The sequence below is a fragment of the Sorex araneus genome, chromosome 1 (assembly GCF_027595985.1).
Source record: "Sorex araneus isolate mSorAra2 chromosome 1, mSorAra2.pri, whole genome shotgun sequence".
NCBI classification, from domain to species: domain Eukaryota; kingdom Metazoa; phylum Chordata; class Mammalia; order Eulipotyphla; family Soricidae; genus Sorex; species Sorex araneus.
Window position 1 is genome coordinate 378,597,234 of NC_073302.1, and position 144,179 is coordinate 378,741,412.

General features: G+C 37.1%; 1 protein-coding gene, 1 long non-coding RNA gene and 2 pseudogenes across 4 annotated transcripts; 3 read left to right on the plus strand and 1 right to left on the minus strand.

The window, feature by feature from the left end:
- Positions 1 to 15,216: 15,216 nt before the first annotated feature.
- Positions 15,217 to 38,461, minus strand: TMEM106B (transmembrane protein 106B). Of its 3 annotated transcripts, none has more exons than XM_055132098.1 (8): positions 38,261 to 38,461; positions 35,577 to 35,798; positions 29,559 to 29,622; positions 26,810 to 26,969; positions 22,791 to 22,931; positions 22,504 to 22,553; positions 21,703 to 21,756; positions 15,217 to 21,093 (listed from the first exon to the last, which is right to left on the minus strand). In XM_055132098.1, exons 2-8 carry the CDS (start codon positions 35,794 to 35,796, stop codon positions 20,955 to 20,957), a joined length of 828 nt encoding a protein of 275 aa, XP_054988073.1. In that variant the 5' UTR covers positions 35,797 to 35,798; positions 38,261 to 38,461; the 3' UTR covers positions 15,217 to 20,954. The 3 variants fall into 3 exon arrangements, with proteins under 3 accessions (XP_054988073.1, XP_004602274.1, XP_054988071.1); XM_004602217.2 differs by lacking the exon at positions 38,261 to 38,461 and adding an exon at positions 37,953 to 38,110; XM_055132096.1 differs by lacking the exon at positions 38,261 to 38,461 and adding an exon at positions 37,779 to 37,917.
- On the plus strand, positions 37,893 to 53,961 carry LOC129403473 (uncharacterized). The gene is made up of 4 exons (XR_008629287.1): positions 37,893 to 38,035; positions 38,377 to 38,551; positions 51,369 to 51,565; positions 53,884 to 53,961. It is a non-coding gene; the product is annotated as an uncharacterized LOC129403473 (long non-coding RNA).
- Positions 53,962 to 82,002: 28,041 nt separating this feature from the next.
- Positions 82,003 to 104,477, plus strand: LOC101554537 (glutamine synthetase-like; annotated as a pseudogene).
- A 9,431-nt stretch (positions 104,478 to 113,908) lies between these two features.
- LOC129400841 (craniofacial development protein 2-like) lies at positions 113,909 to 115,644 on the plus strand (annotated as a pseudogene).
- The last annotated feature ends 28,535 nt before the right edge of the window (positions 115,645 to 144,179 follow it).

Sequence of the window (144,179 nt, forward strand, 5' to 3'; positions counted from 1 at the left end):
GGCAGAGGAACCCAGGTGTGTGTAATTCCATCAACAGTCAATATCCAGAGACTTAAAAGCAAGCTCCCAGAAGCACGCTGCAGCCACGCGATATCCTGTAGCCTACTTCTCCCTCTGAGAGCAACTGGCAAGCTTCTGAGTTTCCTGCCACATGGGACAGCCTTGCAAGCTTCCCATGGTGTATTCATATGCTAAATCCAGTAACAAGCTGGATCTTATTCCCCTGACCCTGAAAGAGTCTCCAGTGCAACATCATTGGGAGGGCCAAGTCAAGAGAGCCTTCTAAGATCTCAGGGAAAGGACAAGTGGAGAGGTTATTGAGCCCATTCGAGAAATCGACGATTAACGATTAACGGAGATTTCGTGATTTGTGATTCGTGATAATTTAACATTTTTTATTTCTGATAAAATTGAAATGATTTAAAACAGTGATATGGCCTTGAAGATATCCTCAGTTTTGGTAGGTTCTTGGTAGGTTCTTAAGTCTGAGTCCCTGTAGATCCTATGCTGGATTTGGCTGTTCCTTTACTCTTACAAAAGAACTGCAACACAATGGGCCCAAGTTGAAGGAATCACAGATAAGCTTCCAGGGATATCATAAGCCAAGACAGTGTTGAGTGGCCTTTGTTTTTTGTTTTTTGGTTTTTTTTGCTTTTTTGGGTCACACCCCTTTATGCACAGGGGTTAATCCTGGCTCATGCACTCAGGAATTACTCCTGACAGTGCTCGGTGGACCATACGGGATGATGGGAATCAAACCCGGGTCAGCTGCGTGCAAGGCAAAAGCCCTACCCACTGTGCTATCACTCCAGCCCTGCTGAGTGGCCTTTGTTTAACTTACTTTATTGTGAAAATTCTTGCTTTCCTTATGCAGGTATGAATTTCTAACTTAAATTTTTCTATTTGAAGAATTTTTTTTGGACATTTCTGGCAAGGCATGTCTACTGATAACAAATTTCCTCAAAGTTTGTTTCCCTGAGATAATTTTTTTTCTTGTTCAATAACTTAAGTTTTGGTTTCCAAATTTCAGGGTATTTTCTAATCTGAAAGAACTACTAGTGAACCTGACACTAAGGAAATTCTTGTCATTGAAAATTCTTGTCATTAAGAAAAGATGAGCGTTCTGCCCAGAGATGAACCTAGAGCCGCAGCACGAGAAGCAGACCCTCCGCGCCTATTGACTGTGATCCTGAGGTCTCCTAACCTATTTTGGCACCAGAGCGGATGCTTGAGCCATGCATTTTGACTGTGAACTGAGCTACAACCTCGTGCAGCCCGGGGAGGGATTTTTTTCCCTCTCCACCCCATTTTTCTGAGCGAAAATGGCGGCAGCGGCAGCAGCCACGCGGTGAGAGCCACCCTCTAAGACCCCTCCACCAGGAGGTAGGACTTTCTTTAGTGACGTAGCCTGTAGGTGGTCCTGGGAGTGGGGGGCGTTCCCGGCGCGCCTTCCGCCCAGAGATGAACCGAGAGCCTCGGCACGAGAAGCAGAGCCTCCGCGCCTATTGACTGTGATCCTGAGGTCTCCTAACCCATTTTGGCACCAGAGCGGATTCTTGCAGCCATCCATTTTGACTGTGAACTGAGCTAAAATATTAGAAACCCAAAACCGCACGGACTCAAAGTCTTCACTCTCAGCAATGAAGAGAAATTATTAGATGATGCCTATTGAGCAGGCCTGATTGTTGGGGAAAATTTCCAATCAATAATAGTGAGTTCTGTATGGAAATATGGAATGTACTCAAAGTTTATAGAGAATAAAGGGAATATCATTAGCTACTTAGATGGGGGGTGGAGTGGGAGGGGGGTGTATTGGGGTTCTTGGTGGTGGAACGGGTGCACTGGTGAAGGGATGGTGGTTTAATCAGTATTTGACTGTGACTTAAACCTGAAAGCTTTGTATTTTTTTTCTTGTTTTCACGGTGGTTCAATAAAATATTTCTTTAAGAAAAAAAAAAGAAAAGATGAGCATACCCTCTCTCCCTTCCAAGGTTATTCCAGAGTTTCATATATGTTCTGACTTACATATTTCTAGTCCAGATTTAATCATATGCCACTCTTTCTCACAAGAACATGTTAGTAACAGTCTTTCATTTGGTGGCAATACATCTCCATCTTATCCCATCCCTGCAAAACCCAGGTTTTCTTTTTTCCTTTTTTTTAAAAAAAATTATTGAATCAGTGTGAGATAGTTACAAGCTTTCACGTTTGGGTTACAATCACACAATAATCAACACCCATCCCTTCACCAGTGTACATTCCCCACCACTAACATCCCCGGTATACCCCCTTTCCCACCCTTCCCCTGCCTCCATGGCAGACAATATCCCCCATACTCTCTCTCCACTTTTGGGCATTATGGCTTGCAACACAGACACTGAAAGGTCATCATGTTTGTTCCATTATCTACTTTCGGCACACATCTCCAATCCTGACTGATTCCTCCAGCCATCATTTTCTTAGTGATCCAGGTTTTAAAAGCAGAGAATGGATACCGTGAGAAAACTAAGTCTCCATCTAAAAAAGGAGTGACATTTTCTTTGTGAGAAATTGTGCCATTAGAATCATAAGAGTATCCCTATAGATGCATGATTAATGCATAAAGCAGCCATCCACACAAAGGGCAACTGATTTATTAGTCCTGTAGCAGCTTTGTTCTTTCAGCTTACATAAATCCAAATACTATAATCACCTCTACAGTGTCAGCACTATTTGACTACATTACATTGTTTGCAGATAATTCACAAATGACATATTTGTTTCAACATGCATACATTGTGTTAAGATTGACTAGGCAATATCAACTTGATTTCCGAAATCTTCAGTCGTCTAGAAAAAGTCTTGCTTTGTGAAAATCACAAACACACACACACACATATACATGCAGAACAAAACATAGAAAACTGTCTTCATTTTATCCTAGAAATGTTTTCAGTGTTGTTGAGTTTGTGTTTTTGATATGTGGCTATACCACTCACCCACATCTCTGGTATAACTGAAGCCCTGATGCCTATTCATCTGTTACTTTCTTTATAGAACCCATTTTTAAATAGCATAGTAAAAACCCCTATATAAAATAAACATAAACTGCTTATGCAGTATATTGAACTTATTTTCAAGTACTCACAAGGAATGATAAAGTTCTAGTATATAGGTCACTCATACTAGTACTGTAAACCAGATATGATGGAATAACATCATTTCATTTTTTTCTCAGCATCCTCCAATATCATTCTCTGAAACAATTCTGATTCTTGTGTGACACATTTTTATCTTAATTACATAATTGGGCTAATTAATTGCATAGTAAAAATACTTTAATAATAATAAAATTAAAACTAAAGCTACACATATGACACTTTCAGTTATTAAATGAGAAAATATCCTCTCTGAATTTTGTTGTCAGTTTTCAGTCCACAATGACCTGAGCTTCTTCTGTAAACTTCCGCAGTTCAAAGATTGATGGTCACAGCTACAAATAAGATCTAGCTAAAAGGCAATTTACTGGGATAAGGAACTCCAGAACAACAACAACAAAATAACTGGGTTCTGAAACTTTAAAGAGTCAGTGTGTAGATTCCTGTATTCATCCTAAAAATGTACCAAAATGCCCAAAATGCACTCAATGAAAGAACTAAGATGTAGCATAGCAGATGGCATGGTGGTCAGTGTCAACCAAAGGGAACTACAAACACTACCAGCTGAGTGAAGATTCTTGTCTCCTTCCTTCTAACTAAACTTCCCTCCTCTTTACTCTCCTAAATCCAGAGAATAGAAAGGAAAGTTGATGGAGAAAGTGAACGAAGGGATGATCACTCCCTTTCTCCTCTTTGAATTCAGAATGAGTGTGAGGGTGTGTGTGGTGTGTCTGTGTGTATCTGTGTGTGTGTTGGGGGGGTCACACTCAGCAGTGCTCTGGATTCACTCCTAGCAAGGTTGAGTGGCTAAATGTTGTGTTGAACCCCAGCCAGCTTTGTGCAAGGCAAATGCCCTACCCACTGTAGTATTGCTTTGGGCCCAGAATGAGGTTGAAGTTTTGATTTAAACTGTGGCAAACATTTGTAACTGAAAAAAAAGACAACAACATTAATTTAGCACCCTTATTTTTCTTCAAATTATTTTCATAATTTTAAAATATTTGTCCTTAGGACTGGAGCAATAGCACAGCGGGTAGGGAGTTTGCCTTGCACGCGGCTGACCCAGGTTTGATTCCTCCGTCCCTCTCAGAGAGCCCAGCAAGCTACCGAGAGTATCTCGCCTGCACAGCAGAGCCTGGCAAGCTACCCGTGGTGTATTCGATATGCCAAAAACAGTAACAACAAGTCTCACAATGAAGATGTTACTGGTGCCCGCTTGAGCAAATTGATGAACAAAGGGACGACAGTGATGCTTGTCCTTAAAAATATGTGCCCCCACATTCAAAAGAACAAAAGCAACCAGTACTGGCATGGATGTGGGGAAAAAGGGACGCTCTTTCACTGTTGGTGGGAATGCAGACTGGTCGAGCCTCTCTGAAAAACAATATGGACAGTCCTTCAAAAACTAGAAATTGAGCTTCTATATGACCCCTTCTGGGAATATATCCCGAGGATGCAAAAAAGCACAATAGAAATGACATCTGTACCTCTATATTCACTGCAGCACTGTTTACAATAGCCAAAATCTGGAAACAACCCGAGTGCCCTAAAACAGATGACTGGTTAAAGAAACTTTGGTACATCTACACAATGGAATACTATGCAGCTGTTAGGAGAGATGAAGTAATGAAACTTGCTTATAAATGGAGAGACATGGAGAGTATCATGCTAAGTGAAATGAGTCAGAAAGAGAGGGACAGACATAGAAGGACCACACTCATTTGTGGAGTATAGAATAATACTACATGAGGCTAACACCCAAGGACAGTAGATACAAGAGGATTGCCCCATAGCTGGAAGTTTGCTTCATGAGAGGATGGGAGAAGGCAGATGGAATAGAAAGAAAATGATGGCTGGAGGAATCAGTCGGGATGGGAGATGTGTGCTGAAAGTAGATAATGGACCAAACATGATGACCTATCAGTGTCTGTGCTGCAAGCCATAATGCCCCAAAGTAGAGAGAGAGTAATGGGAATATTGTCTGCCATGGAGGCAAAGGAAGGGTAGGAAAGGGGGGATATACTGGGGATGTTGTTAGTGGGGAATGTGCACTGGTGGAGGCATGGGTGTTTGATCATTGTGAGATTGTAACCCAAACATGAAAGTTTGTAACTCACGGTGATTCACAAAAATTTAAAAAAGAGATATGTGCCCCTTAGTCACATATGTTGTGGTTTATCTTCAGTTTCATCATTATTTACCTTTTACCCCCATTCTCCAGTTCTATCATTATTTTGATATTACATTGGTCATGCTAAATAGAAAGGCATCTTTGGTTTACAGAAATCAACTATAGAGATAAAAGCAAGAAAGGTAAAAATCAAGTTATTGAAAATATCAGAATACGTTGAAATCAGAGATTTAAATATGACCAGGACTATTTTTAGAATCCCTATCTAAATCTCATCAGCTAAAAAAATATAGAAACTTACCTAATAATGTAAATCAGGTGCAGATTAAGATCCTTGTCATATTTCCTGGAACAAAATGCCCCTTCATCTATGGGTCAGCCAGACCAAAGAGATACAAAGTCTAGATCAACATTTCCAATATATGTTGGAGGTAGGACAAGCAGAGGACATGGTGCAGACATTGTAGTCTCCGAAGAGAAAAAATGGAAAGCCAAAATGAGCTATTTATTCAAAGCAGTTTTTAAATCCAGTTGGACATTTCCATTAGAATATAAGATTTGGGAATAATGATCCATGGTTCTCAATTCTTCCCCAAGAGCTCTTCATGCCTCTGAATAAAACAAATGCTATGAGAATGATCTGGATAATTACTATAGGGTAACTGGATGATGCTAGGAAAAATAGTTAATATATTCCTGACATGAATATATCTGTCAGAAATATAGATTATTGTTTTGAGTTTCTTTTAATACTGCTATCACTGTATTAAAGTAAATGAGAAACTAAGACAACATAATTCACTTAGGACTGTTAAAGCTTAAGACCCAGGACCCAGAAGCTTCGGGAATGAAGAACTGAGTTATCAATCAGGTAAAAAATTAAGGTAATATTAGAAGAAAATGGCATATGGAATGGGTGGTAGAAGATATGAACATGCTTGTTTATGTTGATCCTCATAATTTGGGTTGTTTAGTTGTAAAAGTCACCACATGCAATGAATGAACTAAAAATGAGTTATTGTTCCTAGGGGAAAATACAGGTTATCAAAAATTCCTGTAACACTTCTTTGTCAGTTGATCAACACCTAATCTTGTTTTGTGTGCATGTGTGTGTATTATGTTTGTGTGTATTTTACGTTTGTGTGCTTAAAGATGTTTCTTAAAATGTGTTCTTGATTGACATTGAATTTACATCCAATAGCACTTTAATTCATGTGCAAACAAAGCATCTCTAACACACCTATTTTCTCTGTGCAAAGCATTACAACCATCTTGCACTTAATACTAGAGATCTCTTCATGTTTGCAAGTCTTTTAATAATAATTTTTATTTGGGGGAGTGTTACAAGCAATGCCATAGAGTTTGGGGACCATTTTCTGAGATACCCAGCCAACTGGATTGGAAGGTTCAATTTTAGGGACTCGATACTGTGCTAGGGGTCATTTTTAAAAACTGAGGTAACTGGTTTATAACACTATATATATGTACATATATATACATGAATGTATATATATATATTTGAAATACTATTTCATGTCTCTTCAAATGTATGCTACCATACATTTTAGTTTATCCTAATATCCAAATTTATCCTTGCACTGTTTCATTAGATCTCATATATGAGTGAGACATCTGCATTTGTTTTTCTCCTACTTGTTTTATCAAAATCCATTCAGTTCCATCAATGTTGTTACAAATGGGAAAATTTTATATTTTCTTATAATTGAGTCATTTCTATGTGTTTATAAATTACATCTTTTAAAAAAATCATTTATATGTTGTTGGGTGCTTTATAAGCTTTTCTACCTTGACTACTGTAAATAGGGCTGTAATGAACATAGATGTGTATCTTTTAGAATTAGTGTTTTTGTATTCTTTAAATAGATCCTTAGGAATCAAATTGTTTGATCATGTTGTAACTTTTAGCATTTCATAAAATGTCCATCCTATTTTCTACATAAACTAGACAGTTTACAGCATTCCTATCAACATTGCACACCTGTTCCTTTTTCTCCGCACCCTTGCCAGAACTTGTTCATGATCTTTAGGTATAGACCATTCTCACAGCTGTAGGTTTGACTGAGTTTCTCTGAGAATGTGAACTTTTTTTTTTTTAATGTGCCTTTTCAGGCTAGAGCTATAGCACAGCGGTTGGGCGTTTGCTTTTCACGCGGCCAACCCGAGTTGGGTTCCTCCGCCCCTCTCGGAGAGCCTGGCAAGCTACGGAGAGTATCGAGCCCGCACGCCAGAGCCTGGAAAGCTACCCGTGCGTATTGGATATGCCAATAACAGTAACTATAAGTCTCTCAATGAGAGACGTTACTGGTGCCCGCTCGAACAAATTGATGACCAACGGGATGACAGTGAGTTTTTAGGTGTTTTGAAGTTACACTCTGTGGGTTCAAAACTCACTCCTGGATCTGTGCTCAGTGATCACTCCTGGTCCTAGTGGTGCTGAGGGACCATGTAGGGTCCCAGGAATCAAATCCGGATCAGCTGCATGGAAGGTAAGTGCTATACCGACTGTACCATTGCTCTGGCGTCTTTATATTCTTTGGAGAAGTGTCTATTCCATTCTTTTCCCTTATTTTGAAGGGGTTATTTATTTATTAATTTATTTTAATAATTATTTATATATCTTGGATATTAGCTCCTGGTAGCATGTGGTGAGCAAATGATTTTTCTTTATATAATATATGGCTGAATCTTGAAAAAAATAAAGAAATTGTAATGTATAATAACAGCACAAACCAACATTTCACAATAAAAAAATTAGCACATTCCAAACCAAAGACAAATTGTCCCTGGCAAACAGCAGATTATAAGAATAAAGCCCAAATTTATTTGAGGTGTATTTTACTATGTGTTCATTCCTGGGAGAATCTGCTCAGCCAAAAAAGATCCAGCACAAAATGAAAATCCTTTTGGCTAGAGCCGATACATGTAGGAATGCAGCAATACTCTACTGCACTGGGCTGTTACAGTATTCACACCCCTATAGGCAGAAGGCAGAACAGTTGCTTCCTCTTGCAGAAGCTAGTAATGCCTCCAAGTATTTGGAAACCTGCAAAACAGCTTATGCCCAGACAAAATCATCTCCTAAATTTGTCACAAGATTTTTGTACTTGAAATTTAGATGTCCATTCCCTAGTAGAAATTAGCTTATTTACCCTGGTACCAATGAGGTCATTTACGTGTTATTGATAAGCACTCAGTACAATTGTTCCCATATCCTCTGACTTATGTTCACATTCATGAGGAAGTCCTATCCAACTTTGAAATGATGTCATCAAGAGAAATTATTCAAGTTCACTGCAGCACTGTTTACAAAAGACCAAGTCTGGAAATAGACGGAGTGCCCCAAAGTAGATGACTGGTTAAAGAAACTTTGGTACATCTACACAATGGAATACAATGCAGCTGTTAGAAAAGATGAAGTCTTGAAAGTTGCATATAAGTGGATCAATATGGAATGTATCATGTTAAGTAAAATGAGTCAGAAAGAGAGAGACAGACATAGAAAGATCGAACTCATCTGTGGAATATAAAGTAACAGAGTGGGAGACTAACACCCAAGAGTAGTAGACATAAGGACCAGGAGGTCTGCCACAGCTTGGAAACTGGCCTCACGTGCTAGGGGAAGAGGCAGCTAAGATAGAGAAGGGAACACCTAGTAGAGGATGTTGGGAGGACCCATTCCGGTTGAAAGATGTGTGCTAAAAGTAGACCATAGACCAAACATGAAGGCCATTTCATACCTCAAAAGGAGAGAGAACAAAAGGGAATTCCCTGCTGCAGAGGCAGGGTGGGGTGGTGGGGGATGGGGTGGGGGTGGTGGGAGGGATACTGGAAACATTGGTGGAGGAGAATGGGCACTGGTGGAGGGATGGGTAAACAATCACTGTATGATTGAAATGCAAACATGAAAGTTCATAAGTTTGTAACTGTACCTCACAGTGATTCACTAATAGAAAAAATTTTTAAACAGAAATTATTCAAAAAATAAAACGTTCTAAAGTAACAACTCTGTTGAAAACCAGGCTTTTGAAATATGTTTCTGAAATCTAAAATCATGGTCTCATTTCAAAAAGGACATGTTTTTCACCCAAAAGGAGAGAGAGAGAACAAATTGGAATGCCCCGCCACAGAGGCGGGGTGGGGCGGGGGGATAGGAAAGGGGGGTGGGAGGGATACTGGGTTCATTGGTGGTGGAGAATGGACACTGGTGGAGGGTTGGGCTCTCAAACATTCATGAGGGAAAAACAAGCACGAAAAGGTGTGAATCTGTAACTGTACCCTCACTGAGACTCACTACAAAAATATTAAAAAAAAAATAAAGAACATGTTTTTATAGTGTGAAAGCTAAAACAAGAAAGCAGACCGCTGCAGATCATTGCCCCTTTCAACTACAGATGGAAATGGGGTATTTCAGATGCCTCTGCTTTGCTACTCTAAGTATTTTATTTAAAATATATTTCAGAGAAGAGGCACCCTCTCTTGCAAATGAGAACTCTCATGAAGATTATTTATTGTCACATTGTATTTCTCCTTATTCCCTTATCTTATGAGATGTTAACTAAATTTGCATCTCAATATTTAAATTTTAGAAGACTAAATATTACCTAAGAAATTTACTTATTTTCATGGGAAAAGAGTTAACACTTTCAGTTGTAATTGAGATGGCTGTCATCCTGGTAGTTGGAAGCATAGTTTTATCACTCTGTATTTATAGACTAAGTATGACTTAGGTTTGGATACATTGACAAAGGGAGATCTATGATGGGTTCTTGCTGTATCAATTTTATCATCAATGAAGTTATTGCTGTCTAGGCATTTTGCTGTCTAGACTGTCTAGAAGAGTCTAGGCATTGCTCAAAAACATCTTGAAGATATAATAAAAGCCCTCAATCAGTTGCTGCTAAGAATGTGACTCTGGAGAATCTGAGAGGGCCTGACTGAAGTTGTTAGACCTTAAAAATTGGGCTGAAGTTTTCCCAGAGAAAAAATTCTACCTATGAACAGTACTTATAACCCAAATTGTAGAGTTCAACTTTCCCCATAATTTTCCTTTCCTGATTGCTTCTATGAAACTGTTCAGCCAACCCCCACAACCTGTGTAAAATAAGTATTTGAGGTACGTACATGCATACATACATACAAATATATTTACATATATATGTATATATTAATTATATAATAGGGCGTTTGCCTTGCATGCACCCAACCTGGATTAGATTCCTTTGTCCCTCTCGGAGAGTCTGGCAAGCTACCGAGAGTATCCCGCCTGCAAAACAGAGCCTGGCAAGCTCCCCATGTCGTATTCGATATATCAAAAACAGTAACAAGTCTCACAATGGAGAAGTTACTGGTGCCTGCTCAAGCAAATTGATGAACAATGGGATGACAGTGCTACAGTGCAGTGCAATTATATATATATATATATATATATATATATATATATATATTACAACTGGTCCTCTTGGTCTCATTCCTCCAGGAATTTCAAAATCAGAAATATTGTGCTTGGTGATTAGAAGGAGGATTTAGGAAGATGAATGAACATGTCTTGGGGTGTGGTAATGGTGAAGACTAATTCAATTAGTGGAAATATATTAATGTTATGCCTCCCTCCTCCCAGCGGAATGAAGGAACGTTTTTGTTTTTTAATTTTTTTCTGCTACCCTGGGTCCTTTCACCTGACCACTCTCTCCTACTTAAGGAAAACTACGGATATTATCATTTTCTGAAATATTCCCGTTATCTGTTCTCTCTGGTATGGATTTACTTTGGATATCTTCTCCATTTGTCCTGATTAGTGCTTGGATCACATCCTCTCCCCCTGACACTTCATTCTGGCATGGACTTGCAGACCCATTGCTGCTGCAGTGATTACCTTGTATTTTTATTGGTCCAGAGATAAGTAGCATATGAGAGTTTTGAATCCATACTGAGATTTTCCCCACTTTCTGGGCAATGTGGTTGTGATATGTGGTATTCTATCCAGCAGAATGTGGACAGAAATGGTGTGTGATAGGACTGAAACTTAAAAAATCTTCAGGATCCTTGAGACAACTTCTGGCTCCATTTCTACCTTTGCATGCAATTAGCCTCCTGTGCCCAACCTTTACAATGGTATTACATGACTTAATTTTCCCAGTGACACATCCTAATTTCTTCCGTTTATTCAGATATTTCTTCAATTTTAGTGAATTTAAAAGTTCCCAAATTTTATGTGGGGGAAGAGAAGGGAAGAGTTGAGCTGCACCCAGAGATGTCAGGGAACCTTACATGATGCTACAAAATGCAAGCCATTGTACTGTTTTTTGTTTTTGGTTTTTTTGCTTTATGGGTCACACCCAGCAATGCACAGGGGTCACTCCTGGCTCATGTACTCAGGAATCACCCCTGGCGGTGCTCAGGGGACCATATGGGATGCTGGGATTTGAACCCGGGTTGGCCGAGTGCAAGGCAAACATCCTACCCGCTGTGCTATCGCTCCAGCCCCCATTGTACTGTTTTTGGCTCTTATACATTTCTTCTTTTTCTTTAGGAGAGCTACAACTTTTTTTGTGTGTTTGTTTGCTTGATTTTTTTTGAAACATCCAGTGGTGCTCTAGGATTGCTTCTTCCTAGCTCTGTGCTTAGTTCTAGTGTGTCTTACCCCCTGTACTATCTCTCTGGCCCTTCTATTCCTTTAAACTTTTTGTTTTTTTAACTTGTGGGGCATACCTGGTGGTGCTCAGGGATCACACCTGACAGGGCTTGGTGGGCCTTATGGAGTGTTGGAGATTGAATCTGGTTTGGCTGTGTGCAAGGCAAGCAACCTACCTGCTGTACTATCTCTCCACTCTTTGATATTCACATAAAAAAAATTGGCAGAAGATTTTGCAGTTTTCAGCATGTGATTAACATTAAAATTTGAAATCTGTATTTTTATGTAAATATTCGAAAATAATATTCTAAAGGCAAAACTGTTGGGTGCATTCAAGTGTATAGTATAAATTGAGATGACAAATTTATTTCAGTATGGTTATATTCAGTCTTGTCAGTAGAGTGCTTAATGAAGAACATTTATACACATCAAAACTGATGAATATTTAGCTTCTATTTTCCAGTTTGAAGAGAAAAATCAAATTGTATTTGTGTTAGTATACAGGTGTAAATTCTAAAACTGATTAAATTTACGATCTGAGCAAATCAGGTTTAATTACAACGGGTAGGCTTGCATAAGCTTTTTCTTTAATTGTAAAGTGACAAACTTATGACTTTAAAAAAAAAGTTTCAGAAAAAGAGTTAATGAGCTGTATTCATATATAGAACTGTATATTAGTAATAGTAAAAACTGCCCCAAAAGCATCTATGTTTGGATTTAAGGAAAAGCAAGATTTATGTAAGTCATTTCTATATCACACCGAGTTGATTTGTGTACTTTACCCATTGCACAGGTATTACTTGTCTGTGCTTTAGTAAAATCTTCTAATAAGGTATTACTTGTTCTTTTAAAGTCATCATTGATATTTTTCTAAGTAACATAATTTCTAGGCTCCAGAGATAGGCAAATTTCTGTCCTGATGGCCTTTTAGGAGCCAGCGTTAGTACCCCAACGGTGTTGCAGATTTCTCTCCTTTACTTTTTTTGTTGTTTTTGGGGGCTGGAGCAATAGCACAGCAGCAGGGAGTTTGCCTTGCACGCGGCCAACCCAGATTTGATTCCTCCACCCCTCTCAGAGAGGCCGCCAAGCTACCGAGAGTATCTCACCCACACGGCAGAGCCTGGCAAGCTACCTGTGGCGTATTTGATATGCCAAAAATAGTAACAAGTCTCACCATGGAGATGTTACTGGTGCCCACTTGAGCAAATCGATGAGCAACAGGATGACAGTGATACAGGGATAATTGGGATGAAAATCACATCCACGTAATTTTATTATTTCTGCCTACAACATGAAATATAAAGTAATGCTCATAAAAATAGATATGGTTGCTGGAATGCCATGTTATTCCAATTTTTGAGTCAGTTTCTTAATCTAGAAATATACATAGAAGTGAATTTATTTGTATAGTTTAAATTAATTTTGGATACAGTCAACTGGTGTTGACAGAGACTATAGTTCAAATGTATCAATACTATTTTAGAGTCTTAAATTTTAAATAGGCTGTTGTAACACAATTTAAAGATACAGCATGCAGTCAGAATTTGATCTATAGTTCTAAATATTTACCACTCATATAGATGTGCATGAATATCGCATATCTACAATCAAGATTGTTTTTCAACAGTGCTATCACTTTTAAAATATTGCTTAAAAATAATTTTAAGTGATTTATTCGTTATAGCTATTGTGAAATTCTTGTAAATCAGTATGTGTAATAAATACCACTGATGTTTTAATTTGTTTTTGTTCTAAAGAGTAGGGAAAGAACTGTTGACAAATTATCAAAGCAGAAAAGGCAGTTTACTCTGTAAAGAACATCATTTTAAGTTTCAGAAGCAAACACTTGGAGCAGATTTGTACCTATATATTCACTGCAGCACTGTTTACAACAGCCAAAATCTGGAAACAACCCGAGTGCCCTAAAACAGATGACTGGCTAAAGAAACTTTGGTACATCTACGCAATGGAATACTATGCAGCTGTTAGGAGAGATGAAGTAATGAAATTTGTTTATAAATGGATAAACATGGAGAGTATCATGCTCAGTGAAATGAGTCAGAAAGAGAGGGACAGACATAGAGGAACTGTACTCATTTGTGGAGTATAGAATAACATCACGAGGCTGACACCCAAGGACGGTAGATACAAGGGCCAGGGGGATTGCCCCATAGCTGGAAGACTGCTTCATGAGTGGAGGGGAGAAGGCACATGGAATAGAGAAGGGACCAGTAAGAAAATGATGGCTGGAGGAACCAGTTGGGATGGGAGATGCATGCCGAAAGTAGATAATGGACCAAACATGATGACCTCTCAGTGTCTATGTTGCAAGCTATAATGCCCAAAAGTAGAGAGTATGGGGAATATTGTCTGCCATAGAGGCAGGGGGAGGGTGGGAAAGGGGGCATATACCTGGGATATTGGTGGTGGGCAATGTGCACTGGTGGAGGGATGGGTGTTTGATCATTGTGAGACTGTAACCCAAACATGAAAGCTTGTAACTATCTCACAGTGATTCAATAAAATTAAAAAAATTAAAAACAAACAAAAAAAAGTAGCATTGTAGCACTGTCCTCCCACTGTATAAGTATAAATTCATCGATTTGCTCAAGTGGGTACCAGTAATGTCTTCATTGTTTTCAAAGTAATTAAATAGTTATAAATATAAATTTAAGCTTGCATTTTCATCTATGATTATGATTCAGTTAAAAAAAGAACAGCATTATTAAATTATACTCAGTAATATACCGTTTATTACTGGGAAAAAAACTGCTCCCAAGGAATGGCAAACATTTCAGAATGGCTGTAATAGTGAGGTGCAATAAAGAAAAGTTCTCAATAGGAGTATAAGAACTGGGGCTTTTTCTTCACTAAAAATTAGAATGTAAAAGCAACAGAATTGAAATTGTAGGACAAATTTCAGAGATATTAGACAAACAGGTGGAATTTAACAATTTATTGGCAGGTAAGTGAATAAAAGAACGTCAAAGATGATGCTAAAATGGAGTGGGGGGGGGCTGGAGTGATAGCACAGCGGGTAGGGCATTTGTCTTGCACGCGGCCGACCCCGGTTCGATTCCCAGCATCCCATATGGTCCCCTGAGCACCGCCAGGGGTGATTCCTGAGTGCAGAACCAGGAATAACCCCTGTGCATTGCCAGGTGTGACCCCCAAAAATTGAAAAAAAAAATGGAGTATGGGTAAGGATCATAAAGATTTGTGCATTTTAAACTAAAAGGGTCTTGATAACTAAAAGCAGGATTATCTAAAGGAAATTGGAAAGTACAACCAAGACATTTGATGTTATAAATTTTATTTTTCATGCTAAAATTTCTACAAATTTTATTCTGTCATACACAGTTCAAGGGTAATGGTTACAACTGACTTTTTTTAAAAAAAACAGCATTTGGGGACATTTCTACTCACTACAATCATAAGCATGTTTTATTATATAAACAACAACAATAGTTACAATTACAGAACTGCTGAACTCAGAAATTTAGTATGTCAGGATGGAGATCACTACACAATATAAATGAAGTGCCCAAATACTGTCTCACAGACTTTATTACTTTTTTCCCCAAAAACTTAAGACTCAAGGGTCAGAATCTACCCATTTATACCAGCATTCAAATAGCTGACCAAGTAGGTCAAGTCAGCAAGCATTTTAAATAATATCACAAAGCCTTATTTAACTTTGTATACAAGGAAAGATAAGCAAAATATACAAGGCATGGCTTGCTGATACTTTATGCCTTAAACAAAACATTACATAATGAAATTATGCATCTTTTGCAACTTGGCATTTGTTCCATATCACACAGCAATTAAAATATGAATAGTACTTACAGCACTTAGAATCACCCAACTACAGCTGATACAGTATCTCCCAGACTTCTAGTTTCTAAAATTCTGGGGGAAGTGGGACAATTTGAACTGTAACAGTCTACATGGTAGTAATAGTACCTCTTGGCCATTGGCCCAATACTAATCCTTTTTGTTTTAGTATACAAAATATGCTGAAAACATTTCTCATAAACACATTTCAATTAATGTAATTACACAGAAGGCAACAATTTCCTTCTATAAGAGTAAGATTTTGTTATGAAAACTTTCCATATAACTGCTAATTTATGGAATATTTTTAGAGTCAATACAGACCAAAATGTATTTTCTAACTCAGAGCCTGTGCTAACCATATGCAAGAACTACAAATGTAATCAGAATTTTTAAATGAAAATTGTAATTTTTATCCCTATATTAAAATTATAAATATTACTTGCTTTTATCCTAATTAAGGATAAATTTAAAAATCTATTGGTAAATTTATATTCTAAGCACAAAACCACACAAATATTAGTTCTAATCAAAAATTCCAGATTACATGAATTTTTCTGTGAAATAAGTAAATATTGAGTGATTTTTTTATATTGAAGTCCATTGCAAATATATTTTAATAAAAAATAACTTTGGAAAGAAATAATGCTGTTGTTTTTTTACCCCACCTCCCACCTTCCCAAGCACATGTTTTTTTCTTTTAAAAGTTTAAAATAATACATCTAAAATCTGATTTTACAAAAAAAGGGGGGGAATTACCCTTAGATTTGAGCCAAGTAGTTGCTTTTTCAGGTGTTGCTGATTAAAAAATCATTATTATGAGTACATTTTGGCTTACAGCCTACTAACTTCAAATTCAATCCACACTGCTTATTAAAGAAAAGAAGACTGGCATGTTTTTTGTAAATTTAAAAAATTTCAAAAGAAAAAAATTTCTAATAGCTACTTATGGATAGTTGAAAAAAATCAGTAATATACATTTTTATACCAAATACCTATAATAATAACAAACTATGCTAGTAGTAGTTTTGAAAATACTATCAAAACCTCAGTCTTGTAATATATTAATGGAACAAATGATTTTTATAAATGGTAGCATTTAAAGACTAGAAAGAAAATATGCCAACTGTAAAAGCAATAATAAGTCAAAGATATCTGGTTGGAATTTTGAATCTGCCACTTACAAGCTTATGTGTTAATTTCTCTAAAACTTGATTTCTTTAGGTCTGAAATAAAAAAAATAATAATAGACCTCTAAGGTAAACCTTTGAGAGTTCATATGAAGAGTAAGATATTGATAGGAAGATTAGTAGAGTATCTGATATAGGAAGTAACCAATAGATACCAGCTACTAGCTATACTGAGCAGTGACTGACTGACTTGTGGGTCAAGTATTTATTTTCAAATTAAGACAATCATTATCATAAACAACTATTTAAAATGCAAAGTAGGGTGGAATAAAGTTAGGGTTATGCCCAACCATCCTTTATTGCATTCATTATACTGCAAAAATGGTAAGGCTGAGAACCACAAAGGACTCATGGGAAAGTGTCTGAAGTCTCCTTAGTTGCCTTTACTGTCTTCAGGCAATCATTTCCTATGTTATTTCCTATGTCATTTCCTGTGTTATTTCCAAGTTACAACTCTGAAGATCTTAAATAAATTATACTTTCCTGCCATGAATTTTTACAGAAAATAATCACTTTACCGACCTAAACAAACAATAAAGGCACAGGATACTGAGCATAAATAAAGTCACAAGCTTTTAAGTATGTGTACTATAATAAAGATAGTTATCAACTTGAATTTATTTGGTATCAAATATCTTCAGTGTTCTTTAAAATCTCAAATACATTAATCTCTATTGTTTATAAGCTACTGATATCATCTACATTTATTGAAATAATCAAGGATCCTAAATTTTAGAAGAAAAATTAAGCTATAGATTATGGTTAAAAAAGTGTTTTTCAACCTTTTTATACCTGAGAACTGGCACCAACCTAAGTACCAGTTCATGGACCAGCAGTTAATAACCATCATGGTAAGATCAGTGATTTTCAATCTTTTTACCTCTTCAAACTGGAGCTTAAATACTTCTGTTCTAAAGAATTTTACATGCGTTCAATTACCATAAAAAATATTTCAGTTACCAATTTAGTTACCTGTCCATCAGAGATTAATTTTCATTTTAACTAGGTGAACTGGGTGAGCAATTTCTTTAACTTTTAATCATAGTAAGATAATAGGAATTGCCAAATGTTTCAATGCATATAGTAAATGATAAAAGCAAATGTGAGAGACAAAAACAAAACAGAACCAAAAAGTACTGCTCTGGCCCCAAAGGAACAATTTACTAAATATATGATCTTCTGCAAGTATTCAACTTCTCATGCCTCTCCTTACTCTTTGAAAGGTGAGGATGATATCATCCTGTCTCACTCTAAGAACTATGAAAAATCATGTGAGAAAAACACCCAAGAAAACTCTGAAAAAGACAGTGTTATATATAGTGTGTATATTAACACACAGAGGGCTTGTTATAGTACTGGATTTAGACAGAATGAACATTTTATTTAAGACGTAACTTAAGAGATTAAAGTTATTTTTGGAAGTATCAGAAAAATTCTTAAACATTTTCATCAGTGTCCTCTAGATAAAGTTTGAGTGCTGTTTTTTAGAGAAAGCATGGGTACCAAATATATTACCATGTAAAAATGGACTTAGGAAAAATTAGTCTCAATAATTCTTTAAAACTGGCTATAAATCTATTCACCCTAACATGTTTTTTGAAAAATTTCTATTAATTTTCAGCCTGCTTTATTCTAATCAGTTACTTATCTAAAAGCAATCATATGGGATCAACTTATTTAATACTGGTATTTTGTTTTATAATTTAGTTTATTTGCTGAAAAACTCCACTTAAAATAGGTATAACAGAGTCAGAAGAATGAAGAAAAAATTTCCAAATTAAGTCACCGAAGGCAAATATTCCCTCACTTTCTTGCCTCTTCAGCAACACTGACAAAATATATCCAACTCAAAAATGATTGGCTTATAATTTATGCTATATAATTTTTCAAGGTTAAAAGTATGTAAAAGAAAATAGGATTTTTCAATAAAGTATACTTGAAAGATGATTCTGAAGAAATAAATTTTAATTTTGCAATAAATGGGGAATGAGGACAAGCAGAATATATTATACAATCATTTTTAGCAATGTTTTTCGATGTTAGTCACTGGACTACCATTTTTCAGTTACTAGATATATGAAGAACTAGATATGTCACTGATTAGGTATATTAAAACAGGTTAGGAAGCCTTAATATATGTGATTGTTGATGTCACAGGAGTAGAAATTTTGAGCAATGATGGTTCTACATCATCATTAAAAGATCAATCTGGAAAATATTTTATTTTCCTTCAATAAACATCAACATGAAAACTTAAGAAAAATTTAAAAGATAGAGGATAAGGGAAAAATGAGAATGATCTAAAAATACAAAACGAATCAATACATTAGTAGTTCAAGGAAAAAGAAATAGTTAAAAGACAGCAGTGGTGGTGGGGGTATGAAAATTGAGAAGGTAAGTTTGAGGAGAAAGTATAACATAAAGGGGTGATTTTCATTTAATAGTAAGGATGGATGAGCTAAGAAGACATTAAAGGAAGACTAAATAGTGAAAGAATGCATTATACTCATTTAAAATGCACACTTGGAAAGAGAGCTCAATAGAAACCTGAGCGTATTCAAAGGCAGTAGGATTTAAACAACTTGTTTTATAACTAAGAGAGTCAAACTGGTAAGTGGGTATTTTTCAGATTTAAATTAGGCACTTTGGGAAAGCAGGGTGGGGTGAGGACTTGATTTCTGTCACCAGGAAAGAGAAATAAATTAACCTCAAGTCACTTAAACTTTTTTTTTGGTATGTCACAGTCAGATCCTATGCTCAGTAATATATATTTTATAAGCATTTGGAACTTGGTAAGTGTGAAGGTAAAACAGTCTAAGTAGAAAATGGTATTGCAAACATAAAACAGCAAAGTTCATAACTTATTTTTGAATAAAACCTTAAGTAAATTCCAAACCAAAGTAGAAAACTTTAAAAATGTAACTGCTAGAGGCATGATATTTAGGTAATGTCAAAGTAAATAAAAGTTTAAGAACAGATAAAGGTTTTACTTGGATAAAACCAGTACAATTTAATGACAAGATTTCTTGGATAATTTATACCAAAAAATAATTGTATAAACTGTTTCTCACAATTATTTAGTATGGAAACCAAGAATAAAATGTGGAGCATCAAAATATATTTTTTTCAAATCTAATTTACACCTGATTCATTAAGTAACTGGAACCATATTCACATTCAATAGGTTTCTCAATTTCATTCTTGTTTAGTTAACTTTATGAGCAACTTAATTGAGTCTGAACTACTTTATGTGCTATTTATTAAAGCTGTATAAAAGGCATGCACTTTATTTACAGTATTGTACATTAAATGATCAAAGATTACAGAAAAAATTGATAAAATTATAACTAACATGGAAAGACATATAATACATTATTCAGGTATTTTTAAAAAGTGTAGGTAAAGAAATGTGTGAAGATTATTTTGGTTTACAAGTGTTAGGCAAGCACTGGCTTGAACTAAGACTGACAACATATAAATGAACATCATTTCAGTTAAGTGAAAAAACAAAGTGTGTAGCTAAAAGCTAAAACTCATAAAGTTAAAGCACTATCATGAAGTACTGGGAATTTATAAAACGGGAAAAAATTATCTTTTAACAGTCTTCCATAAAGACTCAATTATATTCTATAAAATCATTCAAAAATAAAGTTTCTCAAATTATGTTTACTAAAATGATGCTTTATGTAGTGACTGTGAACTTTACGTAGTGCAGTGAACTTCCAACAAATATGAGTTGTCTATAGGGAAAATTTCAGTTTTCCCCTCCGGGGACAGGAAGAACAACAATCTGCAAATTTAAATTCAAGTAAAAAGTCCTGATACAATTATCATAAACACAGAAAGGAGAGTTGTAATAACTGCAAAACCACGTATTTTTAACTATACTCTTAACAGGAGTGTAAACTTTAGATTTGCTCAATTTAGTATCTCCTATTTAGGAAGTACTTTCCTTGAAAGTTCAGAAAATAGCAATGTTTTTTCTCTCATTAGATTTCTTTCAATTTTTACTGCTGCGGCTGAAGTACATTCAAATATTCAGCCTGTCCCAACTGGTAAGTTGTGTTCCTTCCACAATCAACATACTGGTACCTTTCCTGGGATATCTGTTCAGAGTGTCCAAAGTATGTTGTTGTCACAGTAACTCTACAAATAGAGCAATTGGTAGAAATATAGTTAAATATCAAAGTTACCTGGAGTGAGACTACTTCACTTTAATACATCAAAATTCTTTCTGTGCAAGCCCTAAGCAAATAAGTATACAAAGCAAATGCAAATTTCCACAAATATGTTAAAATATATGCACACTCATTATATAACCATGAAGTTAAAAATAACCAAAAAGTACTTCAAAATTACTCCAAATAGGAAAAAAGAGTTCATCAAAAGTCAGGTAATAGTTGAAATAGCAAACCTATAAACTATAATATTTTATTAAAATAGACATCCAAATAACAAATAAAATTACCTATCATTTCTGTTAATGATCATTTACTATAAGCAGCCAAGAAATCTTCTCTTTATCCCAACCTGGCCCATTTTCTGTGTTCTTGCCAGGTCTTCACTAATTTGTAACCCCATACACTTCTGACCTCCTATTCCTCAATTTTAAATGTGATAATATTTAATGACCTCATGACATTCTGAAGTCCTCACACCATTAAGTTGGCCTCTGTAAAGCTGGTTATACTACAAATCAATTTTATAAATGTAAAGCTTTAACAAGAGAATATCTTACAAAGAATTCATACTTACTGCATCATAAGTACTATGTTATGTACTTTGATGGATAGCAGCGTACAGAAATCACTATTAAGAAAAAAATGTAAATAAGTACAAGTTTTAACATTACGTATTAAGTGTTTAATTAACATTCCTTTCTCAAAGCTATTAGAGACACTACTAAGATGACATAATAAACATTTACTGGTTGGGTATTTTCTATAATTTTATAATTTCTATCCAATTACAACTAACAACAAATAAGCTTTTATACAAAAGCAGCTGCTATACATTACTTCTACACTGTGCTCATATATGAAATTTTAGCAACCAGCTACTCAAACAATCCTAGCTCAACAGTCAGAGCTCAATAGTCAGGGCCCAGTTCAGCTACATGAAGCCCCAGAGACTTCAAACACTGCGAAAATGGCCCAGTGCTGACTGGCACCATAAGCTCCTGAGCAGCTTTGCATCCTTGAGCCCTAGTACGGAAGCACTTGGCCAGGAGTGTGTCCTGTGGCCCCACAGCACTGCTTGGCAGGCCCCTCCACCAAAAAATGGTGTGAACCAGGATTTTAAAAAAAAGATATGGATGATGGACATTTATAACAATCTTTAAATTAACAAGAGATAATTATTTAGGCCCTATTGAAAGACTGAAAAAATTTGAATAATCAAACATTAAACAAATGTTATATGGTTACTAAGCAAATATACAGAGCAAAAAAGTTACACATTATACTTTAATCAACTATACTAAAGGATAATTTGTTTTCTAAAATTATAAAAAAATTCTTTATATTTTTAAGAAAATCATTAAAAATTAAAACTTACTACATATAACTCATTTCTTCTGCTATAACAGTAGGTACTGTGTAGTCAATCTGAAAGGCAAAAATTGAAAATAAATAATAAAATGAAAACATCAAGAATTTTAAAGACATTTCTTAACTTCCATAATTCTGAAATCTCTCCTTCTACAATACTAAGATATTTGCATACATAAACAAGAAACAATTCAAAGTAAAATTTTTGAGAAATTCCTCTATCTCCTTCAAGTTAATATGACATATAAAATTGAGAATTTAACTCCTGTATACTGTTTCCAGACTGAGACTTACTTGTTTCATATCCAATGGACCAATATTGGTTATGTTGCTTAAGCGTGCTTTTCCAATCACTGTTTTAGAAAACTGAACTTGTGCAGTGATGTTTTCAACTTCAACAGAATAATAATTGTTATTTGTTATATTTAATGTGTTCTGCAAAAGAAAGAGGTAGGAAAATGTGTAGGTCACATAAAAATAAGTCAACACAGATTTAAAATAGTTAGGAAAATTATTTTTAACACTAGCTATGTTCAATTTTTAGAAGTACTAACAAAAATGTTAGAACATTAAATGAATAATATTGGTTGGTTTACTCATGCACACCTTGAATATAAATATCTTTAATGATTAGAAAATATACCAGGATAATATAACATGAGAATGTAAAAAAACCAATATTAGAAAATATAACTGTGGCTTTAGAAAATTAAATATTTTTAAAATTGTATCTGAAATTAAATGTTAATCGTGTCTTCACAAAAATTAGCATGCCGTTTTATATCTTATAAAATACAAAGATTATTTAAAATATTAAGCCATTATGTCAAAGCAAAAGTATAAGTGGTCAAGATGAACAGATAACTCAAAGATGAAACTGTGATCAGCATAACTGATTGTCCAGGAAATGCAAGTCAAAGTGACAATAAGATATTACCGCATGCCAGTAAGAACAGTCTATATCAAAGGTCTGGAAACAAAAAGCGCTGAAAACAGGAAGTGCTGTCAGCATCGTGTGATAAATGAACTCTTATTTACTGCTGGTGGGAGTGTCCTGTCTCTCCTGTTCCTAAATCACTCTTTTCTAGGGGAAGGGAGTGGGTTTTGGAGTCATACCTAGCAGTGCTCAGGGGCACCATGTGTTGCTAGGTATCAAACCCAGTCCTCATACATGCAAACATGTACTCCAGCCCTTTGAGCTATCTCTCCAATCCTGCATTACTTTTCAGAAACAAATGTAATACTATAGAATTGCATTTAAAAAATAATAATATAGAACCTATGATCTCAGTTGTTATCTATCAAAACAATGTTCAATTATTTAATAAATCTTTCTATCTAATGTCAGTCTTTCTCAACTATATACAACAATCTCCAAATAAGGGAATTCCTGAATAATCATCTTAAAAAAAAAAAAGGTCTAGTATTTACATCAGCTTTCTGGTACTTGAAAGAAAATTTCTCATGGCTTTCATCATTTATTTTGAATTCTAAATTTATGGCATTTTATACTAAAACAGGCTCTGGAGATTGGCCAAAAGAGTCTGACACTGTCTTAAACATTGCACAAAGAGAGAGTTCTGGTCAAGAGCCAGAGCTGGCACATGGACAGCAGTTCTCAGTGCTCTGAACAGCGGACGAGTGCAGAGAATTTCTGCATGAGTGAATGTGGCTGCCCCTTAGATACTGTCTCAAGAGTGCCATTAAACAACTAGCCAGTTGACCACCAAAGAACACTGCTGCAGAGTGAGATTTGTGAGGACGGTGGCGGTGTGGCCAAGAACGGGTGGAGATACCACAGCTCTAGGCCTCTCAACGCTCTGGCAGCAGCAGAACTTTAAGTGAACTGAAAAGGGCTCTTTGGGTCCAACTCGGTGCCACCAGGGAGTGTGGAGTTGGGGGGTGTCCTGGGTTTCCACCATGGGGCCAAGGCAGGGCAGCCCCACCGCTACTTCTTCCCCGGACTACTCTGTGCTGCCCACAGCATATTATGGAGGAAGACCTCCCTGAGCGCCAACTGTCTTGACTCTAAGGATGTGTGCCCCCTGGTCAGGTTCTGCTGGACTGGTGGCTGCAGCCCATCTGGAGTCCCCAAGCCATGAGTGGTAGCAGGCCCTTACTGGGGCTACTGCTGCCATCGTCAGTGGGGCCAGGGAGCATTGCACACCAGTTGGTCAACCTGGTCCCCTAGCGTGAGTGTTTAGATAGCCAGATGGCAACTTGGGCTTCCTGACCCCCCCACATCGCTGCTATGCCTCTGACTGGGCTACAACAACTCAGGACCAAGTTTTCCCAGAAACTAAACTGCCAAAAGAGAGGTATATTGGAGCCACAACCACAAACCACCTCCGTCTTATCCATATATTCTCATTTATTGGCCTTGCTTCAGAGTCTCAGAAATAAATCTTGGAAAGAGATCAAAAGCCACATTTAATCTAGGACCCGCACAAGGCTAAACAATCTGAGGCACATCAGAGGGGTGCCCTCCCAAACAGACCCCTAGCAGCTGCTTGCTCCCACAACTCAAAATCACCACCATGTCCTGGCCGAACTCTATTATCTTGGGACAAACTTCACGGAGACATTAACCTGCTGAAAATTCATGAGGTATGAGGGATTTGTGACTGAAAGTCCCAGGCTTTTTTTGGAGTTCAGATGAGTTATCTTGCCCCATTTCCCTATACTCCTGGAAGCTTCAGCAGACACCCCTATGAACCAACTCCAAAGCCACTATGGAAACTCTGCTTCAGAGACCCATAAATAAATCTCAAAAGAGATCAAAAGCAGCAGTTAATCTTGAACCCTCCAAAGGAAGAACCCAGGGCATACAGATGGAGGGACTTACCCCAGTTTCCTGCTCAAACAAAGCCCCCCCCCCACAGCCACTTGATCATAATCCAAAATCGCCACCATATCCCCCAGTCGTACTCCACTGCCTTGGGATGGACCTCACTGTGACATTAATCTGCTGAAAACTCAGGTATACAGGATTTGTGACTGAAATCTCTTGGCTTTCTCAGGGTTAGGATGGGCTACCTCTTCCCACCTCCCTGTACTTCCAAAGCCCCAGCAGTCACGTTCACAACCAAAGCCGCCACCCAGTTAAAAATAGCTACTCCAGCTGTTCCTTTCTGACAAAAATACTGAATGCCCTGAACAAACACGATGACCTCTTAGTACGTATTGCAAACCATAATGCACAAACATGAAAGAGAGAGTCAAAGAGGAAAGGTGCTTGCCACAAAGGCATATGGGGTGGGATAGGGGTTTGGGGATGGTAAGAGAAAAATTGGGGACATTGCTGGTGGGAAATGTACACTGGTAAAGGGATGCTGGAACCTTGTATGACTGAAACCAAATCATGAATAGCTTTGTGATAGTCTATCTCATGGTGATTCAATTAAAAACAAACCAAAAGGGGAGGGGGAAGAAAAGAAACGTTGCACAAAAAAAGAGAAGTATATTCCTTGTCCCAAATGGCTGAAAAAGTTGAAAAAAAAACCCCTATGATGATTAGTCCTGTGAAATGACTTACAATGAGTAATGTGTTATGACTATATATATATATATATATACATATATGCACATACAGATAGGCTTCCATAGTTAGTTTTGTTAATGAGGTTGACAATTTTGAAAGTGATCTGAAGCTATAACAACTAATGTTATGATCAGTCAATATATTACTTTAATTCAGTGGTTTGAAAATCATGCTTTTTCAATGAATGTTCGTATGTAGTATAAGTAAAAGATGTCTAAGGCTTTCAGGTTTTTGCTTTTCGCAGTGGAAAAACTATAGAGTCCTAAAAATTACTGTCCTGAGAATTGAATAATAAAATAGTTAAACTGAATTCAACTGAATAACTGAATTGTTCAACTACACAATTCAACATACAAATTTTAAGAGAAATCAGTTAACTAATACATTATCTCTAAGTCCCCCTCAAAAAGGTGTTAAAGATGACAAAACTGCATTTTCACAAACTATAAGAAAATAAAATTATTTCCAGTATCTACCAAATCAACCATATTTATACATTAGTAAAAGCCATTCAGAATCTAATATTTAGAAAGCAAGTAAATCATAAATACTTTTTTCATCAGCAAAAGTTGTTTATTAAGTATCTTACAGGTGTTTTAAAATGCTAAATTTTTCTGTCTATACAACTGCCAACATCTGTTATTTGCCACTTTCAATAGAAACAGATGGTAGAGAATATCAATATAGGCAAAGACACAGAAAGCAAACTGATTGTGTCACAAACCTTGCTACTTAACATGATAAGCCAAATATTTTAAATATTTGTACTTACTGTAATATTTAAGTATATCACACGCTTCTGGTCATCATAACTGACATATGCTGATTTTACACCAATATACTTCACGTCGATAGTGCGAGGGAAAAGGAAAAACACAGCCAATCCAGAAAGAAGCAGACAGACAAACACAGAAGCCATCACATACAGCTTTCTGTAAAGGAAAATGCAGTATTTAAATACATGTGTGTCAAAAATTACAGTATAAACCATTTAAAAAATATCACTCCCCACCTGAACTTCCCTTGTAGCAGCAGGAAAGAATATATTATTTTACCTATATTTAAAATTATAAAAGTACTGAGTACTATTTAGGTTTATAAACAGTAACTGTTACAATTTAAAGATGATGAACTATTTTTTGCTGAGGCTGGGATTTTGAGATTATTATAGGTAGAACATTCCTAAATTATTCTCAAACCAGACTCCAAATCAGAATCAAGCTGGGAAGCTTTATACAAATATACTATAGATTTCAAAAGTTGAAAAGTCTCATACGAATATACTATAGATTTCAAGACTTCCTTCTGGATTGACTACTAAAGAGTAAAAGCACATGTGAGTTTTGCCCTTAGAGGATTTCCCAAAGTAACTGCTCAGAACAACATGTAGCATTCTTTCAAACATGACTGCAGGCTTCATCACTCTCACTAAGACAGTTCCAAGTCTCCTAGTCAAAGCTTTTTTATTCTATATTCCACATTTTAAAGTATTAACTCTGCATTCAAGAGTGTTAAACTATTTCTTTAAAGTCAAGCAAAGAGCTAGTACAGGTATAAGACAAAGAAAAAAAAGTTTTTGCATGTTTTTTATTCTAACTCCTCTGGAATATATTTCTTCTCTTAATCTTTATTTCCAATCTCATAGATAAAAATTTCATTGTATTCTGAAGGTTACTTGTTCTTAAGAATTTCAAGATAGCATGTCCTTATTTCTCCAATAAACATCACCCTGCTTAATGCATCAGCAGTTTTTGTTTTCCTGAGTCTTGTTACTTCATTTTCCCCTTATAGTCTAGATATAAAAAAAAAAAATCTCATTTTTTCCCACACTCTTTGCTAAATCTAAATACCTTGATAGAAGCTCAGGGGTTACTCCTGGCTCTGCACTCAAAAATTACACCTAGCAGTGCTCGGGAAACCATATGAAATGCCGGGGATTGAACATAGGTCAGCTAAGTGCAAGGCAAATGCCCTACCTGCTATACTATCGCTTCAGCTCCCTCCCTTGATAGATATAATCTTTTATGCTGCACAATAGCTATTTCAAGTACTTCTTATTTATAATCAGATGTTTTATAATCATTTCTCTATTCTGCGTTATTCTTTTGGTTGTGTACATATCAAAAGCCATCAGAGTCAGGGCTTACTCCTGACTCTGTGTTTAGGGATCATTACTATCGGGGACCATAGAGTCATGGGGATCAAATCCAGGTTGCCACACGCAACCAAGTGCCCTACCTGCTATATTGTTTCCCTACTCTAACTTCTATGTATTTTAAAGCAAAATTTGAAAAAGAACCAATCAATTTATTACAGAAAATAAAATAGAAATTTGCTAAGTCAACATTGGGCTCTTTCTGTTATCCTGAACAACAACAAAAAAGTAGTTCCTACTCATTCAGATTAGACTTTCTCCCAATCTAATGTGTCTGCCACTATATTAACCACTAATTAAGTTTAGGAACAGTTAAATTACATTTATTATGTAACAGTGACCTAAAGAAGAAAATAGAAAGAGATCAATGATTATTTTTAAAACTCTGAACTTTTTTGAACTTTCTTATACTTTGGCTTTATTTTTAAAACCCAAAGTGCCAAGTGTGTTTCACAATGTATTTAGATTTTAAGTGCTTAGGATCTTAAATCAGCTCTAGTAATATATCAGGTGTTTTAGATAACTGTCCCCAAAACTTTACTGTTGAAACTGACAGGCCCATAAAAGAACATTCTCTGTATTATTTTATATCAAACTGAAAAAATAGCTATTGATCTGACAATGTATATAACAGACCTCCATTATAAAATTCTTCAGTAATAATTTTTCTATGGCTGTAGGGACAATAACTCAATCCTGGAGATATAGTAGTAATGAAGTCAAAAGATTTGTTTGCTTTTCTTTAAATTTGTTTTTAATTGAATTACCATGAGATTCATGTGCTTCTTTTGAATTCAAGTGACAATTCTCATTTTTGTCATTTCTTATGTCATACTTAGAAAACTAATATTTTTCCCCTTCACTTTAAAATTTATATTGTTTTTGAGTATTAGGTGACATAGCCAATGAATATAGATAACATCAGTCATTTCCAATGTCACTGGAAGTCTCCCAACTTACAAGAACTCAAGTTGCTCAAGAGATTATATTTTTTCTTAAATTTAAAGTAACCGCTTAACATTAGATATGTATAACTCCTATTAACATTTTTTGAAGGGCTTCCTCTACTTCCCAGATCTAGGGCATGGTGTTGCTTGGGCACTGAGGTGGCAAGAAGTATTTGGGCCTGTCCCAGGATTAGGAGCATACAGGAATGACCTTTATCTTCCTATTATCTCCGTAGCTATTGCATTTATTTTAGTTAATTAGTCTCAGAAGGTTCAAATACTACTCAACCTTCAAGACCTTACTATAAACAAAGGAAATCTTTTAAGTTTACAACTTCATAACATTTTCCCTATGATTGTACATAATATGAAACGCAAAAAAATTACCCCAAAATTAACATTTTCTTATAATCACTTACGTTCTTCTTGGCCTCAATCTCTGATCACTATATGGAATCAATGCCACCAGTTGGTTTTCTTGTCCTAAAAGTAAAAGAAGTTTAGAAGTTTATTACAATTAAGTAAAAATATAATGATTCTGTATCAGAGTGGTAGGCAGGTTGCCATTAATGATTTCTGAAAGTGATAACTTCAAGTTACTCTACTACCACCCTTTTGTGAACCCCAAAGCATGAAGGCTGGATCCTCTTTGGAGATGCATCATAAATTTTTGTAAGATTAGATGCTAAATGATGCCAGCAAAGCCAACCTAGAGAAGGCTGGGCCCATTCTGGAGAGGAGAAACTTCAATAGGAACAAAAGGCACATGGTAAGTCTCATACTTCAAAATGAGCCTTTCAGAATTCTTTCAGGTCACATACATTACACATTAAGTCAATTCAAAATCCATCTTTTTTTTTTACATTGAGTTATATCCATGCTTTAATAAACCTTCAAATGCAAATGTTCTTATCAAAATTTGACTTTTCATAATAGTGGAAACACAATAATCAAATTGTTAAAAATTTTTGGTAATGTTTCTATTATTCCTTTCTGATTTCTTTACAGCTCTCCCTATAATTATATTTCACCAACCCTGTATTTCACCAACATATAGTTGACCCTCAATATACACAATAAAAAACTGGAACAAATTTTTACACTTCTGAAACTTAACAGCCCACTGCTAATCAGAAATACTGATAACATAAATTTGATTAGTAAATTTTTTTTTTTTTTTTTGCTTTTTTTGGGTCACACCCAGCGATGCTCAGGGGTTATTCCTGGCTTTGCACTCAGGAATTACTCCTGGCGGTGCTTGGGGGACCATATGGGATGCCGGGGATCGAACCCGGGTCGGCCACGTGCAAGGCAAACGCCCTACCCACTGTGCTATCGCTCCGGCCCCAGTAATATTTTTCTATCACGTATTAAAAGAATGCATTTCTGTATTAAAGTAAGCTGGAATGGAGAAAATATTACTAAGGAAATCTTAAGAAGGCTGGTGAGAGTGCAAAGTGTTGAGTACATACGTTGCACACTGCAAATTCAGATTGGGGGCCCAAAATGTCATCTCTGGCACCAAAATAATTTTCAAGTATAATCAGGTGTAATACCTTCCCCTAAAAAAAATCTTAGGAGGAAATGGACTTGCAACACTAAACAATGCTTACTGACACTATAAATTTACATCTATTTATAAGAAAATCTATATAAGTGGATGCCTTCAGCTCAAACCAACATCATTTAAGGGTCAACTGTATACCAATACTGCAAAAAATTACCAGAAAGGATGGGATGACAGATTTGTTTCACATAGCCACCAAAGGCCTTACTCCATCATAAGCACCCTATTGCTGATGTATCCATGTGCACATGCTAAATTATATTTGGCCAAACTATACCTTGGTCAAAATCAACCCATTTATCTGTGGAATAAAATGCTGGGCAGAAGCAAACTTGCACAAAAATTTTCTTCTTAAGGTGGCCAGAGTTTTATTACAGTGGGTAGGGCCTTGCACTCGGCTGACTGGGATTTGCTCCCCAGGATGCCCTATGGTCCCCTGAGCCCACCATGAGTGATCCCTGAGTCCCTGAATACGGAGTGCAGAGTAAGCCCTGAGCAAGTTAGGATGTGGCCCCAAAAGAAACAATTTTTTTTCCTTTTTAGGAAAAGAACCCTTTCCTTTGAGTATGCGAATGCAGAGATAATTCCCACCCAATTAACAATTCCAGTCCCTTGTAGAAACCATTCTGCTATGCTAGAATGAGTATTATCAGTTGGGTCCTGGGCCAGGTACTCTTCTAAAATGTCTTATGTATGTTAAGTTCTTATCTCAAGGACTGCATTTTACTAACACCTAGAATATTTCCTGGCTCAGACTTCCTAAGCATAAAGCAATCTTTGTTCAGCCAGAATGTTGGGAATTACTAGGAACCCTGCCAAAAGCAAATGCTTTGTCTCTTTATAACATTTCAAATGTAAATTTCTCCTCCACTTAAGACACTATATATGTCAAAATTACATAAACCATGAAGTCTGGAGAAATGACATTGGAGCTACACAATATGCATCTGACTTCATTAGGGCAGCCTTAAAACTGAGATAAAATGAATTTCTCCCTATTACTCAAATACAGAAATGGTTTCTGTAAAGTTGTATTATGTCTATATGCACAAAACAAAACATGGAAAGAGAAAAAAATGATATAACCAAGTTTACTGGTCTTAGTATTATTTAGATCACTAATCACAATGGACCTCAATAATGCCAATAATCGCAATGCATTTCCTCAGTTCACCCTCTCAATATGACTTATCAGACCAAAATTACATTTAGTGCCAAAAAGAAGAGAACTTCCACAAGCTTTAATCACCTCCACTCACCTACTATGACCATCTTCTCTCACTTTAGGCTAGGCACTCGTTCTGTTACTTAACCTAGGGGAATTTATCAACAAACCAGACATTTCTCAACATGGGATGAGTTTATAAAGAAAAGATAAACATACCATCCTGTAAGCTAGCAACCTGCAAGTTAAGTAGACTATTCCAGGGACCAAGGTTACTGTTTTAATTCTCTTGTATGTATTTCCCTTTCGAAAGCCTGATCCCTATTACTAGAATTCAGTTTTCACAACCTCCCTCCCCTTTTATCCTTTAATAGAAAAACTCAGAACTGTAACGGTCAATTCTCACTATATAACTTCACTTCTGCTATACATCATGCTTTGCAGGTGCATAAAGTGAACTTTTGTAAAGTCAATTAAAATAGAACCAGGAAGACATTACATAAAAGTTCTATTAACAACTTTGTTTCAATTAGGTTCCAGTACTCTGGACTAGGTCAAAAAGCAACTGAAAAAAGAAACTAAAATCAAGCCATTGCTTTAGAAGTTATCCAGTTCTTGAGAAATGCTTATGAACTTTTAGGACAAAGAGTTTCTTTTCATACAAACAAGTTTCTTAATACTTCAATCAAATACACTGATGAATCCCTTACTCGTGAATATTTTAGGTTTTCTACGAGAAGCTGTGTACCTACCCTGAATAATTCTTTTATTACAAATACACAAGTTTATTTGTAAGGTATGCTTGCCTTTTAAACGGTCTCCTAAATTTCCATCTACTCTTTTAAAGTTCTCTAGTGGTAGCTACACCACAAAATCCAATTATCAGTTCTCAAACTACTTGTCTTGTAAATAACATCTAAAACAATTGGTCACTCTCTGCTCCTTATACTATTGTAAGGAAAAATAATTCACCCCCATCCTTCTAAACTCTTGGTGGAACAACCTCCTATAATAGATTATAGATAGAGCCATAAATTAACTGGAAGAAAAAAATATTTAGAAGGTATTTCTCAAGGTATATATGGGAAAGACCTAGGAAATTCTAGCACCTTGTCAAAACAGCCTATGCCATCTTCTTAAATAACATTTTCAGCTATAAATGCTTGAGGTAAAAAAGACACTTACAGGATGTTATCAAGAAATGCAGATTATACAAGAGTATGATTTTTATATAGATTTAAATACACCAGTTGAAATCTTATTAGATCACTTTTTCTTTCTCTAAGAGTCTTAACAGGAATAAATACATCAACTTTAAGCAAGCAGAAAATGAGAACAGCACAGTATATTCTTTATCTATGTAATTCCTTTTAAAAATAATTAGAATACACTGTTTTTATTATCATTGTCATTTTTACATTTAGGCAGAGTCTCTTGCCCCTGCACCTGGCTGTCTTCCCCGGGGCTCCTCAGAGGGGTGGGCTTCAGTTTCCCTCCCCGCCCAAAGCACAGCTCCCGCGCCCAAGACCTCTGGAGCCTAACCACAGCTATGCTCAAGGCCCCTCTCCACAGGTTCGGACAAGCCTCACGCATGAAGGAACTGGCAAAGGAACCCAGGTGTGTGGGATCTGGGGCTGAGACCTCCAAGCCTACTCGGATTGGGAATGGGCCTCTTCCGCCCAGATTTCTCATTTTCCAGTAGCTAGGCAGTCATACCCAGGGACCCGGCGCTGTGTAATCCTACCAATGGCCAACATCCAGAGACTATAAAAGTAAGCTCCCGGAAGCGACATCTAGCCTAGTTCTCCCACTGTGAGAACCTGGCAAACCACTGAGAATTTCCTGCCCACATGAGAGAGCCTCACAAACTCCCCATGGTGTATTCATATGCCAAAACCAGTAACAATGATGGGTCTCATTCCCCTGACCCTGAAAGAGCCTTCAATGCGGCACCATTGGAAAGAATGAGTAAAGAGAGGCTTCTAAAATCTCAGGGCTAAGAAGAATGGAGACGTTATTGAGACTGCTCGAGAAATTCGATGATCAACAGGGATGATGATTTTTAGATCACTGAACAGTGCTCCAAATAAGAAAAAAATAACTATATTTTTGTTCATCACTGTGTCACTGTCACTGTCATCCCGTGGGTCATTGATTTGCTCCAGCGGGCACCAGTAACCATTGTGAGACTTGTTTGTTACTGTTTTTAGCATATTGAATATGCCATGGGTAACTTGCCAGGCTCTGCTGTGCGGGTGAGATACTCTTGGTAGCTTGCTGGGCTCTCCAAGAGGGGCAGAGGAATCAAACCTGGGTCAGCCACGTGCAAGGCAAACATCTTACCCACTGTGCTATCACTCCAGCCCTCCAGCCATCCTACTTGAAAGGTCATCTTGAAAATATTTACCTCTGTTCTGCTCTGACCTGAATATCCTTATATCAATAATAGCTTGGATATGAAGATTATCTGTTGACTATGAACAACATGGCAAAAAACAAGGCGACAACTAAAGAATTCCATAGTCTAAGACTGTCCTTGTCTGCTTAAAAACTACCATTAAATAACAGTCTAACTGAGCCCTCAAATCTAGAGATATGTTAAAGGTAAGAAATTGAAATAACCTCCAGTTTTTACTTCTCTTCAAAAAACTCTAATTTTTAAACTTGCTCTGTAAAATCAATATATGGCTTTGATGTTATGAGCAACGTTTGTCCTTTATTGATCAATTCACTTAGAAACCAACTTCTCTCCAACTACAAATGATGGAAATTGAATAAATGATTTCTTTGCTATAGAACAATTATTTCTGTGGGAAACTTACCGTTGAGGCCAAAGCTGATGTTTATTTCCTTGTCACAGATACCTCTACATAATCTAATTAAAGGCTCTGCATTATCTAATTATAATTTCTTCTCTTACTACGTTAAATTTACTTTACAGAAATATTTTATTAATTAACAAGATAATGTATTAGAACAATTAGGTGATCTACTTCCTTAGATAGCTCCTGAAGTCCAAAATACCAAAGTAACAATGACCTAAACTGATGCCAAATAGAATTAAATGTCTGTTAGGAGAATGTGTTCCACATGTGTTATCATGGCAGATAGGGAAAAAAAAGATCCTGAAAGTAAAAGTGCTTTGCATTATATAATTAGAAAACTTAATACTTTTTGTTTCTGGGGCAAGTGAGACAGTTACAGGGAGTACACACAGAACTTGCACTTGGTAGTCCCCACATGGTTTCCCCAGCCTAGCTGTGTGCAATGCTAGAGGCTCTGGAGCATGCTGAGTTTGGCCCCATCCCTGAAGATTTAGGAGCTCTGCAGGAAGCATGGGTGACCCAGGGCACCAGAGGGCTCTGGCAATAAACCACTGGACAAACTGGCTAAGAATCACACCAAGAGGCCCCAAGGCCTCCTGAGAACCTTTTGGGAGTCCCCACTTAAGATTTTCTGGGGGGTAGGAGGGCATACCCAGCAGTCTTACTTCTGGCTCTATGCTCAGGGATCACTCCTGACAGGGCTAAGGGGATCAAGGATATCCCCTTATCAAGGATATCCCCTTTATCAAGGATAGGGGATAAAGGGTGCCAGAGATCCAACCCAGGTTGGACACATGCAAGGCAAATGCTCTATCTGCTGTATTATCACTCCAGCCCCCATGATCTTTCTTAAAGAAAAACAAAGCAATGTTACACATACCCCTTGGAATTCTTCCGGTTCCTTGGCAAGTGGGACAAGTGACACTATCTCTTCCTGTGAATTCCACATAAGGAAATTGAGAGACGTCTCCACTTCTTCCATCTTCATTATGAACTTCATTACTGACCAATCCATTCCTCATATTTTCAGTTGATGTGAGTCCATCATAGGCATCTTCTTTATTTGAATGCAAAGGCAAGTGAGAAAAAGACTTACCCATGTCTAAAGAAAAAGAAAGAGCTTACAATAAATTTCAGGAAACAAATGCATACAAGAAGATTATAGGTTATTTGTATGACTTAAATCAAATTTTAAGGAGTGTTCAAACTATGTTTTGGGTTAAAACTGTATTCAATCAAAAGAATGCCTGAAACAGGAAGCGATTTATTGAGTCCAAAAAAGTTTTTTACAAAACAGGATAAAGTGATATTTACAGATTAGCGAAAGAATGAGCTTCCGAACAAAATTTGACAAGAGCCTATACTTTGTTAGGATTGTTTGAAAAGAAACAGAAAGAGCTTCACTTCTAAGAATATAGCAAAAATACTTTCTACTTTTAAATCCATTAGCACTGAAGACAACACTATTTAAAGCAAATTTTAGTTAGGTATTACAAGATAATTAAATGCAGCATTTTTCAGCTTTTTAAAATTCATGCCTCTAGGGCCAGATAGTACTGGGGTTAAGGTACATGCCTTGCATGAAGCAGACCCAGTTCCAGTGTTAACACTACATGGTCCCTGGAGCATCTCCCCACACTTGGAGGAAAACCTTTGTGATAAAATCCACAAACCTTTTCACCTTTACATTTCGACCTTTAACTATTTAACAATGCGTGTCTGTGTGTGTGTGTGTGTGGGGAGAGGTGTGGAATTTTAAATAATTTCTTTTCTAAATTTGACCTTTTTGTTTGATAAGTTTCTAATATAGATAGCTATATAAAAATGAAAGAATAATTCTTAAGAAAAGTATTATTGCTCTAAAGAAGGAAAACTGGTATTCAAAATAATCCAACTTGACTGGGGCTATAAAGAAATTTGCTTTCTAAAACAGGACAAGCCAACTGTACAGTGAAGTTACTTGTAATGTAAAGAAGATTTTAAAAAAAACCTAATAGACAAAATTGCAGCATTAGGAATAAAGATGTGTATCTTCACTTTTCAAAATATATATGGCGCCGGAGTGACAATATAGTGAGTAATTCACTTGCCTTGCATGAAGCTGACCCTGTTTCATCCTAGGTTACCAAGCACCACCAGGAATGACCCTGATTACTGAGCCAAGAGTAAGCCCTGAACACCACCCAGTGTTACCTCAAAATCAATATCAAAATCAAAATCAATAAACATAAATTAAGTAATTGATTGAAATAAAAATATATGCATGGAGAGCCGCATTAGTTACAAAAACACATGGTTTATGACTTTCAAAAATACATTACCACTTCCTGATTTGGCTCAATGAGATTAAATATCGTTAAACCGATAACTTGCCAGCCACAGGTGGTCAGTGGTTAACTAACTGCTGTCCCCAAACAGTGACCTTGGGCCAGTGTGGAGTCCTAGAAGAGCCGGGATTCTGGGCCTCGGCCCCTTTACTGGAATCTCGGCTGACAGTAATATTCCAGCGGAACGTGGCCGGGACCGGGCCTGATCTATTACTTTGGAGTTGGCCTCCGTCAGGTGACCTGTCAGAAGCTACTGGACAAGCGCAGACACCGGGCAGCCCCGACCCTCCTTCAGCGATTTCCCAGGAACACTGCTAAATCGAAACACTCTTACTGCCCGCAGCTCGGTTTTTACAACGCCGCGCTCGGCCGCCTCCTCTTCCCGGCAACTCCGCCAGGGTCCAGTCTACGAAGTGACTGGAAATTCGCGAGGATCGCGGCCCCAACGCCGAGCGCGGTGGTGGAGAGACGCACCGGAGGAGGAGCCGTGTGTCCACCTCTCAATGGACTGAGATCGCCCGGGGACACCGTAGGAAATCAGCCCCAGTGAGAAGCTCCAGAAACACACCCCAGCACGCGCAGGCAATTCTGGGGAGCTTAAGAATAAGATCCAGACCTCCCGGTAAAGAAAACGCAAAAAGCGCCTTGACCTGGGGCCGGCTGACCCCGGGCGGTGCGGGCGCTTGAAGTGAGCGACCCCCCTCCCCCACCCCCGCCTTGGTGGAAGGCCAGGTTTTAGGTACTAAGGCACTGACGGCTTCTCAGTCACCCGGGCCGGCGCGCCGCTTCCCACGCCAGGCCGGCTCGGCACCCCTGCAGCCTCCCCTCCTCCACCTCCACGTCCGGCTCGGCCCTTTCTGGGGCGCCGCCGCTCCGCCCCGACGCTGAGCAAGAGCCTTGGCGGGGTGGCGTCTCCAAGGGTCGCTCACCGGCGGGCGGGGCCCGGCGCTGTCCCGGGCAGCTCCGACACAGGGAGGGTCACGAAAGCCGCAGTCCCGAGAGCCGGTTGCTGGTACGACTCGGCCCGCAGCGCCCGGTTGCCGCGGGGTTGGGGCGGGGGTGGGTGGAGGAGGGGCCGCAGCGACCTCAGCAGCTGAGGCCCCGCGATGCTGCAATCCGCGCGCGCCTGCGCACCGCGCTCCCGGGAGGGGGCGTGGCCTCGGGGCGCCTACCGCGCACGCGCGCTCTCGCCACTCTTCAGGGCTGCTGCCCGGCTACGCCCTCGGCTTTTGCTTACTTTGGTGTCTCAGGATTTGAGAGACGGAAAGACTGCTTTCCTCTGACCCGGGACGATTTTAAAACTCATAGTTTCTCTCTCTCTCTCTCTCTTTTTTCTCATCATTGGTTTTCTAGAGGAAAGTCGTGTACCGTCTTCATCATCCCTCGACTGAGCAACCTTCTGCTCGCCAGCCGTCCCCGACACTCAGGGTGTGGGGAGAGGAATGAAGTGCACGGTAGACCACACGCCGGGCAGCGGGAAAGTCTTTCCGACTGTAATGTAGAACCTCCTGCCCTCTAGAAGAAAACTGTAAGCGGGCCGGAGGCCGGTTTTTAATTTGTTTTGTTTTTGTTTTTGTTTTTGCACGTGGTAGGTCCCCTCCCTCCGCCCTACTCGCTGGTTGGCTGAGGTAAATGTGATATTTCTTCGCTCCAAAGGCGGGGCTCCTGCGCCTCACTGTGACGTGGGGCTGCCCTCTGCCTCGCTGAGTGAGCGTGACTGAGGAAAATCAGCTGTCTGAGGAATAGGTGCACTATTCGGTGGGGGAAGACCACATACTGAGCTTACAGTGTTTATAGTAAGTGGTAGCGACTGTTAAAGTCACGGTCACAGCACACACAGGACTAGTGGTAGACAGGGTCGTATTTTAATTTTGTGACTTGACAGGTTGTGTGTTTGGCCAATACAGGGCAAAGCAATATGCATCTTCATATTTTAAACAATTATATGCCCTCGTGAGGCAGTGAACCTTCAAATATAGTATTGGCAGCGAGACCTGTTGTCAACTTGAAGCGGTTCACTGGGACAAGCTCAAAATAGTAAAAAAGTGAGATGTATTTAGGAATAGCAGAGGAATTGCAGTCTAGTACAGTCATATTGTAGTAAATTACTGTCGTAATAAATTACAGGGATGTTGGGAGTAATCCGAGCAGTGAAACGGAGATTCTAGATAACTTTGCTAAAATAATCTAAAATAATAGTATAAAAATAATATAAAATAACTGCTAAAATAATAATCTTTGATTAGATCCTATCACTTAGGAAAATGTTACATCCAGTGTTACATTCACTGAGCGTGAAGAATAAATAAATTTCTGTGTAGTAATATACCCCTGAGTTTCTCTGTTTGGGTTTATATGCTGCTTGTACACAATCTGTTCCTCACTTTTGCATAGTAAACTTCAATCAGTTACTGTAATTTTCTTTACCTGTTTCTCAACCTTGACAAATCCAAGCATCAAGTTTATGAGCATAGGGATGGGGAGAGATTCTTGGTGAATGTCCATTGGTCAAAGTATTGATTTCACTTTTCCACAAATGGGCATTAAGGAAAACCAGTTTCAGTCTTTATCAGTCCTTAATTTGTTTCCTTGGGGTCACATGTATGAGATTTTGTATTTTATATGCTGTTCTATTTTAGGTAAAAATTTTTTCACAGTGTAGACTCATTTTTATATCATAAGATATCAAAGTATTTTGAAAGACAGGAAGTATAAAACATATTAATTTTGGTTAATTTTAACCCAGTAATTCTACCCATTGGAGTTTATTCTACATCTAAGGAAACTAGAAAGATTTCTATACAAAGTTTGTTTAAATAAGCTTAATGTTTACATTGTAAATGGCATTCAACTTTTTTACACCCGCAGACTGGCAAAAATAGAAATATTACACAGACCATTTAAGCAGAAATTTAAAAATAACATTAATATTTGTGTATCAATGATTTATAATAATATTACTGCTTCATCCAGGCAAGCCATGTGTTAAGCCACTGTTTTTAATGGACTAGCGTATAGCTAGTATATAACGCATATGAAATAGAATCAGCTGTAAAGTCTTCACATTTAGGACATACAGATTAAATAGGAGAAATATTCAAAATATAAAGGTACTTATACTTTGCACATTTTACTATATGCATATTTAATTAGAAAATGTTTTATAATTTAGCATATTACTTTTTTTTTTTTTTTTTGCTTTTTGGGTCACACCTGGCAGTGCACAGGGGTTACTCCTGGCTCTGCACTCAGGAATCACCCCTGGTGCTTAGAGGACCATATGGGATGCTGGGAATCGAACCCGGGTTGGCTGTGTGCAAGGCAAACGCCCTACCCACTGTACTATTGCTCCAGCCCCTAGCATATTACTTTTCAAAAATTACTTTTCCCCCAACCTGGGTGAGTGTTTAGCTAATATTTTTTCAATTAGTTACTTAGCTAAAGAAAATGCCATATAAAATGTCCTTATTTATGTAATTAAAACTTGCATAGGAGTAAATCCTTCTAAAAAAAGTTCTTTGTAAGAATCAGATCATGGGGGTTGGAGAGATAGTACAGCAATTAAGGCACTTGTCTTGCATGTGGTTGATCTGGGTTTAGTCTTCAGCATCCCAAACCTGAGCACTGCCAGGAATGACCTCTGAGTGCAGAGCCAGGAGTAAGCCTTGAGCATAGCCAGGTGTGACTCCCAAACAAACAAATGAAAAAGAATCAGATTGTGTCTCTATCAGAAAGACAATCTTTTTATTCCTTCTTTATTTAAACACCATGGTTGTTTATTTTTAAACACCAAATTTGTTCATAATGCATTTGTTATAGGCATTTAATATTCTAACACCTATATCACCACTGGTGTGACCTTCTCACCACTATTGTCCTCATTTTCCCCACCACCCTCAAGCCTGTGCCCTTAGCAGGCACACAGAATTATTTAGTTAGTATTACTTTTTGCAACTAAGTGGCTAATGCAATTATCAAAAAATATTCTTCAATTAAAAAAGTAGTGAAATTGTTATATCCGGCCATGGGGACATTAAGTCCTTGTCTGAGGGTTTACTGGGCTGCTATTGTTAGTTGATCCTTCAGTGTTAATGTTTTGTTTACTGAACTTAGTTGGCATTTATGTTACTTTCCTATCTAATTTCCTATGTTCTTACTGGGGATATCAGTATTATAGAGTTTGGACATGTTGTGTGATCGTGAAAATGGCTGAATGCTCCAGAAACTTCAGACAGTTTAACTGGGCAATGAGTTGTGGGATGTGGGTGTGGCTGCAGGAGCTTCTGGAAGTATGGGTCCTGGGAGAGGCTGCTAACCATCACTCTGAGAAGACCCCAGAGTTCTCAGCCTGAAGTCCAGTGTTCCTGAAGTTTTTGGCAGTTTGGCATCTCTGCAGAGCTTAGTCATGAGGTGATAGGGCCATTGTCATGACAGCAGCTTTTGGGGTGTGAGTGTGGCTGCTGGGGCTTTGGCAGGATAGGAACTCAGTCTACCCTTCTCCAGAGAGCACCTTAATTTTCAGCTAGGAGACCAATATAGCTGTAAATTTTGTTGACTAATTGATATCTTTTAGATTTTATTGTGAGTCTGTAACCAATAATGAACTTACATGGAGGCAGTTTTGGGATCTGGGTGTCGGAATACAGCCTTTAGAACTATATTACCAAGGATGAGTCCAACTTGTCTGGTATAAACTAAGTTTGTTTTACAGTGGATGAAATAGCTTTCTTATACCTAAATTTTATTCATTATAAAATGTATATGGTAATACCTGTCTTGGTGGAATGATGTAGTTAGAAACTGGTACCTGTAAGTATTTGTTAGTGTTTTACTGACAAACTTCTAACAATGAAATATTTATAAAAATAGATGTTTCATACTTGGTGCATTTGCCCTCTACTCCTAATTTTCATCATTAAAGCACATTTGGAAGGTTATCTGAATAGCTGTAATTGTTTAACACTGAGTTTTTGAATTAAGTTTAAATCTATGTGCTATAAGATTTGAAGGCTATATGATTTTTTGGTTTATTTTCTGTCACACCCAGTTGTTGTCAGGTCTTACCCTTGGCATTCTGCTCAGGGATCAATCCTGGAGGTGCTTTGGGGACATTATGTGAAGCCTAGGACTAAACCTGGATTAGCTGCATGCAAGACAGCTGTTGTATTAGTTATCTGGCCACAGCTTCATTATTTTGAGTCCAGGATAACTTTGAATAGACAATAATTGGTTAATATTCTTTAGTTGTTTTTATTGTTAAATGGTGAATCTAGTATTTTTCCATGTTTGATTATTATCTTCAAATATTAGACTTATCTCACATTCCAATTTTCTCTTCCAACTTCTGTAATATAAATCACTCAGTTCCTCAGATAGATCACTCAGTCATATTGCAAATATTTCTTCATTAAAAATTTGCTTTAAGTTTGGGACCCATCAAGCATTGAAGACTACATATGATTTGCTTGCAACAGGGCAGTACTTTGTGACTTCCTTGATGGAGAGAAAACTGGAGAATTCACCATTTGTGACCTCCAGATGAAGAGATGAAATCTACATTGAACCTCACTTTTCTCCTTTCAAGATGCTCACTCTCAGATCCTAGAAACCATCTTGTAAGGAAGTTAAGACGCCATAAGCAGATGATACATGTCAGCTTCTGGCTATTTGACCTAACTGAGCCATCATTAATGACTACATCTGGGAGTAGACAAGTCTTCACATGACTTCACATGCACTGTCTTTGGCTGAGTCACTACTTTAGCTGTCATCAAGTGGAACATGAAGGATGTGGAAATCAAGCCCTACCCAAATTGCAGATATATGAGCCAAATAAACATGACTTTTAACATACTAAGATCCAGGTCAGGTGATAGATTACTGAGCCATTGATAACAACAAGAGCTCACTGAAGCTTCATAATCTTGTGAAGAATATCGTTTTCTCTCCTTTTACAGATGAAAAGTCAGTCTTAGGTGAACCTATTTCCCCTACATTACATAGATAACAACACAGCCATATTTTGAGCCACAGTTTTTCCAACCTAAGAATATACATTTTTGGTTGATATGTTTTTTTTTTTTTACCAGATCAGTCAATAAAGAGTAGCATAGTGGGGTATAATATGATAAACTTGTGGGGAAAAGACCAAATAATGAGCTTGGGGAAGGAACAGGAAAAGTAAAGATTTAAGTAGATTTGCTCTTTGAGCTTTTTTTTGAAGTAAAATAGTTTTATTAAGGGAGAATAATAATTCTAAGGAAAATGTAGGATTCTTCAGAGAAAGCTCCATAAAATAAAAAAGAAATTACTCACCTCTGGGATGTGGGCTACTAAAGAACAGAATGTACCAGATTGCCACTTGAATGTAAATGTTTCAAAACCAGATTCTTTACCTGGGTCAGCTAGGATATTTTCTGCTGTGCAAATGCCAGTGGAAATCTATTGTCTGGCATTCTACACTCATGTCTGAAGACTTAGGAGATCTGAGGATATGCAAGCCAAGCAACAAATTTTCATGGTCAAACCAGACCCTGGCTGAAAACTCTGTAGCACACTTGGGAGTGGGATGGATCCAGTCTCTACCCTGCTGAAGCCCTTGCTGCTGTACCCACAACCCACCGCTGCCACCATGCCATTGGTTCAACTCCACCGCTCCACTAATAATCTCTGCAGAGACACCAAAATGCAAAAAAATCTCAGGTAGTCTGGTGTCCAGGCTGAGAACTCTGGGTTTGTCTCAGAGTGGACAGTCTATCCCTACTCTCTGTACTTCCAGAAGCCCTAGCAGCCACACCCATCTCCTACAGCCACTGTCATATCAATTTATTGGCCCATTTTCTACAGATTTTGAAGTTTTCAGGACTGTGCATATGTGGCTGTGCAATACCTTCAATATCTGCAATGCTGAAATTTCAGTAGAAGTACACTAACTTAGATGGGAAGGTAACACAGAAGCCAACTAAACTCAACAAACAAAAATAACACCTAATGCTCAACTAGCAGTAAAACGACATTGTACGTCCTCAGACAAGGACTTAACCCCATACTGAGATGCAACAATTTTCACAAGTTTTCATTCACTAGCATATTTTTGATAATTCAATTAGCCATTTAATTATAGCAAATATTAAAATATTTTTTGTTTGCTAAGGGGGCATGCTTAGTTGGGGGTAGTTTAGAAAATGGGAACAATGCTGGAGGGAGGGTCAATCAGATGGAGGGATTGGTGTGGGAACATTGAACGTCCATACAACTGTATTATGTAATGAACATTTTGTAAACCACAGCGTTTAAATGAAGTATTTTATTTTAAAAACAAAGAAAACCCAGGAGAATAGTATTCATCTTCCCACATTTTCCTTCAACTAATAAATACAGACAAGAATATGGAGACTGTTTATTGTTGATAGGGATATAAATTGGTGCAGCCAATATTGAAACAATATGGAGATTCCTTTAAAATATTGAAAGAGCTATCATGTATTCCAGTGATCTATCCTGGATATATATTCAAATAAAATTAAAACAAATCTTGAAAAGACATCTGCATTTTCATGTTCATTGCTGCATTTTTGACATAGTTGAGGCGTAACAATATGGATAAATGGATTAGTACGTTTGTGTATGTGTGTGCATGTGTATGAGAGAGAGAGAAAGAGAGAGAATATTATTCACCCATCAGGAAAAGAACATCCTACTCTTTGAAATAACATGGATGGAACTTGTAAGTATTGTGATAAGTTAGCTAAGACAGAGACAATAATGCATGTTATCATTTATGGAATCTTAAAAACAATGATAAATTAATAGAAACACAAGAATGGAAATTACCAGGAAGTGAGAGTAAGGGAAAAAGGGAGATGTCGAACAAAGAATATGGACTTTCAATTGAAAGATAATTTTCTGGAGTCTACACTGTTACTATAACTAATAATGCTGTATCATATACTTGAAAATTACTGAGACTTCGTAAATATTATACACAAAGTATAATTATTTGCATGATACAAATATTAGCTAACTTTATAATGATAACCATTTCACAATACAAGATATGTTTAAATGTATAGAGTTATACAACAAGTTGGGAGAAAAATGAGACTGATTATAATTTCACTTTTAACTTTAACTGAATGTTTTTCTAATATCTAATGAGAATAATTTTAGGAATATGATAAATCTACTGAATAATATATTGAAAGGCATGTGATAAATGTTCCATATTATCTCATTAGGTTTCATAGAAGCAATTTGATTTAAGTTCAGTGTTTTTCTCCATGTAGTAAAAAACATAAATATTACATCAGCTTAACGTAAGTATTAAGTGTATATTATATAGGTAGAAACAGGCTTCAAGGTGCTTTGACTTAACAGCTATCAAATAATAGAACTTGATATTCTGATTTCAAATCTAAACACTAACCTCTGTTGAAGACTTTGTATTTAATTGGTAGGTTCATTTTTTTTTTAGGCTCATACCCAGAGATGCTCAGGCAACATCAGCGTCATTTGTCATGCTTAGAGGCTACCAGGGGCATACCCAGCAATGTTAAAGAGGGGTCTGCAGTGATGGAAATCAAAACCATGTCCTTAGACATTCTAGGCATGTGCTATCTCCCCATGTGTATAAATGGGGGAAACATTTTTGTTGGGGAAAATATAGGTTAAAATGTATAAACATGATAAATGTCCATATAAACCTTAAATTTATATAAAGTCTTGAAGTAACAAAATGGTATAAGCTTTCGTGGAAGAAATGATACACTCAGCAAGAATTCTTTTTTGATGTTTCTTAGGGAAGTAGAGTCTTAAATATCTTCATAGATACTTCTAGACTTCTTTGATTTCAAATACTAGTGTAATATTTATATATTTATATAATACAACCATAGTACAACCTCACACATACAGTTTCAGTTTGTTTGCTCAAAAAATCAGGACTTAATTTGGTGGGTAGAGAACAAGCTTTATTATTAACAAGTATATTGAAAGATGGTGGACTCATGCTGTCCTACCCAGTCACAAGAAGCAACATAAAATAGGAAAATTATATTTCAAAAGGACATTGTAGACTGTTAGGTGTCAGAATCATCATCATCATTACCATCATCTCATTGATCCTCGATTTTCTTGAGCGGTCTCAGTAATGTCTCCATTCATCCTAGCCCTGAGATTGTAGAAGCCTCTTTTTACTCGTTCTTCCCAACAGTGCCGCATTAGAGGCTCTTTCAGGGTCAGGGGAATGAGACCCATCGTTATTACTGGTTTTGGCATATGAATATGCCATGGGGACTTTGCAAGGCTCTCCCATGTGGGCAGGAAACTCTCAGTAGCTTGCCAGGTTTTCCAAGAGGGAGAGCTAGGCTATAAGATGTTGCACAGCTGTGAATGCGGCTGCGTGCTTCTTGGTGCTTGGTTTTATAGTCTCTATGTTGGCCATTACTTTTTGGGTCACACCTGGCAATGATCAGGGGTTACTCCTGGCTCTGCCCTCAGGAATTACTCATGGCAGCGCTCGGGGAACCATATGGGATGCTGGGGATTGAATCCGGGTTGGCTGAGAGTAAGGCAAATGCCCTACCCGTCGTACTATCCCTTTGACCCCTTTGAATATTTATTGTCTGCTTTGTCCAACCAATAATAAGTTATAAGCTAGAAAAGAATACTTCAATCTTCAAGTTAAAACAATAAAATGATTCAACAGTGTGAGGAAAGGTGAGAGAATTGTTAAAGTGGGTTTCTCACAAAAGTGCCAGTGTCAGAAAGGTCAATAAATTCCTTTTTTGATTTATCCTCTTTGAGCCATATTCCAATGCGTTTATAAATTTAAAGAAAGACTTATGATAAGGGTTTATTCTTTTTATAAGCTTTTGGGCGAAGGAGAGGATAAGATGAGCATTTACTTTCTCAATATACCAAACCAAAGGACTTTGCAGTTTTGATTTTTGAGCTCTGCTTAATATTTTTTTTGTATTCAGTTTAGTATTCCTTTAAGAGATGGGAAATATTTCCTTTAAATTCAGAGTGGTGCTGATTAAATATCTTTACGTCACAGCTCTTTAATGATAAATTATGATACAGAACTTCCTCTCCCAAGGGTTGGGTGGAAAGAAGCAATATGATGATATTTTGTATACATTTTCAAGGGGTCTATAGAATTTTTTTGAAGTTACTTCATAAATATCAGATTCAAATCTTTAAAATAGCTGACTTTACAACAGCTAACAATTAATGTTTTAAAGAAATGGGCTGTAAAACTCGGTAATATTGGTACAGGACCTATGAACACTGGGGCACCTTGGACTCTCTGATCACTGGTTCTGACTAAATCTCAGCATTGTGTTGAGATTGGTTTGTCCAAGAACTGTGACCAGAGAAAGGTTTCCCAAGATAGCAGGGCTGGTAAAAGGTCTCAGGGGGCTTCACGAGCTACCAGAACTTCTCAGAATCTTGGATTCTATAAGTGGTTGAGAAAGAATATATATGAAGTGGAAGAACCTTGTAGAGATTTATAGTGTTGAATATACCTGCAGCATATTTATCTCTTACTGGATTTCCAAGGTAACTGAAGAGAATAGTGGTTGAGAGCACTTCCATGAGACAGAACACATCTAAGCAAGGACAATACCATATAGGGCTTTCCTGAGAAGATTTACTGGATAACCCAGCCACTATCTACGGGAGATTCTCTGCTCTAGCACAAAGAGCTGGAGCATTTGGAAGCTAAGTTGCATGATACCAGGGAAGAGGAAGGAATGGTACAAAGAATGTGAAGGGGCAGAATTTGGCCCTGAGAAAATTCAGGGACAAGCTTAAAATTGGTGCATCAGACTTAAAACTCACTTTTTGAAAAGCCTGATCTAGAGGTAAGATCTAAAGCCTATAAAATACTCATAGACCTCAGCAGCCCCTTATAAACCACCAGAGAGCTATTATCCCTTTCAGTACTGGAAGCAAATTGAGGATCAACTATCACACTGGGTGAAATGATACCTGCCTTCACCAGACCAAAACACCAGCCTTCCCCACCATCCAACCTACAACTGACTGTTGGTAGTGGAATGAAAGTCTAGTAAGAAAGGAGACTTTATTCAGAGCTGGCAACACGGCCTTCTTTTATCTACTATATCCACATTTAACCCTTATTTTAAAAAAAATGGTCATTTGGGTGGAGTCTAGATCTGATCAAATGGTGGGCTCACAGAACTCTTTCCTGTTTACTTGGTCTTGCTAATAAAACTTCCAGGTACTGGCAAATGCAAATACCATAATTGAAAGTAGGGCACTTTGATGTTACAGGTGTTACTGGGTGCTCTGGACAATAAATTCCTGCTTGCTGCCCAATCCTTGTTCATATCACAACTCCACAATCATTAGGAACCAGCTACTGTGAACTCTGGGACTGTTACAATCAAGACCACCACTCAGTATTCAAAGAGACAAAGAGTCCAGCAGGATTGCAAAACACACACTGAGACTTCATTATTCCAGCTAGCCTGGGCCAAGCTGGCCTGCTGAAGCAGGAGGTCAAAGCTCGACCCCAAGGGCTTACAGCCAAGGGTTTATATAACCATCCTGGGCACGCAGGCCTCAGGAACAAGCTCAAACAAAGATAAACAATTCCAAATGGCAGAAATAACTTCAAACATTTCATAAATGAACAAAAGCATACAAGAACAATATATCAAGAAAACATTTCCAATTAGGAAGACATTCCCAACTCCCATACATCAAGAAAGCAAGGCATTCCCATACATCAAGAAAGCAAAACATTCCTATACATCAAGAAAACATCAGTTAGACAGAGGATACAAGACACGGGTATATCAACTCCTGGCTCTCCAGCCCCATGTCTGTATAAACACCAGGTAGTTCTTTTAGTCCATTAACTCAGTCATATATCCTTCCTGGCCAGAGCTGCTTCCCACCAAGTGGTACTGTCAACCAATTAGCTCAGTTAAGTCATATATCCTTCCTGGCCAGAGCTGCCCCCCTACAGTCTTTACGACCAGGGTGAGAAGAGAAGAACTACTCACATTCTCTCCTTTTCTATGATCATACTGTTGAATCTTCTACTTCTCCCTTTTGTATGATCATACTGAGAAATCTTCCTCAGCCACAGGGTCATCAGTATTATTGTTTGAAACCCATATGTTGAACACACATCCTAGCAAGGAGAGCTGAATTATAGGGATACTGAAAATGTAATTTTGTGAGGGTAAATTTACATCAGCATTGTAGTTGCTACTGGTCATGTTAAGGATTGATCTACCTGGAAATACTTCCTTCACTCCAGTCAGTTGTTTGTGGATTTACTTGGACTTTTTCCTTAATGTAATCTTTCCTGTGACATTTGACACCCTATTTTTATTTAAATATTTTGGAGAGCTCTTAGAATACTTGGCAGTAATCCTTTGAGTCACAAGGATAAAAGTAAACAACATGCAGGTGACCTTTGAACAGAGTTAGGCATCAACTAAATGAACCAACTGAAGGACACAGTCTGCTGATTAAATCTAGTACTGGTGACAAAAGGAAAATTAAAGAGCCTTACTTCTAATTTTGACATCCCCATAAAGCTTTAGTTTCGTAGAGATCAGGAATGATTATTTTAGGAGAGCACCCAAACAAAATACCTTGTTAAAAATACTTATCTGTGAGAACGTTCTACTTTGTTTTTCTTACTCCTGATTCTAGCACCTGGCCTAGAGTAATTACATAAGGTCATTGTTGAAAATATGTAAATAAAATTAGTTTTTGGGGCTGGAGCAATAGCACAACGGGTAGGGTGTTTGCCTTGCATGCGGCTGACCCAGGTTCAATTTACAGCATCCCATATGGTCCCCTGAGCACCACCAGGAGTAATTCCTGACTGCAGAGCCACAAGTAACCCCTGTACATTGCTGGGTGTGACCCCCCCAAAAAAAAGCAATAAATAAATAAATAAATAAAATTAGTTCTTTCATTAGGACTCTAGAAAAACACTAAATTTAGAATCACTGAACACTCACCACAGGATGTTAACTATAAAAATTTTCTTATGTGAACAACTGTCAACAATTATTTCCAACAGCAGACTTCCTTACTCTTTTCACTAAGCATTTGCTATACAATTTAGCACGGTATGTGTGGAAGGACATTGCCTTATTTTTTTAAAATTTATTTATTTTTAATTAGTGAATCACCGTGAGGGTACAGTTACAGATTTATATATTTTTGTGCTCATGTTTCCGCCATATAAAGATTGAGGACCCATCCCTTCACCAGTGCCCATTCTCCACCACCGGTAAACCCAGCATCCCTCCTACCCTCCCCAATCCCATCTCCCCCCACCCCACTCTGCCACTGTGGCAGGGCATTTCCTTTTGTTCTCTCTCTCTAATTAGGTGTTGTGGTTCGCAATAGAGGTGTTGAGTGGCCACTGTGTTCAGTCTCTAGTCTACATTCAGCCCGCCTCATCCTTCCCCCACATGGCCTCCAACCGCATTATACTTGATGATCCCTTCTCTGAGTTGCCCTCTCCCCAGAATGTGAGGCCAGCTTCCAAGCCATGGAGTCAACCTCCTGGTACTTATTTCTACTATTCTTCTATTCTTGGGTGTTAGTCTCCTACTCTGTTATTCTATATTCCACAGATGAGTGCAATCTTTCTATGTCTGTCTTTCTCTTTCTGACTCATTTCACTTAGCATGACACTTTCCATGCTGATCCACTTATATGCAAAATTCATGACCTCCTTTTTTCTAACAGCTGCATAGTATTCCATTGTATAGATGTACCAAAGTTTCTTCAACCAGTCATCTGTTCTAGGGCACTCGGGTTTTTTCCAGATTCTGGCTATTGTAAATAGTGCTGCAATGAACATATAAGTGCAGATGTCATTTTGACTATACTTTTTTGCTTCTCTGGAATATATTCCCAGCAGTGGTATTGCTGGGTCAAATGGGAGCTCAATATCTAATTTTTTGAGAATCGTCCATATTGTTTTCCAAAAGGCTGAACCAGTCGGCATTCCCACCAGCAGTGCAGAAGGGTCCCTTTCTCCCCACATCCTCTCCAACAGTGGTTGCTTTTGTTCTTTTGGATGTGTGCTAGTCTCTGTGGCGTGAGGTGGTATCTCATGGTTGTTTTGATCTGCATCTCCCTGATGATTAGTGATGTATAGCACTTTTTCATGTGCCTTTTGGCCATTGCCTTATTTTTTAATCAAGTGGATTTATCCATTTATTCATTTTAAATCAAATAGATTTTTTTCTTTCATTTCCAAATATAATACTGATTCTGTTTATTCAATCTTCATGTCCCATTTTTATTTTGTACATTTTTTCTATTGTTACTCCAAGTCCTGGCAGAGTCTCTTGCCCCGCACCTGGCTGTCTTCACCGGAGCCCCTCAGAGTGGGTGGTTTGAGTTTCCCTCCCTGCCCCAAGCAGAGCTCCCATGGCCGAAGACCTGCAGAACCCAGCCACAGCCATGCTCAAGGCCCCCTCCACATGTTCGGATGAGCCTCACGCATGAAGGAACCGGCAGAGGAACCCAGGTATGTGTGACCCGGGGCTGATATCTCCAAGCCTGCTTGGATTGGGATTGGGCCTCTTCTGCCCAGATCCCCCATTTTCCAGTAGCTAGGGGGTCACACCCAGAAACTACCCCTGGCGCCATGTAATCCCAAGGGCCAATATCCAGAGACTATAAGACCAAGCTCCCAGAAGCATTTTATAGCCTAATTTCCCCCTTTGGAGAACCTGGCAAGCTACCGAGAGTTTCCTGCCCACATGGGAGAGGCTGGCAAGCTTCCCGTGGCATATTCATATGCCAAAAGCAGTAGCAATGATGGGTCTCATTCCCTGACCCTGAAAAAGCTTCCATGCAGCACTGTTGGGAAGAACGAGTAAAAAGAGGCTTCTAAAATCTCAGGGCTAGAATAGAGTCAGTACTGAGAAATCGACAATCAACTCCAAGTCTTAAAAATTGTTTTAAGATTTATTTTGAAAGAGTGATTCCAGCAAGATAGTAAATGAATATGGAGACTGCACTCTCTTCTTCCTCAGATCCTTAACTAAATGATCAACACAGTGAAACATGCTTTATAGACCAGCAGATGAGAAGGCTGAGGAGCAGTGTGGTAAGAGGCAGCAGATGTTGAAAGAGTAGAAACAACTGTAATTAATATGACTTGGGGTACATCCAGGACATGTGACCAGTTTGAAACTTAAAGCACAGCCAGGTAAAAGATTGGGAGATTCTTTCATTAGGACATTGGGGAGCAGAATTCCATGACTATATGCTGAGGTTGCCAATAAACACTAACAGCTGCAGATTCCAGACAGTCATCAGTAACTAGAAGCCAAAACTTTAGGATATACTTCCAAAGTATACCCTAAACTTTAGGATATTCTCATTCCCTGCTTCTGTGGGGCATCTGAGGCCATTAGAGAGTTCTCATGACCACTATTGGCAGCCTTTGTTCTGGATGGGTACTAACAGCTTAGCTTGAGATGTTTGAGACTAAAACCAGGGTAGGCTGGCTGGAGTTTGCTGGAAACTGAATTAATTTTTTCTGTGACCTTATTAAAACAACTCTTATCTGTATTAGGCTATTCTATACACTCCTGGGACTACCACTTGGACTGTGTTCACCTACAATGTTGACCATAGTCCAGAAATGGGAATCATTTTTTTTGCCAGAGGCCATTTATATACAACATTCGTGGGCCATACAATACAGTCAGATAGAACATGAACAACCCACAAGTCACATGTCTGTCCCATTATGTAGTAGGGTCAGACCACATAATTTTGCAGACCCTTCCACACACCCTTGCTTTACTCAGAGTGTAGAGCACTTGAATTTAGTGATGGTATCTAGAGACTTTGAAAATAATCCTTACTCAGTTGGTTCATGAGTGCTTACTGGGCCTGGGGTTTTACTGGAGTACAAACTCGTATCTTTCTTGATTGTTCAAGTATTGTATGATTTTTCCTGCATATGAAAAATATATAAATTAATGAATATACAAAACTAAATAAGAATACAAACCAGGAAATATTGGTAATAGAATGAAAGTTATAACTAGAAGAAGGGAGTGTGTTGGGGGAAGGAGATAAGGCAGTACAGGGAGAAGTGTTACTAAAATAATTTTAAATTGATATTTAATTATTCTTATAAAATGCATAGCACCACTTTTATATTTCTAGATACTGTTTATCTTTTTAGTGAATGTGTATTTAACCTATTTCTTTTTGTTTATGGATGTCTCTCATCTGGGTGACTACCTTAGTAGGTTACTAATAAGAAGGGTAAAGAATTCTACTGATCTTGAAAGAAAGAAGCCAATTTAAAAACAGAAATATACTGATCATATGTGTTGCAAAATATATGCTGCAAAATACCCTTGAAGAGTTAGCTATAAACAATTTTATATTGCTATATAAAAATAACCATTTAGGTTGATAATGTAGATAATATGATAATGCTAATTGTTTAAAAATAATCATAAACTTGGTTGTATAGATTATTAAACAGCAACACCCTGTTGAGGAATGCAATTAGGAGGATATGTCTTCCCACAGTTGAGCAATTGGTGGCTCTTAGCTCCTCTGTTCTTGGAATGTACCTTTCCTGGAGTAGAAGATGATCTTTGACATACCTCTGAAATTAATTTGTTGGTTCAGATCATTAGGTATACATAATTAAATCAAATTAAACTGCCTATATAAAAATTTGAAGATTTGTCACGCACCTGACAGATCTTTAAAAAAATCTTGAAAGTTGTTGTAATTTAAAATGCTAATTTTACTTGACATAATGTGGTTTATAATATTGCATATTATCCAGGTAAATATTTTCCTTTACAGTATAAAAGGAGCTTCCTCCTGACTTTGTGCTCTGGATCAGGCTAGGATGGTGATCTCATGGAGAGGCAGAGATTGAACTTGGGTTGACTGCATGCAAGGCAAGTATTTTACTGACTCTACAATCTTTCCAACCCCTATATTGTTTTAAAAACATTTATATTTATATTTAAATGTTAGTTTTAATTAAAAATTACAAATTTATATGAATGATATTCACATTTTGGTGTCATAGAAATATATTCAAATAGGGGCTGGAGTGATAGCACAGCGGGTAGGGTATTTGCCTTGCAGGCGACTGACTCAGGTTCAATTCCTTGTCCTTCGAGGAGAGAATGGCAAGCTACTGAAAGTATCTTGCCTGGATGGCAGAGCCTGGCAAGCTAACGGTGGCATATTCAATATGCCAAAAACAGTAACAAGGCTCACAATGGAGACGTTATTGTTGCCCGCTCGAGCAAATCGATAAGCAACAGGATGACAGTAATACAGTGATACAGTGATAAATCACTTGTATCACTTGTCATTCCGTTGATCTTCGTTTGCTTGAGCAAGCGCAGTAATGTCTCCATTCGTCCCTGTTATGTGCTAGTGTAGACCAATGATATCTGCTCGCTCCAGGAACACGAAGAGCCTCAAAACGTTCGTTCAGGGTTTTGACAAAGAAGTCTGACCATCTTGTTGGTGGGCGGCCACGCTGTCTTTGATGTCCTGTGGAGTCCAGTTAGTAACAGCTCTAGTCCAGCGGTCCTCTCTGAATCGCATTACATGTCCAGTCCATCTGATTTTTGACGTCTTGACAAACAAGACAGCGTCCCTGATTCTTGACTGTGGACGGAGGTTGGAACTCTGGATTCCTTCTCTCACTTGAGTGAAACGTGATACTCCTAGCATAGCTCTTTCGATTCCTCTTTGGGATACCTGAACAGCGTTCTCATCCTGTTTTCCTAGGTTTCAGGTCTCTGAGGCATATGTTAGTGCAAAATATAAAATGCTAATGACACCATGGAATGCAGGTTTTGACTTTGAAGGAAGAAATAGAACTCTGGAAATAGAAATAGAAATAACATATGTTTCTACATACTGATTCATAATTTAGAATTATTAAACATTCAATTTTTCACAAAACTGTGCCAGTTTTCCTCCTAGATTTTTAACTGTCTGATTTCAAGCATAAGGTATAAGAGACCGATTAGTCCTTAAGTGCAATATTAAAAGGTAAGTCATGAAAATTGTAAAGCTCTGCCACTGTCAACTTAGAGAATCTTAAAAATGTGCTATTAAATTTTGAAGTGAAAAGCAATTGTGTACTAACGTTTATCCTACCTAAGAACACACAAAACATACACTTCTCTATTAATTATTTTGACTTTATGGCTTGATAAATTCTGGTTATTATACAAGTAGCCTACACGATAGATTAATTCTATAGTGTTTATACCAGATTATGTGTAAGAGAAATAATTTTGTTTAGTTTATGAAAATGCTTTTATAAATCTATTTGACATTTGGGAGCAAATAGTCAGGTCTGCATATATATTAAGAGAAAATAATGCAGTTGTTTCAGAATTTAAAGAATCAGAAACTTTGTCTTTAAGACAATATTGTTCAATGTCAAGCTGAACAATATTAGAAGTCTCTCCACAGTAGGAAATGATAACATGCAAATGGAATAAACATAGTTGCTTTAGCTAATATAGAAATAGAATGAACATAGTCGCTTTAGCTAATACACTTAGCTAATATAATTAGCTAATATATTTCTTAAAAATATTTTTAGTGGGCTTCATAGTTATGTAAATTATGTTTGGGTGAAATTAAAGGAAGAAAAAATATACAATTAGGTTAGTTTAGTTTAATTTTTTTTCCTTTTTTTTGGCTTTTCGGGTCACACTCGGTGTTGCACAGGGGTTACTCCTGGCTGTGCACTCAGGAATTACTCCTGGCAGTGCTTAGGGGACCATATGGGATGCTGGGAATCGAACCCGGGTCAGCCTCCTGCAAGGCAAATGCCTTACCTGCTGTGCTATTGCTCCAGCCTCTAATTTTTGAAGAGGCTTTAAGACAATATATTTGTGGTAACTTTTCTTTCATTTATTTCTTTACTCCCTTTCTTCCCTTCCCTACCTTCCTTGTTTCTTATTTCCCTGCTCCTCCTCCTCCTTCTCCTCCTCCTCCTCCTTCTCCTCCTCCTCCTCCTCCTCCTCCTTCTCCTCGTCCTCCTCCTCTTCTTCTTCCTTTTCCTCCTAACTAAAAATATTTAGTAGGAGAAATGTAAGCTGTTCTGAATAACAGATGGTTAAATGGTTAAATGGCAACATTAAATATAGGGGGAAATTACAATTTCTTCACCTGTTTTAGTTCCTTGTGAGTAATGCTGCCTGTGATACGCAGTGGTCAAGCTTCAGTATCTTTAATATTATCGTGCCTATCTCCACTGAAAGGCTCTTTATCCAATTTCACAGATAATAGTTTCAAATTTGTAAATGATTGGTTATCAATTTTAAAATCATCCAGAACTAATTCTTTTGCTTGTATAATATTTGTATATTTTCATTTCTATTTGATGAAGTGCTCTTTATTTAAAAATGGAATATTTACTTCAAGTCATACCATTGGTATGCTGATAATCAATTTTCTCTTTTATTGTTGTTATCTAGAAAACAGAGGGAAGAAAATGATGTAATTTACTAACAGACATTATTCGTAGTGTTGCAAATCATATTGTTAAATGAGGATTCCAAAAATTTTCTTTCTATGGAAGCTTAATTTTGAAAATAAGAGAGCAAGGGAAAATTAAGAATAATAGATCATGATAAACGTAGTAAAATTAGACTTTGTATAATTTTTAACATCTCAACTATTTATTCACATACCAAAAGTATCACTGTATCACTGTATCACTGCCATCCTCTTCATCGCTTTACTCCAGTAAATCGGCACCAGTAACGTCTCCATTCTTCCAGCCCTGAGATTTTAGCAGCCTCTCCTTACCCATTTTTCCCAATGATTGGAGGCTCTTTCAGTTTCAGCGGAATGAGACCTGTTATTGTTACTATATTTGGCATATCGACTATGCCATGGGGAGCTTGCCAGGTTCTTCCGTGTGGGCAGGATACTCTGGGTAGCTTGCTGGGCTCTCTGAGAGGCATGTATATATATACATATAATATATATATATATATATTTCCTTCATGGCACTCAGTCCAGGAATACATTCACTCATGCATGATGCTCAGCCCAAGCATGTGGAGCATGTGGAAAGTACCCTGGAGCGTGGCAGCGGTGGGGTAGTGGAGGTCGGCTACCGGGGCTGGGTCCCTTGGGGCGGGGAGGGCTCTCACCCACTTCCCTCTGGGGCACCCCCGGTGCAGAGTCTGGTGGCATGGTTATGGGGGCCTCATTTACACTCCCTTCCAGTAAAAGCAGCCTTGAGTTCTGGAGGGTGGCTGATGAGATTATCTGGTGCCAAAAGTATATACCAAATTATTATAGTTTAAGTAGGAAGTATGTGCTAAATCTTGTGTTTAAATTGGTTTCAAACATCTGTAGCTACTCAAGATCGATTAATCATTACTTTTATGCAGTGCCTCTCAAATGAGGATGACTACTTGCATTCAGGTGGCATTTGGCAGTGTGTGGAGTTATTTCTGTCATAACTCAAAGTATGAATTTGGCATTTAGTAGGAAAAGTTCTGGATGCTGCTAAATTTCTACAATGTACATGACAACCCCATATATGAAAGATCAACCTTAACCTAACCCTAAATATTAGTAAGGCTGAGGTGGTTAAATCTTGATTTGGGGACCAGAGAGAGTACATTGGGTAAGGAACTTACATTGCATGGTGCCAACCTGGGTGTAAATCCTTTCATATGATCGTAGTCCGAGTCAGGAGTGATCCCTGAGCACAGAATAAGCCCTAAGCACTGCCAGGTGGGTCCAAAACAAAAACACAAAAGATATCCTTATTTAAACAAGTATTTAGAGTAGATATTTAAACCTTTCTTTATAGTTACCTTCATATTTCATATTCATTTTGGTCTTTTTTGTTTATATTTCAAGGGAAGATATATTTATTACATTTTATATCATTTAACTGATTTTGAACTGACATGAATTGTCAGACATTCAAGTTATTAAGTAGTATATTACATCTACCCTAGATTTAGAATCTTCTCATGGAAGGCTTAATCATTGTAGGACAGACACCATGCTCTGTTTCAATTTTTGACCCTTGGATTTCTGAAGATAATATTTGGAATAATTTTTTAATCATGCTAAGTGGTATAGAAAGTACATTCTATTCTGTGTATTTAGCTTTCCATTCTGTGTATTTAGCTTTTAAATGTCAATAAAATGATGTAATATATCCCTTGTAAACTACTTTTATTGAATTATAACATCATAAAATGTACCAAACATGGGCTAGAGTATAGTGTGTAGAGTGCTTGCTTTGCATGTAGCTGACCTGGGTTCCATCCCCAGCACACCATAAGTGATCCCTGAGTGCAAAGCTAGGAGTAATCGTTGAGTACACCTCAGCATGGCACTCAGACAAATGTACCATACATAACTGTATGGTTCAGTGAATTAATGCCTATGAATGTTCTAGGAACCAATATCTAGCAAAAGAATTAATGTCACATTTCCCTCTACTTGTTTGTTCCTCTTTGTTTTTGCCTTTACTTCTTGACCACTTACTCTTGCTCCATTATTATAAAACAGATTTTTATTTTGTATCTCAAAATGAGGAGCTGGAGTAATAGCACACGGGTAGGGTGTTTGCCTTTCATGTGGCCGACCCGGGTTCGATTCCTCCGCCTCTCTTGGAGAGCCTGGCAAGCTACCTAGAGTATCCAGCCCGAACGGCAGAGCCTGGTAAGCTACCCGTGGCATGTTCCATATGCCAAAAACAGTAACAACAAGTCTCACAATAGAGACATTACTGGTGCGTGCCCGCTTGAGCAAATTGATGAGCAATGGGATAATAATGATATAGTAATACAGTGATCTCAAAATGAGAAGTGTTTTCTCTGAGTGTCTCTAATATGTAAGCGGTGACATACTTCCCCCACACTTTTCTAGCTTCCTGTTTAATCTGAGTTATTTTTGACACTGGTCCATTAATCTGTTCTATTATTTGTTGGCAATAAGTTTTGCATTTCTATTCTGTTCAAGCATTTTTTTGAAGGGGACTGTGATTTCTGAAAAAATGAAATCCCTGTAATTTTTTAATAGTAAATTTAAGTTAAACTTTGTATTTGTTTTGGAGCCACAGCTGGTGGTGTTAAGGTGCTCCTTTCTCTGTTCCCAAGGATTATTCCTGGCAGACTCAGGGAGAAATATGGTAGCTTGGGGATCGAACCTGGGTTGGCCTCATGCAAGGCAAGCTCACTACCTGCTGTTCTATTGCTCTAGCTTTTATTTGAAATTTTAAAATGTTTTATTTGCTGAGATGGTGACTCAACTGTAAAGCACGCTCTTTGTATGAGTGAGACCTGGGTTTAGTCCCTGGAACTTCAAAAAATAAGCAAACTAACAAAAACATGAAAACTTCCATTTGCACTTTATTTTTAATAGGAGCAGAGCTACCTTCAGATCTGCTTAGCCCAGTGGTGGAGGTCTGATGTCAGTGGTCTTTAAACTAAAAAAATAAAGTTCTTATGGTAAGGCGTGCAATCTGCCTTGAATTTTGGCTAGGGTTCTGGAATGTTGTGGTGGAAGATGGGGAGTAAATTGGCTATACTTAGGTGTGGTAGTACAGTATGAGAACAGGCATAGAAATGAAGTACAAAAGTAAATTCAGCAAATAATTTGTAAGTCTTAAAATTTATTGAAAATTATACTACATTATAATGATCAAAGAAATACTGTGTAAATGCAAAGATTTCAGAAGTAACTTTCTACGCTTACATTCACTAAGTTTTAAACAAGAATTTAAGACTATGTAACTGGAGAAATTTGGTCTCTTTAGTAGAAGATGCAGAGATAATTGGAAAATATCTTTTAAAAATGGTTTCCCACCTCTTCCTTCATTTGTTGTCATCAATTTCCTTGATATAACCCATGGTTTTACACATGCCTAGTTGGGGTGCTCACACATTTTGGGTAATTGCATGCTTAGTTGAGGTACGCCAGTTTCAGTTGTGGTGCTTGCCAAGCAACATAAAATATGGTCATTGTGGTGCTCATATGTTTGCTCACTGGGGCTCACAACCAATTCTATGTTGCTTAAACATGCATAATCTGGGCATTGCTTGTGGATCGTGGATTACAGATAGTAGTATTGCCAGGATAAAAATAAACAGTGTCTAAGATCACACTCAGTACATGTGGAACTTCAGAGATTTGAACTCATGACCATATGTTGACAAGGCACATGCTTCATGCCACTGTACTCTAGGCTCAGCCAAAATAAGTAATTGGATCTGTATACATAAAAGATAAGACCTTATATAAAAATCTATTCAAAATGAATGAAATAAATAGCTTATGGTCTAAACATATAAGCACTATTAAAAAAACACAGAGGATAAGCTCCTGGACCATCATGCTTGATGATGATCTTTTATTTTTAGCTGATATGATAAGCAAATGAATGAAATGAAAAATATTTTCAATGAATGAAAAATATGTGTAATACATCAAATTCTGAAAATCATTCACAGCAGAAAAAAAACCTGAATGAAATGCAAAGGCAACCCACTAAATTAGAAAAAAATTTGCAAATCCTATATATAATGTGCTAATATAAGTGCATATGCTAATTATAATAAATATATACATTATCTGCTCTAATATATATGATTATGTGATAATGTGCTAATAAATAAAGTAATATACTAATATTAAAAATATAGAAAAACTCATAGGGTTTAACTGCAAAATATAAACTGCTTTACAAAGTAAGAAAAGGATCAATAGAGATCTTTTCCTCTAAAGAAGACATGTGAATAGCCAAATGATGCACTGCATATGTCACCATCAGGAAAAAACAAGTCCAACCACAATTAGGTGTCAACCATCACCTGTTGGTATGGTACTCATCAAAAAAGATATGCAGTTTATAGTTTCGGCAGAAATAGAAAACCCTTTGGCACTGTTAAGAGAATCTTAAATTTGTGTAGCCATCATGGGAAAAGAGTAGGAATTTCCTCAAAAAAATTAAAAATTAAACCACCATATAAATTAGCAGTTCTTCTTCTGGGACTATAAAATTAAATGAGAATGTTGTATTGAATAGACAATTGGACTCCATTGAAGCATTCATTAATTTGTTATCTACAACAAAAATATACTGAAACAATCTAACTTCACTAATGACAACTGACTAAAGAAGATATGGGTCTCTCTCTCTCTCTCTCTCTCTCTCTCTCTCTCTCTCTCTCTTTCTCTCCCTCCCTCCCTTCCCCTCCCTACAAACATACACATAGGAATAATGTACAACAATTAGAAGAAAATATTGCTATTTGAAAAAATGTGGATGAACTGTGAAGAAAAGTACAGTGGGATAAATAAATAAGCTGCTTATATGTCAAATCTAAAGCAGAATTAGAGACTGGAGAGTAGTGGGTAGTGCACTTGCCTTGCACAAGGCTGACTCAGGTTCGATTCCTGGCACAGTGCCAGTAACAATTCCTGGGCACTGCAGACTGGCTCAACAACAACAACAATAGCAACACAATACCCTTCAAATAAAACTCAGAACAAACTAATAGAAACAGTCAAAAATGAATGCCAAAGGCTATGGCATGGAGTAAATAGGGAGAATTTGGTAGATGGCTACAAACTTTAAGAGGTAGGAGGGGATCTAGAGAGGAAGGGAGGGAGGGAGGGAGGGAGGGAGGGAGGGAGGGAGGGAGGGAGGGAGGGAGGGAGAGTGCAAGGTAAGGGTAGATATTCAGTTAGATACCTGGAGTAGAGAGACCCTATTGTCAAGTATCCTGTTCTCAAGTTAAAGGTTTCAATGTGGAGCAATTATTAACAATGTTTTGCAGAAGTCATGAGTAAATTTGAAGATGAGGTTAGGATGGGATCAAGTTCTAGTTTAATTTTAAAGTTACTCATTAAGAAATATGATTTGGGGGGCTGGATTGATAGTACAAATGGTATGGTTCTTGCCTTGCACACTGCCAACCCAGATTCTATCCTAGGCATCCCATATGGTCCCTCACGTACCATTAAGAGGGATTTCTAAGTGCAGATCCAAGAGTAAGACCTGAGCATTGCTGGTGGTGACTCAAAAAACAAACAAACAAATAAACAAAGATAAATATGTTTTTCAGCAAACATAAAAAGCAAAACATAAAAACATACAGGAATGACCCGCAGTCTTTGTGAATTTGGGTAAGCTTTGGGTAAGTCTTTGTGAAAGACTGTGTGAAAAGTCTTTGTGAAAGACTTTGGGTAAGTCTTTGTGAATTTGGGTAAGCTTTGGGTAAGCTTCCAAAAAAGACATAATTTACCTAAGTATCCAGAGATATTTTTTATTACTTAAATGTGAAGACACAGTTAACAATTTTCTTTGTCCTAGCACATGAAGTATATTTTGTTCTTTTATGATTCCTTTTCAATTAAGAAATTAGCACAAATCTGAATATTTTATTAATGTTTAGGCTATTTTTTTGATACAGAACACAAAATTCTTTCTCTAATAGATTCAATGATAATGAAAGAAATGTATTTTTCAAGAGTTTGTTTTCTAACTTTGCTGAATTTTTATTATGGAGGCAAATAATCACTTTGTCAGGAATTATTATCACATAAGGGCATATTATTATACGCCATTTTATGTAGATTTTGCCTAATTTTTTTACCATATACATTTTTAAAAGACATAGCAACAAAATTATAAAGTTCAAATCTTTATAGCTCTTTCCTTTGTATACAGAACTCAATTCAGTCTTCTATTCATAATTTGTAACATTTATAAAGGAAGATTTATGTCTATATAACTTTATTCATGTCATTAAATTTATTAGTGTACTTTTTATCTGAAAGATTCTTCATAAAGTTCCAAAATATTGTAGAGGCTCATCTTCTTATGATTATATTATTGAAAGTTGTTTATAAATATTGATTAATAAAAGAATTCATTATCACATGTTAGGATCATATATTGTCCCTTTATTTTGAATCTGAGAATAAGAGAAGTAGGGCAAGGCAAAGCAGCCCCAATCCTTTCTGCTAAGTCATTTAAAATATTACTTAGCTCTTATCAGAACATCAACACAGAGTCTTGTTCCAGTCTTTGGTCAATGACACTGTTCCTGGATCTAATCCAGACGTTCAGTGTCTTTTGGCAACATGTCTTTCCTCCAGTTTGTGCCATTGTCTCGGTATTTTCTTCATTTTCAAGGCTTTGCGAATTTTGAGAATTGTTTTTCAGGTGTTTTATTGCATGTTCCTCAATTTGAATATAACATATTTTTTACCTCATGATTATGCTGAGGTCTTGTGATGAATACCACATTAAAAAAAGTACCCTTCTCTTACAGCCTGTCTGAGGCACATGGTATCTCTGATATTATGGCATATGTTATCCCTGGTGACCTTAGCCTTGATCACTTGTTTTATGTTGTATCTAACTGACTTTTTCCACAGTAAAGTCATTACTTTTGACTTTATATAGCCTGGTGTCTCAGTAACTGAGTTACTAATTCTCAATACTAAAAAGTAGGATAATTCATTTGCTGGTTATTAATTTATGTTTAATGTATATTTCTATCTAGACACTAAAGATAACATTCTGCTATCTCTATTTCTATTGATCTATTGAGAAGCCAGCAACTGGCCTAGTACTTGTTCCTTGCAAGTCATATTTAATTTTTTGTACATATTTTCTTTGTTTTTGATTTTCTACAAGTTCACTATTATATCAACATGTGAGATTCTTTTTGTCATGTTTGGGTTTTGTTGAACTTCTTGGATGTATGCAATAATGTCTTTTATCAGTTCTGAGAAAACCTCAGTCATTAAATCTTCAAAGATTGCCAAAAAAAATAATAAAAAAATAAAAAGTAGGATAATTGAGTTCAATTTTCTGGAGGGAAGGAATATTACATTTTAAAGTAACCATAGTAATTGTATGCAATATGATTATTCTTTTTTCTTAAAGATTTTTTTCTATGAATTTTTGACCTAAGTCAATGAATCTTGTCTTGAATAGTAGTTGCTACTATTTTAAGTGACATTTTTTTTTACAAATCTCTTATATATATATTTAGTTTTTATAATTCTTTTAAGGAAATATTTGTTCTTTCTCCTTTGTTTATTTAGTTCCAGGTTTGGAAAAAATTTTGACAAAGACAAGGTAATATGTAGTTTAGTCTCCAAAGACTCGAGTTTTGGAGAAAAAAATCACAAGTGTTTCTACTAAGTTGGTTCAAATTTTGTAATCTTTTGTAATTGTAGTGTCTTTTAGTCTATGTTAATTTCACAATAATACATTTTGGAAGATTTACATAAATTGCATGAGGTCATATGCAGAGTTGGGATCTGAATGTAGACACTATTTATTATGTTTTTTTCTTCCCTATTGCCTCTTGCAGCCATATGTAAGAAAAAATGAATATGCCAGATTTAAAAGATTGGATTAATATGGATGTTGGAACATTGTATGACTGAAACTTAATCATGAACAGCTTTGTAAGGTCTATCTCACAGTGATTTATAAGAAAATTTAAAGAAATACACAAAGTGCTTAATAATAGTAGTAATGGTTTCTTGAATCCTGCATTAGAAAAAGTGATGCTATTTGGTCTTCAAAGCATTGACACGGGACTAGGGATATATCATTATTTATAATTAAAGATGAATAAATAGAGGCTGATACATATCCAATTATCCAGTATATTATTTATGTAAAGTTGAAGATGTAGTGAGGGCTAAATTCCAAGTTATTCACTGAACACTTAATAATTATATGATAGGTCTAAACTCTTCATTAGTTATGACAATACAGAAATTGACAGATATTTCCATGGGTAAGTTTTCTAGGTCACTCAATATCTTAGAAAATGGTAGTTGAATATTTAAATATAGATTTCCTTGGTCAACTGTCACCAGTGCTGTCTAAGGTATAAGGGACAGTTGACATTTCACTTATAGTAGCAGGACCACTGTCTTATGGCAGGTCTAAATTTTTTCCTTCTTTCTCCCATATTCTACTCCACCCAGAATTCTGCCTCATCAGCAGTCTTTCCCTTTTTTTTTTTTCAAGAAAACACTTCCTCTTGACAAATTAAAACAGGCTACTTTTGGGACCAGAGTGTTTGTACAGTGGTAAGGCCTTTGCCTTGCAAGCAGCCAACCTAGATTCAATCCGTGGCATCTCATATGGACCCCTGAGCAATGCCAGGAGTAATTCTTGAGTGCAGATATAGGAGTAATCCTTGAGCGTTGCTGGGTGTGACCCAAAAAAACAAAAAAGAAAATAAAAGCAGGTTACTTATATTCATTTGCCCTATGCACACCCTTCAAAGATTCAAAAATTTGTTTCATACCATTTCCTTGAGTAAATTTACAAGGATGGTTTTAATGGGTGCTGTTAAATAGCTTATTTTCTACACTGAATGGAAATATTTTTTTTAAAGTTTCAATAAATTGCTCAATAAGTAAGTGTTGTTGGGTCTTTTTTGGGGGGGGATTACTTTTGGCTCTGCACTCAGGAATTACCCCTGGCGGTGCTCAGGGGACCATATGGGATGCTGGGAATGGAACCCGGGTGGGCCACGTGCAAGGCAAATACCCTACCCACTGTGCTATTGCTCCAGCCCCTTTTGGGTCTTATAACACTCCTCCTTCTGATATAAGGCCATATTGGGGCAACTGTCTTTATCCTTATTTCATTATAAATGTCTTGATTGTGTTTTCTCTGTTGTCAGATTCAGTTTCCTCAGTCTGACCAAGCAGTGAATTCCTTCCTTTTACTTGGAGGGAATTGAAACCCATATAAGGCCAATAATTCTGGAACTTTCACTGCAATTGTTAGGGGAAAAAATGAAATTACTCATTAGTGGCTCTACCAACCTACCAAACACAGCAAAATGTAATCTTAAAGCTGCTGGTAATTATCACCTGTAAGACCCTAAAACTGATTTCTGCATTGAGGAAGTGAAACCAACAGAAGGAGAGGTATTGAAGACATCACATTATCTCTATACCATGCTCTGCCTAAAACCAAACACAGCTCAACCTTTCATATGTGTGAATCAATAAAAATCTTTTCTTAAGAACACACACACAAATAAAATAAGAGGTTGGGTTGAGATATTCTTAAAAGATTTTGCAACAAATAATTTAAAATTGATGTGGGAAGGTGCAACGGTGGTGGGGTTGGTGTTGGAATATTGAATATATAAATTATCATAAATAACTTTATAAAAATAATTTTAAAAACTGACCCATTATAAATGATGTTGGGCAAAGAAAATTCTTGTCTATCCGGTCATTATGAGTGCTATACGCTGTGAAAGGTAGGTAGCAAGCAATAAAATAAGTTCACAGAAATAAAACTAGTGTTCTGGCCACCATTTATTTTGGCAAATGTCAGGAAAGATGAATTAGTCAGTACAAATTCCCCAGAGGTGGCATGATGTGTAAGACTAATAAAACGATACCTGATAATTCCCTTGGAGAGTAAAGAATAACCTCAAAGAAGAATCAGAATTAACAAGAAATGAGACCAATCTTTCACAGTACTGTGAAGGTTAGAGAGATAAAGCTACAGTACTCCAAAAGCCATGAAATTATCTCTAAAGGCAATAATCGATTCAGAGGGAAACATTAGAAAACTACAAGTCAAAAAACAGCATCAGCAAGAATGGTAAGCCCTGGAGGTAACAACCTTAGAAAAAGTGGCTGGTAAATCCTGTTTTCCTCCCCCTGCTCCTCAGCTAAGATTGATTCCATGCTGAATCCTTAGCCTGAAACAACTGTTTCCTCAAGAGAAACCCTTTTATTTATCAAGAATTACCTTTTCTTCATTGCTACTTGCAGGACAGGAGGGAAGAAAGATAGGAAGGGAAAGAAAGAAGAAGAAAAAGAGATCTATTATTCAAGCAAAAGAACAGTTTGGTTGACTCTCTTCTGTTGAATAATTCTCATACAAATCTAATATAAGAAAATGTAACGTGGTATTTTAAATTTTTAATGTCTTCAGAAAATATCTATGAACCTACTTTAAACTAATTAATTGTTACATAAACTTAAATATCATAAAAGATATTAAAATTTCCCCAAAAGTCACATCTCAACTTTTGAGAAATGAAAATATAAGGCAAACTTTAGTAAATACATATTTAGTTTTTTACAATACTTCATTTAAATTGTAATTAATTACTTTTAGATAATATTGAAAACATTGGAAATATTAAATATAAATTTGAATCAGAAATGAAATTATAGTTAGGAACGAATACCAACTAATATATTAATTTGAAAAAAGAACAGTAGTATAATGAATCTAAACTTTTACACACAGAACAATATCTTCCTCATTGCCTATAACTATTATTTCAGGTCCAGTAGGCAAATAGAGACTACCTATTCATTTCATGCAAACATCTGATGAGCTGCCTATTGAGACAAATGTCTCTCATTGCTCAACTAGGTTGGGTTTAAACTGGTGATTTGGAGGTGAAAGGTTGTGTATTCTGTTATCAATCATCTACACTACCAGTTCCTTTAGAAGTCAAACATTATCTAAGATAAGAGAGGCAAGGATTATTGGACTCAATTTATTAACATATATAATAGTACTGTTTTCAAATATCAATTTTATAAAATATGAACAATATGAGAAAAGCAACTTTAAAGAATTCTAACATCTGGAACATATGAGACAAAATGGGTCAAACACAATATTTAGTAAATTGACAAGAATTGTTAGTGAGAAAATTCACTTGCAGTTCCTTGGTATTTATTCTTGTCTGAGACTGTCATTCAGTGGCAGTATGATGGATTGAGTTACCCCAAGCACATCTCCCATGAACATTTTTGGCCTCTGTCAAATGACTTTACAGACCTTAATCATAATCACTGTTAAAGTAGTTTGAGAATGAATTATTTATTTTTTTCACTCTAGGTCTTATTTTTTTTTTTGCATGAAATACATAATGGAGAGTTTGAAATACTGATGATGTATCCGAGAGCAGCAGTTTGGTATATTTATTATTTCAGTAGGATAGTTCACTTAGATACTTTTCCAGAACAATGCAAAAAGTTTAAAACAGTATTCTTGCTAGTTAGCACTGTTAAATAAAAGTTTGCAGTGCACACTTGTGCTTTTTAATAATAACTTGCACTTTAAAGTCAAGAAAAAGAATCTTTTCAGTAATTATTCTAAAGTGTTTTTAACAATTTTATACCAAATGGATCAGCAACTTACTCTGTGCCAAATAGTGCTCTATAATATGAAAATGAACAACACAAGTATTTAGAATTTATAATAATAAAATTTGGACTGGAGCAATAGCACAACGGGTAGGGTGTTTGCCTTGCACACAGCCGACCCGGGTTCTACTCCTCCGTCCCTCGCAGAGAACCCGGCAAGCTACCAAGAGTATCCAGCCCGTATGGCAGAGCCTGGCAAGCTATCCGTGGCGTATCCAATATGCCGAAAACAGTAACAAGTCTCACAATGGAGATGTTACTGGTGCCCACTTGACAAATGGATGAATAACGGGATGACAGTGCAGTAAAGCGCAGTGCTAATAATAGAATTTATTAATTCTGTAAATTATGGTCAGCAGGGATGAAAATATAAATTCATAAATGAAAATTGTCTTAATATTACTATAATAATAAGGAAGGAGAAGTAATATGGAAGTTACACTGTTTTCTACCTTTGGTTGGCAATTCATATAAAAATAGGAGAAAATATGCAAGCAAAAGTTTGATTTAAAGAGAGTTGTGAGTGCTATTTTAGGAAAGATCATTTAATATCAGAAGAACAACAAACTAATGGACCCCAAGTAGGGAGTTTGGAAAGTATAAGAACAGCCTAAAAGTCTAGTATGACTGGAGAAAATAAGGGAAGGAGAGATGAGAAATGAAATAGGCCATTTCATCTGGACCCTCAAGTCAAAATGAATGCTTTGAGTTTTGTTCAAAGTGTAATGGGAATGTTTAGAAGGTTTAATAGACAGCAGTTAGTAAAGAATTTATATATTAAAGATTCTCCCTGGTTGTTGTGTGAAATACACCTTAGAGAGTCAAGAATTGAAGCAGAAGCTATTATTGCTCCTTGGATTAGAGTCACGGTAAATTATAACAAACGATTATGAATATTCTTGTTTGGAATACTCAGTGTCTAATGGAAATTTTATTCTGGGAGGAAGAAAGCTATAATGAATGGTTCCAAGGTGCTTTACTTGATTAGTTTGCTGCATGTGGGGGCCTTCACTATATGAGATGCAAATTTGTTTAGCAGGATCATCAATACTCTATTCCAGACAGGATGCATTTGTGTGAATATGCCTTTTAGATTCTTTTAAGTTTGTTTGGGAGGCTTTCCTCGGTGGTGCTCAGTTACTACTCCTAGTTTGATGTTGGGAGTAGGAGAATTGTTCCTGAAGTGCTTGGAGGGCCATCTTATGTTGAAGAGGGAACTACAAAGTCCATTGAGCTATCTTTGCCTCCAGATTATGCCTGTTATTGTCTTGAACTTATGTTCTATGCTTCCAATAAATGACCAAAAATAACTTAAACCCACACACCTACTGGGGCTAGAGAGATACTACAGTGGGTGTGGCAGTTGCCTTTCAAGTAGCCTACTGGGGGTTGATCCCCATCACCCTGAGCTTTCCAGAAGTGATTCCTGCGCTCAGAGCCATGAGTAAGCCCTAGCACACTGGATGTTGCTCACCAAACCAACCATACTGGGCTCTCTGCAAGCCTGCAAACTAGATATCGATCAGTCAGCTAAGTTCTCATCGGAGGATTCACCAGGGAAGGATCTGCTCCCAAAGTCACTCAGATTGTTGCAGGCTTCCTTTGACAACTTAAGGATTCATGGAATTCTGCTTCTTTAAAATAAGCAAAAGCAAGGTAGACTCTAAAGCAGTCCAGCCAGCAGGATTGAGTCTTTTATAATGTGATTACAACATTGACTACAACGTGATTACAACATCTATTGATGTAATTGATCATTATAGAAATGATATTCCATCATTTTTGTTGTATTCAAGTATCAAATCTTGCTCACATTTAAGGGGGAGATTATTGTATAAGGACACAAAGCCTGAGTAAAGAATTCCCTAGAAGTTTGTAGATATCCAGGTGAATAAAATTGAGGTGGAAATTGATTACATGTTTCAGAATGAACACCAGGGCTGGGGAGATAAACTTTTAAATTATCAAATTATCTTAGAGCTTTGCATTTTGGTAAAAATATAATTAATGATGAATTAAAAATTTATATACTATAGTGTCCCACTATGTGTCCATCTTACCTAAGTCTGTGATTCTAAGTGTCCAAGTCTATCATTGATTGATATTGTTCATGCCTGATTGGGTTTGCTAATTTTTTCTCAATTTGTTTTCACTTGCCTCCACCTAGATCATTTGAACTTACTTTCCCTTGTCATTTTGAAGCTGTGAAGTTGTGATTTTTCATGGCATAATTGCTTTAATATTATGTAACAGAATATTTTACAAACATTATCTTTCATCTAAAGGATAAGTTATTCAAGAAATTTAAAATGGAACTAAGTCAGTGCACAGAAAGGAACCAGAGAAAAATTTATTTTATTTTTTTCAGATATTTATTGACATCATGTGCTCTACTTTAAAACTATAGTTTTTCTTCTTTATTTTTATTCTGCATTGCTTTTTCATGCTGATTTTTTAAATTATTATCTAAACGTGGTGATTTACAAAGTTGTTCATGATGTATTTGCCACAGACATTCAATATTCCAACATCAAATTCCACCACTTTCAACTTTCCTCTATCTACCATTGTTTTCATTTTTTCAATCACTGCTCAATTCTGCCCCCAAAGCAAACCCAAAAGAATTTTTTATATTGCTTGTTGCTACAAAATGGCTAATAAAATGATAAAAATTCTCCAGTAAAAGAAAATTTGTTAAAATTGTATCTTACGGGGCTGGAGAGATAGCACAGCGGGTAGGGCGTTTGCCTTGCACGCAGCCGACCCGGGTTCAAATCCCAGCATCCCACATGGTCCCCTGAGCACGGCCAGGGGTAATTCCTGAGTGCAGAGCCAGGAGTAACCCCTGTGCATCGCCAGGTGTGACCCAAAAATCAAAAAAATAATTGTATCTTACTACGGCGATATTTAGTCTTTGGGGATACACTAAACTGTTGTTGCTAATTGAACCTTCTGAGTTAAGTCATTTTTGTCAGTTGAACTTAGCTGACTTCTACATTACATTCTCACCCATTCTGGTATGTTCATTCTGAGAACTTAGTAGTATAGAGTTTAGAGATGATGTTCCAGAAAATCCAGAATATTTAACTGGGCAATGAGCTTACATGGCAGCAATGGTGGAATGTGAATGTGCCTGCCAGGGCTTTGGCAGGGTAGAAACTTGGCTGTTCCCTCTCGAGATTGCCCAGAAGTTTATAGCTGGGAACTGGTATATCTGAGAAATTTTGGTGGTTTTTTGATCGCTTTTGAGATTTAATTATGAGTCTCGAGCAGGGCTAGTTGATGAGCTTACCCGGCAGCAAAGGTGTAATGTGGATATGACTGCCAGACTCTGAAAGTATGGGCAGAGAAAAGTCTTTTAGTTGGAAACCAAAGGAAAAAGAAGTTCACAAAGAAAGCAGTAAGGTAATTTTGGGTAGGAAAGAAGTAATATATTTATTCATCATCCTTACAATATTATGCAAGTATGTTATATGTGTCATGAAAGAATAGCCTAAGAATTGTGGCTTGAAGATTGAATATGCTTCCTTAGAATGAATAAGGATGAAATAGACGTTTCTCAATTATAATCTAAAAAATTATAATCTAAAGTTGTAAAGAATAAATGCCAATGAACTTTTTTTGGTTATTTTGTAACTCCTAGTGGGTGGTTGTAATCAATATATAATACATTTATATACTATGGTTACAGTATATGTAAGATGTGTTTTAGTCATTCTTTAATCATGTGTTGCCTATAATCTGTATTAACATTAAGATGTTCTTCTACTGCACATTCAGGTCAAGGTATACAAGAACATAGTATGTTCTTTTTATTTGGAAAAATCCCAATATAAATTATTCTAATTAAATAAAAGCCCAAAATTGCCTGACCATTTTCTCTAAAATAATTTGTTCAATTTTCTACATAATAAAAAATCCTTATTTTATAGTATATTAGTAATATCTACCATTTAAAAATCTGACTTTGTGTTACAGATTCCTATCCTATGTAATTTCTATAGGGATGAAACATCCTTACAGAAAAGTATGAATGAACCCAAATTAAGAAAATTTAAGAAAGATGACTAAGCATCATAGTAGAAAACAGAACTTCAAGTGAAAAATCTTATCTCTCTAACATTTGAACAGCTATAATCAAGTACCACAAATGAAACAACTTAATCACTGTCTGTCTGTTCCCATTGTTCATCGATTTGCTCAAGCAGGCACCAGTAATGTCTCCATTGTGAGACTTGTTGTTACTGTGTTTGGCATATCAAATATACCACGGGTACTTGCCAGGCTCTGCTGTGCAGGCGAGATACTCTCTGTAGCTTCCCAGGCTTTCTGGGAGGGGTGGAGGAATTGAACCCAGGTCGCTGCGTGTAAGGCAAACAGCCTACCCGCTGTGCTATCGCTTCAGCCCACACAACTTAATGAAACAGTTTATTTTTTCACACAGTTCTGGAGGCCAGAAATCTGAAACCTAGGTGTTGGCAAGATGAGACACCCTCTGAAAGCTCTAGCGAATGAACTTTTCTTACCTTTTCTATTGGGGCTCAATTCTTGCAACCTAGGGCATCCTAGGCTCTTATAGTGGAGACTATTCTAGTCTTCTAGCTTCGTATGACATTTTCCCCTCTGTGTCTTTGTGTTATTTTTCCTGTATTTGTGTCTTTTTCTGTGTCCAAGGTCTACCTTTTATCAAGGTCACCAAATAATATTGGATTAAAGCTCAGCATAATGACATCATACAAATTTAATTACTTCATGAAGACTATTTCTGAATAAATTTACTTTCAGAGGTAATGAGGATTAGGATATTAACATCTTTTTGGGAGTATAGATTTTATCCATAACCTAGATAAAAAGTCACACATCTAAATTCACTTTTTAAAATATCTGTGTTCTGGAAGCCCACTTCATGAGCAGAGGGGAGAAGGCAGATGGAATAGAGTAAGGGATCACTAAGAAAATGATGACTGGAGGAATCAGCTGGGATGGGAGATGTGTGCCGAAAGTAGATAATGGACCAAATATGATGACCTCTCAGTGTCTGTGTTGTAAGCCATAATGCCCGAAAGTATAAAGAGTATGGGGAATATTGTCTGCCATGGAGGCAGGGGGAGGATGGGAAAAGGGGGGGTAATACCAGGGATATTGGTGGTGGGGAATGAGCACTGGTGGAGGGATGGGTGTTTGATCATTGTGTGATTGTAACCCAAACATGAAAGCTTGTAACTATCTAATGGTGATTCAATAAAATTTAAAAAAAATAATAAAATTTTTTAAAAATCTGTGCTAAAATGTTAAAATCAGATGATTTTACTGAAATTACATATTAATGTTTACTTTAGGCAGATTATCCACATCACTCTTCAACTTATTTTTAATTAAAATTTTCAGATTCTTCTATAGTGTTGAAAAACATTTATTTTTGTTTTGTTTATATGACAAATATAGATTCAAAGAGACAATATTATAGTCAAAACAGTAATAGAGAAGAAACTCTAAGTATTAATCAACAATATTTATCATGTCTTAATTGTGGTGTTAAAATGCAGATACATATTTATGAAAAATATATAGAACTTAACTATTGTTAAGGTAATTTTCATGTGATTTTAGCTATAAGCTTAAGGAGTTAAAAAAAGTTAATTCTCAACTTTTAAGTCTGTTTTACATTCTTTCTATAATTGTAAAATATCATTTAGGGACAAAATTTGTTTGGGACAGAAGTTGGGCTAAACCCAGGTGTGGTCAGGGCTTACTTCTGGCTCTGTGCTTGGGGATTATTCCTCATGGGTTTCAGGGGACCATGTAAGGTACCAGGGATCAAACTTGGGTAGGCCATATGCAAGGCAGGTTCCCTAGTCACTGTACTATCTTTCTGGCCCCAGGATGATTGATAATATTACATCTGAAATTTTGATCTGATTATAGTAGTCCTGAACTGATTTACCTATAGAGAAGTAAAAATATTTCATTTCTAAAATCTATCTTGGAGTGCCAATATTTTATAATTCAGGGCACAGGAATTCTAGATGGAAGTATTAGAATCAAACTATTGATTATCTCTAACTACTGTTGTAAAAAGTTCTTGAATACCTCCCTCATACTTTTTCCATCTGCAGCTCCCATCTATTTAGCTCTTCATTTCACTGAGAATTGCTAGCACTATTATGATGAAATTTTATTTAAGTAGCTTGTATATTTCTTTTTTTTATTAGTTGATTCATTTTATTTTATTTTTTTAAAGTCTCAGTCATATAATGATTGAACCCCCATCCCTTCACCAGTGCACATGTTCCACCACCGAGAACCCCAAAATAACCCCCTCCCACCCAGCCTCCACCTAGGTAGGGTAGCTTGCATATTTCTATTTTATTGGCAATCCTTTCCAGGCCAGAGTCTTGGTGTATCGGTGTGAATAAGTTCTTTTTTCTCACACTTTCTCTAGAGTCTTGGTGGGGTTGTTAGCCTATGCTTGAGTAATCACTGACAACAGCAGGACTCTGCAGTTGTGTCTATGGTGTTGGGACAGAGAATGAATGAGTGATCTTGTAAAATAATTCAGTGAGAGCATTAGAAACAAAGATAACTAGTACATGTACAAAGATAACCAGACCATGTACAATAAATAGGGGTAAGTGGTTTATTTTATTTTAATTTTTTAATTGAATCACCATGTGGAAAATTACAAAGTTCTCAGGCTTATGTCTCAGTTGTACAATATTCAAACACCCATCCCTTCACCAGTGCCCATATTCCACTACCAAAAACCCCAGTATACCTCCTGCCCCCCCCACCCCAACTCATAACTGATGAATTTCACTTCCTTTTCTCTTTACCTTGATTACATTCCATATTTCAACACAAAACTCACTATTGTTGTTGGAGTTTCCCCCCAAGAAAGACAGCCCTACTACAAGGAAGCATTTGATAATTAGTTTTCCATTGTTGAGAATTAGGAGATATGTAGCCCCACTGCTCCAAGTACATAACTCTTTTTTTTTTCCTTTTCCCTTTTCCATGTTTTCCTCCCTCATCCCCCTTCCCGATCCTCATAGTATGGTGTATGCCACACCTCGTTTCTCCCTGAAAATGGGAAACAACCGGGAAAGAAGAATATTTCCCCTTCTTGGCCAGCGTGGGGCTGTTGCTTAGTTCACAGTCCAGAGAAATGGCTGCTACTTTGATTACCTTCAATATTTCAACAAAAAACTCACTGTTATTATTTGGAGTTTCCCCCCCAAGTCAGACCTGCTATAAAGGAACCGTTTCACATTGCTGACAATTAAGAGATGTTAAGTCGCGGTTTTGGATTTCTGTATAAAGTCCAGGGAAAATTCTGCCAGAAATCATATAGCCCATTTCACAGTCCCAGTGCATTGCTGTAAGAAGCTGCACTGGATGCCCAAATGTGTTAGGTCTCTGGAATCAAAGTCTTTAGGCGCAGAGGGTCTGTCGTAGGTGCGTTTTTAATCAAATAATTTAAAAACATTGGTCCTTTTTCTGGGATTATATATTCTTTTGTTGATGTGCTCATCACCCACATTACAGAGGATATCTACATGACAGACCTTAGGATATGATTTAAGCCTGAACTAAGGCCTGAGGAAGTCTTTCTTATTGCTCACATTCTACCAGCAATGACTTAAAGCATATATTCTTTCCTCATGGTACTATTTTCACCACTGGAAATTACTGTTATATTTGTGAATACAGCAAGACTTATTTGTTCAGATCTTCCTGTAATCAGGATGCTTTTTTCCCCCCATATGAGAAATAAACTACCAAGCACACCCTCCAACATGAAGATTATTTAAATATTTTATGTGTCTTTAATTTCATGCATAAATTGGAGTTCTTTAGTAAGAAAGAGGTCATCCTAATCATCTGACCAGAAGTCTTACAATCTGTTAGGGCAATTAAAAGTCTTACTAATGAAATATGCTCCAGTTTGGTTCAGGAGCACATTTGCAGTTCTAAAATATATATCTTCCCATTTACTTTGTACTTCAGAGTAAATGGGATATTTGATCAAAGTGCTCTACCATCCATTATACATTTAATCCCCAAATAAAAGCATAATTCTAGAGTCTTATCCTCATTCTCTAATCAAACATATCTAAGTATTTTGACATTTCTGTTTTAAAATCTTCAGTCATTTTTAGGGGTCCACAAAATGATGCCTTTTCCTAACAGTCTTTTCTTTTGTTGCTTCTCCAGTTTCATGTGTACAACTTTACCATTTGTTTACTTCTTGCCAACCACTTTGAGTTTTTCTTAACTTCTGAATATACTATACTTTCTCCTACCTTGCAGATTTTATGCATACTGCTTTATCCTGAAATGTTCTATTCCTTTTATTCTGACTATGTAAATGGCAGTTTCCCTTCAGATATTATTAGTATCTGAACAGGTGAGCTGTTTTTAATGAACTTTGATTAACTGGATTCCCAAATTATACATTTTGTGATAACTATGAAATTATACTCCCAACATAGCATATATAATAGCTATATGACAATTAGTAAACAGGCACAATCTTTTCTTTTAATTGTTGAGTATAAAGTTCATGAGAAAAGGATCTAATTTGTTAAACATGTCTATGATTTGAATGCATGATATTTTCATAATTTTTTTAGGAATCTGACAATTTATAATTTTTGGCTTAATATACATGAAACATTTTCTTCATGCACATTTTCTTCTATCATTTGAATACATGATATTATAAGAAGGCACACAAATATTTGTTAGAAATATGACAAAGTAATTTAGAATTTTTAATTTTATTTTTGGGTCACACCCGACGATGCACAGGGCTGCTCCTGGTTCATACACTCAGGAATTACTCCTGGCAGTACTTGGGGGACCATATAGGATGCTGGAAATCCAACCCTGGTCGGCTGTATGCAAGGCAAACACCCTACCCGCTGTGCTATTGCTCTAGCCCCAGTAATTTAGAATTTTATAGCTTAGTACATATGAAACATTTCCTTCTCAATTTGTTTACAGCTCTCCCATTTTTGAGTTGATTTAAATAACAAGGGAGAAAAATCCGTGAAAATATTGGGAGACTGCAGAATAGAAAAGCAGAAGCTAAGAGAGAAACCCTGATATTAGAGAATAATATTATCTTATTACAAATATAATAGAACAACTTTGTGAACCTTACATATATATTTTTAATAAAAAGTTTTGCAATATAGTTTAGCATTATTACATAGAGGCTTATTAGACTGTTTCCATACAGCATTTATACTAGCCATTAACACTACTATATAGTGGCAATATAAATGGTATGGGGGTTAAATTTAAGACAAGCATTTTGCTTCCTGCCAACAGATTTTATAATATGATTGATGGGGTCAGAAGGTACAACTATCTCGTAAAATGAGTTTTTTTGCATTATCTGTGTATTTCATATATCAATGACAATATTTCTCAAATTGCAGGTCAAGTCACTAGAGAGAAGGTTTATGATATAATTTAAGAGGCTTCCTATAAATGACTTATTTAAAAGTGAGTATTCTGATTCTGGGCTATATTGAGAGTGAAAGTCTCTTTTCCGTAATTTTATTCTTCATAACATAAATTTCCAACAGTAGCTTCCTAATTAAAGAATAAAAAATATTCAAGTTATAATATTCATAATGTAAGAATTTTAAAAATGGATCTGAAAAATGGTTGGGATCTCTGCTATTTACAGTACAGCCTGTATTACTTTTACAGTGTTTTAAAATCAAGTAGTAATCTATAGCTTGATTTTCTTTGACTTATAAGGAGATATCAGATAGTTATGAAGGACATTGGTAAAAGTGTGAAATAATAGCACTGACCGTTATTAATTACTCTATATTAATAATTAAAAATTTAAAAACATTTTATGAAGATTTTTTAGGTGCTGATATGATATTAAATATAGGGCTAACTAGATTTCTGAATTCAGACATAATATATACTCTTGTGTCTCATCATATTACAGAAAAGAAACTGGAACAGGAGATAGAGTCAAGCCAAAAACCTAGAACAGAAGTGTCCCTAGTAAGTTCTTCCACACATTCAACTAGGAATTAATGCTTTTTCAAGAAGTATAGCCACAAATACAAGAAAGAAACTAGATGACTAATACCATATACAAAAATTAAATCAAAGTGTATCAAAGATTTGAATGTAAGACTGAAAATCATAAAACAGAAGGAAAAATAGTTGATAAGTTACTTGACTCCATTCTTAGAAATGTCTTTAGGTATTCAATTATAAAAGCAAGCAAGCAAAATAAAAAATAAACAATGTGACTGATTCAAATTATAAACCATTTCACAGTGATGTTTTTAATTTAATTTTTTTATTGAATCACCATGAGATACAGTTAAAAGGCGTTCAAGTTTGAGTTTCAGTCAAACAATGATTGATCAACACCCATCTCTTCACCAGTGCACATTTTACACCATCAAAATCCACAGTATCTCCCTCCATCCCAACCCTCCCCCTGCTTATGTAGCAATTTCCATAATACCCTCTCTACTTTAATTACATCCAATACTTCAACAACAGTCCCACCATTATTATTTGGAATTTTCTTGCCACCACTAAAACCTGCTGAAAAGGCAATGCTAGACAATTTATTTTGTATTGCTTGTTGTCAATAGCTGTGAAAGCTGCCACTCGCTCCTGGAATTCTAACATTTTATATTATTAGGGTCTGGAGAGATCTCTGCAGTGAACTGCTCAGTTTCAAGATTTTAGTTTGTCTCTGAATCATGGCCGTTGAGTTTAATATTCAGAGTGACTTTATGAATACCATAAAAATAAAAAGTCAGACTAGACATTTTCAGACTATACATCTAAAATATTTAATATCTAAAATATATATACTGATCACTTTCAGTGTCAGAAGATGTCTCAAGGGACTAGATCACACGCTTTCTATGAATATGCTCTTTAGCATATGGTCACTCTGAGCATTGCCAAAAGTGGTTCCAAGCAACACAAGGTGTGGCCTAAAACCCACTTCCATCCAAAAGAGCATAATAAATTCAACAATAATAAGTAAATAAGACAAATATAAAATGGCAGAGGTTCTAAGTAAACTATACAAAGAAAGTATATAGTGTGCAAAAAGGCAAAAATAATGTATTTTGATTATCTTTTATAATTAGGGAAATGTACATCAGGATCCTCCATGAGGATCCTCTGTGAACTGTATTATGGATTCACCACCAGAATCTCACTATTTTACAAAGAAGTGATCATCAACATAAAGAGAGGGGTTTGGCAGCGTGACATCATTTCACGGAAACTCTTCAGTGCCACCCTCGAGAACATCATGCGACTACGGGAATAGGAAGGAATGGGAGTGAAGATAGACCGTCGGCAACTATACCAACTCTGATTCACTGATGACATCGTTCTCATAACACTAAAATTCGTGCCAAGTGGCACGAATGCTGGCTAACTTCGACTGTAAGTCTGGAAATGTCGGACTACAGCTGAATCTCACGAAGACAATGCTGTGAGAAACGAACTAATTTCTGATGTTCCATTTGCCCTCAATAGAATGAACATCTCCTAATGCAGCAGTTATGTGTACCTAGGTTGAGAACTCAACATGACAAATGACCTGGCACCTGGATTGCGAAGGAGGAAGAGAGCACCGTGGAATGCCTTCAAGAGCATTGAAGAAGTGGTTAAGAGGAAAAAGAATCTCTGGCTCCGGGTACGCCTTTTCGACTCCACCACTCTTCCTGCACTAACATACACCTCAGAGACCTGGGCCCTACGAAAACAGCAGGAGAATGCTATTCAGGTATACCAAAGAGGAATAGAAATAGCTATTCTTCGAGTATCACGTTTCACTCAAGTGAGAGAAGGAATCCAGAGTTTTGACCTCTGTCAACAATCAAGAATTGTTTGCCAAGGCGTCAAAAATCAGATGGGCCGGACACATAATGTGATTTAGAGATGACCGCTGGGCTAGAGGTGTTACCGACTGGATTCCTCGGGACGTCCAAAGAACACCTGGCCGCCCACCTACGAGATGGTCAGACATCTTTGTCAAGATCCTGAGTGAATGGTTTGAGGCTCGTCTGGAGCAAGCAGACACCATTGGGCTACACTAGCAAGCAGCAGGAATGAATGGAGAAGTTACTGGCACTTGCTTGAACAAATCGATGGACAACGGGATGATAAGTGACAAGTGGTATTAGGGAAACAACAGTGAAAACAGCATCAGTGTATCTCACTCCTATGAGAAAAGTTTACCAAAACTGTAACAAACATATATTGGACTGTATACAAAGATAAAGGATTCCTGTACTCCACTGTGGGATTGTTATTTGCTTTAGAATTACAGAACAATATGAATATGCCTAAGAAAATTAATAATAGCAGTAATATGATACAGTTATTCAAATTCTTGATACCCAAGTAACTGAGAAGAAAGCCCAATTAATTTGGAGAGACTTCTGTACTCCTATGATCAATAAAGTCAGCATAAAACCCATCAAGAGATGAGTGGGAAAGATGTGGTACATATGAAAGAATATGTAAATATATCTTTATATGTACATTGATATATATCATAGATTATTATGCAACTATGCAAATGTTAAAAAGAATATATGTATATATGCATATGTATATACTCATCCTCAAAAAGTCAAATGCACATTCTTCTCCAATGCACATGGACATTCTCCAAAATAGACCACATATTAGGACACAAAGCATAGTTTCACAAAGTCAAGAGCATAGAAATCATGTCAACTATCCTCTCAGCCCATGATGTCCTGAAAGTAGAAGTTAATCACAAACAGAATTTGAGAAACAACTCAACACCTGGACATTAAAATCCCTCATTACTGAACAACCAGTAGATCAGAGAGGAGATCACAGAGGAATTTAAAATTTATGAAACAAATTAGGATGAGTTTATTATCTACCAGAACTTGTGAGATACAGCAAAAGCAGTGTTAAAGAAATTACGTAGCTATACAAGCATTCATCAGGGAGTAAGGGTCCACATAAATAATTGACTGCACAACTTAAATTGGAAAATGACTAGCAAAAGGAATCTGAATCAGGTAGGGGGAAGGATAATAATAAAACTGAGAGCAGAAGTTAATGAACTGGAATCCAAAAAAAAAAAAATCCAAAAGATCAATGAAACCAAGAGCTTGTTCCTTAAAAAAAAAAAAAAAAAAAGACAAATCACTAGCAAGACTCACAAAGAAAGAAAACCCAATAAACCAAGTCAGAAATGAAAGAGGGGATGTCACAACAAACACCACAGAAATTCAAAAGATCATCAATGATTACTTTGAGAATCTTTACACATGAAATGAGAGAATCTAGAAAAAATGGATAAATTCCTGGAGAGAGAGGGGAGATAAATAGTAGCTGTAGTAAAATTACCTTTGCTTATCATTATCTTGACATATCTTGATAGACTCTTAAACCTCCAGGAAGCACATCAACTACTCATGATAAATTATTATTTTAAATTTTAACAATTTGATAGCTTCTATGGACATAAATATGCTATGTAGATGTCAAATGTAATTTTATTTCTCTTTATTTTTATATATTCAGAAATTAATTGTACTTATTTTTGTAATCAGAAGTGGAAAGTTTCATTGGTCTCATTAGTGTTTGCTAATTTTTTTTTTTAAACAGATTTCACCAATGTTGAAGTATACTCAGGGATGGTAATGCCTGTTGGAATTTTTACCAATGGTTGAAGAAAAAAGGTAAGTGATGGTAAGGATTTAAGGAGATTTGTAATAATAAGTAAGGGGATTTGGACTGAAGGAGTACTTTAAAAGTTGTATGATGTCATTTAGTAGGAAAAAAATGTAGAAGACCTGGTAAGCTCAAATATATTTTAAAACATCGTGAACAGGTGTAATTAAAGCAAGATAATAAAAATATGGTATTTACACTGAGAGTGTAGGATCTTTAATAGAGAAGATACCTAATAAATACTCTTTCTAATTCCCTTTCTTTCTTTCTTGCTCTAAGAAAAAAATGTGATGTGTGATATCATCTAGTTCCTTTGATTTTTAAAAATAGAAAATAAATTGTGCATTAAAATGATTTATGGTGTTAAATAACAGATACAATGGCTGTGGAATTTTAGGATAGGAATATAACAGAAGAGAGTGACTTTTAAATAGAAAAGAAAGATTTTTAATATTCATTTTTAGAGTTTCTGCCATTATAATAATTATAGTATTCATATTTTTTGCAATGTAATGATTAAGCACAGTTTGAATTTGAGCACATAATGTACTAAGCTCTCTTAAGAAATAATATCACACTACTAGCCATTTTTGTATTTCATGTTTATGAAGTAATCCAAGGTGTTAAATGGATATTTTAATTACTGTTGTTATATTTTTTATGGAAAACTAACTTATAAAGATAGGTAAAAACTGACCTAATATAAAGGTAAATAAAAGTGTGTTGTTCTAATTCAGTTATGATGATATATAAATCTACACATATAAATAAAAATTTTGAAGATAATTTATTATAAAAGGAATATGAAGAGACTAATATGTAATTTTAGATGATAGAGACAGTTTAAAATCAAAAGTATTAATTTAAAGTACATTATATATACTTTAAATTAGTACTTTTAATATTGATATATTTTATTAACATAACCTAGATTTTGTACCAGTAATTCTTTTGAGGACTGAATATATTTTAGACAATGTGATTATATATTCTAAGAAAAAATAAGGAAATGTACTGCAACTGCTTTTTAGCTTCTTAAAGCAATTCATGCATAATTCTTTCTGGCTATCAATATGTGTGGAACACACACACTTTATATGTTTATATATATATCTTATTTTAGTCATTAATGGATTTAATAGCTGCATTAAACTAAAATAATATATATGGATTAAGCAAACATTTTCCACTTCTTATAGTTTGTGCAGTTCTTTCAGATGATGAGCTCAATAAAAGATTGGTTATGTTTGGAGTACAATCTATACTGTTGCAGTCTATACTGTGGACTGGCAACAATAGTGATTTGGAGAGAAGCGTGGTTAATGCTTAGATTGCATATGAAAATATATTGAAGCTATCTAACAATGAAAATATAGTTTCAAATGCTTTTTTTGCAGGGTCTGGAGAGAGAGTATAGAGAGTAAGGCACTTTTCTTGCATGTGGTAGAACCAGTACAATTCCTGGCACCCCATATGATCCCTGAGCACAATAATAGGAAGAATTCCTGATCATAGCTGGGTATGATTTAAAACCCAAATTAAAAACTAGAATTTTTAAATATGGAAATTGGTTTTGGACTAAAGTGATAGCACAGCAGGTAGGGCGTTTGCCTTGCATGCGACCCACCTGGGTTTGATTCTTCTGTCCCTTTCGGAAAGCCCAGCAAGCTACCAAGAGTATCCTGCCCGCACGGCAGAACCTGGCAAGCTACCCGTGGCATATTCAATATGCCCCAAACAGTAATAAGTATCACAATGGAGATGTTACTGGTGCCCACTCAAGCAAATCGATGAACAATGGGACAACAGTGCTACAGTGGAAATTAGTTTTAATACCTTTTCTAAGATATGAACAAAATCAAGCATGTTTTCTTACCCAGGATCTAACTAAACTATAAAATTGCAGAAGCACACATAAATTTGCAATGAATCATAGAAATGTTTATTCAATATGTTTTCAGGTCATAGTTGAAAAGAAGCATAAAATATTTATGTGTAATTAAGATCAAAATTTAAAAATTCTGATAATGGAATTTCCATGAAATTTCTGCTCCAAGAAACTCTTAACTGAAGGAGAAAACCTATGGAAGAGTAAATTAATCTTGAAGGGTGGAAGTGTTGTACTACCAATTTTTCTATTTGAGAGACATAATTGAATATTCAAGAAATTAGGAACATCTATTTTTAAAGGTAAAAGCAAAGAATGCATGTAAATTTATGACATATCCAAAACATCAGTTTTGTTTTTAATGAAATATCTCAAACTATTAATCTTGGTGAGGTATCTCTAATTTCTGATAGAACAAGTCCTCGGAAAGAATGCTAAAAAGCTTATAGTTATATTTAGTTAGTGTCAAAGAACTTTAATTAGTGTCATCAACAAGTAATCAATTAATGTAAGAGGGGTTGATTAATTTTCTTTTTTGATGTTGTCTTTTTTTAAAAAATTATTTTTTAATGAATCACCACAAGGTACAGGTACAGATTTGCAAAATTTTGTGCTTGCGTTTCAGTCATACAATGTTCAAGTTCCCATCCTTCCGCCAGTGCCCATTCTCCACCACCAATGATCCCAGTATCCCTCTTACCACCTTATCCCCCCCAACTCCACCCCGCCTCTGTGGCAGGGCATTTCCTTTCTCCTTTTGGGTGTTGTGATTTGCAATAGAGGTATTGACAGCCCATCATTCGGTCTGTAGTCTACTTTCAACATGCCTCTTCCATCAAGAGGTGTTAATTAATTTTCTTAAGAGGCATATAATTTATCATCATCATTATCATCATCATCCTGTTGATCATTGAATTTCTCGAGTGGTCTCAGTAACGTCTCCATTTGTCCTAGCCCTGAGATTTTAGAAGCCTCTCTTTACTCATCCTTCCCAACGATGCTGCATTGGAGGCTCTTTCAGGGTCAGGGGAATGAGACCCAGCATTATTACTGGTTTCGGCATATGAATATACAATGGGGAGTTTGCGAGGATCTCCCATGTGGCCAGGAAACTCTCGGTAGCTTGCCACGTTCTCCCAGAGAACTAGCTTATAAAATGTTGCTTCCAGTAGCTTGGTTTTAAGTCTCTGGATGTTGGCCGTTGGTTGGATTACATTTATATACATAGATATATATTTTGCTTGTGTACTATTTCCACAAATTATTACATAAAACGTAGAGTTCCACATGCTACTCAGCTTGCTTTACTTTCACATCATCTGTACTGCGGTGCACTGGCAAACATAATCACTGGCCAGGCATTTTTGACCTTGGTGCTATAGCTGTTTCAGGCCACTAGTGACCACGTAATCCCAGACCCACGCATACTCAGAGCAGTACCTTTTATCTGCCTCTTGCAATTTTAGATTTTCAGTCCTCTCAACTATACTCAACATAGATCATTGTCCCTCATATACTACTGTCCTTATGACTTAATTATGAATGAAATTAGGTTCTCGAGAGTGTTCTCTGGTCATTGTGCCATGTGAAAACACGACAAAAAAGTGAACTTGGAAGCAAGCTCTCATCAGTCAGAAAATATGCAAACATTTGAATTTTGAATTTCCAGATTTGAGAAATAAATATTTATTGCTCAAGTCATCTACACTATGGTATTTTTTTAGCATCAATATTTTATTTTATAAGAGAATTGGTCAATATTTACAGAGGAAATGAATACAGTTAACAAGTATGTAGGCTTTTAAATCATTTTCAAGTTTGCACCTCTTCTTCCTATTTCTCCCTCCTCCTCTTCCCCTTGTTGTGTTCAGAGGTTACTCCTGGCTCTGCAGTCAGGAATCACTTCTAGTGAGCTCGAGGGACCATATGGGGTGCTGGGGCTCAAACCCAGTTAGCAACATGCAAGCAGGCCTCTTACCTGCTATTCTATTATTCCTGCTCCTCAGAATAAAATAGCTATATGCAAAGCAAGACAAATACATCATCCATCTCAAAACATTATATTTTAGTCCATATGTACTTTGAATAACTGTGCATTAAATTTCTTCTGCAATTCAAAGTAAACATTTTCTGGAATAGAGTATCACTGTATCACTGTCATCCTGTTGCTCATCGATTTGCTCGAGTGAGCACCAGTACATCTGCTTTTTTTGAATACAGTACTCAAAGTAAACATTTTCTGGAATGGAGCAGCTAGTAACAATAGCAGTAGGACTAACTGCTGTGAGTACTGAATATACTGTAGTGATTTCACCATTTCTTTAAAACTCTATGAAATATCAATTTTATTTCCTGGCAAGTAAATGCTGAGGCTGGAAGATAATGAATTGTACCAAGTTTATTAGATGTCATCAGCATTTTCAAAGAAGCAATTCAAATATTAATTTTATTGTCAGCCTGACATAATTCCTAGTTTTGGTGCTTTTTATCTTTATTATTTTTTCTTTATAAATTCTGTGGTCACTTCTATAAGTTTTTTTCCTTCATCATATTTATTACTTTGATCATTTCTAGGCTGGTATGCAGTTTATTTTCTACACTAGGTTCAATTATCAGTCATTACTTATTCTAATTTGATTTTCAGTTTATGATTTTTTTCTTTCAGACTTGCAAATTCACTTAAGTAATCATATCATTTCTGATGGTTTCTAAACTATTTCCTATTAAGCTTGAATGACCATCTATTTATATTTAGTATCAAGGCTGACACATAAATGGTTAAGGCTGATAAAACTGCTTCTTGTTATATCCATAAAATGTGCTTTTTATTGTATCCATGTATTCCCAAGTCCTGAACCAATACATGGACTGTAGTACTGCACTGTAGCACTGTCGTCCCATTGTTCATTGATGTGCTCAAGCGGGCATCAGTAACATCTCCATTGTGAGACTTGTTGCTACTTTTTTTGGCATATCGAATACGCCACGGGTAGCTTGCCAGACTCTACTGTCCGGGATACTCTTGGTAGCTTTCTGGGCTCTCTGAGAGGGATGGAGGAATCGAACCTGGGTCAGCTCCACGCAAGGCAAATGCCCTACCCGCTGTTCTATCGCTCCATGACAAGTTAATTTTCTTTTTTGTTAAACGTAGGAGTACTGCTATTTATTCAGCCATTGATTAAGCTGATTGAATTTTGTATGAACTCCATATTACATTTTTTTAGTTCAATCACCGTGAGATACAGTTACAAAGCTTTCATGTTTGAGATTCAGCCATACGTACAATGATCGAATACCCATCCCTCCACCAGTGCACACCTTCCCCCATCAGTGTCCCCAGTATATACCCCCAACCCCACCCCAGTCCTCACCCTGCCTCCATGGCAGACAATTTCCTCAATACACTCTCCCTACTTTGGGGAATTGTGTTTTGCTCAAATTTTCCCACCACCATTCAATCCAGTCTGCCAGGGGCAGATGCTAGATCATTTATTGTCTCTTGCTCATTTTGAATATCATGGGTGTCGTGGCCATACGCTTCTGGAATCCTAAATTGTAGATGGTTGGGTTCCAGAGACATTTCTATAGGGCACTAATCCATTTTGGGATTCAATTGGGCGTCTGTGAACTAGCACTAAGATGGATCCTGGAGGCACATTTTGGGTGTGACAGCCACACAGAGTGAGCAGGGAGCCGGGGAGGAACAGCCCGATGCTTCTGCCACCATGCGGCATGGAGATTTAGTTCTGGAACCCGTATACCTGATCCTTCCTTGTGGAAGCTCTTGATCACCATGATTCCATCTAGAGTAGTCGGGGAGACTGCACCTGCTCCATCTGGGGTGCCCAAGTGAAATTGGCTCAGTATGGGAACCAGAGAGAGAGAGAGATCTCCAGCTCTGTGGTGTCTTCCGGGACTTGCTGCTGTGTCTCTGGCATTTGGTCTTTTTTGAAGTTTATTTATGGGTCTTTGAAGCAAGGCTTGTAATAGAGTTTATAGGATGGTGCTCGAGTTGGTTCATGGGGGTGACTGCCAGTGTATTGGGAAGTGGGGGGAGCTAGCTCACCCAAACTCCGTGAAAGCCTGGATCTTTCAGTGACAAAATCCGCATACCTGAATTTTCAGCAGATTATATCTTGGTGAGGTCCGTCCTGAGATGGTGGAGTCAGGCGGGGGATATGGCAGCGATTTTGGATTGTGGAAGGAAGCAGCTGCTGGGAGATCTGCCTGGGCAGGCACAGGACAACCTGCCTCTTCCAATTTACCCCAGTCTGTTCAGCCATGCACAGGTTTGAGAGTAACTGTGGCTTTTTATCTGTTTAGAGATTTATCTATTGGTCTCTGGAATAAGACCAACAAATGAGCTTGTATAGCTGAGCCAGAGGTGGTTTGTGGTAATGGGTTCCACATATCTAACTTTTGGCCGTTTAATTTCTTGGTAAACTTGGTCCCAAGTTGTTGGCATCTGGCCAAAGGCACAGCGGCAATTTTGTGGTGTCAGGAAGCCTGAAAGCACATCAGGCTGCTAAAGCACTCAACCTGCACGTATAGGTTGATCTGTTGGCGACACCATATCCCCACCAAGTTAATTTTCTTAGTTCTAAAGGAATTCTGTCTATTTTCCTCATACAATGTCTTTCCTTGGATGTGGTCGTTAGGAAGTGTCTTGGCAAGGCATGGAGAAAGGCCCTTGAGTTTCTGAAACCAAACGACCCCTACTGCCGTTGGAAAGCTTTCTAGATCAGAAACTCTTCATACACTCTGAATTGTCCACTCAATATTTTGTTGCAGTACTCCAAAAAGACTTGAACACTAACAATATATAAATGTATATTTATATTTTAAATTATGATATGCATGTAATATGTATCTTTTATTAAATATTGAAAAAGAAAATTTGTGCAATGAACTTGAGAATGACAATATGATTTTAAAATTTTATTTATAGTAACACTGGTTCACAACAGATAAATATATCTATCTTTTTAGGGATGCCATGTTATCATAATATGCAAACAACAAAAATGTAATATTTCTCCATAGCAAGCTATTGGTCTCTTTCAGCTCACTCCCATCACCCGCTTGGTAATCACAGTTCTTATTGGTAGAGCCTAAGGTTATTTTTCCTGGACATTAAGACAATAAAATTTTAAGTACCTTACTACAGTTATGGGCTGGAGTGATAGCACAGCAGTTGGGCATTCGCCTTTCACGTGGCCGACCCTAGTTAGATTCCTCCGCCCCTCTCGGAGAGCCCGACAAGCTATGGAGAGTATCGAGCCCGAGAGGCAGAGCCTGCAAGCTACCCGTGCATATTGGATATGCCAAAAACAGTAACAATAAGTCTCTCGATGAGAGACGTTACTGGTGCCCGCTAGAACAAGTCGATGAGAACAGGATAACAGTGACAGTGACAGTAGAGTTATTGGATAAGATAGAAAAAAATGTTTAACACTAACAAGTCTGTATTGCCTTAAATTTAAAAATATAAATAATAAATTTTAGAAAATCCTATTATCCATTACATATGCTTTGAAAATGTTTGTATTTGTAGTTTTTTTCAGAAAATATACTGTTATTATTAATGAGGCATTTTATGTACCTTAATGAGCACTATGAAATCAAATAAGCCTACAAAAATTAGATGTGATTCATTGAGGTTTTAAATGGAAAATTGTGCTTTGGGAATTTGGAGAACTCTAAAAGGTTAACACAGTAAAATGCAAAGGCCAGTTATAAATTTGGCCAGCAAAATTGAAAAGTGTAGATATTCTAGAATGACTATAGAAAAAATAGAGGTCACTTATTAATTTTTTTTTTCTTTTTGGGTCACACCTAGAGATACACAGGGTTTATTCCTGGCTCTGCACTCAGGAATTATTCCTGGTGGTGCTCGGGAACTATATGGGATGCTGGGAATTGAACCTTGTTCGGCAGCATGAAAGGCAAAAGCCCTACCTGCTGTGCTATTGCTCCAGCCCCTAATTTTTATTTTAAGATTAGAAGATAGGCTAACTTCATTTCTTTGTTTTCATTTGTTCTTCTATATTGATATAAAAGAATCTTTTATTTTAATTTTTTTAATTTCACCATTTTATTTTCTTTTTTGTAAATTTTTTTGTTAGAAAATCACTGTGATGTACAGTTACAAATTTATGAACTTTTGTGTTTGCATTTCACTCATACAGTGATCTTTTACACATCCCTCCACCAATGCCCATTCACCTCCACCAATCATTTCTTCTTATGATTAAACTTTTGTAGGTTTTGTAGTAAAATTCCTCTCTTTAAAGGTAATCACAAAGGAAATAAAGTTTTCAATACCCAAGGCTAGTTCAAAATTGCAACTCAGAAGAAATTTCTATTTTATGCCACTTATGCTATAAATCCATAAAGCAGCTTTTTATTTGGGTGTTCTTAATATATATTTCTTTCATTTTATGTGAAAAATTTCTATATAATACATCTTCATTATGATTTTTTCAATATAGTGTTTGTTGGCAAGCATTTTTGATAGCTAGGTGCACAGAGAAAGAGATGTGGCATAATAGTCCCCTATTCTTAAGATAGTTGTCCAATACGTAAAGCATATTCAGGCAAATAAATAATACCAACATTAAATTAGAAATTAAAGTTTAATGTACATAAAATATAATCAAGCAGATAAATCTTACCAACATTAAATAAGAAATTAAAAAATAATAAGCTGAAGTTTTTGTGCATTTTGGAAGAAATCAGTAAAATAGATATGGCTGCATATATAAATATGCTTAGAAAGTTTTTATTTTCTTCTAAGTTCATAGAGATAAATTCAGTAAAATATGGAACTTCAGTGGTTATTTGAGAAGTGGAGATAAATTTAACTAGAGACCTGATAGATGGATACTCTTGATTTCAGATATATTTTTATAACAGCACAGTGATTATTTTCAAGGACCGTGAATATAATTTGGCTATTTATCAACAATTAAAATATGTTTAAAAGATTAAATCATAGAAAACCAACAATTGAGAATCCCTCTAGCAGGATTTGGGAAGAAGGCAGGAAACATTATGAAAAACAAATCTGAAACTAGTTAAAAGCAGGTTATTTGATGTCAGAAAATCTCAATAGTGATTTAGCGTTTTATAGTAACATATTCTAAGTTTACATTTTTCTCATCTGTACTAATAGTGAATAGTCTTTGCAAACCTGCTCTGTCACAATACTAGTAATTGTCAATGTCTTGAATTAGTTGTGAAGTTCATGGGACACAATGTCTTTCAATACAGACTAAAGTTTTCCAAGGATGAACATAAAGTAAGAGTACATAGAGCAACAGTACAACAAGGCTACATATTTTACCAGACCAATACTCACTATTTTTAAGTCTCAGGAACTCTACCCTCAATTCAATATTATGAAATATGATGTGGATCAATTTGAGTTTAGGGCAGAAAACATGAAACAATCCCTGAAGCTTTTTTTTTTTAAAAAAAACAACTATGTATGTTGGGGCTGGAGCAATAGCACAGCAGGTAGGGCGTTTGCCTTGCACGCGCTGACCTGGGTTCGATTCCCAGCATCCCATATGGTCCCCTGAGCACAGCCAGGAGTGATTCCTGAGTGCAGAGCCAGGAGTAACCCTTGTGCATCGCCAGGTGTGACCCAAAAAGAAAAAAAACTATATATGCAATTACCTTGACACTTTCAATTAAACTCAATATTCGAAGAAATTGTGAGTTAGAATAATCAGGTATTTGGCTTAATAAATAGTTATTGTCCTGGATTCTTATTTGTTTTCTGCCTGAAATGTTACTTTTTTTTTATTGAATCACCATGTAGAAAGTTACATAGTTCTCAGGGTTATGTCAGTTATACAATACTCAAATACCCTTCCCTTCACCAGTGTCCATATTATATTACCACCCCAGTATGCCTCCCACCTCCCGCCCCCACCCATCCCCCCAGTCCCCCCTTGTAAGTGATAAGTTTCATTTTGATTACTCTTTATCTTGATTACATTCCATGTTTCAACTCATAACTCACTATTGTTGCCTGAGTTTCCCCCCCCCCAAAAAAAAGGCAGTCCTACTGCCAAGGAAGCATTTGATAGTTTTCCATTGCTGAGAATGTAGAGATATTAAGTCCCGCTGTTTGTTACATAACTTTTCTTCATTCATTTTTCTTGTTCCCCCTCGTTCCCGCGCCACCAAGTTTATGCCTGCTTAGTAATCTTCATAATATGATTGTCGCCACGCTGCCTGACAAAGGGAGAAGAAACCTAGAAAGATGGTTATTTCCCGTCATCAGCCGGCATGGGGCTATAGCTTAGTTGATAGTCTAGCAGCATGTCTGCAAGCAGTTTCTGGAACCAATATTAGTGCGCTGGTATTGGCCCCGGCTCCACCAGCGTCCCGCTGTTCCATGTACATAATTTCTTTTTTTTTCCCTCATATCCCATTCCCACGCCACCAGGTTCATGTACGCTTAATGGACATCATAATATGGTTTACGCCATGCCACATTTCTTCCCGAGAAAGAAATATTTCTTCCCCTCAGCTGGCGTGGGGTTGTAGCTTAGTTCAGTCTAGACAGATGGCTACCACTATGATTGCCTTCAATATTTCAACAAAAGACTTACTATTCTTGTTAGGGTTATCCCCCCAAAGTCCAATCCGTTACAAAGGAACCATTTCATATTGCTGATGATTAGATGACATTAGGCGCTGCTGCAGCCGAGCGGTTTTGGATTTCTGTATAAAGTCCAGGGAAAATTCTGCCAGAAATTCTATCACTACAATATTTTACCCTTTTATGGTACTCATAAGATGGGAAAACCTAGAGAAATACCGGGCCCCTGCTGGGGCAGCAAGGCGGAAACACTCAGTTCATGTTCTGGAGGAATTTCAGTGGGCAGCTGGTGTCCAAAGTAGCTCTTTTGGGCTCCTCGGTCATGCTAGAGCGGCGGCAGCGGCGAGTGGGCTGAAATGTTACTTTTTAAATTTTTTTGTGAATTACAATGCTATAGTACTTGAAAATTGTCAATTCTCAGTGTCCCTAAAATTAGAGCAAAAATTATGGCTGTCCTTAATAATTTTACCCTTCTAATGTATACCTCATTGGTTTGTATGAGGATTGAATAAAACACATAATAGATATATTTCTTGGCAAAATGAATGGTACATCATGCTTAGTAAACAGGAGTTAAAATGATACTTATTGGATTGGGGATATAGCTTAAATAGAGGAGCATTGGGTTCAATCACTTGACATTGCTTGCTGCTTTCCCCCAGCTGTAGCAGGTGTGGTCCCTGATGCCCTCAAATACTGATGGCCAAAAGAGGGAGAAGTTCCCATAGCAACTAAAAAGTACATCATTTTAAATAAAGTTCAATGCATAAAATTTATATTGGTTTTGATGTTTACATTCTGTCTGAATGCAAGCTTCCGTCCCAATGGAAAACCAGCAAGACCGTCCTGCTGTACAAGAAGGGAGAGATTCACGATATCAGCAACTATCGCCCAGATCTGCCTGTTGTCCGTCATCTACAAGTTATTCACTAGAGTCATTCTGAATTGGATTTGCAGAACACTGGAAAAGGACTACCATGAGAGCATGTTGGGTTTCAAAAAGGATTCAGCACGATCGACCATATCCATACTGTGACCAAGCTCATTGAAGTTTCACGAGAGTTCAAGATGCTGCTCTGTCTAACATTCATTGATTTAAAGAAGGCCTTTGATTCCACTGAAACTGAAGTGGTCATCGAAGCCCTAGCCAACCAGGATGTTCAAACTTAATACATCAGAATCCTCTGTGATCTGTATTATGGATTCACCACCAGGATCTCACCATTCTACAAAGACTTGATCATCGACGTGAAGAGAGGGGTTTGGCAGGGTGACGCCATTTCACCGAAACTCTTCAACGCCACCCTCGAGAACATCATGTGACTACAGGAATGGGAAGGAATGGGCATGAAGATAGTCAGTTGGCAACTACACTACCTCCGCTTTGCTGATGACATCATTCTCATAACACCAAGTATCAGCCAAGTGGCACGAATGCTGGCCGACTTCGACTGTGAGTGTGGAAAGGTTGGACTACAGCTGAATCTCATGAAGACAATGTTCAAGAGAAACGGATTAGTTCCTGATGTTCCATTTGCCTTCAACAGAACAAACATTTCCATTCATTCCATGAATGCAGCAGTTATGTGTACCTAGGTCGAGAACTCAACATGACAAATGACCTGGCACCTGAACTGCGCAGGAGTAAGAGAGCAGCGTGGAATGCCTTCAAGAGCGTCAAAGAAGTGGTTAAGTGAACAAAGAACTTCTGGCTCTGGGGACATCTTTTTTTTTTTTTTTTTTTTTTTTTTTGCTTTTTGGGTCACACCCGGCGATGCACAGGGGTTACTCCTGGCTCATGCACTCAGGAATCACTCCTGGCGGTGCTCAGGGGACCATATGGGATGCTGGGAATCGAACCCGGGTCGGCCGCGTGCAAGGCAAACGCCCTACCCGCTGTGCTATTGCTCCAGCCCCATGGGGACATCTTTTTGACTCCACCATTCTTCCTGCACTAACATACGCGTCAGAGACCTGGGCCATATGAAAACAGGATGAAAACGCTATTCAGGTCTCCCAAAGAGGAATCAAAAGCGCTATGCTTGGAATACCACATTTCACTCAAGTGAGAGAAGGAATCAGGAGTTTCGATCTCCATCGATGGTCAAGAATCAGGGACACTGTCTCGTTTGCCAAGGTGTCAAAAATCAGATGGGCTGGACATGTAATGCGATTTAGAGATGACCACTGGACTAGAGCTGTTACCGACAGCATTCCACGGGACGTCAAAAGACTTCGTGGCTGCCCACCTACTAGATGGTCAGACTTCTTCGTCAAAACCCTGATCAAATGGTTTGAGGCTCTTCGTGTTCCTGGAGTGAGCAGATGCCATTGGGTTACACTAGCACATGACAGGGACAAATGGAGACGTTACTGGCGCCTACCCGAGTAAATCGAAGATCGATGGGATACAAGTGATACAAGTGATCTTTTTGTTCATTTGTTTTTGTATCACATCTAGCAGTACTAAGCACTTACTCCTGGTTCTGCACTCAGGGATCAATCCTGGCAGGCCCCAGGGGACCATATAGGATGCTGGGGGATTGAACCTCTGTCAGCTGTATGCAAGGCAAGTGTCCTACCTGCTGTACTTTTACTCTGGCCCTGATATTTTATCTTAAATTAATTTTTTATTTTGGGGCCATATCCATGATGCTTAGAAATTATTCCCTGTTCTCTGCTCAGGGCATTTCTGGAAATAGGGAATCATGTGCCAGGGATTGAATCAGGTAGGCTGCATGCAAGGCAGGCATCTTTGCCTCAGTCTATCTCTCTGGATCTTATATTTTTTTTCTTTCTGGGTCACACCCAGCAATGCATAGGGGTTATTCCTGGCTCTGCACTCAGGAACTACCTCTTCCAGTGGCCAGGGGACCATATGGGATGCTGGGAATCGAACCCGGGTCAACTGCGTGCAAGGCAAATGCCCTACCCGCTGTGCTATCGCTCCAGCCCTCCCTGGCTCTTATTTTCAATGAGTTTAAGACATGGTATTTCTAGCTACTGACTTACTACTAAATAGACATATTTTGTATTGTTCTTTAGTATATTTGGAAGTGCACGCGGCTGACCCAGGTTTGATTCCTCCATCCTTCTCGGAGAACCCAGCAAGCTACCGAGAGTATTTCACTCACACGGCAGAGCCTGGCAAGCTACCCGTGGGGTATTCAATATGCCCAAAACAGTAGCAACAAGTCTCACAATGGAGACATTACTGGTGCTCACTCGAGCAAATCAATGAGCAGTGGGATAACAGTGATACAGTGATACAATGATATTTGAAAGTGATTTTTAACTTATATAATCAACAACTAAACATACTTAATTTTTATTTTCATCATTAATTAAAATTTTAACATATTTGAGAAGCTAGTAATATAGAAGTAATTTACTTATAATATTAAAACTATGTTTAATTAATAGTATAAGAACTAATTCTTAGTTCTCAGTCAAGTAAAGATCCTAAAGATTGTTTTCTTACCCTTAGCAAATTACTGGAATAATTGTTTCACTTTAATGAAAATTATAAATAGAAGTTGATGTTACCCATCATTGATTTATGTACATACTTAACCTTTAGTGTTGTAGCTCTCAAAGCTAAGCAAATGGGGAGATTATAGCATTTTGCTTTATTAGTCTTCAGAGGAGCATAGAGCAAGGAAGGGAAACAGACGAAGTTGCTTGATTTGCTTTTTCCAAAGCTGCTTTTCCCCCATGATATGTAAAATCCATAAAACAGGGAAAATCACACTTTTGAGTATTGAGGTTCCTCTGACCATAGACACTTTTAGTTTTTCAGATTTAAAATATTTTTTGAGAAACATATAGGAAAAAATACACATTTAGGTATTGCATTGTTTCTTGTCTCTCTTTCTAAAATTCCTCTCCTCTATTCATCTTATGTATAATTCAGTATATTACAACTTACTTCACCCAACCAGTTCAGTTCAAAATTATCTGAAGAAGATATGAATAAGGAAAGTGCTCTGGGCTGGAGGGATAGTATAGCAGGTAGGATGCTTGCCTTACATTTGGCCAACACAGGTTTAATCCCTGGCACTCCACGTGGTACCCAAGTGTGCTTGGATTGATCCCTTGTGCAAAGCCAGGAGTAAACCCTGAGCATGGTGGGTGTATCCCCCTCAAAAAATTATAAGAAAAGTATTCTAAGTATAAATCAGCAACAAAAAACAAAATTTACCAAAATTGGATAATTACTCTTTTATGAAAAAAATAGCTGTATTCTCTATGGATTAGTAAACTGAGGACACTGGACATAAGCCCAATAAAAATTTCTTTCATATGTTCATTTCTGTATTCATAGAATCTTTGGAACAAATTAGCAAAGTGAGTGATTTTAAGAAAAGTTTAGTAAAATATATACCAATTTTAAACTCCAAAAATATTTTTAATTATTTGAAAATTTGAAATTGATTCTATAATCATCCTAATTAATTGGTCCCACATCTTTATTTCCTGAGCAGCAGAGACTTCAGATTCTGATATGAGTACAACAGAGATTTTACATACTTGACTGATTTATAAACTATTCTCTCTGATTTCTCTCAAGTGAAAATTATACCAACATTTTCACAGTTGGAACTCTAGAGATCTGCTATGTTTGGATTCCACATGGATTATATTGTGAATTTCTGATTTTCAGAGATGGAATATGATTTATCATGAGATAATTTCATGATATTTTTAACTTGTTCCCTAAAAGTATTATGGAAATATACTTTTTAAAAATAACGTTGCAGTGGTACTGGAACAAAGGCAGAGCCATAGACCAATGGAACAGAGTGGAATATCCCAAGACAAAACCCCAAATGTATGATCATCTAATCTTTTATAAGGGGGCAAGATGTGAAGTGGAGCAAAGAAAGCCTCTTCAACAAATGGTGTTGGCATAACTGGACAACCACATACAAAAGAATGGGCTTAGACCTTGACCTGACACCATGCACAAAAATCAGATCAAAATGGATTAAAGACCTCAACATCAGACCACAATCCATAAGGTACATCGAAGACAAGGTCCGCAAAACCCTTCACGATATTGAAGCTAAAGGTATCTTCAAAGATGACACGGAACTAAGCAGTCAAGTAAAAACAGAGTTAAACAAATGGGACTACATTAAACTAAGAAGCTTCTGTACCGCAAAAGACACAGGGACCAGAATACAAAGGAAATCTATAAAAAGGGAAAGGATATTCACCCAATACCCATCCGATAAAGTATTGATATCAAGGGTATACAAAGCACTGGTTGAACTCTACAAGAAGAAAACATCCAACCCCATCAGAAAATGGGGCGAAGAAATGAACAGAAACTTTTCCAAGAAAGAGATACAAATGGCTAAAAGGTACGTGAAAAAATGCTCTGCATCACTAATCATCAGGAAGATGCAGATCAAAACTACCATGAGGTATCAACTCACATCACAGAGAATGGCACACATCCAAAAGAACAAAAGCAACCGCTGTTGGAGAGGATGTGGAGAGAAAGGGACCCTTCTACACTGCTGGTGGGAATGCCGACTGGTCCAGCCCCTTTGGAAAACAATATGGACGATTCTCAAAAAATTAGAAATTGAGCTTCCATTTGATCCAGCAATACCACTTCTGGGAATATATCCTGGAGAAACGAAAAAGTATAGTCGAAATGACTTATATGTTCATTGCAGCACTGTTTACAATAGCCAGAATCTGGAAAAAACCCGAGTGCCTGAGAACAGATGACTGGTTAAAGAAACTTTGGTACATCTATACAATGGAATACTATGCAGCTGTTAGAAAAGATGAAGTCATGAATTTTGCATATAAGTGGATCAACATGGAGAGTATCATGCTAAGTGAAATGAGCCAGAAAGAGAAGGACAGGCATAGAAAGATTGCACTCATCTGTGGAATATAAAAAAACAAAGTAGGAGACTTACACCCAAGAATAGTAGTATATAATGCCAGGAGGTTGGTTCCATAGCTTGGAAGCGGGCCTCAGATGTTGGTGGAAAGTCATCCCAGATAGAGAAGGGAACACCAAGTAAAATGTGATTGGAGATCCTGCACGGGGAGGGAGATGCGTGCTGAAAGTAGACTAGAGACTGAACACGATGGTCACTCAACAGGAGTACTGTTGCAAACCACAACACCCAAAAGGAGAGACAGAGAACAAATTGGAATGCCCTGCCACAGAGGTGGGGTGGGGTGGGGGGATGGGATCGGGGGTGGGTGGGAGGGATACTGGGTTCATTGGTGGTGGAGAATGGACACTGGTGGAGGGATGGGCTCTCGAACATTGCATGAGGGAAAAACAAGCATGAAAAGGTGTGAATCTGTAACTGTACCCTCACTGTGACTCACTTAAAAAAAAAGTTGCAGGAAGAATCTCCTGACCCCAAGCCAGGCTGTCTCAACCCACTCCTCTTTCAACTTGGTTTGGGGGTGGTGGGGTGGTGTGGTGTGGGCAGGTTGAGTTTCCCTCCATGCCCCAGGCAGAGACCCAGCAGCCGATAACCTCCAGAACCCAGCCACAGCCATTCTCCACACACTGGGACGAGCCTCATGTGTGAAGGAACCGGCAGAGGAACCCAAGTATGCGGGACCTGTGGATGAGATCTCCAAGCCTGCTCGGATGGGGACTGGGCCTCCTCCACCCAAGTCCCCAGTTTTCCAGTCGCTTGACAATCACCCACAAAAGCCCCCTGCTCCCCACTCCTGTACCATGTAATCTCATCAACAGCCAAGATCCACAGACTATAAAATAAAGCTCCTGGAAGAGAGCAATACAGTTTTTCCTGGAGCGCATGGCCACAATGCAGCCACGTGACCTCTTATACTTTATCCCACTGATGTACCTAAAGTAGCACACGTGTGTTTGATTTTAACATACTTGCTTGTATTCTTGCATATATGGGCTTAAATGGCCCCAACCTTGACTATTTCCCTCTTATTGTGGTGGGAAGATGCTCACTGGTTGGGTGGGTGTTTGAATATTATCTGTAATGAACTACTGTGAACTACTTTATGATAAAATGTATAAAAATCATAAAATAAATAAATAAAAACAACGTTACAGACACAAATTTTAGTCTTGATGTGAACATTTATACTGACAATGTATTTTATTATGCTTAAAATAAATGAGAAATTTATCATTTTCTAATTTTCTTTGGTTTTGGCCAACATCTATCTGGTGGTGTTCAAGTCACAGCTCTGTTCTTGGGGAACCATGTGGTGCTGGAAATCAAACCCAGACCTTAGATCAGTTATTTTGTAGAAAATATTTCTAGAATTTGGCTATTTCTCTACTTACACACTTTTTTTCTATTTTAGAAAACTTTTGTGGAGCATATGAAATATTATTTGATAGTCTATGTCAAAAATGTTGGAATCAGAATCACTGCACTGCTTAATTTAAAAATAGCTTTGTTGGTATCTTCAAAGGTGAAACAGAACTAAGCAATCTAGTAAAAACAGAGATCAACAAATGGGACTACATTAAACTAAAAAGCTTCTGCACCGCAAAAGATACAGTGACCAGAATACAAAGACTATCCACAGAATGGGAAAGGATATTTACACAATACCCATCAGATAAGGGGTTGATATCAATGGTATATAAAGCATTGGTTGAACTCTACAAGAAGAAAACATCCAACCCCATCAAAAAATGGGGCAAAGAAATGAACAGAAACTTTACCAAGGAAGAAATACGAATGGCCAAAAGGCACATGAAAAAGTGCTCTACATCACTAATCATCAGAGAGATGCAGATCAAAACAACCACGAGATACCACCTCACACCACAGAGACTAGCACACATCCAAAAGAACAAAAGCAACCGCTGTTGGAGAGGATGTGGGGAGAAAGGGACCCTTCTACACTGCTGGTGGGAATGCCGACTGGTTCAGCCCTTCTGGAAAACAATATGGACGACTCTCAAAAAATTAGATGTTGAGCTCCCATTTGACCCAGCAATACCACTCCTGGGAATATATCCCAGAGAGGCAAAAAAGTATAATCGAAACAACATCTGCACATGTATGTTCATCGCAGCACTATTTACAATAGCCAGAATCTGGAAAAAACCCGAATGCTCTAGAACGGATGACTGGTTGAGGAAACTTTGGTACATCTATACAATGGAATACTATGCAGCTGTCAGAAAAAAGGAGGTCATGAATTTTGTATTTAAGTGGATGGGCATGAGAAGTTTCATGCTGAGTAAAATGAGTCAGAAAGAGAGAGACAGACATAGAAAGATTGCACTCATCTAGAGTATATAGAATAACAGAGTGGGAGACTAACACCCAAGAATTGTAGAAATAAGTACTAGGAGGTTGACTCCATGGCTTGGAGGCTGGCCTCACATTCTGGGGAAAGGGCAACTAAGAGAAGGGATTACCAACTATAATGTAGTCGAAGGCCATGTGGGGGAAGGGAGTTGCGGGCTGAATGAGGGCTAGAGACTGAGCACAGTGGCCACTCAACACCTTTATTGCAAACCACAACAGCTAATTAGAGAGAGAGAACAGAAGGGAATGCCCTGCCACAGTGGCAGGGCGGGGTGGGGGGAGATGGGATCGGGGAGGGTGGGAGGGATGCTGGGTTTACTGGTGGTGGACAATGGGCACTGGTGAAGGGATGGGTTCCCGAACTTTGTATGAGGGAAGCATAAGCACAAAAGTGTATACATCTGTAAATGTGCCCTCATGGTGATTCACGAATTAAAAATAAATAAATAAATTAAAAAATAGCTTTGTTGTTTCCTAGAGCTACTTCACTAGGTGGTTATGACAATATAATTTTAGGATAAATATAATTTTTCACTAGTTAAGAAATCACATTGGCATTTTCTGAATTCAGTAACTGAAGAAGTGCATTCAGTATGTATCAAATATTTGTTTATTTCCTGCTATGTGCTGCAGACTCTGCTAGGTACCAGTGATGTAAAATGAGCAATACATATCTGTTTTCCAGAATCATATCACATGGAAGTTAGAATTCTAGAGCATACCGCTGTGTCATACATTTGAAATAGATAAATACAAAATGCATAAAGAGCAAAGGCAAAAAGACACTTCATTTATGTATGAAGAGGAGGATAAATTATTTCACAAAAGATGTTATGTGTGAGTCTAGTTGAAGTGTGCTTCCAAGTAAATAGACAGGTACCCCAAAGAGAGAGAGACAAACAATGCTCCCTTAATGTGTAGAGAGAACAAGAAAAAAGAAGTTCTGTTATACTGGAGCTAAATAGTAGCTTAATAGACAAAGACCCTGTAAATCATGGCTCAAGAGACCACAATAGCAAATAGGTGATGTGTAATACTGAAATATTTCAGGAAAAGCAATGGTATGATCAGATGAATTTCTGTAGTTGCTTAAGTTAAGGAAAATAATCTTCTTAAAAAATTTGCCCCTAAATATATCTACTGCACCAAATTAGCAAGATAACGTTGGTTATTATTAATAAAAAACAATATAAGATAAGCAGCTTCAAGTTTTTATACTGGATTACTGCCATCCAGTAATGAAATTAATATCCGGTTATCCTGTTATGGGCAGTATTTCAAAGGACAGAAATTCTGCATTTTATGTTAAACTAGAAATATCAGTTAATAAGTTATAAGAATCTGAAATAAAAAGATATTCTTCTTTTAAAATTTTTCTTTTTCTTATTGGAACTGTACGGTTGTTTGTAAAATTTTTAAGGCAACTGTGCTATAACAGTCCAAGATGCTGTCACACACCACAACAAAGTGGCCCATCTTCATGTTTGTCCTTCATCTCTTCAGAGTGTTATTATTCAATATTCAGGGACAGAGGAGAAATAAGAAAAGCCCAAGGACAGACCAAGAGATTCCAGACTATTTATAGAATAACCTCACATTCGAGAGATTGGCTCTTCAGTGAGAGGGAACAGAGACTTTTTGTGGGTGTTTAATACATAGAAAAAGCAGTCCTGAAAAGGAAATATAAGAACATCATTGCCAAATTAAAGGATTTTTTTTGTAATTTTAAAGGAACAGTAGAAGAGATTAATATATAATTAACAATGAGGTAATATGAAAGAATTCTTTCATCCCATCTCTTTGATTATTTTTTTGGGGGGAATTTTGTATCCTGAAAATTTTCCAAGGCAAGTTCTGCATTCCTAAGAACTTCCAAAATAATATTTACAAGGTTAATATCACTTCTGCATCTTGAGCATGCAAATTAATAAATGTTATCACATGGTAACCCAAACTATATTATATATAAAATATCAATTATGTTGAATAATAATTAAGATAGTTTGATTACATTCCAGTCCTGTAGAGTTGGCTCATACATCCTACCCAATTTAAACAATGGAAGTGCAGGAAATACTTTGTTCCTCCTTAGTTTGGAATCAATTTCATGGAGCGGTAGTTCTTTACAACACTTTCATATGATTGGACCCAGAAGATTCCCATCCCCCATCTGTTCACTATGATGTTTTCTTCCCATTTTATTCCAGAAAATGCCAAGACAACCTCCTGGTGGGTTACCTTGGCAACCTCATGTGTCATGTTGTAGAATGTCCCAGGGCTGCAGTTTTATTTCCATTTGCATGCACTTCAGTGATCTAACTGTAAATTAAAAAGTCCTCTTGTACAATCAACCATTTTTTTTCCTTGCAGAATGAAAGCAGATAATTAGGAGTACTCTTCAGTTAAAGTGAACATACACTGAACTGAACTGTTTATAGGAAAACTTGCATTACTCTTACCCAAATTGATCATATTTATCATGCAGCACTTCATTAACTATGCCTTAATGTGACATAATTTAATATACCGAGTATTATACATATAATATAAAAGTCAGTGTGACTACTTGATCTCATCATTGAAAAGCATGTCAATTTGCAATCCTTTATGACAACTGAACAAAGCTTTTCCCAGTGGAGCTTTTGACATGTCAATCTATGTAAGACAGCAGTAACTCCGGAATATTTTACCACATCAAGCTACATGTTTCAAAGTACCTTCAATCAGATATTATAAATGTTTTATATTAACATTTTTCATTTGAAGGTCTATATCTTTTATATATATGTTAGCAACTTTATTTCATATTTAGAAGTTCTAAATGCTTCTGGTTCTAAATACCGGAAGCCGGCAGAGACCAACCTGAGGTACACCTGTAATTGCATAATGAACATGGTGAGCAACCAGCTCCCGTGGTTTGGGATGGAGGAGGAGTACACGCTCATGGGCACCGACGGGCACCCCTTTGGCTGGCCCTCCAACGGCTTTCCCGGGCCCCAAGTTCCCTACTACTGCGGCATGGGGTCCGACAATGCTTATGGGCGCGACATCGTGGAGGCTCATTACCGGGCCTGCCTGTACACTGTCATCACGATCGGGGGGACCAACGCGGAGGTGATGCCCGTCCAGGTAACTCCCTACTGCCCCCAACCCACGCGGGACCCCCATGCAGATGACTTCCGGTGGTCACCATGGGAGATTTCTGCTGGCTAAGGGGGCCTGGGACCAAGCGGGGCAGGAGCTGGAGGGATTGGCCAGCAGGGAGGGCACTTGCTTGGCCCGGGCTCGATCCCCAGCATCCCCGAGGGTCCCCCTGGGCACCGCCTGGAGTGAACCCTGAGCGCTGGGTCGGGAGTAACCCTTGAACATCAGCCGGATGTGGCCCAAAAGTAAAAAAAAAAAAAAAAAAAAAAAAAAACGGGTTCAAGGTTTTGAGAAGGGCTGACTGCACCTGGCCCCTCTGCCCCGCAGTGGAAGTTCCAGATCGGACCCTGCGAAGGGATCGATATGGAGACCACCTCGGGTGGCCCAGTTTATCTTGCACCATGTGTGTAAGAACTTTGGGGTGATCATCACCTTTGACCCCAAGCCCATCTCCGGGAACTGGAACAGGGTCAACTGCCACACCAACTTCAGCACTAAGGCCATGCGTGACGAAACTGGCTGAAGTGAGTGACACCTCCTCACTCTGTCCCACCCTCCCCGCCCCAAACCCATGTTTGTGTTCTTGGTGAGAATTGGGGTCCCGTTTCCGGGCCCCTTGGCTTCCAGACTGTCTTTGGAGGCTGCTGATTTGTTCTCTTGGAAAAGGATGCATGGGGGCTGGAGCGATAGCACAGCGGGAGGGCATTTGCCTTGCACCCGGGTCAATTCCCAACATCCCAAAGGGTTCCCTCCACCACCAGGAGTGATCCCTGAGTGCAGAGTCAGGAGTAACCCTTGTGCATTCCCTGGTGTGACCCAAAAAGAAAAAAAAAAAGCAAAGGACGAGTGACTGCGGCTGGAGAGATAGGACAGCAGGCAGAGGTCCACATGGGTTCTATCCTCAGCTGGATTCCCATAGGGTCCCCTCTGCCCCACTAGGAGTGACCCCTGAACACTGACCTGGGACTCAGCCCTGCACATCACAGGGCTTGGCCCCAAAACAAAAATAATGAATTCTAGGGTCATGTTCGCATCAAACCTTAGTAAACACAGGAAAAACCTGCACCGCAGAGCCTGGCAAGCTACCCGAGGCATACTCGATATGCCAAAAACAGTAACAACTAAAGTCCTTATTCCCCTGATCCTGAGAGAGCCCCCCAATTCGCCATTGGGCTTCACTAGCAAGGGACAGGGATGAATGGAGATGTTACTGTTGCTGGCTGGAGTAAATCCATGAACAAAGGGATAACAGTGATAGTGACAGTGAAATGCTTTTAAACACATTTTTGTGGAAAAGAACTTGCAGTATATGTTAATGTTCAATGATATCACAGTTTATAAAAAAAACAAGCCAAAATTATATAAAAATTGTACTCAAGGGACTGGGGAGATAGTATAGCAGGTAAAATACTTGCCTTGCAAGAAGTCCACCCACCTTAGGTCTCCAGCACCTCAAAGACTGATCCCTGAGCTCAAAGCCAGGAGTAAACACTGAGTACAGCTGGATGTGGCCCACAAAATGAAACAAGGAGTGAACTTAGAGTTAAAAGTGTATATAAGGTAAAGCGCAAAAATTAAATAAAAATAATCCTCTTAGACATTTCTGTTTGCATATGAAGCTTAATGAGAATGACAGATAAGCATATTCTGTTCAGAAAAGTATCATTGTCATGCATACTCAGTCTTCAAGTGCTTTTGTTTGTTTTAGCTTCTTTTTGAAGAGCATAAGTAGTTCTAGGATCACATACAAAATCCTAAGAGCATACTTTGCTTTATAATAGTGACATTTTGCTGTTTGGCCCAGACTTAATGTTATCTTGAAATTATAACCTTCCCCATGAAAGCTCTCGGAAGAACTTTTCCAGAGGAGTATTGAGCACCACCATTGAGCTTTATTTTCCCCCTTCCTTCCTTGGGGGCACCAGATAAACAAGTTCCAATATGTGGAGGTAATTTAATTGCTGCATTATTTTGCAATGTTTTATTCTGTACTTGAATATCCTTTGTCATATTTTAGGTCACAATCAGATGTTTAATGAAAACGGTGGATCAAGATCATGATGGCTTATCAAATTTCTACTCTCCAAATTCCCTATCCTAGGAATATTAGGTGAATCTTCTAATTTGGTACAACCATTAAAGATGCCTTTAACTGAGTAACATTATTTTGTGAATATCTTTACTGTTTCATTAGAAATGAGTTTTAACAGGATTTTTAAGACATAATAGGGACCTGGATTTAAAAAAGCTATTTTTCTTTTCTTTTTCTTTTTTTACTGTAGCACTGTAGCATTGCCTTCACACCAGGCTGTTTTCACTTGGGGTGCCCCAGAGGGGGGCGGGGCGGGTGAGAACCCTGCCCACCCCAAGGGACCCAGCCCCAGCAGCCAACTACCACTACCCAACCACCTCCATGCTCCAGGCCATTTTCCATGCTCTGGCCACATTATAAGATACTTCCTACCCATTTTTTATAATTACCACACCATATTTGATGGAGTTCAGACAGTAGGTAAGAAATCATAGAGAGTAATATACATAAACCTATATTTATATACATACCTCTCGGAGAGCCTGGCAAGTTACCGAGAGTATCCTGCCCACATGGGCAGAGCCTGGCAAGCTACCCGTGGTGTATTTTATATGCCAAAAACAGTAATGATAGGTCTCATTCCCCTGACCCTGAAAGAGCCTCCAATCATTGAGAAAGATGAGTAAGGAGAGGCTGCTAAAATCTCAGGGCTGGGAGAAATAGAGACGTTACTTGTGCCTGCTCGAGTAAATCGACAAACAACAGGATGACAGTGATACAGTGATATACAGTGGGTAGGGCCTGGCAGAGTCTGGCAAGCTACACGTGGTATATTCGGTATTTCAAATACAGTGACAACGGGTCTCACAATGGAGATGTTACTGGTGCCTGCTCGAGCAAATCGATGAACAACGGGACGACAGTAATACAGTGATACAGTGCTTATATATATAGTGATTAGTATTTTTGTTTATACTCAAAAGTGGTATAATTGTATCATGTGGAATATTTTTTAGAAGGTCTTTTAAAAAAAATCTGTGTCCTACTTCCGTAAATGTCTACACCAATTTATATTCCCAGAAATAGTATATGTAGGTTCCTTTCTTTCCATATTCTCACCTATACATGTTTCTTGCTTTGGATATTTACTCTCCTTGTTGACTTGAGGTGATAACTCTTGTTTTGACTTGGATTTCCCTGAAAATAAGAGACAATGAACATCTTTCACTGTTTGCTCTCTGAATGTCTTTTTTGGGGACTTGGCTCATTTTCTTCTTGAACTATTTTTTTTTTTATTAAACAGTTTGTGGGAAAGCCGGCAAGCTCCCTGTGGCATATTTATATGCGAAAACCAATCACAATGATGGCTCTCATTCCCCTGAGTCTGAAAGAGCCTCCAATGTGGCACTGTTGAGAAGGACGAGTAAAGAGAGGCTGCTAAAATCTCAGGGCTAGGAGGAATGGAGACGTTGCTAAGACTGCTCAAGAAAATTGACGATCAATGGGATGATGATGAAGATGATGATTAAACAGTTTAGAGTTATTTGTAGAGCTTGACTCTTAACTCTTTGTGTGAAGTGCAAATATAGTCTCCCATTCAGAAGAATGGCTTTCCATTTTGATTCAGTTGTTGTGCAGAAACTTTGTAGTTTTATGCATTTGGTATCACTCTTTCTGGCTATTTCCCTTGTCATGAAAGTTGAGTCTTCAATATGTCAAGGAGCTTATTACCTATTTTTTTAAAATGTATATTTTATGGTTACAGCTCTTACCTTTATGTTCTTTTAATTGTATGAGGGATTGGATTAATTCCAAGTCTCATGCATGCAACATATACACCTTTTATTCAAATCTTTAATCTTTTTTGAATTTTTAGGTCTGGTTTTATTCTTTTGCATATTCTGTTCCATTTTCCTTGTTTAGTGGAAAATAAAGGAACACCAGTTTTCCTAGTATCCATTTACTGAGAAAGTTTTCTTGTTTAATTGTAGATTCTTATATCATTTTTCATGAATTAGTTGCCCATATATGTATGGCTTTATTTCTGGATATGTTTCATTGATCTCTGTATCTGTATATATCCCAATATTATATTGCTTTAATTATTATTGAAAAGTTAAAAAGGGGTATTCCCAGATCAACCTTAGTCCCAGAGTATAGGGAGAAGAAGGAAAAAGTGAAGGGGAGAGGGAGAAGAGACAGATGAGAAGGAATTAGAGCCAGGTTAGAGGATTAAGATACCAAGGTGGTGTTAAGGAATGATAGAACCAAATAGCAAATCACAGAGTCAACAATACTGTAATCAAGGAACCCAAATTTAAGAACAGAACTTATAAAGGCCTCTGTAAAAGGCGAAGGCTAGAAGGGTGGGTTGGGGGTGGGAAGATATGGGAGGAACCCAGGAGGAACATTGGTGGAAGGAACTTAACACTAGTTGTGGGATCAGTGCTGCAACATGTCTAAAACTCAACTATGAATAACTTTGTAAAGCATGGTACTTCAATTAAAAAAATTTAATAAAGTCAAATTGAAAAAAATTGCTTGAACTGTAGTACAGTTTAAATTTGGGACACTTGATGACTTCATTTTCCTTCCATTTCTCAGTACTATTTTTTTAACTATTTGAGATTTTTTAGTTACAAATAAATTTTTGTTCTATTTCTACAAAGAATATCACTGGAATTTCGATAGGAATTGTACCAAATCTATATGTTGTTTTAGGGAATATAGTAGTTTTGAATCTATATGTTGTTTTAGGGAATATAATAGTTTTGGTGAGTCAACTCTACCAATCCATCAGAAGGAATATTTTTCCATGTTTTTATGTTTTCTATTTGTTTCAGCAATATCTTAGTTTTTTTTTTAATTTTTATTTTTTTAATTATTTATTTATTTTTTAAAAATTTATTTATTTTTAATTAGAGAATCACCGTGAGGGTACAGTTACAGATTTATACACTTTTGTGCTTATACTTCCCTCATACAAAGTTTGGGAACCCATCCCTTCACCAGTGCCCATTCTCCACCACCCGTAAACCCAGTGTCCCTCCCACCCTCCCCAATCCCATCTCCCCCCCACCCCACCCTGCCACTGTGGCAAGGCATTCCCTTCTGTTTTCTCTCTCTAATTAGCTGTTGTGGTTTGCAATAAAGGTGTTGAGTGGCCGCTGTGCTCAGTCTCTAGCCCTCATTCAGCCCGCAACTCCCTTCCCCCACATGGCCTTCGACTACAATGTAGTTGGTGATCGCTTCTCTGAGTTGACCTTTCCCCGGAACGTGAGGCCAGCCTCGAAGCCATGGAGTCAACCTCCTGGTACTTATTTCTACAGTTCTTGGGTGTTAGTCTCCCACTCTGTTATTCTATATACCATAGATGAGTGCAATCTTTCTATGTCTGTCTCTCTCTTTCTGACTCATTTCACTCAGCATGAAACTTTTCATGCCCATCCACTTGACTACAAAATTCTTGACCTCCTTTTTTCTAACAGCTGCATAGTATTCCATTGTATAGATGTACCAAAGTTTCCTCAACCAGTCATCCGTTCTGGGGCATTCGGGTTTTTTCCAGATTCTGGCTATTGTAAACAGTGCTGCGATGAACATACATGTGCAGATGTTGTTTCGATTGTACTTTTTTGCCTCTCTGGGATATATTCCCAGCAGTGGTATTGCTGGGTCAAATGGGAATTCAATATCTAATTTTTTGAGAGTCGTCCAAATTGTTTTCCAGAAGGGCTGAACCAGTCGGCATTCCCACCAGCAGTGAAGAAGGGTCCCTTTCTCCCCACATCCTCTCCAACAGCGGTTGCTTTTGTTCTTTTGGATGTGTGCTAGTCTCTGTGGTGTGAGGTGGTATCTCAAAGTTGTTTTGATCTGCATCTCTCTGATGATTAGTGATGCAGAGCACTTTTTCATGTGCCTTTTGGCCATTGTATTTCTTCCTTGGTAAAGTTTCTGTTCATTTCTTCGCCCCATTTATTGATGGGGTTGGATGTTTTCTTCTTGTAGAGTTCAACCAGTGCTTTATATACCATTGATATCAACCCCTTATCTGATGGGTATTGTGTAAATATCCTTTCCCATTCTGTGGATAGTCTTTGTATTCTGGTCACTGTATCTTTTGCGGTGCAGAAGCTTTTTAGTTTAATGTAGTCCCATTTGTTGATCTCTGTTTTTACTAGATTGCTTAGTTCCGTGTCACCTTTGAAGATACCTTTATCTTCAATATCGTGGAGGGTTTCGCCGACCTTGTCTTCAATGTACCTTATGGTTTGTGGTCTAATGTTGAGGTCTTTAATCCATTTTGATCTGACTTTTGTGCATGGTGTCAGGTCAAGGTCTAAACCCATTTTTTTGCATGTGGTTGTCCAGTTGTGCCAGCACCATTTGTTAAAGAGGCTTTCCTTGCTCCACTTCACATCTCTTGCTCCCTTATCAAAGATTAGATAGTCATACATTTGGGGTTGTGTGTAGGGATATTCCACCCTGTTCCATTGGTCTACGGCTCTGCCTTTGTTCCAGTACCATGCTGTTTTAATTGTTACTGCTTTGTAGTAAAGTTTGAGGTTGGGGATGGTGATGCCTCCCATCATCTTTTTCCCAAGAATTGTTTTAGCTATCCTTGGACGTTTGTTATTCCATATGAATTTTAGGATTGCTTGATCCATTTCTTTGAAGAATGTCATGGGTATACTTATAGGGATTGCATTGAATCTGTATAATGCTTTAGGGAGTATTGCCATTTTGACAACATTGATTCTCCCTATCCACGAGCAGGGTATATGTTTCCATTTCCTCATGTCCTCTTTGATTTCATGGAGTAGCGTTATGTAGTTTTCTTTGTAAAGGTCTTTTACTTCCTTGGTTAAGCTGAATATCTTAGTTTTCAATGGCAAGTATTTCACTTCTTTAACTTAATTTATTCCAAGATAGTTCATTATTTTTGAAAATTTTGTCTAAATAATTTGTCTATTGTGGCAAGTAAGTTTTTAAAATCACCAATTATTATTGTGCTGCTGTCAGTGTTTTGCCTTTATGTCCCTTAAAATTTGCTTTGTATATTTTAGAGCTATTATAGATATAAATAATTATTTTATTTTCCTATTTTGAAAATAAGATATTGTGAGTTTCACAGTGGATAGGGCATTTGCCTTACAGTGATGACAGTGATACAGTGATACAGTGTGGGTTTCAAAGAGAAAAAGCATGTGGGCTCACGTGGAACTCAAGCGTTGGGTGGCTGAGAGCCGCCTCTCCAGGCTGGTCCATGGCATCAGATGGATGGACAAAGGACCAGGGGAATGGAGAAACAGGACCCCAGCCTGGTCAGTATTCAGTTTATTTCCTTCTCCTCTTCCATGTAATCCAATTTCTCTCTTTACAGCACAGATATAGTTGTAGTTTTGGTCATAGTCCCAATTATCATAGTTATATCATCCTAGTCCTCGTCTTTCTCATCTAGTCCCTCCTAGTCCTTAGTTTCTAGTTCTTCTCTTTCTAGTCATGATAATCCTCATCTAGACTAGTCTTTTAGTCTCCTCTTTCTCCTTGCAGCATAGTTATGTAGAAATAATGAAGTGTGGGATATATGTAAGTGGGGTTAAACATTGTCATAACAACAAACAGAGGTAAAGCCACTCCTTCATCGGAAATTCTAGGAGATCAACTCAAGGACAAAATCTCATCTGAGGGTTCAGCACTCCAGATTACTAGGAGATCCACTCAAGGGCAGGATTCCTTTTAGGATGTATTGCTTTCTCCTTTCCTCAGCTAGTAATCCATTTAATCAATCATAGTAAATTTACTTCTTATAATATTTCTAGTCATTTTGTATGAACACAGTAAGAGATATATTAAGCTTAAAGATTGGGTCTTTCTGGGTACATCCTGCTATATATATTCTAGATCACAATCCTCAGGTCAGGTTAGTCTTTCCTAACCCCAGCAGAGTCCTTATTCAGTTACCTCTTTTGGGGTCATGACAGAGTTTGTTCCATGACCATGCTCTTAACTTATACTTATGGTGCTAATCTTGTCCCTTTTTGTTGCCAGGATATCTTACAATTTTCCCTGGGTCCATCCAGTCCCTTTGTTTGTCCTTTCCTTTTGGGGGTGCTAGGACATTAAGGGCAACTATGGTTTAAGTCAGGTAAATATGATTGATGCCCAGGAGTAAATATTATTTGAAGTAAATTAACTCCCATGTTATAAAGCATAGCAGCAACTGTCTTCCTGTGTCTATACAAAAAGGACATTGCCAAGCCATGCAAATGACATAAAGGAAAGAGAAATACAATATAAGATAACTAGTGCTTGATGGAATTGGGTGTGACTCAGGGTCACTGTTGTGGAAGTAGTTCAATAAACCTAAGCTCCTTGCTGGAGGAGCAAGGACAACCCAATGTTATCCAACAAGATAGTATATAATTAAAACGTGTATAATTATATATCACTTGTATCACTTGTGGTCCCGTTGATCGTTGATTTGCTCGAGCGGGCGCCAGTAACATCTCCATTTGTCCCTGTCTCGAGCTAGTGCAGTCCAGTGATATCTGCTCGATCCAGGAACAGAAAGAGCCTCAAATCGTTCACTCAGAGATTTGACGAAGAAATCTGACCATCTAGTTGGTGGGCGGCCACAAGTTCTTCTGACATCCCGTGGAATCCAGTCGGCAACAGCTCTAGTCCAGTGGTCGTCTCTGAATCGCATTACATGACTGGCCTATCTGATTTTTGAGGCCTTGGCAAACAAGACAGCATCCCTGATGTTTGACCATCGACGGAGGTCAGAGCTCCGGATTCTTTCTCTCACTTGAGTGAAACATGATATTCCCAACATAGCTCTTTCGATTCCTCTTTGGGATACCCTAATAGCGTTCTCATCCTGTTTGCGTAGGGCCCAGATCTCTGAGGCATATGATAGTGCAGGAAGAACGGTAGAATCGAAAAGATGTGCCCGGAGTCGGAGGTTCTTCGTTCTCTTAACCCCCTCTTTGACACTTTTGAATGCATTCCATGCTGCTCTCTTCCTCCTGTGCAGTTCTGGCACCAAGTCGTTCCTCATGTTGATTTCTCAACCCAGGTACACATAGCTGCTGCATTCGGAGATGTTCGTTCCATTGAAAGCAAATGGAGCTTCAGGGACCAGTTCATTTTTCATGAACATCGTCTTGTTGAGATTCAGGTGCAATCCGACCTTTCCACACTCGTGGTCGAAGTCGGCCAGCATTTGTGCTGCTTGGCTAATGTTTGGTGTTATGAGAATGATGTCATCAGCGAAGCGGAGGTGGTGTAATTGCCAACCGTCTATCTCTACTACCCAGCCACCGCCACCCTCCAGGTTGCTCTCTGGACACTTGGGCTGAACCTCACGCACGAGTGAAGCCCCGCAAAGCCAGGTAAGCAGAACTTTTCGACCTTAGCTCTCGCCTCTGTCTGCCTCCTCCAATCTCTGGCATCTGAGGGAGGGGTGCAACCCAGACACCCCACCCTACCCAAGATAAATACCTCACTGGCCGACCCCCACTACATCCACTACCCAGCCACTGCCACCCTCCAGGTTGCTAAAGCGGCCACTCGACACACCATAAAACACTTAATACCCATTATTCCCACACCATATTTGATAGGGTTCAAATTTGGTGTGAACCATGGTAACACCTCTAAGGGTGATTGGAGGCTGCCCTAAAAGCCTCCGTCCCTCTTGGAGAGCCTGTCAAGCTACCGAGAGTATCTCGCCCACACGGCAGAGCCTAGCTAGCTACCCATTGCGTATTCAATATGCCAACAACAGTAACAACAATTGGCCTCATTCACCTGCCACTGAAAGAGCCCCCAATATGGCAGTGTTAAGAAAGATGAGCAAAGAGAGGCTGAAAAAATCTCGGGGATGAACTGGACTGCCAAAACGAAGAAAGAATGAAATGAGTGTCTGTACTTTCAATGCACAGACACTGGCATCAGAAGCATCCATCGAGGACCTGATGGTACAAGTGCAGAAGATCAAGTACGACATCATTGGTCTGACAGAAATGAGGAGATATCAATCACATCACATCATTTTTGACACTGGAGAAGAACTGTTCCTCGGAACATGTGACAACAGAGGTATTGGTGGTGTTGGTGTCCTTGTCAACACGAACTTGGCCATGAGCATCGATTCATTTGAATGCCTAACAACCCGAATTGAATGATTACGCTTTAATAGATGTGGCTCACTGCCTGCAGTTTCTATCTTCATCGTCTGCGCATCAACTTCCAATGACGATGAAGAAGAAAATCGAGAGGTTCTACATGGAACTGGAGAAGTTCTACAAAGAAAACCACACCTTCTACAAGATCATTGTTGGTGATTTTAATGCCAAGATAGGTCCAAGAAGGTCACCCAAAGAACTCCACATTGGGACCCATGGCCTAGAATGGAACGATCAGGGTGAGAGACTGTCTGAATTTATCATGTCGACCAAGACCATCCATGGTAACTCACAGTTCCAGAAGGCCGAATCTAAACGCTGGACATGGGAGTCTCCCAGAGGACAGTTCCACAATGAAATTGACCACATCATATTCAGTTAAAGGTTTTGCCTGACCGATGTCACTGTTGTCCCAAAATTCAAAACGGGATCAGACCACCGTCTCCTTCGTGCGAAATTCTACTTCACAGCGTGGGGAGAAAAGTCTGCAAAATTTTAGTCTAAGAAGACAACTCCCAGAATGACCACCAACTGGGAGCTCTTTGGCACTATTGCAGCAACATTGGGAAGATACCATCCTTGACAACATTGACGAGGAATATGACCGACTGGTTCAGCACCTCCGTGTCTGTGTGAAAAATGCCGAGAGTGAGAAAGCCACAAACAGACGCCTGTCTTCAGAAACTCTCGAGCTCATTCGTAAACGTGGTTTGGCAAGAGCCTCAGGCAACCACAAGCTGTGCAGAGATGCGATAAAGGAAGACCTCAAAGAGAGAAGAGCAGCAGTGTTGGCCAGTGCAGCAGAAGCCAGGAAAAGCATTCACAACGCTTGCCTGTCCTTTGCCAACTACAAGACCAAGATGACTGCCCTCCAATGTCCCAATGGATCTGTCACATCCTCCAGAACGGCAATGGAGAAAATTCTCTTTGACAGCCACATCCACCTGCCCACATACCAAATTCTGCAGGATGGATATGTCGTTCCCAACGTTCTCCCTTTTGAAATTCGACACACCATTTCGCTGGTAAAGACTCAAACAGCACCTGGTCCGGACAAGGTCAGACCCGAACACCTAAAGAATCTGCCACCAGTACTCATCAATACACTGGCCCGACTGTTCACACGCTACCTGTCTGAATGCAAGGTTCCGTCCCAGTGGAAAACCAGTAGGACTGTTCTGTTGTACAAGAAGGGAGACATCCACGACATCGGCAACTATTGCCCAATCTGCCTGCTGTCTGTCGTCTACAAGTTGTTCACTTGTGTCATCCTGAATAGAATAGGCAGAACCCTAGACGAAGGACAACCATGCGAGCAAGCCAGGTTCCAAAGGGGATTCAGCACAATAGACCATATCCACACAGTGACCAAACTCACTGAAGTTTCTTGAGAGTTCAAGATGCCGCTCTATCTAACATTCATCGACTTAAAGAAGGCCTTCGATTCTGTTGAGACTGAGGCGGTCATTGAAGTCCTGGCCAAACAGGGCGTTCAAACTCAGTATATCAAAATTCTCCAAGAGCTGTATTGTGGGTTCACCACCAGGATCTCACCATTCTACAAGGAAGTGATCATTGATGTAAAAAGGGGAGTGTGGCAGGGTGATACCATTTCACCGAAACTCTTCAGTGCCACCCTTGAGAACATCATGCGATGACTGGAATGGGAAGGAATGGGAGTGAAGATAATTATATATAGCTACATATAATTTATATGTAAATTTAACATATATAATATATCTAAGTCTGCATATATAAGTATATGATGTTCATATTTGTCTTTTGTGATCCGTTATATGGCAAGATTTCCATTTTATCTCATATATAATATAAATATTTTAGATTTATATATGCATTATATATAAAAATATATAGCCTTGTTTTTTACTTTAATTTTTTCCCATTGACTTAAGATACTAGTGTCTATCTGTTTAATTTATGCCTATGTTTATCTTTATAGAAAATGAGTCTCTTATAGACATCATATAGATTGGTTTTTGAATTTTGTTGTTTTTATTTTATAGGCCTTATGCAGCTATATTAGGAGATGGGGTGTGGAGGAGAGAAAGATCACTCCATGATGCAGTGTGGGTCTGAATTTGTTGTTCAGGCTTGGCAGTATTCGGGAACTACCATGGTCTCAGTTGTACTTGAGGTTATCCAGGGTTATATCCTGTTGTGCTTGAGAGACACCAGGCTATAATCAGTAGTGCAGGGTTCTAACTCAAGTTCTCACAGTTGGTAGACATTTTTTCTACCACTTGACCCCCAAGTTTTGCATATTCGTTCAGCTAAAATGAATGAAGTTTATGCCTTTTGATTGGCAAGTTCAATTCATTTGCATTAAGAGTGAACGTTATTATGTTACTGAAAGTTATTATGTTACTGATTTGTTACTGAAATTATGTCTTAATGTTATTTTTCTATATATTTCTTTGTTCAGTATTTGTACTTTCTTTTTTTCCAATTTAGATAGGAGAGCTTTTAAAGCATTTCTTCAAGTGGATGTCTATGTTGGTAAAGTCCTTTAGCATATGTCCTCAGTTATGAACAATATTCCTGCAGAATATAATATTCTTGGCTGGAAGTTTTAGTGTTTCAGTTTTCTTAAATTTTGTTTTTATTAAAAACACCATGATTTACAAAGTTGTTCATCATACAGTTCTTTCAGTCATTTAGTGTTTCAGCACCAACAGTGTGACATTCCCTCTACCAGTGTCCCCATTTTCCCGCATCCCCAAGCTGCCCACTTAGGCACATAACAAATTTACTTTATATTACTTGTTCCAATAAAACTTTAACAAGTGGCAAATAGAATAATCAGAAAATGAATCAGGAAGTGCCAATTTGTGATTACTATATGATTTTAACCTATGTAAATAAGGAAAATTAAACCCTCTAAAACAATGTAATAAAAAACTTATTCTATTTACATAAGTTTTCAACTCTGGAATCTAAAGTACATTGCATTAAATTTTATTTTATATTTGGATCTCATTATTGCAATAATTATGTTATTAATAATCATGTCATGTAATAACTTGTCATTAATAAACATTATAAGAAGTTTTGTGCTAATATGTACAGGAGTTTACATGAAATATGTAAGGCCTGCTTATGTAAATTTTCTCCTTAGACTTTATATACACTGTGTTTTGCAAACTTGTTCATAATGATTTGTTATAGGCCTTCAGTATTCCAAGACCAATCCCACCACCATTATCATCTTCTCTCCACCATTGCCTCCAATTATCCCAACCACTCCTCAAACCTACCCCCATAGCAGGCCCACATAAATTATTTTATATTGCTTGTTACATTAAATTGCTAACAGAATGATAAAAATATTTCCGTAGAAGAAAATTAATATATTGTTGTTTTTCACCATGGACACATTAAGTCCCTATATGAGGGATTACTAAAATGTTCCAAATTAAGTCTTCTGTGTTACTATTTGCTTAGTTAAGATTGTTGGACTTCTGTGTTACATCCTATTCAATCTGGTGTATTATTACTGGGTTATAGTGTCATAGAGTGTGAGATGTCTCACAGTTGTAAGTGTGCATCAGGAAGTCCAGAATTTTTAACTTATAATGGATTATAGTGTCATAGAGTGTGAAATGTCTCGCAGTTGCAAGTGTGCTTCAGGAAGTCCAGAATTTTTAACTTGATGGTACAGCTATAATTAAATTTCTAACTGGACAATGACTTTGGAGTGTGGACATAACTGTAAGAAATTACATGGCTGGAGGTGGTTCATGGAAATGATAACTGGGGCTTCCAAAAGTACTTCGAGGTGGGGGAAGGTAACTCATCCCAACTCTGAGGAAGTCTGGATATTTCAGTCACAAAGACCTACATACTTGAATTTTGTTTGAGTATTTTCAGTATGTCATGCTATTCTCTCCTGACCTAAAGAGTTTCTGCTAAGAACTTTGATGAAGTCTGGTGGTTTCGCATTTATAGCTTACTTGTTTTATGCCCTATCTACCTTTAAAATTATTTATTTGTCGTGAACTCTTGATAGTTCATATATTATATTTATGTGGCTTAAAATAACTAGTGCTCTGTGGGCTTTCATGATTTATACCTTGAATTCCTTCCCCATGGTAGGGGAGCTTTAGAAGATTCAGAGGTTCAAATCTAATCAAAGATTGATATGATCAGTTTTGTAGAAGTGATTTGATTGAGTAGCTTAATATGATGGAGATTTAGGAACAGTATTTTAAATAATTTCTGTAATCTGTTAGGTTTTTAGACTAATGAAAGGGTTCAAAAGGTGAAAGCATTTAAAAGCTATCTTTGGAAAATCCTATGAGCTTTATTAACTAGTCTTTTAGTAGAATATAATGGTCTTTCATAAATCATGCAGTTTCTTCCAACAATTTCTGGATTTCAACACTGATTAAACTTAAAAGTTTGTTGTTCAAGGAATATTAACCAGATCATATTTAATATTTTTGATGTTGTTCAGTATAGCATATGATTTTATCTTTATATCAAAATAGTGTATTACATATTCTATTAAGTTCTAGAAAATGTATTTAATGTTTAAATTCTGTAAACTGTACTTCTAGATTTTATGGTCTGTGTAAACTTATTAACTATTTGGCATACCATTTTCTTAAAGAGAAAGAGCTTCTTTTACAAGAATTTTTATATGCACATTTTGTACTATATACTAAAATTAATTTATTCATTTATAATTTGTGTAATACATTATTGCCATAGAAGTTAGTCAATAAAAATGTAATCCAAAAACATAGACTATCTAAAAATATAGGCTGTAGTTTTATGTATATAAACATGAGATTTTAATTAATAATAAAACTGATAATTAATTTAACAGAATCAGAATGTTCATTAATTAAATATTTTTAATAATATTTACTAAAATAAGTCTGTACTTACAGTATACTTAAAAATTTTTAATTTAATTATATTAAATGACCATCTATAGGTAGAAGATGTGATTTGTTAAAATGTATCAAATTGTATCAGCTTAAAGAACATAAAACAGTACATGAACTAACCATTCCATTTTACTTAGAAACTTTTGAAAGTTTTTATAAGACTTAAACATTTTATTAGTATACATTGCTCTTCACACTCCTTTAAATTTACCTCTCATTGATCACTCTAATTTTAAAGTAGAGCACCCTTTACACTGCGTTGAAAATGATGCTTTTTAATTTAATCAACCATGTGACAGGCTTGATATAAAACTAGGTAACAATGAACGCTGCTATTAGGGACAAATATAAAACACGTTCAGTAGTTTAACTGGAATTTTTATCTGTTTAATGAATAGTGACATTAAAATCTTTGGAAGTATTTGAAGGAAGACGGGTCATTAAATAAAGGGTAGGTGATGTTTTATCTATGTCAGTTCCTGAAATTAGTTGTAAAATACACTGTGAATTAAATTTGGCTCACTTGCTATTCTGTCCCTAGATATCTTAAATATTATGCATTAGATTACCAAACTGAAATTTGGGGACTTAAGCACTTAATTAGGTGATTCAGTATCATAGGCATTGTTCTGTAAAGGAACCCGGGACATGTTAAGCACTCTGAATATGGCTAAGGTACCATATTGAGACATGAATGAAAGTGAGTTGTCTATTAGACATATTGAATGTTTTTTGTTTTGCTTTTGGTTTTGGAGTCACACTAGGCAGTGCTTGGAAACTACTCTCAGCTTTAGACTCAGGGACCATGCTCAGTGATTCTTGGGGTGCTAGACATCAAACATAGGTCTTCAGCACACAACGCATACTCTCTGCCCATTGAGTGTCTCTATGGTCAGAATTTTTTCTGTTAAAATTACATTGACATTAATGTGCAACCATTAATTTTCATTACCTAACCAATAATGTTGCTAGCACAGATCAAGCATTTTTATAGTGCTGAGGATAGAACCCTAAGTCAAACATATGGAAGGAATACACTCTGTAATTAATCCACATCCCAGGCCCAGATGTTGCACTTCTGAAAAGCAGAAATAAGTAAAATACTTAACCATTATGGGGAAAGACATGAGTTCTGAAGCCATATAGAATGAATATAGACTTAGCTTCAAAATTTTTCTAGCTATGTGATTTAGAAATGTGGTTTTTCTCCCTGAGACTCAGTTTATTTGTGGAGTGACATAATACTTATATACATTTCAAAGTGTTGTCATCAGAATTGAATAACATAATACATATAAAAAATTTGTAATATTGGCTAGCACAAAAAAATTTCAACTCTTATTAACTAATAGCTAATAAATATCTGCTCGTTTTCTTTTCTATCATCGTAATTTTTTAATATTTATGTTGTGCTAAATTCTTACACTTGGCATTCTTTGTCACTTATTCAATAGATAATATAGCTATAACTCTAGTATTCTAAGACTAAATAATGTATGTATATAGTAACATGAATACAGAAATATTATGTATATATCAAGATAAATAGCATTTTGATAGATGTTAGAACAAATAAATTATATAAACATATATATGTTGCTTTTTTATTTTATAGATTGCCTTCTTGTTAGTGATAATTACTTAGAATATTATACATTTACACTTAAATACAATGCTTACAAGTTTTAATTTGGAACAAGCAGAGCTTATACAGCTTTTATACAGCTCTTATACAGCTTTCCTTGAACATTCCTTTAATGACAAAGCTGTGAACCTGAGCATGATAGTTAAAGAAATCTTTTTTTCCAAAAGGACACTGAAAATCCAATTTGAGAAGCTTTCAGTGTAGTGATTAAGAATGACCAAAGTTTAATTTCTTAAAGATTAGAATGACTAAAGTTTTTAAAGGAACTTAAAAAAAACAATTATTTCTATTTCAAATCAAGATTTTTCTAAAAACATTAATTGTAAAATAGTAAAGTTTCATTATATATGAATTTTTTAGTGAAAAGCATTTTTCAGCCACTCATATTTTTTAAATTTGGAAACACTAAATTATTCAGGGTACAAAATTAAGGTTACATACCACAGCTGAAATGTCTTTTTTTAAAAAGTAATTTAAGTAAAAACCCCACTGTCAAATGATCACTCCATTCTATAAGTGTCTATTATTTACATTTCATTTTTTATGACAGGATACTCATAGTCTTAGTCAACTCTAAATTCACTAGAAGCTGCCTTAGTCCACAATTTTACTTTGGTTGTGTAAACTCAGCTTTGGAGTCCTACTTCTGAAGGTATGTAGAAATATACACCTAAACAAAAAGTCAGGAAATTTTTTCACTGTGGGATAAAACAGTTTGAGTTTCCCACTAACAATTTCTACATATGTTGACTTTGGAGGATATATTAATGTGGACAAATGAAAGGACATGTTTCAAAGATGTGTAATCTTAAATTTTTTTTTCTCCCCTCCCTGTAATCTTAAATTTAATCTAATCAACTGAGTCCTACAATCAACTCCAATGTAGAAAGTTTTGTGTTATTATGCTAAAAAGATGGCAAGAAAGAAAAGTTTTAACTTCCAGATATGCAAGTCACAATTTGTTAGTTTTCAGATAATAGAACTTAGTAAATGAAAAGGAATTGTTGGTCAGCTAAAATTGAATGATTCTGAACAAATAGTTACTAAAGCTTTTATCTGTAGGACTGGCAACAGCTGTGGGGTGATAGGCTCAGGGAAAGTCACCCAACATATCTGGAATATCTAGCATGCAACACAGCTGCATCTATGGAATATATTAAATAGTCACAGACAAATATTCTTTTAGGTATAAGTTATTTTAAGTTGGCCCTAGACATTTTCATTCACGGTAAAGGATATTCAACTTCTTAGAACAGGCAATTTTGAACATGGAATTTACTTGTTGACCTTATTTCTAATATGATCACATATTAGTAATCATAAAACACCTTGAAGAAAATTAAAAGCAGTTAAAGTTAAAGAAAAATTCTGTAAAAGTTTTATATAATTGTATTATTTCCTAAAAATAATCCCTTAGAAATATGTTGTGAGACATCATGTTTGGAAGTGCAAACATGAAAAGATGCTTATACAAATATAACAACTGCAAATGTATGGGGAGGTATAACAATAGTTAATTTGTTATATACATATTTTAAATTGTATTCTGCCAAGACAGTTTTTAAAAGCTTAGATAAGGATGGGTTATTTCTGATCCTTTTTAAGAGATGTGAATTCATAGGAAATGGGAAAAGCCTTTAAGAAAAATTCAGTCATAGATGAGCCCAAATTGCCTTTCTTTTTCTCCTTTATGCATATGCAGTGAAATGTGGAAGAAAAGGGAATGGGGTGAGAAAGGAGTAATACCCACCTGATATTGAGAATATTTAAGTTATATTCTTTTAGCATTCTCAGTGCATTATGAAATATATACATTAGGTCTTCAAACCTTATTTCTCTTGGAGCTACCTGTAGTGTATTCGTATGCCCAAAACAGTAACAATAAGTCTCACAATGGAGATGTTACTGGTGCCTGCTCCAGTAAATCAGTGAGCAATGGGATGATAATGATACAGTCATACAGTGAAATTGTTACTTGTAAGTGGTGCCTTTCAGTGTTTGCTTTTGTTATCTATTTCACTAAACATAATGCCTTTAAGAGATTTATTCATGATGGGGTCTGGATAGATAGTACAACAGTAAACGTGCTTACTTTGCACATGGCCAAGTTTGGTTCAATCCCTGGCATCCCATATGGTCGCTTGAACACTGCCAGGAGTGATTTTTGAGCACAGAGCCAGGAGTAAGCCCTGAACATTGCCAGCTGTGGCCCCATAACAAAACAAAACAAAAAAGATTTATCTATGTTGTCACAGTTCTTCCTGGTGAAATAATATTTCAGTGTATATTTGTGTTACATCACTTGTATCACCTGTTATCCCATTGCTAATCAATTTGCTCCAGTGGGCACCTGTAACTTCTCCAACTCATCCCTGTTGAGTGTTAGTGTAGCCCAATGGCGTCTGCTCGCTCCAGGAATACGAAGAGCCTCAAACTGTTCATTCAGGGTCTTGACGAAGAAGTCTCACCATCTCATAAGTGGGCAGCCAGGCGTTCTTTTGACATCCTGTGGAATCCAGTTGGTAATGGCTCTAGTCCCTTGGCAAATGAGGCAGTGTCCCTGATTCTCAATCATTAATGAAGGTCAGAATTCTGATTCCTTCTCTCACTTGAGTGAAACGTGATACTCCAAGCATAGCTCTTTTGATTCCTCTTTGGGAGACCTGAATAGGGTTCTTATCCTGTTTTCATAGGGCCCAGGTCTCTAAGGCATATGTTAGTGCAGGAAGAACAGTGGAGTTGAAAAGATGTGCCCAGAGCCGGAGGTTCTTTGTTCTCTTAACAACATCTTTAACGCTCTTAAAGGCGGTCCATGCCACTCTCTTCAAAAAATTCATCAATTGATGAATATTTTTAGAGACTTCATAATTTTTTTTACTTTTTTAAAAAATTGGTTGTGTGACACTGTTGGTGATCAGGGCTTACTTCTGGCTTGCACTAAGGCTCATTCATGATGCTGTTCAAGAGACCATATGTGGTACTGGGAATTGAACAGAGTCAGACTGGCTACATGCAAGACAGGTAATTTTCTGCTATTTTAAAAAATATTTTAAAAGTCAGGCCGATAATGCCTTCTTGATAAGTACTTTTGATGTTATTCTATTACAGGTCTAAATTCGCTGATAGCATTATGAATAATCAAATTAATTAATATGGATACCATATTTTACTTCTCCCATGTTCTCAGAGTCAATAACAATGACAGACATTGCATGGAAAATAAAGATGGGGTTAGTCATGGGAAACTTCTTTTTTTTATTAAAACACTATGGTATACTTGCAAATACTAAATAACAACTATTAGTGTTTATTAATTATAACAATACTCTTCTACTGCCATGTTATAGAACGCTGAGTTCTAAAATCTCTTGTAGAATTGTACCAATTTTTTCTCTGTGTAAATTATTATTATTATTATTATTATTATTACCTGTAAGACCACACTGCCTAATTTCAGGGATAACTTCTGACTCTGTGCTTAGGGATCATACCTGGCAATTCCTGAATGAACATATGTAGTGCTGGGGATTGAACCTGGATCAGCCACATGCAAGACAAGCACCATAACTGCTGTACTGTCTCCCCAGTCCATTTATATTATTTTTAAATGAAAAATGGTTCTGAGTATCTGAACTTTAACTTGGCAGAATATTTAAATATTCTATTTTAAAATAATTTTTAAAATTGTAGCATATCCTCATTTGTCTGCCTTTCTCTTTCCCAACATCACTTCCAGGAATTTTCTATCTTTTCTACATTGTAATTCATTTGGTTTTCACCTACACAGCATTTTCAGTCCTTCAAGTAGCAATCAGTGAGAGACTGTTCAACAAAGAGACTGAGCAATGAATGTAGCTTCCCAATTCAAATGGGGCAGATTTGAGCACAAATAGGCTTTTTTAGATAACCAATTCATTTTAAAATATCTTCAAGTTCAACTTTCTATCCTACCTTAAATTCAGGGATTTGGAAAGTGAATATTAGAATACTTGAAGACCCTTATAAGACTGTAGCAGAGTTATAAAAATAACCTTAAGGAAAAAAAGGGAAAATGACATGGGAACAATCTAGCTCTCAGGAAGGTTTCTTTCTCTTTTGGGTGGTTGGTAGGTCATGTCCAGGAGTGCTCAGGACCAATTCCTGGCTTTGTGGTTTTCAGAAGACTGTATGTGATGATTGGGATCAAACCGAGGTCAGTATGCAAAACGAGTGCCTTCTCTGTACTATCTCTTGACTTACATGGAAGTTCCTTAACCCAAATTATCCTTGGCACTCTCTGCCATGAAATGTGGATGGATACATCCCAAAAGGCTTTCCTCTCTCTGGGTGTATACTGATTATGTTTTCAATATTTTCACATTCACTTTCATACATTTAGGAATTATTCAATCCTTTTTCCTTCCTATATTTTCTGATTTCTCTTTCATTTTTGGTAATATCTCTAAAAGTACTTTCTTTTAAAGATGCATTTTTAAGATAGTGCTATTTTTAAAAGTCATTTATATTTACAGGGGAAAAATGAAGATACAGAGCCATGCATATCATTTTGTCCTCTATCATGTAGTTTTGCCTGTTAACATCTTGAAGCGTGATATATTTGTTACTTGTACCACACATTATATTTGTTCAAATGAATGTTTATATGCTATTACCTAAAACTCATAGTTTGCAGTAGAGTTGGCTCATGTTTTACTTTCTCTGGGTTTGACAGATGCATAATGTCAAATATTTGCAAGTACTGTTTATTCAGAATCATTTCATTTCTGTGAAAATCCACAGCACTTTGATTATTTCTTCTTTCTCTCCTCTTTCCTGGAAATTGCCAATTATTTTCACTGTCACTATAGCTATAACTTTTCTACATGTCATGTGTTTGGACTCACATAATAGGTAGAATTTTAAGATTGGCTTATTTGAAAACTCTTGATGAATCTCCATTTTGACTTGTCATTCACTCCCTTTGCTGAGGTCCTTATATCTTTTCCATCTATCTCCTTGGAAAGGAACATAAATAGTTCCATACTTTCTCCTTCACTACTGTGGCCTGCATATGATGTATGGAAAATCCTTATGTAAAAATTACATCAAAACAAAATATCTGCCAATCTTATATATGTGGAAGTAACATTTCCCTTATGCCTAAAAGAAAGTTTCTGGTATTTGTCATTTTTGCTTTTGCAGAGCAAAAATCAGACACCAGGCCATTGGAAGAGTGGAAATTCTATCGCTACAGGTCTTTTTTATTTCCTCCCTAATTTATTTATAATTGGGAGTGTATCCCCTATCCCTACTATCTGAAAAATATTGATTCAAATCCTTGGTCATTGTAAATTAGGAGTTTAGGACTTGCCTATTTGATTCTTGGACACCTTGACAAATCTCTCAGAGGACCTCTTTGGGGAGCTTGAAACAGCTGAAGCACTAGAACATACCTTTTCTTCAAACATTGGGATATTTTTTCAAGGATTCTTCTCCCTCTTTATTGAATGCTAAAATATCAGTGACCAGAATACAAAGACTATCCACAGAATGGGAAAGGATATTTACACAATACCCATCAGATAAGGGGTTGATATCAATGGTATATAAAGCACTGGTTGAACTCTACAAGAAGAAAACATCCAACCCCATCAAAAAATGGGGCGAAGAAATGAACAGAAACTTTACCAAGGAAGAAATATGAATGGCCAAAAGGCACATGAAAAAGTGCTCTGCATCACTAATCATCAGAGAGATGCAGATCAAAACAACCATGAGATACCACCTCACACCACAGAGATTAGCACACATCCAAAAGAACAAAAGCAACCGCTGTTGGAGAGGATGTGGGGAGAAAGGGACCCTTCTTCACTGCTGGTGGGAATGCCGACTGGTTCAGCCCTTCTGGAAAACAATTTGGACGATTCTCAAAAATTAGATATTGAATTCCCATTTGACCCAGCAATACCACTGCTGGGAATATATCCCAGAGAGGCAAAAAAGTACAATTGAAACAACATCTGCACATGTATTTTCATTGCAGCACTGTTTACAATAGCCAGAATCTGGAAAAAACCCGAATGCCCCAAAACGGATGACTGGTTGAGGAAACTTTGGTACATCTATACAATGGAATACTATGCAGCTGTTAGAAAAAAGGAAGTCAAGAATTTTGTAGTTAAGTGGATGGGCATGAAAAGTTTCATGCTGAGTGAAATGAGTCAGAAAGAGAGAGACAGACATAGAAAGACTGCACTCATCTATGGTATATAGAATATCAGAGTGGGAGACTAATACCCAAGAACTGTAGAAATAAGTACCAGGAGGTTGACCCCATGGCTTCGAGGCTGGCCTCACGTTCCGGGGAAAGGGCAAGTCAGAGAAGCGATCACCAACTACATTGTAGTCGAAGGCCATGTGGGGGAAGGGAGTTGCGGGCTGAATGAGGGCTAGAGACTGAGCACAGCGGCCACTCACACCTTTATTGCAAACCACAACAGCTAATTAGAGAGAGAGAACAGAAGGGAATGCCCTGCCACAGTGGCAGGGTGGGTTGGGGGGGAGATGGGATTGGGGAGGGTGGGAGGGACGCTGGGTTTACAGGTGGTGGAGAATGGGCACTGGTGAAGGAATGGGTTCCCGAACTTTGTATGAGGGAATTATAAGCACAAAAGTGTATAAATCTGTAACTGTACCCTCACGGTGATTCTCTAATTAAAAATAAATAAATTATTAAAAAAAAATATTACTCAAGGAGTGACACTGCCAGATACCTCTGTGTCATCTTTCCTGGATCTCATCTAATAAAGGAGTTTTTAAGTATCTAAGAAACAAATTTAAAAAAATTCTACACCAGACAGATAGAAATAATAAAACAGAAGACCCATATTTGTGTTTAATGTAAGTCATATGAAATAATTAACCTCAATATTTTATCTATGATATGAGTGAATCATGGTACATTTTTAAAGAAAAAGAGTAAGAACTTGATAGCTATTGACTGTCTCCAAAAGTTTTCTCCTATGAAATGGGAAAAGAAATTAGTTTATAAATTTACTATATTCACATGAACAGATTTTTAGATTTCCTGAACTGTTTTTCTTAAATTGCTAAGCATGAAGGCATGACCTACTTTCTCTAACTTGTGCTTCATCATGGGTATTTGCTCTATTTTATACAGTGCTATTTTCTCCCTTACTTACTCTTCTACAAAAAATACTTCCAAAATCAACTCATTAAAAATAGACAGTTCTGTGAATCTTAATCAGAGATTCATAGTTTGTATTCATCTAGTTCACAACTCTGTGAATTGCCAATTTTTGTTGAATTATTTATATAAAATGAATACATTTTAACTGTTCTTTAATTGGCAGTATCTAATAATATCTATTTGCTACTCGCCTTGTGGACATAAAAGATAATAGTTGTAAAAACTTCAATTGGCATTTTGTATGCTGGCCTAGATAATAGTAGTTCTGGAAAATTACTGATTGATGCCAGAAAATACTTCAAAATCTCTTCTTAAAATTGCATCAGACGTTTTCTTTCCCATTAATTCAATTCATGGGTTCTAATCTGTTTTTGTTTTTAAAAATTTTCTTTTTAACAACCAGTAACAGGAAAAACTTAGGCAAATATCAGCTATCAGAGGAAAACTCAATAAATGTTCTATGACATAGCTTGCTAAGAACAGAGAACTATATGAACAAACTGAGTGACTTTGAATCTTTGTAGGGAGGTAGTATTTATTATCTGAATTAATTTGGTTTGCGTTTTAGATTTTAATTTCATATTTTTTGTTGAAGGAAAATAGTTTCATTGGAAGAAATTTATTTGGAGAAAAGTGAAGAGAGAGAAAGAGAGAAATCTTAATCAAGGGAGAACATGGAAGAAGTTGGATTTCATTTTCTTATCTGTAAAAATAATATCACATGTTTCATAGGGTAGAGATGAGAATTAAATGAATTAATATACTTAATTAATATAATTATATAATTAATATACTTCGTTGGAAGGACGAGTAGAGAGAGGCTTCTAAAATCTCAGGGCTTGGACAAATGGAGATGTTATGGAGACCGCTCGAGAAATTCGACGATCAACGGGATGATGATGATGATGATGATGAATATACTTAAAAGACTTCTTGGTGTCTGGGACATGGAAAATACTGAGTCAATGTGTTTCAGAATTTACAAAATGATAGCTAAAAAACAAAGGCAAACTCAGAATGTGCCACAGTCAATATTTTTACATAATAATGAGTAAAAGTTAATTAACCGAACTTCTCTCTCTGGATTAACTTTCACACCATCAGTTGCATACTGACTTTAATAACCTAAAAATCAATCTATCATAAGATACTAGAATTTAAACTAACAAGATGCTTTATTTTGAATGTGTGGAAAGGGATTAAGAACTTTTATTGATCAGGGTGTTTAATTTTATTCCTTACAAGAAAAAGAACAGTTTTCATTAAACATATAGCCTGTTTCCTAAAGAATTCATCCTAAAACTCATTCTATCAACACATGCACTTTCTGGTGAGGTTCTGGATTTTGTGGTTAATGCACTTAACTTTCATGGAGGGAACAGTTAGTACCCTAGTACTAAAGAGTAGAGGCTCTGGATTATTTCTGGGACTTGATGTCTGATCTTTTGCTAGCTTAACTTCTTTATTTTATTTATTTATTTATTTATTTATTTATTTATTTATTTATTTATTTTTATTGAATCACCATGTTCAAAGTTACAAAGCTTTAAGGCTTAAGTCTCAGTTACATAATGCTCAAACACCCATCCCTCCACCAGTGCATGTATTCCACCACCAAGAACCACAGTAAACCACCCACCCCACCCCGCCCTGCCCCCGGTCCCCCACCCCACCTGTGTAGTTGGTAAATTACACTTTACTTTCTCTTTACCTTGATTACATACTTTAATTGGAGTGTTGTTAAGAGTTATCAACTTCTGGTACGTTTTTAGCATACATTTTCCCTTGTTCGCTCTATTCTTCTAAATCTAGAGGTGCAGACCACAGAGAAATTGTGTTCATATTCAGTGTCACAGTGAGGGGAATGGTAAAATTTGTTTTCCTATTTTTTTCCTCCAGCAGGGCCCTGCTAATCAACTATATTATTTTCTATTTGTTTGCTTCATAAGGTGTCATTGATAGGGTCAATAGCATCAGACACTTAAAAATGAAGTGACTCCCCAAATCCAATATTGATGAATTCTGCATCAATTGATAGTAATCCCTTGGCTCTGTTTGTCTTTGTATTGACTAAAACAAAGCTATTATATACATAGTAGTTATGGGCACAATATAAAATGAATTTCAGAGGTAAGTGAAAAAATGAATGCGAAGCTATTTTTTTGATTACTTGTTCAGGCACTGGTTGAACTCTACATGAAGAAAACATCCAACCCCATTAGAAAATGGGGCTACAAAATGGACAGAAAATTTCTCAAAGAAATCTGAATGGAAAAAAGACACATGAAAAAAATGCTTTCCGGGGCCGGAGCGATAGCACAGCGGGTAGGGCGTTTGCCTTGCACGCGGCCGACCTGGGTTCGATCCCCGGCATCCCATATGGTCCCCCAAGCACTGCCAGGAGCAATTCCTGAGTGCAAAGCCAGGAGTAACCCCTGAGCATCGCTGGGTGTGACCCAAAAAAAGCAAAAAAAAAAAAAAAAGAAAAAAAGAAAAAAATGCTTTCCGTCACTAATCATCAGGGAGATGCAGATCAAAACAACAATGAGATATCACCTCACAACACAGAGACTGTCACACATCCAAAAGAACAAAAGCAACCGGTGTTGGTGTGGATGTGGGGAGAAAGGGACTTTCCTTCACTGCCGGTGGGAATGCCGACTGGTTCAGTCCTTTTGAAATGTCCATACTGAAAACAGTATGAACATTTTTCAAAAAATTAGAAATTGAGCTTCCATTTGACCCAGCAATACCACTTCTGGGAATATATTTTCATAAAATTTGCTGATAGGTGGATCAACATAGAGAGTATCATGCTAAGTGAAATGAATCAGAAAGAGAGGAACATACATAGAAGAACTGCACTCATCTGTGGAATATAAAGTAACAGAATGGGAGACTAACGCCAGAGGAGAGTAGAGATAAGGATCAGGAGGATTGATCCACATGCTGGAGGAGAGGGCAACTCAGATAGAGAAGGGACTACCAAGTAAGGGATTGTGGAGAGAAGATATGTGTGCCAAGGTATGTGAAGAAATTGCGATACTCTAAAGGCTACACTAAGTTTTTAACTGTAAAAGGTCCCTGTGTTCTTACTGAAATAAAAACACAATAAAACACAATTTCCCATTGGTATAAAAATATTACTTGTTCTTTGGATCTTCTAGACTAATTTAGTACTGTGACTTTACTGTTAACAAATTATTCCAAAGGCAAAACCACCAGCCATATGCTCATTAGGTGTAATAAAATATGTAAAATGTCCTCTACTGTGTCTGGCACATAAAGGGGCTCATTAAATATTATATGCTTGCCTCCTTAAATTTTTATCTTTCAAAATGAGCATATTAAAATGTAATCAACTCCATTTTCTATGTATAATACTAGAGAATTTGGCATTGGAATCAAGGACTGAAACTGCCTTATGATGTAGATAGCGTATTCTTTGGGAAGCTGAATGGACTCTACAAATTGGGAAAGTACTGAAATGTCTCACAGGAGCATCTGACAGGACCAGAGTGATAGTACAAAAATTAAAGAGCTTCTCTTGCATGCAAAAGATAGTACAAAAATTAAAGAGCTTCTCTTTCATGCAGCTGACCCTAGACTAATCTCTGACACCATATATCATTATATGATATATATATATATCACATGTCAGGAGCACCTTATCATTGTCAGGAGCACCCTGAGCATAGAACAGAGAGTAATCATTAAGTACTGCTGAATGTGACTCAAACCCTACCCCTAAAAAGGATATTTAATTAGAAACGTCACTTAAATCTTGGTTCCCATTGCAGAATACTGCCTCTATTTTCCTGTGGGTACACATATCTTCCAAAGGTTTACGTTTGTCTCTGCTCCCTCCAACCCTTCCTACACATAGAAAGTCAGATGTTCTGAAATGAATAAATACCGAATATCAACTTTCTGTGTTGAGATAAATGAAAAACTTGCTATCTTCTGTTAATCCATGTTTAAATAGATTTAATCAAGAAAATTTAAGTAGTCAATCTGTTAGACCTCCAGAAAATGACAAACTAGAGTCTTGTTCTCTTCAGAGATAGCCTTTTCTCACCCATCAACCCGTGAAAGACCATGTAATAAAATAATCTTATCATTGTTATTTCTGCTTAGGCAAAATCCACATTTTAGTTTTCTTGCCCATACTTTTGATTTTGATATACTAACATTCACTGGTTAGTTCATTGATTAGCATTCAGTGGTTCTGTATTACTCTACTTCTAGTACGGCCATTTTTTTTTTTTGACTCAAGACACCCAGGTGAAAAAAAACCAATATAAATGTTTCAGTCAGTGCGACGTGTGAAAGTTGGCTAAAAACCAGGAGACAAAACAAGAATTAATACACACAATTTTTTAAAAAAAAACTGATTTTAAAAACTTTGAACAACATGCAAAACAATGTCAATTCCTATTATTTTTGACTCTGAACCACTTTACATTTGCTAGGGTATAAGAAAGAGGTCTGTATATGAGTGAAGAAGTAGATATCAAGTAATGCTTTTGAAACTTCCTTTTTTTGGGAAGAAGGGGCTCCCAGAGTGCTCAAAATCCTAAGAGACCTTCCTTGTGATTCTTGGTACTGTGGCTAGTGACTCAATGGAAGGATGTAATGCTGCTTGGGTCCTACAGTGACAGAGATACCTGGGCCTCCTCAGTGTTATACTCAGGCCAGTAGGGCTGCACCCAGTGATGCTCAGGGGACCTTGCTGGCTGGTTGCATGGAGAGTGTGCACCTTAATCCCTATATAATCTCTCTGGTACTGGCCCATTGTAAATTCTTACAAGTTAATATTTTTTTCCCAAGTCATTTCCAGACCAATATTTTTGCAAGATACGTCAAAGTATATGGAATAAAAATAAACGTACTTAAACAACCAGAATTCAATGTTTTAAACTCCTTTTTTCCATATACAAAAAACATATCCCATTTTATAGTACACACAGGATATCCATTGACATAAGGATTGATTTGTAGAGAACGTTTTTTAAAAAATTTTATTGACCAGGCTGGAGCGATTGCACAGAGGATAGGGCATTTGCCTTGCACACGGTAGACCCATTTTTGATTCCCAGCATCCCATATGGCTCCCCAACCACTGCCAGGAGTAATTCCTGAATGCATGAGCCAGGAGTAACTCCTGTATATTGCCAGGTGTGACCCAAAAAGCGAAAAAATAAAAATTTTTGACACCATGATTTACAAAGCTGTTCATAATAGAATTGTTCCAGGCATGCAAAATCTCAACACCAATCCCATCATCAGTGTTCCCACTGTCTCTGCCTTTCTTCAGTCTGCACCCTTGGCAGGTATGAAAAAAAATTATTTTATATTTTTTGCTCCAATAAAATGGAAAGAAATGGCGAATGGAATTATCAGAAGTTAAGTAAACAAAAGTCCATTTAAAATGATTAATTGCTATATAATTTTAAACTATATAAATAAGTTAATTTAAATAATTTAACACATGTATTACTTACTTTGTAGGATTATAGTAATTGGGGAAGAACTGAATTAATTAATTAGCTCATTTATTTATTTATTTTGGTTTATGGGCTGCACCTGGCAGTAATCAGGGGCTACTCCTGGCTCTCACTCTGGAATTACTCCTGGTGGTGCTTGTGGGGAATCATAAGGGATGCTGGGGAATCACACTTGGGCTGGCCACATGCAAAGCAAGCAACCTACCTACTGTTCTATCTCTCCAGCCCCATGGTGAAAAAATTGTAAAAGCAGTCTTAGCAAGTTTAGAGTTCTTCCTCCCTCCTTTTCTTTTTTGCTTTTGGGTCAACCTGGCAGTGCTTAGGACTTACTCCTGGCCCTATGTTCAGAGGTATCTTCTGGTGGTATTCAGAGGACCATCCATGGTACTAGGAACTAAATTGGGGTCAGCTGAATTTAAAGAAAGTGTACTAACTCTCATAACATTGCTCTGGACCCAAATACACTTTTAACTTCTATCCAATTTGACATAGCTATGTGACATTTTCAAAAATTATTTTCAACCTTGTTTCTGCTGTCAAACAATTCATCCTATAAAGTTGAAGTTCAACTTAAGGATATAAGTCAATTTAAATTGATATTTACTTGTAATAGTTCATTCTAACCTATACATTTTATATTTGTAGATCTTCTTTTGTTTTCTTTTTCTTTTTAGGTCACACCCAGCGATGCACAGGGGTTACTCCTGACTCTGCACTCAGGAATCACTCCTAGCGGTGCTCAGGGGAACCATATGGGATGCTGGGATTTGAACCCGGGTTGGCCGTGTGCAAGGCAAACGCCCTACCCACTGTGCTATTGCTCCAGCCCCTGTAGATCTTCTTTTGATTGAAACTAAAATAGAAACTTCCTTATCAAGTTCTAAGAATTTTGTGTAACTTTTTGTAGACGGAAGGTGTCAAGATTATCATCAATTTCAATGATAATTGTTATGAAACTTATGATGGATCCATAATCATTTTGTGACAGTTTTTAGAAAAACTACCTTTCCATACTTATCACCTCCCCTCCCAAGTGTTTGGGGACTTCAAGGAGCCACTCCCTATAGTTCCTGGTCAACTGGGGTATTAGATTAATACAATGCTCTCAGGTGCCTGGGACCGTCAGGGCTACCACAGTGGTGCTCAGAGGCTTTCTGGCTCTTTATTCAGAATGACTGTGTAGATGTTTGGGAGATTATATTTGGTGCCGGCGATTGCAAGAGGTGAGTAACGTACAAGGAAGGCCTTACCCTCTGCACTACCTCTGTGACAATGCTATGCTTTAATTTTAGAAATATTCCAGACTGTAACGTCATTCATTCTCATTTTGAAAAGTACTGCCACACATACCAGAAAGTATCCCTACACAGTTAAACTGCAAGCAACATTTGCTGATGCCAATCATGCCCTTACACACTAAGGTACTGCTGTATATTTACTGTTTGTATATTCATGGCAGGTTGGATGGTTCACAGACCAGCACTGATCCATTGACTTTCTTTTGACAAATACTGATCTTCAGAAAAAAAAAGAGACTCAATATTATCCTCTCTAATGTAAAGCAAATGAGATCATGTTTCCTATGTTAATGAATCATTTCTGTTAAAATTTGATCCCTCGGTTTTCATTCCCAGAGTTATCTCTGTTACTCATTTAAAATTATTTTTATTATTTATTTATTTATTTATTTTTATTAGTGAATCATCGTGAGATAAAGTTACAGACTTACAAATTTTCATGCTTGCGTTTCAGTCATACAATGATTGAGTACCCATCCTTCCACCAGTGCCCATTTTCCACCACCAATGGTCCATTGGTGGTAAAATTATTTTTAATCCATAGAATTTGGGAATTAATGTAAAGAGTGTATCTGTCACATTACATGACTTTGAAGTTTCTCTCACCTTTACTACCTGATATGTTAATGGGAATATAATTACTGCTTAACAAATTCTAGTATACTAGTCTCTGTGAGGTCTAGTAAGACTTATTTGGCACAAATAATAGAACAGTGCTTTTCTACATTTCCAAGTTTTCCTCAAATTTAGTCACAAATAGGAGATGTAATTTTGGTCATCTGGAAGTTCAATACTACTGAGTAAGACTGATTCAGGGTTAGTAGTGAATATAGGCAGCAAAGTTTGTACTAGTCCATTATTAAGAATGATTTAGCATCCGTGGTTCTTGGATTTTAGTCCTTTGCTTCCCTCTTTTCTTTTTCCCTGCAACATAACTCTTAGAAAAACTGCCTTACAATGGAAATTTCCAGGAAGTAGTCTTTAATGATTTTGTTATTGTTACAAAACCTTAAGGTCATTATGGTTTTTGCAGTAGAAGACCGTTAAATAAAGGGCTAGTCATTGCCATTTTCCAACATATAATATAGGTGGTACAAAAGTTGAGAATTCTATTTTAAATTATTTAAATTTTATGTAGTTTCCCTTAGGAAACCCAATCACTTATTTCTGGCTAGAATGTTTTTCAAAATAAACCATTTTCAGCTATAGTAGATTTAATTACTGCATTATTTGTGTGATAGCACAGCGGATAAGGCCTTGCATGTGGCCGACTTAGGTTCGATTCCTTCGTCCCTCTCAGAGAGCCCGGCAAGCTACAAGAGTATCTCACCTGCATGGCAGAACCTGGCAAGCTTCCTGTGGCATATTCGATATGCCAAAAACAGTAACAACAAGTCTCACAATGGAGATGTTACTGGTGCCCACCCGAGCAAATCGATGAACAATGGGATAACAGTGACAGTGATTATTTGTATGAATGGATACAGTCAAATAGAGATTCATCCATGGGAACTTCTGAACTTAAAATATGACATTTGTTATTTGTTTTGGCTACACTTAGTGGTTTTCAGGAATTATTCCTGGTTCTGCACTCAGAGATCACTTGTGGTAGTGCTCTGGGAACCATATGGATTTCGGGAATTAACCCTCAATTAGTTGCATGCAAGGCAAACACCTTATCCATTGTACTATCTCTCCATGTCTTAGATATATGCCTTTTGAGGACTTAGTTACCTGCCTAGAAGTAATCTACTTAAATTAGTTCTTTCATAGTATTTTAGTTATGTTTCTCTGCTTTCCTTTCCTTAACACTGCCAGAGCAAATGATTACATAGCACTATCATACTTCAAAATTATTCTATAGTAACACAGACTATTTTAGTCATTAGGAAATACTTTTACCAGAATATTGAGAAGGTTATTTCAATGATATTACATTACACTTAGAAACATTCCTGTGTTCCAAGTATACAATTTTTTTGTAATTAAGATTGATTTTTGATTTGGGGGTCACACTCAGTGATGCACAGAGTTTATTCCTAGCTCATGCACTCAAGAATTAATCCTAGCGGTGCTTGGGGGACCATATGGGATGCTAGGAATCGAACCTGGGTCGGCTGCATGCAAGGCAAGTGCCCTACCCTCTGTGATATCACTCCAGCCCCATAATTAAGATTTTTATTCAATATTCTTTCTTGCCTTTGCATACTTGTACTGCTTTATTTCCCACATTGTACATTCTCTCCTTCTTCAACGTTGCTAACTTCTGTGCCCCTCTTTTTTTTTTTTATTAGTTTATTTTTAATTAGAGAGTCATCGTGAGGGTACAGTTACAGATCCATACATCTTTGTGCTCATGCTTCCCCCATACAAAGTTCAATAACCCATCCCTTCACCAGTGCCCATTCTCCACCACCCATAAACCCAACATCCCTCCCCCCCTCCCCAGACCCGTCTCCCCCCACCCCACCCTGCCACTATGGCAGGGAATTCCCTTTTGTTTTCTCTCTCTGATTAGGTGTTGTGGTTTGCAATAGAGGTGTTGAGTGGCCATTGTGTTCAGTCTCTAGTCTGTATTCCACCCGCCTCACCCTTCCCCCACATGACCTCCAACCACATTTTACTTGGTGGTCCCTTCCCTGAGTTACCCAGAATGAGAGACCAGCCTCCAAGCCATGGAAACATTCTCCTGGTACTTATTTCTACTATTCTTGAGCGTTAGTCTTATAGTCTATTATTCTATATTCCACAGATGAGTGCAATCTTTCTATGTCTGTCTCTCTCTTTCTGACTCATTTCACTTAGCATGATACTTTCCATGTTGATCCACTTATATGCAAACGTCATGACCTCATTTTTTCTAACAGCTGCATAGTATTCCATTGTATAGATGTACCAGAGTTTCTTCAACCAGTCATCTGTTCTAGGGCACTCGGGTTTTTTCCAGATTCTGGCTATTGTAAACAGTGCTGCGGTGAACATATACGTGCATATGTCACTTCGACTATACTTTTTGGCTTTTCTGGGATATATTCCCAGCAGTGGTATTGCTGGGTCAAATGGGAGCTCAACCTCTAGTTTTTTGAGAATCGTCCATACTGTTTTCCAAAAGTGTGCCCCTCTTTTTTAAATCTATTATTGAATGGTGCGTGCATATTACTGAACTTTAATTGTATTGCACTTAGTCAATTATACATTATCTGACTCTTTTATTTTATTTTATATTTTTCCTGACTCTCTTTTAGACTGTGAGATACTTAACAAAAAGTAAACTCAAATACTATCTTATATTCCTATCTGACTTAAACTAGACTGACCTGTAGTAAGTGATTAACATATCTATTTAATGACTCTTTGTATTCTCAGAGCATTTTCTCTCATGCAATTTACTTCCTAGACCACATTAAATTCCCAGAAGAAAATTTTTCTAACCTAGAATAAAATATATGTACTCTAAATTCACGTGGATCAGAGGGTTAAAATTTGTGTTGCTCTTTTTTCTTCTCCCCATTATACCAAAATATTTTCTTTCCCAATTCTCATTAAAACTGAAGACACAGACAGTCATGAGTGTACTTAGAGACACATTTAGAAAATAAAACAAAATATACACTATTGTTTTGCGTATTTTGAAGATATTTCTTATTATTTCTTTACGTGTATGATGGTAGATTATAATTGATATAAATTTTGCCTTTCAAGAGAATACTTGCATATCCTTTAGATGAAATTCATATTTAAAAGTTAGCTATTGGATTGGACATCATGCAGTATTTGACAAATATGTTAGAATTCAGTTTTGTGTCTGTTTTGTGGGGATACTTGGTGGTATTAGAGGGTTATTTCCATTTTAGGGATCAGGGTGCACTCCTGGTTCTCTGCTTAGCCTTGCAAAATGGATCCAAGATGGGTCACAAGCAAGACAAGTGCTTTTGCCCCCTGTCCTATCTCACTAACTCTGTTGTTTTCAACGCTGATAGTAATCTTAGAGTGCTCAACATTAACATGGGGCTTCACAAATAAAGCTTTTATGGCTAGTGTGGTAGGTGACTTATGTGAAATGAGAAGAGAAGCAGCATTCAAGAGAGATGCATGCAGCATCAAAATGTTGAAATGTGCACCCGTGGTCATGAAAAGTTAGATGGATTTTGTTGGTTGGTTTAGTTTTTCAGTTAACATAGATGGGTTTGGGCATGCCCCGTAGGGCTCAGGTCTTATCTTGGCTCTATGCTCAGAAATCACTCCTTGCAATGCTCAGGGATGTTTTGTACTGCCGGGAATAAAACACTTGTTTTCCACATGCACAAAATTAAATTTTATAGTTTTCCTAGAGTCTCTTGCTAGCATATTTATCTAGGGGTTGACCTTGAAACTGTTGATGATCTTTTTTTGATATTCAAAGCAAGATCTTTGCTCCAGCACTACAGCCTTTCCCCCCAGAAGAATTTCAGATGATGCTCTTGACCTGGATTTCTATATCTTAAAGATTTTATGGGCTCCTCTGTGCCTTTGGGGTGGTTTGGGTTCAAGGCTTTCCTGATACACTATACCAGGCCCTCCCTATATATGGCTACTTTGGAAGTCTGCTTGAAATTGTAGAGAAATATTTTCTCTTTAAAAGCAATTTGTATATGTGTGAATTAAAACAAATTTCCTCATACAATTCTACGTACAGATTTAATAGTACAAATGTATTTGATTTTTGCCAAACATAATGAGTTTAAACTATAAAAATGTAGCTATGAAATAATGATAGGGTGATTTTCACCAATTTTTTTTAACACTTGGTGGGAGAAGGAAGGTGGAACGAGAGTCAAAAGGGAAAAATTACCCACTCACGTTTAAGTATTCAGATAATAAGAAGGCTAACGTGTGGTCTACATGACAATCTACTGGGAATTCTGATATGGTAATAGTTTTTATACTAAATCATTGTGATAGCAAAATACTTGTATCTTTTCTTTGGAACTTGGAATCACTCCTTCTCAATTCCCTAATCAGTATTGAATGTGGATTCTTAATTGTTGTTGTTGGACTATAAACCTCTTGTTTAGTGGGCCTTAATTGTTTTGAAAATAGTCTGGTTAAATATATAGTAAAAGATATGGGTCTTTTCTTCCTCTCTCTCTTCTTTCCTCTTTCCAATCTATATATGCATTAGTTCATTTAATTGTTACAGCGGGCTTAGAGAACATTTTTTTTTGCCAAGGGCCATTTATATTTGTAAAATCATGTTTTGGGACATATGATGAAGGTAGATGGGGCAAAAGCAGCTGAGAGAAGCATATATGTCTGTTCTGTCATGTACCATGACCAAATAACGTGATTTCATGGACCTTATATGCACTGCAGGCTGGACCTTCCCTTCTGCCTCCCAGCACTAGTAACAATGTTATTGTTAACAATATTGATGACATCACTATTGTTAACAATAATGATGACAATCTGGCACAAGTAGATTCAGTACACTCTGTTGACTCATGTACTTGGTGTACATGACCTGGAATTCGTATCTGGACTATTGTCTTCTATTCTGCACTATCATTCTAAATATGATAACGAAGGGATATATTTATTTAATGACTTCTAAACTTCTACCATAGAAATTTTTTAAATTTATAGTACATATTATTTTGGATTTTGTGACATAAGGCTAGCTTTTTATTATATCAATGAAGAGAAAAACAGGGCTTAAGTAGTAGCATATGTGTCTAGCATTTGTAAGGACACAAATCCACAAATCCTACTATCATATGCCCATGCTCCAACCCCCCCAATATTATTAAGTGTGATTCTAGTTTTAAAAAGAATTAAACATTTGGACATATATTCAATATTATGCTCAAATGAGCAATTTAGTATAAAGGAGGCAATGTAGGTATTGAGAATTTTTTCCTTTGTAAGCATGTATTATCAGTTAATTTTTTTTTCTTTTTGGGAAGGAGAAGTAAGCTTTTTTAAATTTTTTTTTAGAGCAAATTCATCACTGGGGATCAGGATTTGAGACAGCACGTTCCATCTGGATGGTGGGTTGCCATGGGTAGGCTGTATTTGGCAGAGGATGTGGTAATTTGGAATCTGAGATGTTGTGCATATATTAATAATAAACATGACATCATATTAATTCTTTTTCGTCTCCCTCCATTTAGATAATTTTATGTTGTACTTTTTCTATATCTGACTTAAAACTTTCAGTGGTGAAAAACTTGTTTCTTACATATGTAGTGTTGTTGTTATGTGAAAATTTTTGGATTTTTTATACACATAAAGTGGTTACTATGACATTAAAACTTTTCATACATTGCATAATATTTTGGCATTTTACAAAATTTAAGATAGTCTTTAACTCATTCCCAAAACTCTAGTAAGACAGAATATAAAAGGAAAAATAACCAAATGATGTCTAAAATATTAAATATATTTAGGTCTAATTAGTATTTTAACATTATCTTTGGTGGATTTGTTTAGTTATGAACTTGCTTGTAGTGTAGCTGGAAAAGTGAGGTTTTCAAATTATTTTGTGTATATATGCATATGTATAATGTGTCTTCATAAATGTAGAATGAAACTCAGGAACCATCTGAACATAATGATGAAATTCTTATTTTAATGGAGTAATTTTAATGAAAGTTAGAGAGATAATTTTTTAAATTATATACTTAGTCTAAATATAGTACTAATCCCATTTGCATGAAATTTAGTATGATGCTCAATGTAATTATGTTTAGAGACACACAGTAAGTTAAGTTTTAGTTTTTATAAATTTTTTATTTCTAGAATGAGCATTTGCCTCATTTTGATAGTTTTTTCTAATGCTCAAATGAAGTTCTCCACTGTGATATGTAACCATGTGACTCTCACCATGTTTGTTTTGATCTTCATGTTTGATAACATCAATAGCTGCACCTACCAAGTGTTTGCTTTGTTTTTTAACTTTGAATTTTGTTTTTTCTTTTATGTTCTTCGCATACCTGATATATTTTTTTAATTGAAATACCCTTTTTCTATTGTGTATGTTAATTTGAGTCTGGTTTTTGTTGTTTTCTTTTCTTGAGTAATATCTGATTGTGCTCAATTCTTATTCCTGGCTCTGTGCTCAGGGATCACTTCTGATGGGAATCAGGGGATCATATGTGGTGTCAGAGATCAAACCTAGGTCTCTGTTATGTAAGGCAAGTGCCCTACCTGCTATACTATTTCTTCAACCCTGTATTGTCTCTCTTAAGAGATGCAAAGCGACCCGAGTTCGATTCCTTCCCCCCTCTTGGAGAGCCCAGCAAGCTACTGAGAGTATCTCGCCCGCATGGCAGAGCCTGGCAAGCTACCCATGGTGTATTCGATATGCCAGAAACAGTAACAACAAGTCTCACAATGGAGACGTTACTGGTGCCCTTTCGAGCAAATCAATAAGCAAGGGGATGACAGTGACAGTGACAGTGACGTTTGCATTTTTAAGGTTGGAACTTATTGACTTTATTCAATCCAATCACATTTGCAGCTTATTTAGAATTGTAATTCTTCAGTTGAATTCTAACTGTAATTCTGAGGGTGACTGTTTCAAATGTGAAATAACTGTGTTTGTGTGCATAGCTTTGTGTAAATACATATGAGGTACAGATATAAATATTTGACATCTCATCTATTTGCCTGTCTAGAATTGATATTAACATCCTGGTTCCAGCTGGGTATCTACAAGGACCCACTCACCTTAATGCCTCTGACTCAGTTTTTAGTCTCTCTGGCTCCATAAGAGACTGTTTTAGTTTCTCAAAATTTACCCTTTGTACCTGATCAATCTATAATGTCTTCAAGTGTGTAATTTGGATCTGTGTTGATTTTTCCAGTTCTTGACAGAAGCTTTTGTCTATAGCAAGTTTTTCTGTGTAAAGCAGAGTACATCAGTAAAGATGAAAAATAATGATAATTTGATTCCAGACATGATTGAACCTGTGTTCCCCAGTACATACCACACTATCTGTTAGGATATAAAATCATGACATCCACAAAGTTAAGTAATCACATGACCTGGACCTTATGCTTTGTGCTGAAGCTGCAATTGAGTGTCAATATGGTTCTTTCCATGTCTCACGTTTGAATTTAACCAGTTTCACTTATTATCTTTGCAATGAATTTGCTTCTGATTTATTATAAATGAATTGAAGATGGGAATACTCAAGGTATTTTATCATCTGTTGATGATAAAAATGAGTAATGATGACAAATATAAAACGTAAAAATGTATTCTATGTTCTTCACTGTTAGTCTTGATGTAATATCACATTTCTTTGAAAACAATCTCATTTTTTTTCAGTTCTTGATGAAATCCTTGTCCCTCAGTAAATGAGAGGAAATGTCATTTTATTACTTCACATAACTCAGCATTATGTATTACTGCAAATGCACATTAATATACATTTCCCCAGAAACCTATTCATACAGCTTTGCAAACAAATGAGAAAGGTACATGAAAGGAATTAAAGTTTAATCATCTAACAGGAGTTCTAAGTTACAACTTTGACATTACACGTTCACAAAGCAATTAAGTATTTATTCAAGAAATGTAGTTATACTGCAAATTATACTGAAATATTTGGTTGCCAAAATTCATATATAAGTTATTGGCATAATCTGTGGAAACTCATTTAAATAGTGGTGTCTTTTACAGATGATTTGTGTGAATTAGATGTACAAGAAAAATTTGCCACTTGTTATCATTTTAAGTCCCAACTTTTTATTGAGGGTTATTTTTTAAGAACCTTCAAAGACGGAAGTGTTGAAAAGATTCTGAAACCATCAAATATATACAAACCAGAAAAGTTTGACTTTAATTTTAGTTGCTCTAGTGCCTGAAAATAATACACTTGTGCATAAATCAGGGGGTGAGGAGGTAAGATGTGAATGGGGACATTGGTGGTGGAAAAGTTACACAGGTAAAGGGATGAGTGTTGGAATATTATATGACTGAAACCCAATCATGAGCAACTTTGTAACTGTGTATCTCACTGTAATTCAATTTAAAAATTCTGTCACTGTCATCCCATTGCTCATCGATTTATTCAAGTGGGCACCAGTAACATCTCTCATTGTGAGACTTATTATTACTGTTTTTTGGCATATCCAATATGCCACAGGTAGCTTGCCAGGCTCTGCCATGGAGTCGCGATACTCTTGATAGCTTGCCGGGCTCTCTGAGAAGGGCGGAGGAATCGAACTCTTGTCGGCCGAGTGGAAGGCGAACGCCCTACCGCTGTGCTATCGCTCCAGCCCATTTAAAAATAAATAAATTTAAATTAAAAATAACTAATATCCTACATAAATAAATTGTTAAGCATACATATCTTCTTTTTTTGTCTGTTTTGGGGCCACACCTGGCAGTGCTCAGGACTTACTCCTGGCTCTGTGTTTAGAGATTACTCTTGGCAGCCTCCATAGACCATATAGGATGCTGG

What these genes read in the sequence shown, in the direction of transcription:
- TMEM106B (XM_055132098.1), bottom strand. Translation starts at nt 35,796, where the DNA reads ATGGGTAAGTCTTTTTCTCACTTGCCTTTGCATTCAAATAAAGAAGAT. An exon ending in AGATTGAGGCCAAGAAGAAC is followed by an intron (nt 26,970 to 29,558) that starts GTAAGTGATTAT and finishes TTTCCTTTACAG; the next exon opens with AAAGCTGTATGTGATGGCTT. An exon ending in AACATAGTACTTATGATGCA is followed by an intron (nt 21,094 to 21,702) that starts GTAAGTATGAAT and finishes CTCTATTTGTAG; the next exon opens with AGTTACTGTGACAACAACAT.